At 36.1% G+C, this 144,179-nt stretch overlaps 2 protein-coding genes and 1 long non-coding RNA gene across 3 annotated transcripts; 2 read left to right on the forward strand and 1 right to left on the reverse strand.

The window, feature by feature from the left end:
• Nucleotides 1–11,849: 11,849 nt before the first annotated feature.
• On the reverse strand, nucleotides 11,850–30,255 carry LOC115834463. Its single transcript, XR_004029373.1, has 3 exons — nucleotides 30,177–30,255; nucleotides 27,942–28,016; nucleotides 11,850–11,895 (listed from the first exon to the last, which is right to left on the reverse strand). It is a non-coding gene; the product is annotated as an uncharacterized LOC115834463 (long non-coding RNA).
• On the forward strand, nucleotides 20,964–22,694 carry GJE1 (gap junction protein epsilon 1). The gene is made up of 3 exons (XM_030809763.1): nucleotides 20,964–21,002; nucleotides 21,652–21,846; nucleotides 22,302–22,694. The coding sequence occupies exons 1-3, from the start codon at nucleotides 20,964–20,966 to the stop codon at nucleotides 22,692–22,694; spliced, it is 627 nt and encodes a 208-aa protein (XP_030665623.1).
• On the forward strand, nucleotides 30,215–103,729 carry VTA1 (vesicle trafficking 1). Its single transcript, XM_003255802.3, has 8 exons — nucleotides 30,215–30,531; nucleotides 48,804–48,898; nucleotides 52,130–52,257; nucleotides 52,920–52,995; nucleotides 71,986–72,094; nucleotides 80,906–81,082; nucleotides 86,431–86,511; nucleotides 101,465–103,729. The coding sequence occupies exons 1-8, from the start codon at nucleotides 30,420–30,422 to the stop codon at nucleotides 101,608–101,610; spliced, it is 924 nt and encodes a 307-aa protein (XP_003255850.1). The 5' UTR covers nucleotides 30,215–30,419; the 3' UTR covers nucleotides 101,611–103,729.
• The last annotated feature ends 40,450 nt before the right edge of the window (nucleotides 103,730–144,179 follow it).

The following is a 144,179-nucleotide window of genomic DNA, read 5'->3' on the forward strand; positions in this document are numbered from 1 at the left end:
ATGCTCAAATTAATATAAAGCATGGATTGGATAAATCTCTCAAATAACTGGATGTGGCATCTGCACTCCTCAAAGGAGAGACAGTACAATCAGCCTGGCTTTACTCCCAACATCCTTATTACTAAACTCAGTAATAAACCCTCTGTGGCAATAGGATTTGACAATTCGATATTGTATGTCTCGTTAGCGCCACCTACTGAGTGCTGGTCACATTTTGTAAATCTCAGTTACAAATCACTGGCTGAAAATGCAAAAGGAACCAAATCAAAGTAACAAAAGGATGACAATAGAATGATTACATCTCCAGCTTTTTATTTTCATCAATGCCATTTAAGTATAGGTACAGTTACCAGAGCAGTGAATGTCATGTCAGAAAAAGAATTAATTATAAATTACATTTATATAAATGACAGTTGATTTGATTAAAAGAGGATTTACATTGACAAAAGCAAATATTATTAAGCCATACCTGCCTTACCCATCTCACAAAGTTATAACAAAAATTATACAAAATAATTTATGTGAAAAATCCTTGGGAACCACAAAACATTAAAAAATGTAAAAGCATTATTCCATAATGCAATAGCATTTTCATTTTATAATTTTTTTCAAAAAATTTTTAAATGCCACAACTAAATTTATGATACATGCTAGATGCTACTTTTAGGCTCAATTAAGCTTAGCATTTGGAAAAGCTGAAATATATACTTTCAAAGGATGGAAATTTTCTACATTATATGATTTAGAATCCCTTTTATATTGTTTTCTCATTTCTATAAAAATAGACAAGCTATTTTATAGCCTAAAGTCATATTTATTTTTCAGTTCTGAAAGTAGATTGAATCATACACACTGAGAGTGGCATATGAAGACTTCATTAATAAAAATAACGTTGGTGATTCAAACTTCTGGTTTTGCTGAAACTGCTAAAGGATTCATGAAGCGCATGAGGAACTTAATGTGGTTAAGTATCAAGTTTATTGACATTCAACTGTTGGTGAGGTTTATAAAATAGATTTATTCTATATAAGAAATGTTCCTCTCACAAGCTTTGACTCTTTCATCACCTTTCTGTAAGTCTTATCTGAAATAATAAAACAATATAAAATAATTTAAAATAAAATAAAAATGAAGTGATTCCATGTATCTGATTAAATATATTCACTACATTTATTCTTTCTATCATATACATAGTGCAAACTTTCAAGAATCAAATGATGCTCACTTTGCATTTTTCTTATCCACAATAGACAAGAATATCAGGCAGCCTTACCAAATTTGGAAGGATCTAAATATCCGTAAACCTCTAAATGATTGTCATAAACATAAAAGATAATTGCCCGAAATGTTACCTTTTCATAGCGGCTTTGACATTTTGTAAATATAAATGTAGCCAAAATATTGAAGTCAATCCCACTTCCCACATGCAAATATATTAATGTGTAACAGAAATCATCCTTTTGCCCAATTCCCCCTACGTGGCATCTTTATGGCCATCCCCCGATCCCCCAGGGGTTTCTCAGCATGAACAGCCCAATTACAAAATAGGAAAAGCGCCACTCAAAGCCTATATATACATGCAGTTGCAAAGTGTTCTGGAGAGGTTAAAAGACTGATATGAATTTGGCCCACTGCATATAACCTGGAGCAATATTGCCAGAAAAGAGGATTTGAATGAGCCCAGGTTGGAAAAATAAATTACCTTTATGCCTTGAAGGCAATCTCCATGGGTCAAGGCTAATGCCTTTTTCTTTGCTATTGTGTAAGATAATCATCTCTATCACCTTTTTTTCTTTTCATTTTTTTTAGATAACTAGGTGGTTTTGACATTTTTGTGGTTGGTAATCTAATACTTTTTCACAAATTTTCTTTCAGGAAATAGAAAATTTTCTCAGTAATTGAATGAGAATGATGGATCATGCTAATAAATGTCTTTCTCAAAACCTGTCATAACTTTAAATCAAAGTCAGGGTATTAATATGAGACTCCTATATTCCTCATATTTATTTCATGTCAGCATGTGTCTAGCTGATGTCAACAGCAGAGGAAAATAACATCAGGGTTCAAGAAATGTGGTACTGTTAACATTTACATGACATATTGACTTGATAATGAACATCAGTAAACATTTCAGTCAAATATAAATAAAAATGTATTTGTGTCTATAACTATATTTAATATACAGAAACTTTAAGGAGAAAAACAAGTGAGCCTTGAGAGTAAAGGTGGTAACATAACACATAATTGTTGTAATGGTCAATGCAATTTAATGATTAGAATTTATGAGCCAGATATCAAGCTGTTAATTTACCTTTATTATCTCTTATCATATTCATAGCAACACTATGAACTCCATATTATTATTCCCATTTTACAGATGACAAAAGTAAATCTAGAGCAGTAAAATAACATATTCAAGCCCACTCAGCTAGATAGTGACAGTAAAGAGAACTGAAACTTAGCAGATCTCTAATCAATAAGTCATACATACTGGCAAGGAGCTAAATCTGCAAAGATTGAGAGAGACTTTTTTCTAATTCACTCAGACTGATTGTTTGCTCACGAAGCTGTGTGCCTTCAGGACTTTCTGCTCAAATCGAGTGGTTTTTCTAATTTATACAAATACGTCAAGTGACCTCATATTAGCCTGTGTGTTGCCAAATGTTCTAAAATTTCAAAAAGTTTGCTTTTACTCAGTTGAACAGGAATGAGATCATGGAGAAAAGAAACTTAAACATAACCTTAAAAATAAATAGGATTTTAATGGGGAAGATGGAGAGTACAGTGGGAGGGTAAAATAGGATCTTTTTAGAACATGCAAAGGATCCACATGCAGAAAAAAAAAACAAGGCATATTTGAGATATAGGAGTTAGGACTGGCTGAAGCATAGATTTTCTAGCAAGATGGGAGATTGGACTAGGAAGGCCAACTTGTGGAACACTCAGAATGCTAAGTTAAGGTGTGTAGTCTATGGTCATGAAGCCTTGGAGAATCAGGAAGGAAACAACAGAGTCAAAAATAGGATTATTACTCTGGTGTTGGGTGTAGATATTTTTGAGCAAGTAATATGACAATAAGAAGACGATCGAGAAACTTTTAAGGCTAGACCTGAACTACACTAGTGTAGAAGTAGTGGAAATGGAGAAGAGAGGTAATCTATCACTAGACATGCAAGTATTATTCTTTCTTCCTGAGAACAATAGTTGTTTTTCAGTTCTTAGATTTAATGTTTGCTCCTGTGGTCATCAAATTTAAACACTAAAATGTTTTGGAATTTGATACAGTTGTGAAAATTATCTAATGACTTTGAATTATGATTTTAAGAGTTGAATCAAAGAATGAACTTTAATACCTGATATGCTTTGTCTATGTCCCCACCCAAATCTCATCTTGAATTGTAATTCCCATAATTTCCACGTGTTGTGGGAGGAACCCGGTGGGAGGTGATTGAATTATGGGGGTGGGTCTTTCCTGCACTGTTCTCTGATAGTGAATTAGTCTCATGAGAACTGATGGTTTTAAAAATGAGAGTTTTCCTGCACAAGCTGTCTTTTTTTACCTGCTGCCATCCCCGTAAGATGTGACTTGCTCCTGCTTGTCTTCCACCATGATTGTGAGGCTTCCCCAGCCATGTGGAACTGTAAGTCCAATTAAACCTCTTTCTTTTGTAAATTGCCCAGTCTTGGGTATGTCTTTATTAGCAGCATGACAATGGACTAATACAATACCCCTCCCTCTCTTCACCCTCTTAGTCTCCCAAAAAGATACCCAAATACATATACCCACATCGACACAAAAAATACCTCTTCGGCCTGCAGTTACTATAGGATGCAGTATATAGAATGTTTGGCTCTAAGAGGGTACGTAGAGTTATTAACATCTTGTTTGGACACAAATAGAGGCCCTCAAGGAGCTCTATTTTCACAGCCTTTTAGGAAGAACTCAAGGATAAATTACTAGGACCATACATCCACTAAATAGCAGTATTGAAACCCTACAAGGGTACTGATGCTTTTGAGTACTGACATCTTGACAATCAAGAGAAGTCCCTTACATCATATCTGTGATATCATTCGATTCCAAACTCTTCTGTCTACCAACTTCAGGGAATTCATCTCAGCAGAGTCTTCATTTTTGTAAAGGTCTTTTTGTATCATTTGACAACTGACAAGCAATTTTTAGCCAGGTATTATTCACGCACATTCTTTTTATTTCTTACCTAATTCATGTTTCTGTTAAAATTTGTTATAAATTTTTGTCAACTGATTTATTGGTATAAATCATCTTTTAGCTTATTGTTACTGTAAATGTTTCACTGTTAAATAAGCCATAATTCTTATCATTGTCATTAGCATAATTGCTTTCTACTGATTATTGACTTCTGCTAGTATGATCATGATTAATATTATTAGAAACCTGCCACCTCACTAAAAACGTTAAGAAATCCTATGTTTATTTTATAGATAAAAACTGTTCTTAAAAACTTGTAGCACCTTAAACTCATGTCTTAATTTGTTTCCATTCTCATCCCAATAACATAAATAGTGGGACTGGCTTCCATTTATTTGTGTGTACAATAATGCTTGTGATGATAAAGTCACTAAAGGTCACCAAGGCATTTACAGAAGCTTTCACTACACCTTGAAAAGTATATAGCCCTAACATATAGAGCTAGAGCAATCACTTCTTTTGGAACTACCAGAAAATATGTGATGGATTTAATAGTTTTAGTTCATATGACTCCAAAAAGTCAAATAATTTTAGTTAGCAGCATATTAATATAATCACCTCCCATATAGTTTTATATTTTACCAGCTCCAATAAATCTACACCACTAGATCTATATTAATATTTTCAATATAAATTAGCACATCTCAATACTTAATAAGTAGAAATTCAAGGAATAATGGACATTAAGTTTTCCTTATAAAAGGGAAGAAAGGTGTCTTATAAATTAGGTGTTCACAACAAGGAAAGGCATTAATCAGCTTTCAAAAGCTAAATTTGTCTCAAGCTCATTATTATTCAAAGCAGTGAATTTTCCCTGGTAACATGTCACAAAGGGAATAAGGAACGGAAATTCTAATGATAGCCCAGCAATTTACCATGAGGTTTTAATTAATTAATCTGGAGTTTATGCACATAAGACTGATTATATGAACCAAAGTTCAATTCTACAAGTATTTCCCAAATTAAAGGAATGCTACATATTTCAATAATGTCAAATATGAAAAAATAGTACAAAATATGATACAGTATATACCAAAATTAAGAAGCAGTTATAGTATACTGCTTTGCCAAACAAGGCAATCATTAATTTTTCTCATACTAAAGTACACAACAAAAGCATTTACAACTTCTCACTACATCCAACATTGAAAAATGATTAACAAGGCCGGGCGCAGTGGCTCACGCCTGTAATCCCAGCACTTTGGGAGGCCGAGGCGGGCGGATCACGAGGTCAGGAGATCGAGACCATCCTGGCTAACACGGTGAAACCCCGTCTCTACTAAAAATACAAAAAATTAGCCGGGCGCGGTGGCAGGCGCCTGTAGTCCCAGCTACTCGGGAGGCTGAGGCAGGAGTATGGCATGAACCCCGGGGGGCGGAGCCTGCAGTGAGCCGAGATCGCGCCACTGCACTCCAGCCTGGGTGAAAGAGCGAGACTCCGTCTCAAAAAAAAAAAAAAAAAAAAAAAAAAAAGAAAGTAGTTAGAAAAATGATTAACAAATTGATGACTTATAGAATTTATATTGATGAAAATTGGGATGACATGAGGAATAAGCACTGACAAAGGTGTATTATTAAACCTGGGCTTTCTGAGTTTGACTCTTCTTACAAATAATTTCACAAAAACCATTGACTATTAGATGTATATGTCCCTACACAGAAAAAAAGAAAAGAAAACTGGGCATGCACAAATTTTAAAATCAGTATTTTCCAGAAAGATGAGTATAATTTTCCTGCCAATAAATCTAATTGATCCAGTTCTGGTGCCATAATGTTCATTAACTCCTTTGGTATTAAGGTGATTGGAAATAACATAAAAACCTGAGCATGTTGAATGGTATATGCTAACAGTCCAGTTCTAATACACTTATATTTGTGGTCATTACTAACATTAGTCACACACACATAGCCAACCTTAATGCAAACGTTTCTCATTTGCTAATGACAGTTTTTGATTACTTCAGATGAGAGCTCCCAAAGTTAGATTTATATGATGCAGATTGTCTCATAATGGAAGAACCTGTTAATTGAATAATCACACTTATATCCCTTCAGTTTTAGCTAGGAACATCTGAAGGACTGATGACTAAGTTGCCTAGAGCTATCATTTTTTGAATTTCAGAAGGCACTGTGCTAGTTGCCTCTGCTTCTACACTTTCTCTATAACCTTTCTGTCTCTTTAAGCTCTTACTCAGCAGGCATAAAATGTATTTAGGAACACATGTATTATAAAAGTCTTACAGATTAAAAATAGAAAACATTTACAGACTTGTTAAGACCATAGAAGGTTGTGGTTAAGAAACCCATGGAAGGAAGGACATAGAAATCATCTTAGCGGTTGTACAACTTTTTATCTCAGTACTTCTAATTGGCCTATGCCAAGTCTCACAAAGGGTGAGAGTAGCGGATTGTCAGCATTCAGAATACAGCATTCTCTTATTTGTGTGTGTCTTACATTCATGCTCCCCAAGTGTATTAGATTGGGTCCCATAGGAAAAGATTCTGAGATAATAAGCTCTCTGCAGAAAGTTTATTGAGAAGTATTCTCAGGAGTTGCCTGCATAAAGGATTGAGGAAGGCAGGACTGAACAGAGAAACACCTGTGATGTCATTGCAACTGAAGTCTTAGGCAATGCCAAGGGCAGCCCTGCAAATGGAATGGACTCTGAGTATTGTTCTGAATTGAGATGGGAGTAGGCCCTTTAGCACCACATCAGCTGGTTACTGGTTACGCGTCAGCCTCTAGGAAATGACATAAGCTGGCTGAAACATTTCCCTGCAATGGAGGGCTGTGCTCAGTGAGTGAAATAGTTGTACGCTGTCAGCAGCCAATGTTCCCAGCAGCAGAGAAATGGCACTTAGGTGAAGGATCAGAGCATTCACCACACCAGGATGGGATATATGACTGGGTCAGGATACCCCCATCTAAATAGGACCATCTCATTAGGCTTGGCTTATTATACCAAGCCTATTCATGGTTGCCACTGGCTGGTGCCCTAAGGGCTGGTCCAACCAGTTATGCCAAGTAAATTGGTCTGTTCTCACCCAAAACATAAAGTGTGAAGGATTGCCAAGGAGTCTAGGTGTGGCAGGGATGTAAAGGTTTACAAACTCATCTTCAACATAACAAATTACCAACTTCTCAATAACAACACAGAAACAGCAACAATATAATAATATTTTATATTAATTTGGTATTTACAGTCTAGATACTATGCTAAACACTTTACACAATTTATCTCTTTTAATCTTAATGGGAACCCTATGAGGTGTTATTATTTTACTGTTACAGATGGAAAATTGAAACCCAGAAAAATGCAGAAAAGGTATCCAATACAATAAAAATAATAAGTCATAGACCTTGAAACAAAGAGTTTCAGAGCCTTTCATTTTAAGAATTTTACTAGACAACCCACAGAGTCTGGCTTATTAATGACCGTATACTACTTGTCACTTGCATGGCAATCTGTTGGCTTCATTTTAAGTATAAATCATTTTAAGTATAAAGTTGTATGTACTATACTACAAATATTGCAAAATTGACGTTGTACTTGTTGGATTTGAAATCTGTTGGCTTAATTTTAAGTAAAGTATAAAACCATATGTACTGTATTACAAATATTGCAAAATTGACATTGTATTTATTCAGAGGTCCTATATCCAATGATCTTAACTCTTCAGAACATTATTGAGAACCACAAGACCAGTTTAAGAGACTTTTGTGTTCTGGTAGAAATGGAATAATGGGGATTGAATAATCTCTTCTGCCCTAAACAACTAGACGATTGGACAAAACCTATAACAATCATTATAAAAGATGAGACTGCTATTGGAAAACAAGTATCACAGGACTGTAATCTCTGAGAAAAGGGAAACAAATTGAGTGAGCCCTGAATGCATCAGCTTACTCCAGAGGCAGTTTCACACCACCTTTTAGGAAGATGGAACCCTAACAGAGCCCAAGTGGTCTCACTGAATTGAAGAACCAGAGATCAATGTTAGAGGAATAAAGATGGTTAGAATTTGCTAAGAAGAATATGGTACTATAGAGGTAGAAGCTAAACGGGGAGAACTTCAGAGATCTGCAGAGGGGTCTAGTTGAGGCTCTGAGTATTGACCTGCTCATGTGTGACAAGAAAATACCCAAGGTTAGAGAAACACTTTAAAACATTTGAAATACAAACAGGGCTGAAAGTAATTTGTGTCTCCACAGCAGAGTGGAAAGACCTTGTAATGCAAGGTCTATTCTGTAGAATACTCACAAGTATGTTACTTTGGTTGTGAGCCTAAATTTGCCCTATGCGGCAAGGTAATCTAAACCTACCTTACCAATGCTTAAATAAAGCTTCAAAGGTATCTACCTAATTCCTGTAAACTAACTGCATGCCAGAACAAATTCTAACATTATTTAAAATTCAGCAAACAACAAAATAAAATTTACAACATCAGACATCCAGTCAAAAATTACCAGTTACAGAATTACCTCATTTTATTTTCCTTCATTTTATCGTCCTTTGCAGATACCACATTTTTTACAAATTGAAGGTCGGTGTCAACCCTGCATCCAGCAAGTCCATCAGCACCATTTTCCCAATGGCATGTGCTCATTTTGTGTCTCTGTGTCACATTTTGGGAATTCTCACAAAATTTCAAAAGTTTTCATTATTATTACATCTTTTATATGATCTGTGATCAGTGACCTTTGATGATACTATTGTAATTTTTTCAGGACACCTCGAAAACTGCCTATACAAAATGGTGAATTTCATTGACAAATGTTGTGTGTGTTCTTACTGCTCTACCGATTGGTTGTTTCCCCACGTCTCTACATCTCCTAGGGCTCCCTATTCCCTAAGACTGAACAATATTGAAATTAGGCCAAATAATAACCCAACAAAGGCCTCTAAGTGTTCAAGCAAAAGAAAGAGTCACAGGTCTCTCGCTTGAAATCAAAAGCTAGAAATGATTAAGCCTAGTGAAGAAGGCATGACCAAAGCCAAGATAGACTGAAAGCTCGACCTCTTGCTCTAGTTAGCCAAGCTGTGAATGCAAAGGAAAAATTCTTGAAGGAAATTAAAAGTGCTACTCTGATTAATACAAGAATGATAAGAAACAAAACCTTATTGCTGACATGGGGAAGATTATAGTGGTCTGGATAGAAGATCAGACTGTAACTCAGTAGCTTAGCTTCAAAACACATTTTAAAACCTTTTTTTTTCTTTTTCTGTTTCCTCCCTACTCTCAAGATGTAACCTTGAAGCAAACAACAGGAACCTTTTATTCCCTCTTTAGCCTTAAAAAAATACGCTAAAACATACTTTAAAACTCTTTGTTTCCCTCCCTTTCCCACTCTATACTATGTTACACCATGCACATTTACCTAACTATATACTCGTATTTAATTATGTGCTTACTTAGAAATTCCAGGGGCTAATCTTGAGACAGACCAGGAATGGAGCCCAAGCTGCAAAATTCTAGAGATTACTGCGAGGTGGTAGTCAATATGCAGCCATTGTTGATATGGCCCCAGACCACACTCCAGGTGGACCACGATTCAAGATAGCTACCAGAACAAGACACACAGACCTTGTACCCAGCACCACTCCCCACATGCCTCTTATTCCCAGTTCCCTTTTTAAGCCCCTCTCCTCAGCATAAAGTTTGAAATGGTTCCTTTAAGGTATGAGCCTTGGCCATTTCTCCCACTGCTAGCTCTGGAATAAAGTCACTTTCCTTTCACTGCATTTTGTCCATGTTACTGACTTTGCAAGAAGTGAGCAGCTGAGTTTGTATTCAGTTACAAAACCAGCCACAACATTCCCTTAAGCCAAAACCTAATCCAGAAAAGTACCCTCTCTTCAGTCCTATGCAGGCTAAGAGAGGTAAAGAAGCTGCAAAAGAAAAGTTTGAGGCTAGCAAAGATTGGTTTATGAGGTTGAAGGAAAGCAGCCATAAAAATATACCATGTAATGCAAAATGGTATATCGTCATACCATAAAAATGCAAGATGAAGTAGCAAGTGCTAATGTAGAAGCTATAGCAAGTTATGCAGAAGATCTAAAATAATTGATGAAGGTGGCAACACAAAACAACAGATTTTCCATGTATATCAAACAGCCTTATACTGGGAGAAGATGCCATCTAAAACTTTCATAGCTAGAAAGAAGTCAATGCCTGGGTTCAATGCTTCAGCAGACAGGCCTGACTCTTGTTAGGAGCTAATACAGTTGGTAACTTAAAGTCGGAGCTAATATTCATTTGGAATTCAAAAAATCCTATAGCCCTTAAGAATTATGCTAAATCTACTCTGCCTGCATTCTATAAATAGAATCACAAAGCCTAGATGAGAGAACATCTGTTTACGGTATAGTTTACTGAATATTTTAAATGCACTATTGAGACTTACTGCTCAAAAAAAAAGGATTCCTTTCAAAATATTATTGCTCATTGACAGTGCACCTAGTCACCCAACAGCTCTGGTGTAGAGGTACAAAGAGATTCATGTTGTTTCTATGCCTGCTAACACAATATCCATTCTGCAGCCAATGGAAAAAGGAGTAATTTCAACGTTTAAGTCTTATTATATAAGAAATACATTTCATAAAGCTATAGATAGTGGTTCTTCTGATAGATCTGGTCAAAGTAAATTGAAAATATTCTGGAAAGAATTCATCATTCTAGATGCCATTAAGAATATTTGTGATTCATAGAAGGAGGTCAAAATATCAACAGGAATTTCAAAAGAAGTTGATTCCAAACCTCATGGAAAACTTTGAAAGTTTCAAGACTTCAGTAGAGGAAGTAACTGCAGATGGGATGGAAAGAGCAAGAGGATTAGAATTAGAAGTGGGGGGCCTGAAGATGTGACTGAATTGCTGTGATCTCATGATAAAGCCAGGAGTTGCTTCTTATGGATGAGGAAAGAAAGTATTTCTTCAGATGCAATCTACTCCTGGTGAAAATGCTGTGAATATTGTTGAAATAACAACAAAGATTCTAGAATATCTCATTACCTTAGGAGATAAAGCAGCAGCAGGGTTTGAGAAGATTGGCTCCAATTTTGAAAGAAGTTCTATTGTGGGTAAAATACTGTCAAAAAGCATTGCATGCTACAGAGAGATCTTTTATGAAAGGAAGTCAGTTGATGTGGCTGACTTCATTGTCTTACACTAAGAAATTGCCACAGTCACCCCACCCTTCAGCAGCCAACATCCCAATCAGTCAGCAGCCATTTACATCAAGGCAAGACCCTCCACAGTGAAAATATTACAACTCCCTAAAGGCGGGGGTGATCATTAGCATTTTTAAACAATAAACCATTCAACTCTGACCTTGCGGCAAAAAGCAATCATAGACAATATGTAAATGAAAGGATATGGCTAGGCTGCAATAAAACCTTGTTTCACAAAAGAGGTGGCACACCCATGAGCCATAGTTTGCCGAACCCCTTCCTAGAGCTAAAAATACCACATCGAATATTTTTTTAAAAGCCATGAATAGGATTAACTTCAGATGAGATTCTGTAGCAGAAGAGATTAGTGAAATTACCACAGTAACTATTCACAATGAAATACTATGAGAACGAAGATGGAAAAGGAGGAATATAGAGAGGATCAGTTACCTTTGAAACCATATCAAGCAGTCTAGCTGAAAAATTGGAGTCCCTGAAGACAGAAAGAGGACAGAAAAAATATTTGAAAAAATAATGGCTGATTATTTTTCCCAAAATTTATTGAAAACAAACCCACAGATCAAGACAGCTCCAGAAACCCCAAGAAGATGAGGAAAGTAGGCTTAGACTTGTTAGATAATTTTTCCAAGACTTTTTTATTACAAGGTATGTACCAATCCATGTTTGCTGATTTAAGAACCCCAGTTTATACCTATTTGGTACACTTTCTCCCAAGCTTGCCAGAATGAGTCTAGTCTCCATAAAAAGAGTGAAAATACTGTTTTTAGAGAAACCCATGTGTATCAGGCACTGTACAAGATATTATCTCATGTACTATCTCATTTGGTCACAACATGTCTAGTAGTTAAGAATCATTTTCTCCATTTTACAGATGGAAGAACTGAAACTAGCAGAATTAACATTGTGTGCTTTAATAATTGCCAGTAAAGTAGGAAAAAAATGCACTCTCAAGTCTTCTGGATTTCCAGGCAGGGCTTTCCTATACAGATATGTGGATGGCATATCCCCCGCCAAAAATAATAACTGTAGATATGCGGACTATTCAAAAAAGAAATTATTACATGTGTTATACAACTAGAAATCATGCAGTTTAGGAATATTTGAAATAGGAACTCATAGAAAAGAAGGAAAATAAGACCTTCAATTTAACCATTAGGTCAAGCAATTGCTGGCACCATCTAAATTACTGACAATAAATCTCAGAGCAAGTACAATACTTCTAAGTATGGTTATAAGAATTAGAATTATAAAACCATAGAATTGTGAAATTACTTACACATCATAGAATCCAATCCCTTCTTTTTGGAGAAATGGAAACATACCCCAGAAGGTTAAATCATTTGCCCAAAATAACATGATTGGTTATTGACCCTTTCTACTAAGCCATTCCCAGTTCCATTCCAGAAAATATAAATTATTCATGCAGGAAGACAAACCTAATTTTGGCAGGTCAGAGATTTCAGAGAGATGTGAATTGGCTAAGGGTTGTGATTTATGAATCTAGGCAGCCATTCAGATTGCCTTATCTCAGCTGTCCCTCTGTGAAACATACTATTCTGAGTACCTAAATTGACCTTTATTCAACCCCACTTTACCATCATTGGGTATATCATGAGAAGACGGGTAAATTACTCTGACACAATGCAAAATACTGAGAATCAAAAAATGGTAGAGAGGAAACATATATAGAGATTACTTCCCCTTGTTTTCCAGATGTAAAATAACCCAAGACAGTTTGTGACCATATTCTGAAGGATTAAATATAAATCATCCTTCATTTTAAGCAAATTATCAGCAGCATACATTTCTACCATATACACATATACACATGTATGCATATACACATATACACTTGTATGCACATACACATATACATACATACACAAGTACTCATGCTTTTATGTAAGCCCCATGGAGGCAAGGGCTACACTGTTCTCACAAATTTCTAACACCTTGCACAGTAGCTGGTATTATAGATGCTCAACATTTATTCAAATGAAAAAAGGGGTGAATAAGGACAAACACATAGAACAGCACAGCTCTAAAGCAATGAATGTAACTTGCTTTTTTATTTTCAGATTTATTGTGGTATAGCTAACAAATAATTGTATGTATTTAAGGTGTACAACTTCATGTTTCGATATTCATATACATTGAGAAATAATGACCACAGTAAAGCTAATTGACATATCCATCGCCTCCCATAATTATCTTTGTGTGTGTGATAATTACCTGTGTGTGTGTGCTCACATATTCACAGCGAGAATATGTAAGAGTTACCTGTTACCAAATTTCAAGTATACAATACAGTATTGTTAACTATAATCACATTGCTGTACATTAGATTTCCAGAAGTTATTCATCTTGCATAACTGAAACTTTCTAATCTTTGACCATCTCCCCATTTCCCACTCCCCACTAGTTTCTGGCAATCACCATTATACTCTCTGCTTCTATGAGTTTGACTATTTTGGAGATTCCTTATATAGTGAAATCATACAGTATTTGTCTTTCTGTTTCTGGCTTATTTCCCTTCAACATAACGTCCTTCATTTTCATTCATGTTGCAAATGGCAGGATTTTCCTCCTTTAAGGGCTTAACAATATTCCCCCCCCCGTGTGTGTGTGTTTGTGTGAGTGTGGTGTGTGTGTGTGTGTGTGTGTGTGTGTGTGGTGTGTTGTGAGATTTCTTTATACATTAATCTGTGGATGGACATTTAGGTCGTTTCCATACCTTGGCTATTGTTGAATCAGGCTGTAGTGAACACTGGGGTGCAGATAGCTCTATAAGATAATGACTTCATTCCCTTCAGGTATATACCTAGAAGTAAGATTGCTGAATTATTAAGGTAGCTCTATTTTTAATTTTTTGAGGAATCTCCCTACTGTTTTCCTTCACGACTATATCAATTTACACTCCCACCAACAGTGTGTACAAGTGCTCCCTTTTCTCTACATCTTACCAACACATCTTTTATTTTATAATAGCCATTCTAACAGGTGTGAAGTGATATTGTGATTTTGATTTGTATTTCCCTGATAATAAGCGACATTGAGCACTTTTTAATATACTTATTGGCCATCTGTGGTTCTTCTTTTGAGAAAGATCTATTTATTCTTCTGCCCATTTTTGAGTCAGGTTATTTGGGGGATTTTTTTTTTTTTTTTTTTTTTTGCTGTTGAGTTGTATGAGTTCTTTATATATTTTGGATATTAACCCTTATCAGATATAGTTTGCAAATAATGTTCTCTCAACCTGTAGGTTGCTCATCCAATGTTGGGTTTTGGGGGGGTTATTTGGTTTTGGTTTTGAAGGTTTTTTACTTTTGTGTGTGTGTGGTTTTTGTTTTGTTTTATTTTGTTTTTGCTGTGCAGAAGCTTTTTAATTCAAAGAACTGATCTGTATTTTTTGTCTTTGTTGTCTGGCTTTTAGTGTCCTATCCAAAAATTCATGCTCAGACCAATGTAAAGAGGCTTTTGCTTTATGTTTCCTTCCAGTAATTTTATGTTCTCAGGTCTTACACTTAAAACTTTAATTTACTTGGAGTTGATTTTTTTATAGGGGGTGAAATAAAGGTCCAATTTCATTTTTCTGCATGTGGATATTGAGTTTTCCCAGCATGATCTGTTGAAGAAACTATCACTTCCCCACTGGATTTTCTTTACATTCTTGTAGAAGATAAGTTGACCTTCCGGTGGATTTATTTTGGGGATCCCTTAATTTCTGTTGGTCTATGTGTCTGTTTTTTATGCCAATACTATACTATTTTGATTATTGTAGTCTTTATAGTATATTTTGAAATCAGGAAGTATGATGCCTCCAGCTTTGTTTTTCTTGATCAAGATTGATTTGGTTATTTGGGATCTTTTGTAGTTTCATATAAATTTTAGGATTGTTTTTTCTATTTCTGTATAGAATATCATTGAGATTTCAGTAGGGATTCCATTGAATCTGTAGATCACTTTGGATAGTGTGGACACTTTAATAATATTAATTTTTCCAATACATGCATATGAATGTCTTTCCATTTATCATCTTCTTTTTTCTTCTTCAGTGTTTTATAATTTTCATTGTACAAGTCTTTCACCTCTTTGGTTCAGTTAATTCCTGAGTATTTTTTTCTTTTTATTGCTATTGTAAATGAGATAGTTTTATTAATTTCTTTTTCAGATAGCTCATTTTTTGTTTGTGTACAGATATGTCACTGATTTTTGTGTGTTGATTTTGTGTCCTGTAACTTTACTGAATTCATTTGTTAGTTCTAACAGGATTTTTTGGTTGAGTCTTTAGTGTTTCCCACTTGTAAAATTGTTATCTGCAAACAGAGATAATTTTACTTCTTTTTTTCTGATTTAAATGTTGATACGGCTTGAATTTGTGTTCCTGTCCAAATCTCATTGAATTGTAATCCTCAGTGTTGGAGGTGGGACCTGTGGGAGATGTTTGGCTCATGGGGGAAGATTTCCACCTCAGTGTTGCTCTTGTGATAGTAAGTGAGTGCTCGTGAGATCTGGTTGTTTAAAAGTGTGTAGCAGCTCCCCACTCTTTCTCTCTCTCTTCCTCCTACTCTGGCTATACAAATAACTGCCTGCATCCCCTTCGCCTTCTGCCATGATTTTAAGTTTTCCCCAGCCATGCTTCCTGTACACCCTGTGGAATCATGAGCCAATTAAACACCTTTTCTTTATAAATTGCCCAGTCTCCATTATTTCTTTATAGCAATGCATGAACAGACTAGTACAGATGTCTTTTTGGGTCCAATTGCTCTGGTTATGACTTCTAATACTATGTTGAATATAAGTGGCAAATGTGGGCATCCTTAGTTTGTACTGGATTTTAGAGGAAAAGCTTGCAGTTTTTTTCCATTGATTATGATGTTAGCAGTGGGCTTTTCATATATGGCCTTTATTATGTTGAGGTAAGTTCCTTTTATACCTAATTAGTTGAAAGGTTTTATGAGGAGTTGATTTTGAATTTTGCCAAATGATCTTTCTGCATCTATTGAAATGATCATGTGGTTTTTGTCTTTCATTTTGTTAAGGTGGTATATCACATTTACTGATTTGCAATGGATTAAGCAATCCTTGCATCTCAGAGATAAATCCCACTGGTGTATTATTCTTGTATCTATGTTGCTGAATTTTGTTTGCTAGTATTTTATTGACGGTTTTGCATCAGTACTCTTCTGGGATGTTGGCCTGTAGTTTTCTTGCGGTGTTTTTGTCTGACTCTGGTATCAGGGTGAAAATGGCTTCATAAATTGGGTTTGGCAGTGTTCCTCTTCAATTTTTCAGAAGAGCTTAAGAGGAATCAGTATTCATTCTTCTTTGAATGTTTGGTAACTTGTTGCAAACTATTAAATTAGACCAGATGTAAATGTAATAATACATAACATTTATGCATTAATTTGCATGTGTTAATCATCATGCATAATGCTTTAACTCATTTTTATTTCTTTTGATCCTATTTTGGGTTCTGAACAAAATTTGTCCTGTTTCTTGTTTACACCACAAGGTCTTAAATGTTTTTAATCTCAGAAAGAAATTTTAGGACACCAAGAATATCTACCAAAAGATTATACATTACCCCCAGGGTTTAGAATAATACTGGCATACAGTAGTGATTAATAAATGTCAGCAACTTTTTGTACTAATAGTAGTAGTAGTAAATCTGAGCTTGCCTTCCCTCCTTTATCTGAAACTAGAAACTTCAAGCAAATTTGAGCAAACAGCCTCGTATTGGTGCCTCAAATTTTGCCCATTTACTCAGAAAATTTATAAATGTATCCTGGTCATTTTAAAAATCTTTAGGGCTGAAAGAACAGAGGTATATTGTAATGATTAAATTAACTAACAGCCATAAGTCTTTCTGGGGTTCACTCCCACTAGTCCTTGCTTACAAGTAGATGTCTTGGTATCTTGATAGACTCAAAAGGAAAATGCACTTATTTCCCAAGTACAGAGACAGAGAGAGAGAGAGAGAGACAGAAAAGACATTGAAAACAGACATGAAATTTGTGTCTGTTATTTATTCTTCCCTAAAACACTGTTACTCTGGCCAACACAAAGGTTCTTTACCCTCAGGGAAGTAATGACTCTTCTTTGCTTAAGGAGTATTAATTTGTTAATATATTGTAGTCTGTATAACAAGGAGACCATAGTTGGTCCAGAGTCTCATTAAGGACAGGATAAATGTTCTCCAAATCCTTTAATAATCCACATACAACAATCATTTGAGGTAAATACGATTTTCATTGCCAGTTTGAGAAACTGAGATTCAAGGGTGTGAAATAATTTGCTTGAGACCTCAAATCTCTGATTCCAGAGCCCGTGATCTTAGGTACTGTGTGCTCCCTCCTACTCACATTAATGCCATTCATTTATATGGGGTCCTTTGTATTTCTCAACTACACCCCTGGTATGTATTGTACTTGGTTAGTTCTCTGCTTGGCCTTTGCTCTTCACATTGAGATCTGATGAGGAGTGTAAATAAGGGCCAAGCTCTGCAGCACCATCCAGGTGCTATGTACCCCAATAATTTTCTGAGCTCTTCAGAGGAGAAAATAAGGTCAAAGTTTATTCCCCCTCACTTACCCATGTTTCAGCAATCAATCTACATTACCTTGTAAAGAGACCTAGAGATGAGTTTGCAGGAAAAACTTGGAGAAAATATAGAGAGGTCAGGACTGGCTATATGTGAATTTTTTTTTTCTCATTTCTAGTCTCCTAGCCATAAAACTTTCTAATGTAAGAAACGGTCTTAGGGTAAAAGTCAAATTAATGGTGTGGCTATAATGTCCTTTGATTAGACTTTTTAAATATTTAAGGCATGACTAATGACTATCTCAATTAGACAAAAGATTTCTAGATATCTTAAGAGCACTTCAAAAAAGCCTAATCCAAAAATAACTTTAAATATATTTGTAGAGAGAGATATTTCTTTAATTATATGACTCTTACTAAAACTAAGTTTATTAAATCTATTACACAGAAAGCCAAAGAATGATTAAGAGGGTTGTACCAGCAAAACAACTATTACTTTGGCTTAAAAGGCCAGATATTGGTCAAACTATAAAAAAGACTTCTGGCCCCCCAGCTTTTTTCTGGCAAGAAGCAGTCTGAGCAAGTTATTTATTCAAGCATAGTCATTTCTTTTTTTAATGAAAAAGGGAAGATGCTTTCGGCCAAGAACACAGAGAATGGAGCTACAGGCCACTGACAACAATGAACCAGGGAACCACTTCCATTAAGCAGAAGAGTACAATGTGCTGTGGAACAGCTTTCAGGGTAATACTACTGTGCCTTAATCATGGAATGTTCCCTGCCTCCAGAGTAGGGACAACAGGCAATATTTTTCCTAGCAAGATTTCAGAATTGTTATGGACCAGTGACAGTTACATATCTCCTGTTTTTCCACTTTTGGAGTGTAAGTGTCTATTGTAGTCATCCTATTCCTGTATCACCATTGTATATTGATGTCATGTAGAATATAACTTTTCCCTTTGTTTCTCCAGATTCTAGATCAAAAGTAGCCACATCAAGATATAATGCAAATCACAAAATCCTGACTTCAATCTTAATTTTATAATTAGATGACAGTTTTGGCATCCTGTAATGAAAGTGAAGACATGTGGGAGACATGTTAACATTTGTAATCAGCAGGCACATTGCAATAGAATATAAAGTTGGCAACAAATATTTTCTTTTCATACACCCACACCTTTGCAATGTGACTTCACAGATCCATCAAGAGGTAGAAGATGTTTCTCAAATCTAGGTTCATTTTGAAACTTTCTTTGCCTAATGTAACATCAGCAAACATGAAGCAAGCAGAGTCCTAAACAATGCTTATGCATTGAGAATCACCCTTTTTCTGCTTTTGGAACCTGCAACTGTTAGCATGCAAGAAACCCAGGTTGTCACTCCAATATACACCCTTACCAATTGCCATACATTTGAGGCCAGTCTCACTAAGGATCACATTTTCCTAAAGAAATAAGCAACATCCCTCCTCAGCCTAATATTTATGTGTGATATTTTGGCCCACATATGGTTTATTCCTCTGTTGTATCACCCAGTTGGATCAGAACATGTAAGAGAAAGATTGGTATTAATTATTTGGCCCCTCGTAGATCTCAGCAATGACAGTGATGCTGCACTCCCTTCTTCTACACATGCAATTAAGGTTCAAGACAATTTTATACACCCCTGAAAGGAGACACTGATGATTTCTACATGTCTGACAATTGTATACAGTTGACTAAACAATAGCATTCACTACTGTACAATGGTAAAAGCCAAAGCACTATTCCTTCTTATGCAAATTGTTGTTAGGGCTTTTAGACGTCACTTCTTGGGAATCAACACAAAGCAAACTTGAAATTCTGATTCTGAGAAGATGGGAATATACACAAATATCTTTTATCTAACCACTCTGAGGGATCATTAAGTTGTCCATGTTTATTTCTTCCTATCTAGCACAGCACTCCTATTCAACGAGAACACTGTCCCTTGTTTATTGGTTACAAATACATATATCATGCAGTCACTTCTCCACTTGCTGGAAGAAAGCAATGACATTGTCTGGAGTTACAATCTTTGGCAGATCACAAGAAAATGAGAAAGGCAAGTGAAGAAAGCAAATATAATCAATGATTAGCTGTATGACATTATAGGTGGATGGAAGATAGTAAGCAGATATGTAAGTCAGAAGGTAGTTACTGGTCTGTCTTGGTGCCTGCTGGTCCTCAACACCCATAACAATGTCTAACAGATGACATATCTGCTGAAGGACAAAAGAAAGGACGGGAAGGATTGTTCTCATGATATGTGCTAGCTCCTGGCCTTGCCTTAATTAGTAGTTTGCTATTTTTTCCTTAGCCCAGAGATCTAATTACAGATTTTTCCATGTCTGTGGCAAGCATTCAACAACTAGACAAATATAGCAATACATCAATAATATTCAATAATGCAATAACTATTATATCCTGTGTTACAATTTCTTAAGACTTCACAGAAATTAATTATACTCTATGGAAGTAAACAATAAAGAATCAGGAATATTTCCCATGTACTTATCCTTTAGCACACACTTAAATAAAAAGGAAAAGAAAAAGATTACTTCAACATTATCAGAGAAAACTCCAAACTAAAGAGCCCACTAATTTAGATACAGTCCATTTTTAGGTAATTGCAGAAGCGTTGAGTGCTCAGAACCTTTGTGGGGCTGGCCTCTTGCTTTGCTGGTACTCCTGGCTAGCTGGCTATGCTGACAGTGTAAGTCAAGGGATTATTAGATTGGCCACATGCTCTCTGCTTTTGTTTCTTTGTTTTTGTTTTGTTTTGGGACAGAGATAGGAAGGTTGAATGGGGCCCCAGAGGTCTAAGAGTAAAGGAGGAGGGGAGAGAAATTTGTCGTGATGAGTGTTTTCTGCTATAAGAGTCCTGAGAGAATATAAGAGTTTGATTCTGGCAGGAGCAAACTGGCAATGTGGGTCAAGAATTAACCCACAGGAATGCCAGGATAACATCTCCTGAGACATGTTTCTAAATTACATCAAAAACTTCTATGAAGGATGTGTAAGTATTATACAAACAAAAAATCAATTGTATGAGTCTTTTCTGAGTATTTTACCCTGAATTGCATAAGTCTTGGTGAATAAATTCTCTACATCTATGGAGAATACTGTAAGTGTCAACCATATGCTTCAAAATATTCTGAATTTAAAACTATAAAGAGAAAAATTCAGGAAGTGTCTTTAGATGTTGGTGTTTTAGTGTGGCTCACTCTCTCAATTCCCTAATTAAGAAGTAGAGGAAAAAAGCTTTAATGACAACTAATAAACATTATTTGGTTGTTAAGATAGTGTATGGACTGAGCTTACTACGGAATTTGTTATCTACTTTTTAAAAAGAAGTATTAGATATTCTGATTTTATTTCAAAGGGATTACAATGGTGGGGATATTAATTGAATTCAAAGCTGTTTAAATATTTCCAAAATTACACATTTGATTAGCAACATGTCCCTATCGACTGTTGCTTTTCATATTTTAAGAGTGAGAAATCTCATAATGCAGGAATTATATTTGATTTGATGATCTCTAAGGGTCTATTTGCTTCAAAACTTCTTGACTCTTACATTTTTTAAATGTGATATAAGGATTTTTTTAAATGTCCTTTAATGTTTGTGTTTAAAAGATTTTTTTTTTCTCCTAAAACCATAACAGGTTAAACCTCCAACTGTGATTGGTCAATTCCACACCCTTTTCTTTGGATTGATCCGAATGTTCTTCCTCGGGGTACTAGGCTTTGCAGTTTATGGGAATGAGGCCTTGCACTTCATTTGCGATCCAGACAAAAAAGAAGTAAATCTCTTCTGTTACAATTGGTTCAGCCCAATCACTCCACAAGTAAGTTTTTCTGTGTGCACATAAACATTAACTCTACAACAAACTCATTTTCTCTTTAAATGTAAAATAATGTCCTAATACGAGAAATACCCTAACAGGTTTTTTTTTTCCTAAGGATTATGTTACTTTTTCTTTAATTAGCTGTATATTTCAGATAAATTGAGTTTTGGGGAGTTTCTTCCAATTCTGGCATTTTATTATCTACTAATGTTATCATTATTCTCCAGACCTATATTTGGGATATAGACTAGCTGTCTATTGAGAGGCAATTACAGTAATATATGACTATGTTTTCACAATAAATATGTTCAACATTACTACCTTCATTATATTAACACACATATAAGATTTTTATGAAACTTGGAATTTTTAAGTTAGACTCTGTTGAGAGTTAGTGGGGGGTTTTTAGTGTATTTTAGTTACATATTGATTAATTGATTTACTAACATATTTCTGACATACTTTAGGTGTTCTGGGCTTTACAACTAGTTATTGTCCTGGTTCCTGGAGCTATTTTCCATCTTTATGCTGCATGTAAAAGCATCAATCAAGAATGCATTCTTCAAAAGTCTATCTACACTATAATTTATATACTGTCTATTTTATTAAGAATTAGTCTAGAGGCAATAGCATTCTGGCTTCAGATTTACCTCTTTGGTTTCCAAGTAAAATCTCTTTACCTGTGTGATGCTAGATCTCTTAGGAAAAACATGATTATAAGATGCATGGTTCCAGAACACTTTGAAAAAATGATTTTTCTCATTGCAATGAATACATTTACAGCAATTACAATGGTATTATGTGTTGCTGAGATTTTTGAGATCATATTTAGAAGATTATACTTTCCATTCAGACAATGACCAAATAATTGATTACCTATCGTCATGCTACAGTTATTTATCATTTTTATTTAGTTTTATCTTACTCAGTGAGTACCACAATTTCAAAACAAACTTACTTCAATGTGTCTGAAATTTATGTCTACTATAAAATATAATGTCTGGTTATAAGATAAGGATTCTTGAAAAAATATTTCATTTTAATTTTGATCACTTTTATTAGAAAATATACACAGAACTACTGTTAATTTATTTTTAAATGGTGCTTTTACATAGTTCTCTCACGTATATCTTAATTGATCAGTTTTTTTGTGGTCAGAGAAACTTTTATTGTCTTTTTTTACGAAGTGGAAAATTGATGCTCAGGAAGGTTAATTTAGGTGACCAAAGTCATAATCCAGATCTTTACATTTCCCTTTCTGTGGAACTATACAGTTTTAAATTTGAGGGTGTAATTATTTTGCATTCATGTAAAATACAACTTAAGCACAAAAGTTGTAAATTAATTATTAAAGAGTAATTCTATAGTTTGACCATTAACTTAAAGAAATTGAACAATTACGTTTTTTAAATTTTATTCAGTCAGTTTTCTTGAAAGTTTCAATATTAAAATGATATAGAAATATAGCTACCAAATAAAAAATGCTATGGATAATATTGCGCATGGGATCCTTGTTTTTTCTTGGGAAAAACAAAAACCTTTCTGTGCCCACAGATGTCCTAAAACTATAACTTCTATATGTATCGAAAGGGAACACTGTGTTTATGTTAAGTTAGACTTCCTCAATAGCTATGAAATTATTTCAGAGACAATTTTATACCGATTTAGTGAATTTCTTTTAATTTGCCTGCCTTACCAACAATCATTTGATTCATTTGATATTATTTAAAATCCTTATGTATTACTGCCTTATACTGGTAACTTAGTAGGGAAATCAGTATAGTCAAATACTAAGGTTTTCCATTTTTCCTCAAGCTTTATGCAGCCTATGTTTGATATCATGAATTTCTGGATCTAAAGTTTTCATCACTGAGGTTTTCTCTACATGAAAGCACTGGAGAAAATCCAACTTATCTTCATTCCACAAATAGCTACTGATGTCTATTATTTAACAAGTACTGCATTAAAAAATTCATATAAAAAGATCATCAAGATTTAATACATTTATAAAATCATACTCTAGCACGTGAGCTATAAAATCATACTATAGCAGTGGTATGCCAACAGGGTGGGGACTGGTAAAAATTGTCCACTCTACAAACAAAGGATATTTATTGACTTTCTTTATTTAGAATAACTAACCATTGGTGTTAATAAACAGCAACCATGTTTAATATTTTATCCTTATTTTTAAATTCTCTATACATAACATATCCCTTGATTGCCTGCATTGAAGGTGGAATGCTCCCGCCAATCTGCTGACAACATACACATTTTCATTATGGGTCCTATTTTTCCTGCATCTTTGCAAGGCTGGTACTTTTTTATTGAATGTCAGGCATTGTGTGTTTTATCCTGTTGGATGCTGATTATTTTTCTTCTCATAAATATTCTTCAACTTAGTTCTGGAGCGCAGTTAAGTTACTTGGAAACAGATGATCCTTTCTGCTTCCTTTTAAGCTTTGTTATATATGACCAGTGTAGCACTTACTGAAAGGCCAGTTTTGCCCCAATACTAAGGAAGAACCTTTCTGAGTGCTCTATCAGATGCCTATCTGGTGGTTTGGAAATACTATCCTTTCACTAGTCTCAAAAATCTTGAATTCTACCCTCCTGCTGGTTGACTTGTGATGGTGACACAAATTGCTATTGCTACATCAAACAGTTTCTCTCTGTGTCCGAGGAAAGAAGGGAGATGGGGCAAAAGGACCTTCTTCTGGTTTGCCTCTCAGGATTCTTTCCCAGGGAAGATCATTTTTCCAAAAAATCCCCCAGAAGACTTCCCCTTAACATTATTGCCCAATCATAGATAAACACTTGGATTTATTCTTACTCTGACTCATCCTTTAAGGTAGGGCATTGTCAATGTATATCCCTTTATTAAGAGATTTTTCCACCCTGACTTTGGGAATAGCAACTATTCTCAGTCTTGTGTGAATCTTGAGTACCGTTCCTTTTGATCCTTTCAATTAGTTGTTTTCCTGGAAAGATATCTAAAGATGTTGCACTGATCAGGACTCACTTAAACGCCCTTTGCAGATCTCTGGAGCTCTCTCACTTTTCCAGCTACTTTACTGTAGCATCCGTTAAAATCCAGCTTCCTTGGCCTCCCTGAGCTCTTGATCTCTTCAACTGACAAGGTGGAAGGATGGCATCTCTAAGCCACCAAAGAAACTTTGCTTGCCTCTACTTCTTTGAACTAAACACTACCTATTGTTATGTTTAAAGATAGAGATAAGACGAGAGAGGTGGTTTAGACAATCTTGTAAATTCACTACCGACCTACTATGATTTCATTTTATTAGTAACTATATCAGAATTGTTAGCACACAGCTATACAGCCCTGAATAATAAATACTATATACCAAAATTCATATTCTGATATAAAAACTAATTTTTCTGACTAAAATGCAAATATAGTAAAAATTAATAAGAACATCAAAACTAAACAATATCTAACCATTTGAAATGATATTTAAAACCATTTCATAAAAAGCTCTTGGGTCAAATAAGGTAATTTAAACTGAAGCTTTTCCGACTATTTATATGAACAAGAAGTGGGATGCTACATATTAAAACCTATGAGATATAAGCAAATTTGTAGTGCACTGAAAATTGACAGCTGAAAATACATCTATTATGAAAAAGGAAACAATAAATGTAATTCAAAAAGCAAACATAAGAACTTATTAAACAAAGATAAACAAAAATAATTTAATAAGGATATAGGTAAAAAGTAACATTTTAGAAAATAAACAAAACAAAATAAATCCCAGATCACTCTTGAAAATAACAATAAAATTGATAACCCTCGGCAAATCAAATCAAGTGTAGAAGTATACTATTATAAGATTCTTGTAATATATGTAAAGTATATTATCATCTGAAGTATGCTGTGATAACTTTAAGTTGTATATTATAAAATATAAAACAACCAGTTTAAAAAGCCAACAAAATTTTGGCTTAACAAGCAAACAAACAAAATTAACTGGAATCATAAAACAGTCCATTAATATAAAAGGTGGCAGGAAAGGAAAAAAGAGAACAAAAACAGGTGAAACAAATAGAAACAATAACAAGGTAGTGGAACCAAACCCAAACGTATCAATGGTTAACAATAAATACAAAAGATCTTGGCACTCCAAAAACATAGAGATTGTCTAAATGTATTTTTTAAAAGCCAGACCAAATTATTAACAAGAACCCCACTTTAAACATTTTTAAATATTTAAAGGTTTAATATTTTAAAATCCTGAATATTTTATAGAAAATAAATGGGAAAAGATGTATCATGCAAACCCTAAGCATCAGAGAGCTCAATTAGCTATATTACTATGAGAAAACTCAAGTCAATTTTACAGCAAGGAATGATGACAGAGATTAAAGAGACATTTCATAATGATTAAAGTATAATTTCATCAGGAAGCATAATAGTTGTAGTATGTATGCCACCAGTTAATAGAGATTCAGAATGCATGAAGCAAAACCTGATAGACTGAAAAAAGAAATGCATCCTATTACAGCTAAAGATTTCAACACTTCTCTCAGTAATAAACTGACAAAGTAAATAGAATATCAAAAAGGATATAGAGGATTATAAATTATTAATAAGCAACTTGAACTAATTGATATTTATAGGATACTCCACCCAGCAACAACAGAACAGACGTTCTTTTCAAGTGTGTGTGTAACGTTCACCAAAAAAGATCATTTGCTGGCCCATAAGGAAGTCTCAAGGATTGAAATCATACAGACTACAGTCTCTGGTCACAATGGAATTAAACTAGAAATTAGTAAAATTAAGATATCAGGGATATATCCAAATGTTTGAAAAATTAACAACATACTTTTATTAACCCATGGATCAAAGAAAAAATTACCTGGGAAGTTAAAAACTACTTTAAACAAAAATGCAAATACAACTTATCAAAATAAGTGGAAAACAGTTAAAACAGTGTTTGGTGGAATATTAGAAGTTCTAAATAGTACGTTAGAAAAGAAGTTATATAGTGATTTTAATTGCTCACTTTCTGAAGTTGTGTTGGTTTTTTTTTTCTTTTCTTTTCTTTTCTTTTTTTTTTTTTAAGATGGAGTCTCACTCTGTAGCCAGGGCTGGAGTGTAGTGTTTCGATTATGACTCACTGAAATCTCTGACTCCTGGGTTCAAGCGATTCTCCTGCCTCAGCCTCCCAAATAGCTGGGATTACAGGCACCTGCCACTACACCCAACTAATTTTTTGTATTTTTAGTAGAGATGGGGTTTCACCATGTTGGCCAGGCTAGTCTCGAACTCCTGACCACGCGATTCACTGGCCTTGGCCTCCCAAAGTGCTGAGATTACAGGCATGAGCCACCACGCCTGGACTGAAGTTTTTAAAAGATAATTTAAATACAAATTAAATAGAAGGATGCAAATAAAAATACGAGTATAAAGCACAGTGATATAAAACCCAAAGACAATAGAGAAAATCAATTAAACCAAAATCTGGTTCTTTGAAAAGATTAATAAAACTTATAAATTTCTGGTTCGATAATATGAGATAATAAGGGAGAAAATGAAAATCATCCAAAAAATAAATCAGAAAAGGGATATTATAGTAAAACCTATAAGGAAACATCCTGAACAATGTTAGGTCAATAAATTTTTGATACTTAGATGAAAACATTTCTAAATTCCAAACTACTAAAAATTGACAGACATAAACAAAAAATATGACTATCCATATATCGATTTTTAAAATTTTAAATCCAAAGCCTTCCCATAAAGAAATGCCAGGCCCTGATGAATTCAGTGGTGAATTCCATTAAATGTTTAAGGAAGAAATAATACTCCAAAATCTTTTTTAGGAATTAGAAGAGAATATTTGCCATTTCATGTAAGGAGGCTAGCATAACGTTGGTATTAAAAATTCTTAGCAAAAATATATTCACAAACAGGATCCAGCAATATATATATAAATAATACATCACATTAGGTTGGGTTTACCCCAGGAATGAAAAGTTATATTATAAATACCCCTTTATAACGAAACAAACCAAAAACCCTAAACCTCTCACTTTAAATGAGATCTACCTAAGCTTGATAAATAGCATCTAAGGAAACTTACCGGAATTAACAATTTCCCCTGTAGTCTCAAAACAGGCAAGGCTCTCTACTTTTTCCACTTGTGTTTAACGTTGAACTGGAATTCAATAAGACAAAAACAAAATAAACATATATATATATAAATATATATTTATTCAACAAGTACAATAACACAAACAATATATGAATTGCAAAATAATAAATATCTTTATTCACAGACATGATCATGTACATAGAAAATTCTAAAGAATGTTCCAAAAAATTAAATTTATAGGCCAAGCACTGTGGTTCATGCCTGTAATCCCAGCACTTTTAGAGGTGGAGCCAGGGGGATCGCTAGAGTCTAGGAGTTTGAGATTAGCCTAGGTAATATAGCAAGACCCCACCTCTACAAAAAATAAGAAAATTAGTCAGGCATGGTGGTGCCTGCCTTTAGTCCTAGCTACTCCAGAGGCTGAGGTGAGAGGATGACTCGAGCCCAGGAGTTTGAGGCTGCAGTGAGCTATGATTGCACCACTGCCCTCTAGCCTGGGTGGCGGAGCAAGACTCTAACTTAAAAAGAAAAATAAACTTATGAGGAATAATTTTTCTACAGAGTAATAAAAAATAAAATTTAAATGTAAAAAAAAAACCACTTACAATGGAATAAAAAAATATGAAATGCATAGGGATAAATTTTTCAAAATATGTGCTAGACCTGTACAATGAAAACTACAAAAGAGTGATGAAAATAATTAAAGACTTTTTAATTTTAATTTTGATTTTTTATTTTTTGAGACGGAGTCTCGCTCTGTCGCCCAGGCTGGAGTGCAGTGGCACAATCTTGGCTCATTGCCATCTCTGCCTCCCGGGTTCAAGCGATTCTCCTGCCTCAGCCTCCCAAGTAGCTGGGATTACAGGCATGTGCCACCACACCCTGCTAATTTTGTACTTTTAGTAGAGCCGGGGTTTCACCATGTGGGCCAGGCTGATCACAAACTCCTGACCTCAGGTGATCCACCCTCCTCAGCTTCCCAAAGTGCTGGAATTACAGGCGTGAGCCACTGCACCATTTTAAGTGGAAAAATAAACCATGTCGAGTAAGGCTTGGCAGTCTTACTCATTTGTAACTTTAGTCACTATAAACTGATCTGTAAATTCAACATAATTCCTGTCAAAATCCTAGGAAACTTATATAGAAATTGACAAGCTGTTGCTAAAATTTATATGGAACTACAGGAGACCTAGAATAGCCAACACAATTTTGAAAAAGCAAAGGAATAAAAAAAACAGACAGAGGACTTACACTACATACTCTGAAGACTTCTTTAAAGGTATAATAATCAAAATCATGTGGACCGGGCATGAAGATAGGCATATGGAATGGGAACAATCAAGAGACTGGAAATATGTTTGCTCGTATATAGTTAGCTTATTGTTTTAAATGTGCAAATGTAATTCAATGGTGCTGGAACAATTAAATATCCATGTTTAAAACATAAAATGCAATGTTTATAGTGTCTACATGTCCCAGCCATGGACGGATGGGGTGGCAAATGGTCCTGGCTAAGTTTTCAGGGTCTTCCCTATCATTCTTCTGCTGGAACATTTAAGGAAAAATTATTTCTACTTGGGGGGATGTAAGTCTCATGATACTGGAAGCCAAATTTCTACCACATACAGTATATAAAAAAGATACAGCTATAGATATATATATTACCCTGATTACATTGACTGATGCCCTGTCATTTGCCAACAAGATGGTTCTGACCAAACTGACACAGAATATTTTTATTGTCAGATGATTACACATACATGTGTGTATCTAGGGGATGGTGCAAAACATTTTTTTCCCATCAAAACACCTGTCAGCTCTAGTTTCTCTCCATTTTCTTCTTCCTATGGTTGCCCTCACCCCCTATTTTGTTCTACAGCTCTGCCCTCCCCTTACTTGCCAAGGTTCTAGCCCAGTCCTAGAGGGTGATGTCAGAAAAATTTAATTTACAATTTAAACCCATTATTTCTCTCTCATGCAAGTACTGAAATTAAAGTTTCTAAAATCAAAAAGGCTTCTAAAGGACACTGTTATATGGAATATTAATGTGGCATATTAACTGGAAGTGGTAATTCCTGAATGACGCCAAAGGCAATTCTCGCCTTTATACTTTCTCCTAGTCAACATACATTATTTTCTTGTTTTTCCTTTTCTATCCTTCCTTTTGCCACAAACAACAAACCAAACAAAAAAGCAAAACAAAACAAAAAGCCTTCCTCCTACCAGCAGAGAGCGCTAGCGCCATGCGCGGCATAAACGCCAAAATGCTCAGTCTTCTGTGGGTTCTAACCGCCGAGAGCCAACCACACTGAGGTTGTCCCAGCTGGGGATCCGTAGTTGACGTGACGTCGCTGAGCAAAGGAAGAGTGGGCAGGATTTGCTCTGAATGCTCGTGCGCGCTACCGCCCAGACGGAAGCGGAAGTGCCGGTGGCGCGCGAGTAGGAAGTGGTGAGTTCGGAGTAGAGATGGCCGCGCTTGCACCGCTGCCCCCGCTCCCTGCACAGTTTAAGAGCATACAGCATCATCTGAGGACGGCTCAGGAGCATGACAAGCGGGACCCTGTGGTGGCTTATTACTGTGAGTCTTTCCGAGTGGCCGCGCCCCTTCTTTCCCAGTTGCATTTTAGGGCCCACACACCTCCCTGAGGTTCTTGGGGCATGCCCCGCCCCCCTCGCTTTAAACCTGAGCTTTGACCTCGAGCCTACCCAGGGAACTCCCTGGGTCCCCACCCCCTGGCAGTAGGAATCCCAAAGCACCATGGTGTCCACTGCTTCTCCTATCTTGTGCTTAAATGCTCCAGTACTGACTACACAGGCTCTTGAACTGTGGAATATAATCTTCCAAGGTTTTCTCTCTGTGTGTACACACAAGAGCCTCCTGTCTCAAATAGGAATCCTGAAAATAAATTGAGTTACGTTTAAAACGAAGGTGAGTGTCCGAAAGAAGGAGTGATGTGGATAAAAGGACGATAGACTAGTGGAAAACATAGTAATAAGTGAAAGTTATTTATGACAGAATGCAAGCCCATTCAAAAACTCATTTGGTTAAATGGGGAGTATCTGCTACTAAATAAGCAGTTGAATTTGACCTTTCCCCTCGCAGCTGCTCTCTCCTACCATACAGAATTTTTAGTTTTGACTTCTTTGAATGATACCTGCTGTTGAGACCTTTGAAAGCAGTATTTTCACTTTGAGTGTTATACATTGAATTTACAGTTTGATTAAAAAAATATATAGGTTAACTCTGCTCAAACTTGCAGTGAGTAAAGGGGGTACCAGTAATTCTGTGTTAACTTTATTTTGTATTCTGTACTCTTTACTGCAAATAAAACAAGTAACTGGACAACTATAATTCTGAGAAGGATTTTTAGAGTTGAGAAGTTGGATATAATGCGTCCCTTGTTGTGTATATTGTAAGGTTAGCTAAAATCTGGTCACTGTTATCTGTGCCATACTCCAAATGTACCCTGTTTCTCAAATGTGCAAGGCCCTTTCAGACCTACCATGTTCCACTCTCTTGGAATGTGCACAGTTGCTGCACTTCTGGAGCTTACATACAATGGAGGTAGAGAGTTTCAACAATATAGAGTCTATCATACATAGAGAATTAAAAGCTTATGAAGACAAATAGAGCAAGGAAAAGGAATAAGAGTATCAGGAGCAGTGGTGGCAGGGAGTGCAGATGGGATTTCAGTTTCATAGTGGTCAGGGAACACTTCACTGAGTTGACATTTGGGGAAATAAAAGAGTGAAAGGCATGCCTTGCACCATCTGGGAAAGAGTATTCTCCATAGAGGATATGAAAGTCCCGAAGTAGAGGCTTGCTGGAAGGAGGAGCAAGTAGACTATTGTGACTGGAGTGGATGGGGCTTGGGAGTGATGGGATAAGGACAAAGAATCTCTCATCCCTAAAGGAAATTCCTGTTCCCGATCTCTGTATCGTGTATCTTTGTGACAAACCAGGGACACCTTATTCACTGTTGTCCTTTCCCTCTAGATTTTTCTAAACCTAATCCAGTTTCCTTTATTTAAAAATATAACAGAAACTCTCACCATATCATTCCCTAAAGTTGCAGCTCTGCTTTTCCAGCCTTATAGGTAAGCTCGAAATAGTTGTCTATAAGTTAGCTTTACGCCTTTATCTTGTAGAGCCTTTCAGCCAATGCAGTCTGGTTTTCATGCCCAGTATTTCACTGAAACTGCTCTCATCAGGCTTATGAAGAAATATTTTTATTGCTCAGGTGACACTTAACAATTTTAGTTATGAAACATCTACATATAAAAGCATATGTAACGTGGAGACAGTTTAAGGAATAATAAAATGAACACTAATATGCCTATCACATTTGATGTTATTAAACTTTTTAATTTTTGACAATCTGGTGGGTTTGAAATGGTAGTGTCTCATTGGAGCGAAATCTGCAATTCTCTGAGTCTTAATGAGGTTTAGCATCTTTTCATATGTTAATTAACCATTTGTGATTCGCTTTTGAAATACTTGTTTATTGCTTTTGCCCATTTATCTGTCACAGTCTTGTCTTAGTAATGTTAGATGTTAATCCTTTGTTACATGTGTTGTAAATATCTTCTCCCATTTCAGTTTGATTTTTCACTCTATGAAGACCTTTGATCTTCAGAAGTTCTTAATTTAAAAATGTTATCAATCATTGTATGAATCCCTTAGGACTTAACCTTCTGATTTTATAGGCTTTCATTTCTTTTTGTGTATTTGTTTAGGACTTTGGCTTTCTAAATCTGTAGATGGGTGTTTTTAATCAATTTTGGAAAATTTTCTCTACTATTATTTGTTCAAATATTGCTTATATTTCTATTCTCTCATGAAAGTTTGATTAGACATGTTTAGCATTTCTCCCATTTAACTTCCTTGTCTCTTGATTCCGTCATTTTTTTTTATCTCTTTGTCTTTCTGTGCTGCATTCTGTGTAACTTCTTGAGGTCTATCTTCATCTCCCTATATTTTATTGTTTAACCCTTTTATTGAATTTCTACTTTAATTTTTTGTTTGAGTTTTCTCTTTTGGTTTTCCTATTGGCCTGGCCATTTCTGATAGTTTCTTGTTACTGATATTTTTAAACACTGTATTTCTGTGAACACTTTAAATATATCGATTTATATTTTCTGTTTGATAACATCTGTAGCTGCTATATTTGTGGGCCTGATTCTGCTTTTCAACAGAACACTGCTCATGGTGACTTCTTTCCTTACAATTGTGGGCTAGTCGTGCTAGACCAGCGCTCTCCAAACTGGAGTAGGCAAATAATTCCAAAGGAATCAATTTTCCAATTCTTGACTTCCATGTTTTCCTTCCAAAAACTGATCTTGACAAAGCTCCTGTGGTCAGGGTGGCAAAGTAGTATATAATATGCTGCTTATCTTTTCCTACATCCTGTTCACAATTGTCCTTCTCCCACTTTAATGAAGAACAGCATACTCTCACGCATCCTGAGTGTTTTTATGTTGTATTGCCTTGAAAGAGAAAGTGGAAAATCCTCCAGGGTGTCCAGACAAAAGAGACAATTCAAATTACCGGTGTTAGTGAAGCCTCCATTAATTAAGGCATTGGATAGACGTTCCTATCTTTCCTGGTCTTACATTGAAGAAAACCAGCCAGAGCAAAGAATAAACCTTCATTCGGGAGTTCAAGACCAGCCTGACCAACATGAAGAAACCCTGTCTCTACTAAAAACATAAAGTTAGCCGGGTGTGGTGGTGCATGCCTGTAATCCTAGCTACTTGGGAGGCTGAGGCAGGAGAATCACTTGAACCCGGGAGGCAGAGGTCACGGTGAGCTGAGATCGCACCATTGCACTCCAGCCTGGGCAGCAAGAGCGAAACTCCATCTCCAAAAAAAAAAAAAAAAAAAGCTAATCATGAAAGATTCCAAAAGAGCATTCTAATTTGACGGCAAGGGGGTAGAACTTTGTATAAGGTGGATGCAGGGAGTCACCTGGAGTTGTATATGGGGGATGCAGGGAGTCACCTCGAGTTTGTCTCTTTTCAGGAACAGTTGGTCAGTGCATCTCAGAAGAGGGAGGAGTTATTCTGCAATATTAGCAGCCATTGTTAGGTCATCTTGGATTTTATCAAGAGGGTGAGGAGGAACAGTTTGGGGCCAAGGTCATGTGCAAGAAGATGTGAGGAAGATTAGCTGTAGGGACAGGGACATGGAGGAACCACAGTGGGAAATCTCAGTCTTTCAGAGTCTTTTACATTTATGCATATATCTGTTAAGGGTAATGCTTTATGTTAAAACTGGTCCTGTGTTGCAGTATTCTGAATTCTCAAAATAATAAAAATTTTCATGAGATGACCTTACTGCCTCATTCTGCATTCATTATTAAAGAGTACCATTCTTGGGTTGAGAGCAAAACCAAGAACAAAGGAGAAATACTGAAGATGAGAGTACCTTGTTTCATCCAAACAAGCTGCTGCAAGGCTCTGCAGCTTATTGCTATTTTAGAATTAGAATTTAGAAATAAAATGGGGACATGAGTTGACATTCCAACTGGAATATTGTATTTCTCTGAAAAAGTAACTCTTACTTTGCCGATTGGTTTGGTGTTAGCAACTGGCATTGCCATTAAACAGTGTGGTAGACATTCTCTTTAAACTAAATGAGCTAAAATCTTCGGCTCTGAGGTTTTTTGTTTTGTTTTATTCTTCCGGAAGTACATTTAAAACAGCTTGGCCGAGCACGGTGGCTCATGCCTGTAATCCCAGCACTTTGGGAGGCCGAGGCAGGCAGATCACCCGAGGTCAGGAGTTCAAGACCAGCCTGGCCAACATGCTGAAACCCCATCTCTACTAAAAATACAAAAATTAGCTGAGTGTGGTGGCAGGTGCCTGTAATCCCAGCTACTGGGGAGGCTGAGGCAGGAGAATCGCTTGAACCTGGAGGTGGAGGTTGCAGTGAGCTGAGATCGTGCAATTGCACTCCAGCCTGGGGAACAAGAGCAAGACTTCATCTCAAAAAATAATAATAATAAGAAGAAAATAAAGCAGCTGATGAGATTAAACCTTATTTGTTGTTATTATTATTATTTTTTTGCTGAGGGATGTTGGAACAAGTATTTCAAGTTTTCCCCATCCTTTCTGCATCCTACAATAAATAAGAAGGCTCTGATTGAAAGAAGATGATGAATCTTTGTAATATCTTTTTGCATACATCACAGGAATTGAGAAAATGAGTAATGATGGGGTAACAAATCCTTTTTAATTTTTAAACAAATTTTAAAGTGGGCCTAATTTAATTGTCAGCATAGAAATTATTTAAAATAGTTGATGATAGGTGGTTATATGGTTTTTAGCTTATAACTCAGAAATAATTTAAAGAATTTGGTGATTTTGCTGTGTAACATGGGAAAAACTGGGATTTGGGGGGGATTTTTTGTGAATTTTTTTATAATTTATAAAAAAAAATAACAACAGAACCCCAATAGTCTCTTCCTCATTATGGCAAAAATAATATTAATATATAACTATTTGATTTAATTCATAACAATGTAAAATTTCTGTTTAAAAAACTTTTCGTATTTTAAAACATGATAAATATCAAGTTGCTATGATAGTTTAGTTTGAAGGATATAACTTTTAGATGTCAATATTTGATGTAGTGTAGAAATCACATTTTTTGTACCTGTTTAACCTTCTCATGAAAAGGTGTAGACATCAACATAAGAACGTGTTAAGGGATACATTTCTAAAATCTTAGAGCATATAATAATTTTATAAATTCCTAGAGCAAGGAAACATTTTTTTGTGTGAGAAAAAAATTCAGGAGTATTTTGCTAAACTACTTGCTGATTCATAAAAGCTCCATGGGCTATGTGCTACCCTCTGCCAAGAATCCTTCTGCATTCCTATTAATTTGACTAACTTACTGAGTCAGTGCAAATTTTACTTCCGACAGATTATTTTTCATGACCTCTTTAAGATGATCTAGAAATTGTTCTTGTGTGCCCCTCATCACATGTGTTATAATATAAACATGTTTATCTTTCAGTCTTGATTCTCCTGGAGGAAAGGGATTATCTTTTTCTTTTTTTACCACCTGACACATAAATGGAATTTACAAATTCTTAATGAATGCCTCCTCTCTAAATATTACTAATAGTCCACTAAAATGTAAACTATGAGAACAAGAAGTATGTCGTACAATGATCATTGAATGTCCATCTCCTAATATAGTATCTAAGACATGTTAGATAACCTGTAAAACTTACCTGTTGATTAAGTAAATAAACTATACAGTAATTCATGCTTTTTTTTTAATGTTCTACCACAAATCAATGACAAAATAGAATGGAAACAATCCTAGTACTCTGTCTAACTCATTACCTTACTATGTTTATAATGAATTTTAGATTGAGTCATAGGTCATATTATCATATGATTTACACCTTGTGCCCTATCCTTTCTAGTATTTATATCATTTCCAAAAATGATTCACTTCTGGCCTTACTGGGAATTTTCTAGTGTTTTATCACTTTTTAAAATTACCTTAATATTCCTACATTTCGAAGTTGGTTGGTCTTTTGTTTTCTTTTTAAGTCAGGAATGAATGTTGAAATAATGTATATCAAATTACTTTTGGCCGTCTCTGGAAATGCTAATAGGCTTATTGTTTATGTGTTTGAACTTTTTAATGTAGTAAGTAGCAGCAAAATAGTAAATTTTCTCATATTTGAAACCCCTCCGTTTCTGGAAAGAATCCCATTAGCTTTTGCATTTTCTTTTAATTAAACTTTTTCTTTTGAAATAGTTGTAGGTCCACGTGCAGCACATGTAGTTGCAAGAAATATTGCAGAGAGATTCTGTGTACCCTTTACTCAATGTCCCCCAATGATAATATCTTGCAAAACTGTAATAATGTACCATAACCAGAATATTGGCATTGGTACGATTCACTGGTTTATTCAGGCTTCATCAGTTTTACATGTATTTGTGTGTGTGTGTATATTTAGTTCTAAACAGCTTTGTCAGGTGTACATTCCTGTACCCATTACCATAGTCAAGATAGAGAATAGTTAAGAATTCCCCTTGTTGCCCTTTTATTAATATAACCTGCCTTCTCCCTTTTGCTACCTCACCCCATCCCCTGGTAGCCAGTAACTTGTCCATTTCTAAAATTTTATGATTTAAAATGTTCTATTAAATGAAATCATATATAAGCTTTTGGGACTGGCTTTTTTCATTTGGCATAAGCTCTGGAGATTTATCGAAGTTTATTCTTTTTTTAATGCTCAGTAGAATTTCACGATATGTGTATACTACAGTGTAACAGTTTAATCATTGAAGACATTTAAGTGTTTTCAATTTGTGACAATTATGAATAAAGTGAATATAATCACATATAGTTTTTGTGTGACCCTAGTTTCCATTTCCCTGGGATAAATGCCCACAAATTCAATTGCTAGATCATATGGTAATTGCATGTTTAGTTTTGTAAGAAGCTGTCAAACTGTTTTGCAGAGCAGCTGTACCATTTTACACTCTTATTGGCAACACTTGAATGATAAGTGATAGAGTTTCTCTTCATTCTCACCAGCGTTTTGTGTCACTATTTTTAATTAGTCATTCTTAATAGGTACAGTGATATCTCATTGTGGTTAGTTTTTATTTCCCTGATAGCTAATACAGTTGAAAACCTTTTCATGTGCTTATTTACCATATGGGTATCATCTTCAGTAAAATGTCTTCATGTTTTTGCTCATTATTTTTGAGTCTGAGAGTTCTTAGTATATTGTAGTTATGTTATCATTTTGAGATTTTTAGTAACAGCGTTACTCTGGTTTCTTAGATATTGTGGAGAAAATTACTCTTTTTCCTCAAATGTGAGTTGGATTAAAAAGGCAAGCAGATTTATCGCTTTCTTTAGATTTAAAAAAATCATTGATACAGCAGAACTTTGTGCTTTTTTATATTTCCCAATTTCTTCCATTAGAAAAATATTTTCCTCTTGAGCCATTCTTGATATAGTAGTTTTCTAGGATATCTTTCATTTCTACTGTATTTTGAAATTTATTAGCTGGAAGTTAAAAACTTTCTTCTTTCATATCTCTCATAATCAACCAATCATAAAAGTTTTAAAATTGTATTTATTTTCTCATTTTCTCTGTTACTGTGTCCTCACCTTAGACATTCTAAGCTAATGTCATAGCTTCCCAGTTTTTGCTTCAAACGTCTAATCCCTGTTGCCACTAGAATGATATGCTTCTAATGCTTAGTGAAAATAACACAGAGTAAATGATGGAGTGGACTGTGAACATTTAGAAATTGTGTGTGACACAAGCAGTACAAATTAACAAGTACTGTATCAGGAAAAATTTCCAGTAGACGAGTGACAAAGGGCCAGTATCCCTGATACATAAAATGCTCATAAATATGCCTTAAAAATAAAAAAGATCCCCATAGATTAAAAATAGGTGCATACAACTACTGAAGGAGGGAATACTAATCATTGGCATTCATCCTAGTTAGTAATAAATGTAAATTAAAGTGGAATAACAATTTTTGACTGTAAAGATATGACTCAGTACAAATGAGTACGTGTTCAAATCCTTGCTGACATGGCTGTGTGATTGGTACAAAGTTTGGAAAGCATTTTGGCAAAATGTAGAGTATCTAATTCAGTAATTCTAATTTGGGGAAACGTTCAGGAAATAACTATACATTTAGTAAGACCTTTATGCAGAATTTCCTGAATGATTATTTATACATTTATGATAAGCTCAAAATAACATAAAATATATATCATTGTGGAAATGGTTAAGTAAATTATGTTATATCCACTGCATAGAAAGTAATGTAATTGTTTAAACATCACAAAGCATCTTTTATAACATGAGGGAAAGTTTATATGAAAGTGTGGGATACGGAATTATTATACACGCAGTTCCATATGTGTATCTGAAGAAATCTTTGTCTTCAGTGACCCCTCATGATTTGAGTTCTGAATCACCTTTTGTAGTTTTAATCAAATTAATTTCATTTTGTTACTAGAACATTAGGCACTTTGTTGTCTCCAAGCCTTTTAACATTCTACTTTCTCTGCCTTGACACCTCTTCTCTTCCCCACCACACTCACTAGATTTTTATCCTTTGGGTACTAGCTTGAAGGTCACTTTCTCTGGGAGGCCTTTTCTTAAGTCTCCTAGTTTTAAGGTGTTTCTTTTTGTTCTTTATGCCTTGGTGTAGCTTTACCATAATTGCTTTTTCATTTGCATGTCTTTCTTCTAGACTGTAAACTGAGGAAGGCTTACACTGTGCTACCAGTTTTTATTCATTTACTCTGCCTCTTAGTGCTAGGCCACTAGAGATATTTACATAATAAAGAACAGGTGCTCAAAAAATGTTAGCCAGATCAACCTGAATTTTAAGGCAGTTGTGGTCCCTAGAGGGAAGTATGGCCATATAGTTGTCACCTAATAAGGAAGGCAGACAACTAGCATTCCTATAGCTGATTGGCATTTTAACAGTGCTTTCTTTCAGGATGTCTGCCTCACAGTCTTTCTGGTCCTTCTGTTACTAAGTGATAGAACCAAGACCCGAATAAACAAAGTCAGATAAAAAAAAAATGGTTGAATGAAAAATTGTTTGTAGTAGCTAGTAATTAGAGAACCAGTTATTGAGTGAGCCACAGAGTAACTGAGGGGAAAGGGACTAGTACAATCCATGGCAAAAGAAAAAGGCAAAAACACCAGTGAAAAAAATCTAGGAGATTCCCTAAGTGGGGAGTGGAAAATGAAGGAGATGCTTTCTGTCAACAGTATGTCTCTGAGCTCCATCTCTTTATTTTTCTTTAATGAAGCTGGAAAATATTTGAATCTTTTACTAAAAGTGGGCACTGTTAGATAAATATTTTGATTCTGCCAGGTTTGGTGCTGTCGAAAAGCTAAACTCAGAACTTTCCCCTTCCTTTTTCCGTTTGCCATAAGTAACTAAATGTATAAAATTTCAAGTTTCAATTTTTAAAGCTTCCTCTAGGGGGTGACATTGTGAAGTTAATAAACTTCCAGTGAACGTATATACACAGTCTCAAGAGTCTTCATTTGTCTATATCATCATCAGAAAATTAAATACAGTACAGTTGTTCAGGAAGCTGTAAGTATATATAAAGTTATTTCAGTTCTGAGATGTTACAGGACATACCAGTAGAAAATATTAATTAAGTGTAAATGCTAAATAACAATGGATTTCTTTATTGATAAATGGTAAACTACATGGATATTAGCATTAATAATCACTTGCTCGTGCCTGTACTCCTAGCACTTTGGGAGGCCCAGGTGGGCAGATCACGAGGTCAGAAATTCAAGACCAGCCTGGCCAATATGGTGAAACCCTGTCTACTAAAAATACAAAAATTAGCCGGGCGTGGTAGCGCTTGCCTATAGTCCCAGCTACTCGGGAGGCTGAGGCAGAAGAATCGCTTGAACCCAGGAGGCAGAGGTGGCAGTGAGCCGAGATTGCACCACTGCACTCCAGCCTGGTGACAGAGCGAGACTCCATCTCAAAAAAAATAGTAATAATAACTTGCCTCTTACTATTTTTTGTTGGGTTAATCACATAGAAATTGGATTTCAAATTCATTCAGACAAGTTTAACTAAACCAATAAAGAGAAGCAATTCCTTTCAGTCTTTGCTGGTTCCTGAATGATAAACTAGAGTCTGTAGTCTTATTGCTTGATTACTTACTTTTTTTTTATTAATAAGCTTTCTCAGGGTACTTTACTGTAGCAATGACAATAAACACACAGAATTTTGGACTACTGATTTATCTGTCAGCCTTCCATTCCTCTTAAGTTTATTTTTGTGAACATATATGCAAACATGAGTTTTATTTTGTAAAAATTATTTAATACTTTCCTTTTTGAGTAATGTCAACTCATTTTACATCTCTTTAGAAAAAACCGTAAAGTTGAAGGGGCTGTGGAGTCAAATAACACATTCTTAACTTTCATTTCTTTTTTGGCATTCATACAAGTTGAAGCATCTTTGATAAGGTATTGTCTTCTATGACAATTATATTTGGTTTTTCAAAGTGGAAGCTTATATACTCTTGAACAGTCAAGGATTATATATAGTAGGTTTCAATAACCGTGCTTGATATAAGTTCCTACTTCCACTGAAATTCTTCATTGGGCTGTTACATTTACATTTTTTATGTTTTTTTATATTTATTTTTCTGTGGCTTGTCAGATTTTTATGTTTTTACTATTTTGGGTTTTTTTTTAACCTCAATTTATTATTGTTTCTATTTGGTGACAACATCTTGGAGGAGCAATTCTTTGTTGTCAGGGCTGCCCAGTACCTTTCAGGATATTACTGCTTTAAACGGTAGTAGTACCCCCAGACATTGCATTTTAAAATAGAAGTTAAAAAAAAAAAAAAAAAAAGCCTCCACACTTTTGTAGCTCCCCCAAGAGGCAGTATAATTGAAAATCTAAATTCCTGTTAGTATGGAAAGTTTATATTATGTAACTGTTAAAGATATATGGAGTTACATTTATTACAAAAGATGCCATAGCCCACAGCATAATGTAAAATGAAGGGTGCAAACAAATTATATGTTGCCGTGTATATAACATTTGTGGTTATATATAATTTTATGTGTGTATATGAAGAGAGACATCTTGCTGGATGCAGGGTAAGACTCTGGAGGCACACTGCCGGAGTCAAATCCTAACCTATCGTTTATGGCCTGCATGACCTTATGAGCTTCAGGTTTTTTATTAATATACTCAGGATAATAGTAAGATCAACTTCACAGAATTTTTTGGTGGATTAATCAATTTTTCTATTTTTATATGACTAAATGAATACATGATCCATGGTGATTACTCATTTAATATTAGTTATTATCAAGTTATTATTACTCTAGTTCAGTGGGATCTTGTCGATAGTATATTGCTGGATCTTATGTTTTTATCCATTATAACAACCTCTACCTTTTAATTGCAATGTTTAAAACATTTATAATTAATGTAATGAGTATGTTTGGGTGTAAGTCTTGCTATTGGTTTTCTATGTCTCATTTGTTGTTTCTTCTTTCTCCTTTTTCTGCCTTTTTGATAATCGAAGTTCTTTTAGAATTCTATCATACCTCCACTGTGGAGTTACTAGATATTCCTCTTTTATTTTTTTAGTGGTTGCTCTAGAATGCTTACAATAGCTTATCATAGTCTACTGTCTCATAATATACCACCTAACATATAAGGAAAGATCTTTACTGTCTTTTCCCCTCTCATGTCCTTTGCCTATAGTTGTCATACATTGTATTTATATGTATACCATAAACCTTATATATTTTTTAACTATTCTCTTTTAAAGAAATTTATAAAATGTAAAAATAAAAATTTTTATATTTTGCGACATAAATATCATTTTCAGTACTCATCAAGATCCAAGTTTTAAATCTGGTATTGGTTGGGCATGGTGGCTCATGCCTGTAATCTCAACACTTTGGGAGGCCGAGGTGGGTGGATCACATGAGCTCAGGAGTTCGAGACCAGTCTGGGCAACATGGTGAAACCCTGTCTCTACCAAAAATACAAAAAGAAATTACCCAGACATGGTGTCCCACACCTGTAGTCTCAGCTACTTGAGAGGCTGAGGTGGAAGGACCATCTGTGCCCAGGAGGCGGAGGTTGCAGTGAGCTGAGATTGTGCCACTGCACTCCAACCTGGGCAACAGAACGAGACCCCATCTCAAAAATTATATAAACTACTTTGGGTAGTTTATATTGCCATGTTCCAGAGTTTACTAATCTTTTCTTTTTTGGTGTCTATACTGTTAATCCTATCCACTGAATTTTTCATTTCAGGTATTATTATTATTATCGTTATTATTATTTTGAGACAAAGTCTTGCTCTGTCGCCAGGCTGGAGTGCTGTGATGCAATCTCGGCTCACTGCAACTTCTGCCTCCTGTGCGCATTGGTAACATTCAACTTATTGAACAGGTTTTGTTCATTCTTTGGCCTTGAGGAGCTTCCCCCTGCACACCATATGTTAGTATTCAGCTGAGTCTCCAGGTTACCCTTATTCAGATTTCTGGGTTTTTTCCTGCATAGCTCCCTTTTCTTTAGACCTCTGCCCCTTAATGTACAACTGCCTCAGTCTCCCTGAATTCACTCCAGTGTGTTTTTTCAACTCAAGAGGACTGTTTTCTGCTTGGGACCCCTCTTCCTGGGCCTTAGTTTGGTGTGCCTCCAGGCGGAATGCTGGGCTGATCATTGGTGCCACCTCATTTGTTTCCTTTCTCCAGGTATCATGGTCTTCCTCTATCTCTGTTGGCTGAAAACTTGTTACATATATTTTGTTCAGATTTTTTCTGTTTACAATGGGATGATAACCATAGTTACTTCATCAAGGCCAGAAGTAGAATCTGTGTTCTCATTTTAATAATCAAATCATCACTTATTGTTTGCCATGTGTCAGCACAACACTAATATCAGAATCCCAGTGATTATCTTTTTATTCTTTGGACAATGAAAAAGCCAGATATTCTTACCCTATACTTTGATTTTCATTACATCATTTAATAGGAAGTCAGGAGTGGCTTTTTCTTAAAATTGCTGATATGACAGGAGTTCCAAAAGTATTTATTTAATGAAGGGATGAGTGAAGTAAGTATTCTTTATTAGCAGGCATTCATTCATGCTTCCTTCCTTTTTCCCCCTTTTTTTTGGGTCAAATAGTGTGCCTAAATTATTTAATTTGGAAAGTAGTTAGATCTATTTTGTATAAAAACTGTGTAATAATCTTTGACTCAGAAATCCCTTCACAAAGGATAATACTAACCATATAGAAGAGATCTGCAGTATACTTAGGAATAGAATAACATTCAGTTCTATTTTTTTGAATAAAATTTGCTTTTGTGTATCAATATGTATTCTAGAGTGCCACATTTTTTAACCTGTCAAAGCCTCACTCCTCACAGTTGCTTTTATATCTTTTTGTGTGTGTTTTTATCATGCATATTTCATAGTTTTATGTTCTTATGGATAAGCAAGGATGTGTTAGAATGTTAATGTTCAAATTCTAAGGAACTTTGGATTACACGTACCTTCAGAATTAGTAAATGTTTGTTTTCTAAATGTCTCACATTAAATTAAAGTCAAGTTGGAAAGTATTTAATCCTTTTGCAAACATGCTTCATTACTCATCATCAAATAATATTTATTCATAAAAATAAACACATTTCCTTGATGAAATAAATCAAATATATTTTCTTATAGATGATTTTAGCTAAATGTTTATTTGTTCTGTTTTTGTAGGTATTTTCCATGTTACACATTAATTTTTCATCGTATTGCTGCTGCTAGAATGAATTGCTTGTCTCAAGAGTTCTTTATGAAAGAGATCCTTTTTTCATCCCTGTGGCAAAAAGATGTTTTAGTGTACTTAAACTGAGTTTTCTTAAGTGAATTCAAGGAATTTTCCTTTTTATTAATAGTAGAAAATATATCTTATGGTAAATTTTTTGTACTTAAGAATTCTTTGCAACGTAAGATATTTAGAAATATAAAAGCCAGGCCAATTTTTGTCCTAAATCTTTTAATGCTGAGAGGATCCAATTCTTCAGTTAAAGATATTGCCATATAATAGTGTCCTTGTAATTGCAAAGACTAAATATGCACACAAATTAAGAAAAAAATGAATGTAGGCCAGGCTAATTAAACTATATTATAATTACACTGTGTTTAACTATTAGCTATCTGGATTAGGTTAACTTCTGAAGGACAAGAAGTGGATATTTTGTTTATATTTGTATGTGCTGCATTAATTATCTGCATGTTTGCTTAATGGTCACATCCTGAGATGGCTGTCACTAAAGCCAAGGGCAGTCTTAGGAATCAACCTTATTTCTCTACTGTCTGGGTTGTTCCCTCTATTTCTTCCCAAAATTGATCTATCAAGTAGCTAACTCTGCTCCATGAGTGGTAGGCCTCACATAGTGTTCACTACTATGGTTAAAGAAAAAGAGAGAAAGACCTGTGGGGAGATGACACTGTCGGTACCATCCTTCAAATTATCATTTTATCATATTGGCCAGTGTACATTTAGATCATGAATAATTACCTGATGTGTATGTATGTTTGGGTAAGGTGATTGTCCTAGAGATTAAAGTGTGTTTGAAATAGTCAATTGGGATGTTGGGAAAGCAAGTATCAAGCCCATTTGAGACTGATAATTACGATATTTGTAATGATGACAATCTGTCATCAGTTTCTGCTGCTTGGATGCAGATATAGAGAAAGAGGATATTTGGGTTTATGTATGAGTATGCTTTTGCCAGAGGGATATAATAAAAAAATTTAGAGGTAGAAGGAGATAGTAAAATAAAGTTCTTAAAATGTAACATCAAAGCTAGTTGCAGAGGGAAGTTAAAGGGGAGAAGACTGATCATAATGAAGAAGTAGTAAGAAGCCAGTGAACTGGAAACCTGTAGTAATGTGCATAGTTGAATGTTGGAAGAAGAGGAGATTATGTTTAGAGAGTGGGCGCTTGATGTATTGGTTTTGGCAGTAGTTTGAGATGGCAGTTTAATTATAGAATGACCACTGAGTGAAAGAGAGCACATAAAATTGTTGGAGGTCAGGGTCAATAAGAATTGAGAACATGGGCTGTGTTTACACTTGAATTCAATTTACTTGCTTATTGCAGAAAATCCAAAATAACATTGGCTAAGTAAAATAAGGATTTACTCTTTAATGTAAAGGAGGTCTGATGTTGGCAGTACCCTGTGCTAGTAATACCAATTCCATTAAGTCATCAGGGACCCCAGCTGATTCCAGTTTCAAATCTACCAGCCAGCACACTTCCAAGGTTGCTTTGTAGCCCAAGATAGGTACTAGGGCCTCAGTCATCTAGTATTTGTATTCTAGGTAGTAGGGAGGAAAAAAGGGAGAGGGTCTGCAAGATCTTTCCCGGCTGTCATTCCTCCTTTTATGGAGACATTACAACAGTCTTTCCTAACTATTTCTGGGAATATAATATTAGTCTTGGTTACATGGCCGTATTTTGCTTTGGAGAATACTGGGAAATGTCCTCTTTTGGCTAGGTATGTTACAACTCCTTAGTAATAATATAGCAACTTTGCCGGTCCTAAAGAGGTATGTGAGAAATTTTTTTTTTTAAGTTACTGAAGAGGACTGCAAATACAGTGATTTCTTCAAGTGACAACTGCTTTTAGTTAAGACAGAGAAGGAGAAGGAATTAGAAAATGTGGAGGAGTATGCTGATGAAAAGCAGTGGTTCCACGGGATTTTGGTAGAAGGCATGGGGGTGTGGGGAAGAGGCATGGGCTAGGTTGGGGCAAGAAAACATAGTTCATAATTGAGAGGAGTGAGGATGCCATAAAGCAGCAAGTCTCGACCTTTTGATCACCTATCCATATGAGTTAGAAAAAACATTGAATACAAATCTGCAATATGTTATGTAAATTATTTATGAATTACATTTACATATTGATGTACTAATACTGTATTATAAGAGATATATAAAATAGAAATTTTTAAAGAATTAGATAAAATATCAATAGAAATGCTAATATTTTATTTTCCATACTCTAGCCAATTGTTTTGCCAATCCCTGGGATCATATGGGTCTCAAAGGCCTAGCTAGCTTCAGTATAGCGTGGGGTGGTGGCTCTCTTAGGGGAATATGAGCCACCTGGCGTGGAACTGATCCTACTTTCTGCTAGAAGCATCCTCTTAAAAATAAGAGAAAGGATACCTAATATTCTTTGGGAAATTTTGGCAATACAGTAAGATACAGTAAGCTTACATTTGAGGAGGAAAGAGCACATTAAGATTTATAGATATTACCTTGTAAGGAGATAACATTTGATCTGAGATCAAATTAGCATCCCTTTGTATGTAAAAGTGATCTTCAGTGCTAGTTAGTGTGCAGTGAAAGCAACGTGCACTACACTGGTAGTGCAGTAAATCTTGGTGACACTTTTGGAACTCTGTTTTTTTTTTTCTCTCTCCTTAATACCTAGATGGATCGTATTCTTAAAATTGATATGTGGTTATGAATACATTATTAAATTAAACTTCAAGCTCTGTAGTATGAGATAGCCCTCAAAGCCTAAGCACTAAAAAGCAGATTCCTCTGGATAAAACCATTAAAATTAAAAACACACAGATATGATAAATAGGTAACTGTTTCATGTGTATATTAATTTTTAAAGAGAATTTTTGACATGTAAACATAATTGAATTGGTAATTCTGAGAGTAACAGATACTCAGCTTTGTTATAAACCTCTAGTAAATTAAACAATGGTAGACCCATAGAATAACAGAGCAGGGTAGGCAGGATACAGAGTTGGGCCCTATTATCCCATGGAAACTTAATATATTATAATGAATGATAAAAATGACATTTAAATCAGTAGGACAGAATGAGCTATTCTTTCATTCATGTGTTTGTCTATTCAGAAAATGTTTATCAAGGGCCAACCACTGTCCTAGATGCCAGGGATACATCAGCAAACCAAATAGACTAATATCCTTCTCATCATGGAGTGTAAATTCTAGTTAGGGTAGAGACAGGATAAATACATAGAAGATTCCCTTTGGTGGGGGAACGTTATATCTCTACTTCATACTGTATAAAGAATTGTTACAAGTCAATTTATTTAAAAGCAAACCAATTTGGCAGAAGAGTATTTTATTTTGATAGCTATCCTTAATTCATAAAGGAGAATATGGAGCTATTCAGTAAATATCTAATAGTTTTTTTAGTGGTTAGGAAAATATAAAATCAAACAGAGTGTTTTTAGTCTTCAGATTGATAGGAATGTAAGTTTAATAAGTTTTTTGTGAGTTTAGGCAAAATGAGTGCTTGTATACGTTGCAGATAGAACCGTGTATTGATACTTTTCTTTTGGGGGGGCAGCTTAACAGTAGGTCTCAAAATGAAACAGGCACAGAGACTATGACCCAGGAATTTCACCTCTTGGTTCCTCTGGGAACTCTCTTGCATTATGCCCAAGAAGGTATTTTGCAATTCAGAAGTTTTACTATCAATCTTCATTCAAAAACTTCGTTGCATTTTGTTGTTGCATTTATGCACAACAGTTGTAATGAAAATTTGAGAGCTACCTAAATGTGCTTTTGTTAGCATGATGCATTTATCCTGTAGAACATTAGCACTGCCACAGATCTCCAGGACATATTGTTGAATGTAAGGGGTAAATTACAGACGTTGTATGTATACATCAGTGGTAACAGCAGTTACCACCAGAACTGTTCACAGTTCTTATCACTGGGAAAGTGACTAAAATTGTGATGACAGCTATTTAGGTTTAGCCTTATCTCAGTTGTTTTTATTAACTTTTTAAAGAGAAGGTATATTTATTCAAAGAGAGAGTATATGTAAAATTACTATAGCAATTCTTTCTATAAACCTCAGTTCAAGTCTCGTTTCCCACTATCCCAGCCCATTTTGTATATTTTGTCAGTATCACTTATTTGGCACTTGGCAGGTGCTCTTGTACATATGGTTGTTTGCTGTGTGCTCTGTCTTACCAATTAAATTATAGGTGCCTTTGACAGCTTAGGACATACCTAGTCCTCTTTTTTTTTTTAACATAATACCAAAAGAGAAGGCCTTACTTGATAAAATTTATCATTATGAATGTCTTGCATTCTTTGGATAATATTTTTGTGCTTTTTAGGTTTATAACTTCCATAGTAAATCAGTTTTATTTCTAAATTTACTTGAATTTTAAATTATTTATTAGCAATTACATTTTAAACACTCATAAACATGGATGTTTAAAAATGAAATTGTTCAAATTATCTTACTTTTCTTTCTAGGTCGTTTATACGCAATGCAGACTGGAATGAAGATCGATAGTAAAACTCCTGAATGTCGCAAATTTTTATCAAAGTTAATGGATCAATTAGAAGCTGTAAGTTAAACACTGATCATTTATTTTCTGGTGATGGTTAAAATACCATTTTATTCATTTGCGTGTCTGTGTTGTCATTTTAGTTCTTTCCCTTGGCAACAGTCAAACAATGCCATTATACCTGAGGAAAAACTAGACATAATTTTTTTTCATTTGTTTGCTGTATACTTCCGGAGGGGTCATGAGTGTTAATTAAAGTATGTTCAAGTATCTTTGCATATGCCATCATATCTTGTTCCACATTATTATAGATGGCCTTTGGCTCATCCTTTTATAAGTGAAAAAATGCTCTTTTTTTTTTTTTTTTTTTTTTTTTTTAATTGAGACAGGGTCTCACTCTGTCACCCAGGCTGGAGTGCATTGCAGTGGCGTGATCTCTCGGCTTGCTGCAACCTCCACCTCCCAGATTCAAGCAATTCTCTTACGTCAGCCTCCCAAGTAGTTAGGACTACAGGCACACGCTAAACGCGCCCAGCTAGTTTTTTTGTATATTTTGGTAGAGACGGAGTTTGACCATGTTGGCCAGGCTGGTCTCAAACTCCTGACCTCAAGTTATACACCCACCTCAGCCTCCCAAAGTGCTGGGATTACAGGCATGAGCCACCATGCCCGGCCGTGAAAAACCCTTTCTAACCTTCCCTTGCAGTCACATGGGTGATTAATTTGGGAATCTCAATATTTCTTATAATAATGAAATAATGGGCTGTGTATTTAGTGAAAGGAACAATGAAGGAAATGATGCCAATTACTTATCCTTTCTTCCTCCCTCTCTGGGGTCCCAGGGCAAGATATTCTTATGGTTTAGGCATCCTTCCCTCCTAGCAGGAATGTGGTAGAAGACTAATTAGTCACCTTCTTGAACCTAATATAACTTCACAGATCACTGTAGAGGTGCTTTTTGAGAAGTGCCTATTGGATTGGATGTCAGTGCATAAAGAAGGCAGTGCCAACCTTAGTAGTCACACTTAGTAATGAGGACTCTGTCTTGTAACTCCTGGACCCAGCCATACCTGGTTTCTCTTTTAACAAAGTCAGGGTACGCTCATTAATTCATCTCCTCCAAGACTGTTACATTAATAGTCGTGACTTACTTTTTATTTGCTTATTTAGGTATCCAACCTCAGGAGAATTAGAAATCTATTCTATCAGTTGTATTATTTTGCTTAGAGAAAATCTAGACAAATAAAAACCAAAATGAAAACAATTACACTCGTCAGCCCAGAGCTTTTTATTGTTTTCATTGTTTTTATGTATTAGGAGGTTATGATTCAAACAAGACTTATGCGAAGACATAACTTCCTACCTAGTTGTATAAAGCAGCCATGGGCAGTAGTGTTCTCTCTCACTTGGTGTGGCTCTCTGGCTTACTGACTCCTGTCGTGTGCTACTGTTGACTACACAAAATCAGCCTCATGGCAGCACTGAGGAAATTCAGCTGTTCCTGGAGCCCTATCTGGCCTTCCATTTCTACAGCTGCTTCTATGGATAAAAGATAAATTTGAGTACTCTCTTTTTAGGGAGTGGGTTGGGGTAGAAGGGAGAATGTTTCTCACACGTAGCAGTATATTTGTAAAATCCAACTCTAGCATTTTGTATAGTATAATGTCTCTTTATTAACTTCACTGTATAGCAGTAGTAGCTCAGATAATAGTTCTTGGATAAGACAAAATTCAAACAGTTTTCTGAAGTGTAAAATCACATTTATAAAGGGACTCATCAGGAATTTATCACTATCTACATTAAATGACAGGTAAGATAAATTTATTCCATGGTGAGGGCACACTTGGATGTTTGTATTACAGTTTCAAAACTTCAAGTATATTATGTTTTTGCAGTCAGATATTTTCTGATGAAGATGAGATGAAGTGGCCTACTCTCACTAAAATTATTCTACAATGAAATCTGCCTTTACAAATGATTTTGCAGTTTGGATACACAAATTACTGTTATCTGTGGGGATTTTTTTTTCTTTTTTCTGTTCTTGTTCAGGATAAACATAGATAAAATTTCCTTAAATTTCAGCATTAAATCTCTTCTGGACCGTAAGTTATTCTGTTTAATTATGAAAGTATTTACTTTGCTGATTTTATGAAAAATCCTGGGGCTTGTTTTAATTTAATTTTTTACTTTATAACATCTTTGAAAAAAGCAGTTTTTAATTAACTAGTGTGATGCTCAGATCTGATAGTCCAGAGAGTTATTTTATTCCTGTATTGTAGTCTGAGTAAAAATTAGGAACTTTTTTTAAATGCTTTAAATTATTGTGTCTATAGAAAAGGGCTAAAAATTTACAGATAGAAGTTGCATTGATTGCAGGTATATATTTGTCTAATTTTTAAAAGCTTCCATAATTTGATTCTGAGTTTGTCATCTTATACCTTACTTAGAATTAGATCTTTTTTGTTTTTCACACTATGTGCTCTGAGAGATATTATTATTATTATTACTATTATTATTATTATTATTTTGAGACGGAGTCTCGCTCATTCGCCCAGGCTGGAGTGCAGTGGCGTGATCTCGGCCCACTGCAAGCTCCTCCTCCCAGGTTCATGCCATTCTCCTGCCTCAGCCTCCCGAGTAGCTGGGACTACAGCCGCCCGCTACCATGCCCAGCTAATTTCTTTCTGTATTTTTAATAGCGACAGGGTTTCACCGTGTTAGCCAGGATGGTCTCGATCTCCTGACCTCGTGATCTGCCCACCTCAGCCTCCCAAAGTACTGGGATTACAAGCGTGAGCCACTGTGCCCGGCCGAGAGATACTATTTTATGACATGATGAACCTTCTAGTCTTATTTTTTTTAGATTTGACAGAAATTGAAATGGGAATAAATTAAAATTTTAAGTTATATATGCCTAGAAATTATTTTCTAATTCTATTTTTAGGGTAACATAGTTTGGGTAGTAAAACATGATTTTGAAATATTTGATGCTTCCTTCACATGGCTAATTGGATATATTATCATTTTATGCTTGGTTATTTTGATTGTTAGAGCTAAATTATATTTTCAGTTTATCATAAGTATGTTTCTTCAAAGTTGTAAGCATTGGATTTTGTTTTAAATGCATTGGGCTGAGTCATAGCAACTCTTTTTGCAAGATTTCATTGATAACATCTTTTATTGAAATGAATGTAAAATAATTTACTTAAAATGATTATTAGAATTGTTTGTAATTAAGTCAACACTTCTAAGAGTCCAAAATCATAAGCTATGTATCTGATTTTATTTTAGCTAAAGAAGCAGTTGGGTGATAATGAAGCTATTACTCAAGAAATAGTGGGTTGTGCCCATTTGGAGAATTATGCTTTGAAAATGTTTTTGTATGCAGACAATGAAGATCGTGCTGGACGATTTCACAAGTAAGTAAAGAAAGAGAAAAATAATTTTATTAATTTTGTAACTGTATAACCAAAATGAACTAGTTTTCTCTGGAACACTTTCTAACCTGCTGATTGATTTAGGTTTTTTTAGGAAAAATTATCAAACCTCAACGGTGATTTTAGGTTAGAAATTCTGGCCTTTCTCTTAAAAGAAAATGGCTGAAAGAAGAAATACCCAGGGCAGATTTATTTACTTAGTAAATATACTCAGCTGTTTTTTAACATTTAGTAAAATCTGAGTTGATTTTAGCCAAAATCACAGCCTTGCCTGATGATTTTGGTTTTGAAGGTACCCACCCCAGTCAATTCAAATGATTTATCAGTATAATATTTACATGTAAAGAAATACATTATGGTTTGGTATGGAGTCAGATAATACTATAATTACATTTTTCTAAAGTCAAAAACATACAAAAAATCTTGCCGTAGTACATTTACTTGTAATGTGAGCCTTGTTACTTTCTCATAGTAACAGATTAGAAAACCATTTTTGTTACTTTCTTGAAATCTGATTTTATTTAAAACATTAATTTCAGAGTGCTTTTATAAAGATAGGAATTTTTTTTCTTATAGCTAAATGACAAAACTACATTTTAATGTGTTTCATATTTAAACTAGACCAGCTCTCTTTTCTCTTCCAGAAACATGATCAAGTCCTTCTATACTGCAAGTCTTTTGATAGATGTCATAACAGTATTTGGAGAACTCACTGATGAAGTGAGTGTACATTCTTTATTGTCTTATTAGCTGAAGATCAGTAATGTTTCAGTTTATCAATATTGTTATTGCATTGTTTATTTACAGCAGAATGTCTGTCAGAAATTAATGCAAGCCAAAAATGTAATTTTGCATTTTTTATTAGCCATTTTTAAAAAGTAAATTATTTCCAATAATGTATTTTAATTTTGTACTAAGTTCTCTATTTTTTTGTGTGTGTTTTTTTTTTGAGACAGGGTATTGCTCTGTTGCCCAGGCTGGAGTGCAGTGGTGTGATCTCAGCTCACTGCAGCCTCAGCCTCCCCGGGCTCAAGCAATTCTCTTGCTTCAGCCTCCTGAGTATCTGGGACTACAGGCACAAGCCACCATAGCCGGCTAATTTTGTATTTTTTTGTAGAGACATGGTTTCACCAAGCTGGTCTCGAACTCTTGAGCTCAAGCAATCTTGCCTGCCTCCGCCTCCCAAAGTGCTGGAATTACAGGTGTGAACCCCATTGCACCTGGCCTGTAATAAGTTCTTTAAATCCAGCATGTATTTTACACTTCAGCATATGTGTGACTACTGTATTGGACAGCACAGGTTTACAGTTTGATCTTACTAAGTATTAACATATTACTAATCCTGTTTATTGTCAAGTTTTTACACTGTAATTTGTTCAACATACTTGAGGTAGAATCTTTTTTTTTTTTTTTTTTTTGAGATGGAATTTTGCTCTTGTTGCCCAGGCTGGAGTGCAATGGCGTAGTCTCGGTTCACTGCAACCTCCGCCTCCCAGGTTCAAGTGATTCTTCTGCCTCAGTCTCCCTAGTAGCTGGGATTACAGGCGGATGCCACGACACCCAGCTAATTTTTGTATTTTTACTAGAGATGGGGTTTCACCATGTTGGTCAGGCTGGTTTCGAACTCTTGACCTCAGGTAATCCACCCACCTTGGCCTCCCAAAGTGCTGGGATTACAGGCATGAACCAACACACTGGGACTGGAGGTAGAATCTTTTTATGACTTTTTTTCTGTTTAATTTCTAGTCAGCATTATTGTTAATGGTTTGTTTCCCTTGTAAAATGCATATAGGACTTAATATTTTATAACATACTTTCTGTTCATTTTATCAATTTGATTCCCATAATGACTCTAAGGTAAGCGAAGCACATAACCATTGTATATACATGGGCAAATGGGGCTAAATGACACATTTACTACTTTAAGTTCAGTATTATTTTCACCATAACAGGCTTTACCATTCATGTGGAGAATTTATTTTCTGAGAGGGAATATATTAATCTAGAAAAAGAAAGAGTTATAAATGAGATTGATACATATGTGTTATATGAGTGATTTGAACACTATGGGCAATGTTATTTTTTGTGACCGAACTTTTTTTTCAAAATGATGAGTAACTCTTAGTAAAGTCCCAAACAAAACAAAGTACAGTCACTGTATAAGGCATTTTTGTAAAAGACTGTATAGCAAAACTGCAAAAAGTTATTTTTTGTTTATATTCAAAATGAAGTTACTCTTTAAGCTTGATGAGTATAAGCAGGGGTTTTGCCAGCATGAAAGTTGTACAGGACATTTCAAAGTTGTGACAAGTGAAAGACTTTTTTTTTTTTTTTGTGAGACTGAGTCTCGCTCTGTCACCAGGCTGGAGTGCAGTGGCACAATCTCGTCTCACTGCAACCTCTACCTCCTGGGTTCAAGCGATTTCCCTGCCTCAGCCTCCCAAGTAGCTGGGCCTACAGGTGTGCGCCACCACACCTGGCTAATTTTTTGTATTTTAGCAGAGATGGGGTTTCACTATGTTGGCCAGGATGGTCTCAATTTCCTGACCTCGTGATCCACCTGCCGTGGCCTCCCAAAGTGCTGGGATTACAGGCGTGAGCCACCAAGTCCAGCCAGGACTTTTTTTTGTAATGTGACTGTCCCTTTTATTTCAAAACGCGGAGCAATTTTGGCCCTTGGCCGCACACTGCCAGTGGCATTTCCCAGTAATTGAGCTAACCAGAAACCACCTGAGATATTTCAAAACAGCCCTACCCTAGGGTATGGGGCAATGCCCATTTAGAGCCACTGCTCTCAGATATTTTATACTCTTATACAGAGTCATATAAAGGAGAACTGATACCTGGAGTGTGAAAACCTGAACTGTTACTCAATGGGTATTACCTTTTTATATTCTGATGGCCTTATGGATCCACCTTTTTAACTCCGTTTTACCTCATCTCCTGTTATTAATGATCCAAATTTTCTTTTCTTCTCTGTTTTACTAGTGTGAGGCACTATGCTAAATACTTGGGGATACAGAGGTAATATAAACATGACATGATGGAAAGCTTTGAGTGGTTCAGTAGAACTTTGGAGAGTACCACGTAGGTGAAGGAGAATAGTGAGAATTCAGATTAGAAGAGTAAGTCATAAGCCAGGTCAGACAGATGATGGAAGACCTACAATCTTCAATTTGTATTTTTGAGTAAAGAACTATGCCTTGGGGTGCTTTGTATAATAGGAGTCTGTACAATGAACTGAAGTGAGGGAGAACTACAAAAACATTTGACAAAAAAAAAAAAAGAAAAAAAAACTGGTTGATTATTAACTGTGGGCCTTAGTTGAGAGGTGGAGAATTGTACATGATGAGTTGTTTTTGATTTGAGAAACAATAATATATTGAAACTTAGATTTTAAAATTTGAGGTGCAAGTATGACAGCCAAAAAGGAATTACCAGAAGCCTCTTGGAAATAAGCAAAAGACAGCAAAGTAGAGGGGACAATTCAAGTTATAAGATTAGACAAACCCTTCAGGTAAGTGGATTGTTTTGAATGAGAGAGAAGATGACTAAATAAATATCCTTGGTAAACACCTATTTTTGCAATGTAAGAGGAAGAAGTTAATAAACACATTTATAGATGTGAATGGAAATTCAAGATACCAGAAGAGAGGATCATGATAAGGCAAAGTAGCAGATCAGAATGCCACATGGTTTATTGTGCTCTGGGCCTACAGGCGTGCGCCACTATGCCTGGCTAATTTTTTGTATTTTAGTAGAGACGGGGTTTCACTGTGTTGGCCAGGATGGTCTTGATCTCCTGACCTCGTGATCTGCCCTCTCCTAGTTCTTATTTGGGGAAGCTACCTTCCCCTATGTATTTTAGAAGCAAGCACATAATCCTTTAAAGTTATAACTGCTAACAATGGTGAATCCAGCTAACAGGTAAAGTAATAATCATAGGAAAAAGAACAAAATTTCCAGAAATCTAAAGTGAGTAATAGGTTCTTTTCACTTAAGGAATATGTAACACTTACACATACATAAACTACATTAATTTATCTGTATTTCAGAAGAAAAATCTAGGTTTACTTTTAGCTACCATTAATGAAGAACCAGCTGCCTTAGTTTTTTGAACATAGTAACTAGGGCAAAACTGTAAATGAGGCCAATGAGAAGGCTTCATGTGAGATTGGGGTGATGGGATGGGATTTGTTTAGATATTAAGGTTACTAAAGAGTAAGGGTAAAGGGATTTTTTTTACCCCCTATCTCACTACCCAACCTGCTCCCTAAGCCCCTTTGCCTTGCACTGGTGCTAGAATAAAGTAGCATCTTTGTTGGTGGATAAAGGATTCCAGATAGTTGGAGGGGTCTGGAATGGGATCCCACACAGAGTCCCACCTGGATCACTGCTTAGTGGAGCTGTAGGAGCGGGGCTGCCACCACCCAGACCTACCTGAATGGTAGAGCCACTGGCAGCTTGCACTCTGAGCCTGGAAAAGGTGCAGGCTTTCAACTCCAGCCTGTGGGAGCAGCCCCAGGGGCTGTACCCTGCAAAGCCATAGGGGCAGAGCTGCCCAAGGCCACCACTTGTACCAGTGTTCCCTGGATGCTGGTCATGGAGTCAAGGATTATTTTGAAACTTTGAAGTTTAATGTCTACCATGTTGGTTTTTGGACTTGTGTGGGGCCTATAGTGCCTTTTTGTGGGCAGTTTCTCCCTTTTAGAATGGGGATGATTACCCAATGCCTGTACCACCATTCTTTCTTAGAAGTAAATAACTTGCTTTTAATCTTACAGGCTCACAGGTAGAAGGAATGTGCCTTGATTCTTAGATGAGATTTTGGACTTTTGAGTTGACGCTGCAATGAGTTAAATCTTTAAGGGACTATTGGGAAGGGATGATTATATTTTGCAATGTGAGGAGGACATGAGATTTGAGGGAGCAGGAGCAGAGGTGGAATTGTATAGTTTGGATGTTTGTCCCCCTCGAAACTCATGTTAAAATGTGATCCTCAGTGTTGGAGGTGAGGCCTGGTGGGAGGAGTGGTCATGGGGGTGGATCTTTTATGAATAGCTTGGTGCCCTCCCCATGGTAATAAGTGAGTTTTCACCCTGTTATTTCATGTGAGAAGTGGTGGTTTAAAAGAGCCTGGCGTCTCTCTTGCTGCCTCTCCTGCCTTGCGACATGCTGGCTTCCTTTTGCCTTCCATCATGAGTAAGAGCTTCCTGGGCCTCACCAGAAGCCAAGCAGATGCTGGGCCCATGCTTGTACAGCCTGCAGAATGTGAAGGCTCTTTTCTGTATAAATTAGCCAACATCAGGTATTCCTTTATAGCAGTGAAAACAGACTAATACAAGATGTAAACAACCTGAATAACCGAAGCCTTTTGTGTGATATCTGTACATGATGATTTGGGATATTCTAATTAAGTTATTTTTACTTAAAATTCCATCCCTTTTCAAAAAGGCCACTGGTTCACAAGATGAATTATGCAATTTACATAACTAATTCATCTTATTTTGAGCTTTTTTTCTCTGCAATTCATTCTTCTGTCATTGAAGAACCTACAGGAACTTCTTATTTCCTAACACTGCAAGTCCAAGCTCCTCTGTCGGATTTTCAGGTTTTCTGTCATGCTCCGTACTCTGGTTGCAGCCCTATTTGCTAGTCCTGCTTTGTAGACCAGGCTGCTCACTGTCTTCTCTTTTTTCACCTTTGGAAATGTGTTTTTAACTGGCCTTGCCTAAGTTTTATCTTCTCTTCAAGTCTCACCTACATTATTCTAGTCCTTACATGAATTTCTCCATTCTCTCAGCTCTCCCCCACCTGTATTTAGAGTTCTGACTTTATGAATATTACACTATGAATGTATTGACTTCATTTTTGTGAATTATATTTTTGAATAAATTATATTGCAAGTACTTGAAGAGGGGGCTTTGTCTTCTTGATTAGTTTCTGCTTCAAAAGTTGCTATAGTGTTTCATTTTTAATCTGTAGATGGAAAAATGCCTTACACTTGTTTATATATAAATTATTATATTTCATAACTTTTCTAAAATGTAATAGATCTCATTTACTCAATGACATTTTTCTTGGTAATTTCTTGATTTTTTTTCCTTTTAATTTCATGTCATTACTCGTATAAAACTATTTTCTTTAGTCCTTCAACATTTTTGTTTTTTTATTTTTTAATATTTTGTCTGCCACTATTCTATTTCTCAGTTATCTCTATTTTAGGTATATGTATTTAGCTCTTTTCACTGTGCCTTATTATCATTCCATCACAGCATTTTAATTAAATTTGCTGTTATGTAAGCTTTAGCTCTGTTGTTACGTAACTGTAGTTCTCTTGGAATCAGTGCCCAGGTTTAGTTATAGAGTCAACATAAATATTTTCTTTTTCTACTATAGCATCTTGTGTAATCTGTTTGTGGCCAATATTATTGATAGGCTTCCTTTCATTGTATTTTAGATTCATTTTACTACTAGCAGTGTTTGAGGAACAGATAACATTTTACTATTTTTCATTCATAATCTTTGGTTAAGATTAATACTGCCAAGTTAGGTAGAACATGAAAATTACAGGTGAAAAATAATGCTATTCTTATATATGGAGTTTTTGCTATTTGAGGGAATGAGATGAATATGTTTTCTGCCCTCATTGAGCTTATTTTGTTTCTCACCTGGAAAGAGAAACAGAATAACTCTGATGATACATGATGTATTAATGAAATGTAGGGAAGGGATGCATTGGCAGTACCTAACATTAGCCTGGCACTATGCTTAGACACCTTGTTTCATCTTTCACAACTCTGAATTATAGTGAGAAAACTGAGGGTCAGAAAAATATAAAGTACTTGGCCCCAGATACATAGCCCAGGACAATGTTTCTCAAACTCTCTGTGATAAAGTTTCAGCCTTTTTTTTTTTTTTTAATTTTCAATTCTTTGCAGATGATTTTGTAAAATACAAATGCAAGTAATAAATGAATTACAAAAGAGAAAATTTAAAAAGGCATACAGATAGATATACAGCCTAATTTGCTATGTGTGCTTCAAATATTTCTAAATCCAGTTTCAGTATTATGTTGTCACAAACTCATAAGCAGTTTTGCAGACCAGCGGTGTTTCTGGGACCACATTTTGATTGGCACAGATCTAGACCCTTTTTGGATCCTGTTAGGGTCCTCCTTGCTTGAAAAACAGGGCTGCACATTTACTGAGGCAATAAGGCACATGAATAGCTGGCTGTGAGAAGGTAGTCTAAGGGTATCCATGTGCACTGGAAGGTTTCAAAGTGAGCAGCATCTTATTATTAGCCTAGAAAACCATGGTAAAGCAGAGACATTTTCTAACTACAAAAGCATGTATTCCTTACATACACCATACTTTAGGTTTTCATGTTCTTACTGTATCCTGAAAGTCTCATTCTTAGCAATTATCATAATAGATAAATATGAGAGTAGGGTTATGTCTAATTACAGTAGAAATTCCATGTGTCTTGTGCTCACTTGTATAATAATTGCCAAGAACAATGTCTTACACCTAATTGATGAGTTGTAAATGAATGAAATATTTTTTCATACAGTATTAGTATAAAGTAGTTAAGAATGCAGGCATTGGGCCTCCAAATTCTATTATGTCACTCCATAACTGCATGACTTTGAGTGAGTTAACTTATGTAAGCCTGTTCCAACATACGTAAGATGATGAAAATTGTAATACCTATTTTGTCAAGTTGTCATGGAGATCAAGTGAGGAAATGTATGTAAAGCCTTTAGCAAAGTGCCTAGCATGTAAGTGCTTTAAAAAAATTAGCTCTTGCAGATTCTGGCAGTAGTAAGGAGAATAGCTTGAGAAGGCCAATTAGGAAGCCTTTTTGAACTAGGGTAAAAGATAAAAACTTGAGTTTTCAGAAAGGAGATCAGAGAGTAGGGTTACATTAAAAAAAAAAAATATGCTAAATGTGCTTTTTCTGTTGGAAGGTAATTTTTTTACACAAAAAAAAATCAGTTCGTGTAGTCCATTCTAAGTACTAAATGTGTATTCATTGCTAGTTGTAGCCTGTAACCTGAGTCTGAAACATAGCTCTATCATATAATAATGTTTAAACCATGTTTTAATAATATTTTACTGAGCTGTATTTAGAGAGTTTGTCAGCAAATACATAAAATTTTTCATGGAAACTATCCTAAACTGATCTGGCTTATATATTTACTTTGCATTTAGATGAGCTTATTCATGGGCATTATGTATTACTGCTACTGTATTTGGGAGTCTAACGTGTACATTTGGAGTTCCAAAAGGAGAGTAGAAAGAAAACGAGTACGAAAAGATATCTGAAGAAATAATGACCACAGATTTTCCAAATTGAGTAAAAAAGCAGCTACAGATTCAAGAAGCACAGTGAACAATAAGATTAATATAAAGGAAATCACACCTAGAAACACTGTAGTCAAACCACTGAAGTCTAGTGATGGAAGAGAAAATCTTGAAAAAGCAGCCTTGAGAAACAATGTGTTACACACAGGGTAACAGTGTTGTGAGGGATAGTTGACTTCTGATTTTTAAAAAAATTGGAGACCAGAAGATAATAAAATGACATATTTAAAGGGCTGAAAGAAAAAAAAAATAAATGAACAAAAACCCTGTCAACTCAGAATTCTATATACAGCAAAGCTGTGCTTCAAAAAATGAAGGTTTTTAAAAAACATTTTTAGGCAAATTAATTCATTGCTAGCAGGTCTGCACTAAAGATCCAAAGAACTAAAGAACAGCTAAAATGAAGGAAGTTTTTCAGGCAGAAGGAAAAGGATACCAAGCAGGAATTTGATTTACAGGAAGGAATGAACAACGCTGGACATAGTAATGTAGGTAAATGTAAAAGACTATATATTTTTCATTTCTTTAAAAGATACATGACTATATTTGTAAAAATTATTTTAACTGTACATATATATTTGGCAAACCCTAAAGGCAGAGAAGGAAACATAAACAGGTGGGACCAATGCAAAACACATAGCAAATGTTAGACCCAAATACAGCTATGTTGTTACCTACCATAATTGTAAATGGACTAACACCCAAATTTTATAGTAGAGGTTTTCAGACTATATTTTTTTAAAAAGCAAGCCTTAACTGTATACTGTTTCTAAGAGATACTGTTCAAATACAAATATAAATATTTTGAAAATGAAAATATGGAAAAAGATGCTTAATACAGATACTAAGTAAACAGAATCTCAAGTGGCCATAGATAAAACAGACTTTGAGTAGATGTGTTACTAGAAATAAAAGGGGACATTTTATAATAAAGGGGTCAGTTCATCAAGAAGACAATACAGTTACAAATGTCTGTGCACCTAATAAGACTTTCAAACTATATGAAACAAAAATCGACAAAAAGAAAAGAAAAATAAGGAAAAATTCATAATCATAATTGGAAATTTTAACACCCCCGTTAGTCATCGATAGAATAGTTTTTTAAAATCAGTAAAATAAAATAAATCAATACAATAACACAAATAACGAGTGGCCACATAAAACTGTTGTCTAGAATGTGAAAAACCAAGAGCTTTCATACATTGCTTGATGGAGATGTTAGATGTTATATCCACTTTAGGAAACGAGTTGGCCATTTTTTTAAATGCTAAACATACTCCCTTTTACCCAGCAATTCCTATTCTGGTTTTTATCCAAGAGAAATAAAAACATATGTCCTGAAAAAGACTTGTTCAGGAGTGCTTATGGGAAGTTTTTTCTTAATAGCCCAAAGCTAGAAACAACCCTGATATCCACCAACAGGGGCGCTGGTAAACACATTGGGGTATTAGATACAAAAAGGAACTGACTACTGATATAACCTACAGCATGGATGAATCTAGTTGACATTATGCTGAGAAAAAAAGCCAGAAGAATACAAACTGTATGATTCCCTTCATGTACAGGTGTGTGTACATGCGTGCACACCAAAGGAAGTTGATCTGGGAAGGGATATAAATAGAAGTACGGTTTACCCAGGTATATTAATCTGTTTGTCAAAATATTAAATTGTGCACTGAAGATGTATGCATCTCAAAGCATGTTCGTTTTACTGCAGAAGTTAAATATTGAACTATTTTGTTGATAGGTTTGGTTTATCTTAGTACGGGCTGGCAGTTCTAAACCTGCTTATTCTATATTCTAGGAGTGACCAAATGATTAAATATATTGAGGGAGACAGTTTTCTCACTTTTGGGGAATTTAGTTACAATGTGGAATGCGAGAAGACTAGATTGTGTTGTGCTGTTAGGTTGGAATATCTTCTTAATTCATGCTTTTAAATATATTACACTAGATGAATAGATATATTTATATAGGTATAATATGTATACTATAGTTTCTGTATCTCTATACTCTCCTAGGAGCAATGATGCAGCAGTAGCAGTGAGCACAGTGAGCATCCCTAGTGCCTGATTTTCTGTTCTAATTTTATTCTGCATAAGGAACCAGGACTTTCATAAAAAGTGCTTAATCTAGGGCTAAGTCCAGGAAAGCTACAGATAAGGCCGGACCTTCTTGTGACAGAAAGTAGAAGTGTTATCATAATCATAGGACCCAGAAGCTGACTTGAAAGGGTTCCCATTGTCCAAGCCAGGGACAGTTGGAGCATAAAAATGAGAATGATAGTAATGGATGATAACTCATTGAATAAATTAAGAATCTGTATAGGTCCAGACTGATACATATGAAGAAATAAATAAATGAATAAATAATAGAAGAGCAGAGAAGGCTCTTTGTCATAGTATTCTAACTATAAATATACAAATAATGATAAAATTAGGAAATTGTTAGTGGGCTTTAAAAGTAGTAGGTGGAAAGTTTGATAAAAAGAAGTATATTTACATGTCTCTGAATATCTTACCAAATTGCTTATTGATATCAGAGGAAAATAGTAATTCAATAATGAGAAAACTTGTCACGCACGTCCTTAGGCCAAGTCATTAAACCTAACACCACTAATATTGGAACAACCCACATCATGTGCATCCTAATAAGATGATCTGAAAAAGACAAACATCGCTTCAGTGATAATGCTGCCAAAAATGTATAACCCGAACATCATCATGAGGAGACGTCAGACAAATCAATAGACATTTTACAGCTTGGTTGGTATTTTTTAAAAAGTCAAGGTCAAGAAACACTAATCATGCACCTTAGATTAGATCTGGGCCTGGGGGAAAAATAACTACAAAGGACGTGACTGGGACAATTGACAAAATTTATTGGGACTGTGGATCAGACAGTAATGTTGTGTAAGTATTAAATTTTCCAATTTTTGAGATTGTCCTAGATTTTGGAAAGTGCAATGAAAGGGTAAGGGGACATAGTGTCTTCAATTTACTCTTAAATGGCACAGAAAAAAAAAAAAAAAAAAAATATATATATATATATACACACACACAGACACACTTTTTTTTTTTTGAGATGGGGTCTCGCTCTGTTGCCCAGGGTGGAGTGCAGTGGCGCGATCTCACCTCTCTGCAAGCTCCACTTCCCGGGTTCACGCCATTCTCCTGTCTCAGCCTCCTGAGTAGCTGGGACTACAGGTGCCTGCCACCATGCCCAGCTAATTTTTTGTATTGTTAGTAGAGATGGGGTTTCACTGTGTTAGCCAGGATGGTCTCAATCTCCTGACCTCATGAACTGCCTTCCTCGGCCTCCTGAAGTGCTGGGATTACAGGCATGAGCCACCGCACCCAGCCTGACACACACACTTTTTATATTTATATATATATATATATATATGTGTGTGTGTATACTTTTTATACATTTATATGTAGAAATAAATTGATAAAACAAAAATTAAATAGTTGGAGAATCTGAGTAGAAGATATGTGAGAGTATGTTGTGCTATTTTTAAAACTTTATGTAAATTTCATGAAAACTGTGTTTTTTTTCAAAAAATAATTAACATTGGTTTCTTTTCTTACCCCAGTAGATTAAGTATTAAACAGTTACCGACCATACCTTGTTTGGAAATCTTTTGTTTACTTGGAAAGTATATTCCAATGTTATGATATTTTAAAAATAGAGGAGTTATATTTAAGTCTTTGTGTATTAAGTTATAGTTATGATTTGGGGGGTATAGTTTTACTCTCCCTTTTAAAAACTTGTTTGATGAAATTATAGTTGCTTTGAAAATATAAAAGGATTAAAATGTTGAATGAATATCAGGAAATACATGTAATCTGTGACTATAAATATTTCAGTATCTGAGTCATTTTGATAATAAATTTGTTTATGTGTTTTTCAAGCATTTCTCATTATACCACGTCTGAGTGTTCTGGGAGTTATGTGGAAGTCTTGTTTATATAATAACTTGGGAGGTTGAGGGACTAAGAGTATACATGTATTTGTGATGTTGCCACAAAGTTAGAGATTATTAATCACATTTTTATCACTGACTACTTTGAAAATCTTATGAAAGCTGTGGATTCTCATGCTAATGTGTATTGCATTTTTGCATGTAATTTGGGGGGTGTTCCAGGAAGAGGCAAGAGAGAGTGCTACATTTTTGAGACTACAGTACAAGCTACCTATTCTTGTTCAAGAAATAACAAGGAGAACAATGTGGCAGAATCCAGAATGAGAAGGAGGGATAGGATAGGAGATGAGAATGAGGGTGGTTGGGGGAGGATTCAAACAGAGAACTGATAAAATTTGACTTGTATTTTTAAAGTATTGTTCCTTTCTGTAATGGACAAGAGTGGAAAAGGCAAACTCATTAGTACGTTATTAAATAATCCAGGTAAAAGATAATGCTTGCTAGGACCAGAGTTTGCAGAAGAGGACATGTTGAGTAGTGGTTGGATTCTGGATATATTTTGAATGGAGAGCTGACAAAATTTAACAGATTCATTGGCAGAGTGTAAAAGATGCAGAGAACTCAAAAATGACTCCAAGGGTTGGACCTGACAACTGTAAGATCATTCTTAACCATTGTGGCCATTTATAGACTTGGTGGGGGAAAATCAGGAGTTGGTTTTGAACTTGGAGGAGCTTATCAAACATACAGGAGAAATGTGGAATTGGATGTATGCTTATACAAAATCCTAAGGTTCAGAGAAGTCTGAACAGAAGATATAAATTTGGAAGTTGGCAGCAAATACATCTCATGGTATTTAAGGCTGGTATATTTAAAGCCATTGGACTGCATGAGATCATCAAGTGTAGAAAGAGGAGACAAGGAATCCAAGAGCTGAAGCCTGAGGTACTCCTGACACTGGGACATGAAAAAGAACCAGTATAAAAGGACTGAAGGAGCGCACAGCAAGGGAGAAGGAAAACCAGGAGGTCTTGATAACCAGGAAAGCAAGTGTAAAGGGGGCATCAAGGAATGGGGTGGGAAATAATCCCCTGTTCATGCTGATAGGCGTCAAGGAAGATGGCATGTAAGCCTTGAATTTAGGTGGCAAAAACTACAATTACTTTCACACCAACCTAATAGCAATATAGAAGTAATCTGTAACCTTGATGAAAGCTGTTGCAGTGAGTGGTGGAGATTAAAAACTTGCCTAGGATGGGTTCAATATAAAATCAAAGAGGAAGAATTAGATGGAGACAGCTGGTGTAAAACTTTGTCTTTCAAGGTGACTTTTTGGTATGCTAATGGAGAATAATTTATATCAAATTTTTCATAGCTCTAGCCAGGAATTTATTATTACACTCTTGTGATTCTTATAGGTAATAAGTTTGAAAATCCCTCCTCCAGCCTATGGTTGCTGTTCTCTAACCAGTCATGCTTCAGTGTAGCAAGTGATTTAAAAATTAAATGAAAATTCATGCTAATTCTTAAGTGGCCAAAATTTGCAGTTGTCAGTGATTCTCGTCAATCTAGTAACAAAACAGGAACTTGGAGGCCAAGGACAAAAGTAAAAGTTCTTTTTGCAGTTCCTGTCTGTTAGAAAGGATGTTTAATCAGCCAAAAGGAGTTAATGAATTTCAAAAATACATCTTGAAAATTTCCTTTTAAAATATTGTTTAGTATCCAGCATCCTTTACATCCTTTATTTTAAATAAAACAACATTGAAAAGTGAATTAGGGGAGTTACAACTGCCAGAAATTTCTGCTAAATAGTATATGCATCAGTTTGTAGGAATAGGGATGTTTTGGAAACAGGGTGAAATAAAAATTAAATACGTTGCTTTACTAAAATGAGCCCTTTTCAACTTAGTTTCTTAAATTTCACATACTAATGCAGAAACTCAAATTGGTTTAAACTTCTCTACACTGCTCATGCTTAGATATTAGGACTGAAAGAACCTTCTAAAGTCATTACAACTTTTCCACTAAGTCTTTAGACAGGATTAAATTATTTCAGATAGAAGAAAATTTGGCCTAATTTTAAAGACCCTCAAAGAAGGCAGTTTAAACTTTCCTTAGCAATTTGTTCATTTACTTTTAAAATAGTTTTCTTCGTAACTACCAAAAGGTATATTCTGCATTGATAAACATTAAGTAGCTGACCTTTAAGGCTTATTTTCTGTTATTTCATCTATTTTAATCTGAGTTGCAAATTGCAGTGTGGTAATTGTAGTTCACCAAGATAGACCTGAATGAGTGGCTAACTTTACTACTAAAACAGTATGACCTTCAGTAAATTACTTTACTTTTGTAATGACGTTTCTTCATCTCTAAAATGATATAGAATCCCAAGAAAGAAGGATGAAGAAATAGGGTCTTCAGATAAGACACGTGTCACATTTAGGGATGTCGGTTATTGCGTGGTTTCACATTAGACTCTAAAACTCATGCTTGACTCATTCATCTCATGTATCCCCAGCACTTAGCATATTACCTGACTTGAGTAAATAATAAATAACTGTTGACTTACTGGAACTGAGGGTGCTTCATAGGGAGTAAACATTTGCACTTAGCCTTGGAGGAAAGGAGACTGGGCAGAAAGGAAACCATGTTAGATAAGAGAGAATGGCATAAGAAGAGAACGCAGGTAAGACAGGAATCCAATCTTGATTGAGGGAAATGGAAATAAGACTGAGTGTCCACAATGTGGAGGGCCTTGAATGCCAGATTAAACTGTATTTACATTGAGCCAGTCTTATAATGTCTCAAAGCCTTAGTGTGAGTAAAATGTGACCTGCCTAAATTTCGAGGTTCTGATGAAGACCAAGTAGAGGAAAATGTGTGGAAGTGCTAACCTGTAGAATGCTATAAAGATGTCAGTCCAAGACTTTAATCTTGTCTTGGATTTATCTTACTTATCCAACTAGCATTTAATATGTTATCTTCTATCCATGGCATATTGGTTTATTTATCTTTATTCTCCAAATATTTCCTTATTTCTACCTTTGCTTGTACTTTTCCTTCTCTCTAGAATCTTGTTATTGCTTCCATTTTTTCACATCTTACCCATCTTGCGTGGCCAAACTAAAGTATCATTTCCCTTACCTTATTCTGTTTTTTCTTTATTCTCTGAACTGTTCCATGTATGTACTATAGGAAACAGGTTTAACACTTCCTACTAAGTGTGTTTTTATAGTAACAGTTCTTTGTATTTTAATTTCATATCCATAGCCAGATGATTAGCTCCCTAAGGGCGGAAATAATGTATTGACTTATTTTATATATCCCATATTGCTAATTAAAGGTCTTAATTAATAGGAAACTTTTACAGAGCCTAAAACTATGTTGAGGTTAACTATACATACCTTATGTTTTCCCCCAAAGAGGGAAAGTTTAAAAATTTAGGGTAATTAATTACCTTCATTAGTTTTCATTGCTGGAGCATAGGTTAATAATAAACATTTTAAAAGAATGTCATTTTGCAGAGACTGAATTCAAGTGAACATAGAGACTCAAATCTGATACTAATCCAGCATTTGTAGCCCTTCAATTCTAATTGCTCAGGATTTTGAAAAATTAAAAATAATCTGGAAAAGTCAGTGCTTTAGCACATATATTCTTTGCTCTGAAAAAATGAAAAAGGAAGAAAAAGGTGAACCACAGGATATTGCTGTTTCTATAGGCCTAAAAAAAATACTGGAAATTTCAAGTCATTCTATCTAACTGTATCATAAATGTAACAGAACTTCCTAAATCCAGTAGCCACTTACATACCACAGAAATAATGATCCCTTGTACTACCACGGAAATTTCAATTAGAATCAGTTAAGCTTCCATACATTGGAGATACGTATACTTCTTGAGCAACTACTACATACTGGTCACAAAGCCAAGTGCTTGGTATAAACAACAGGTAGACTCTGCTTTTAATGAGCTTATATTGTAAGGTATGTGGGTGTTTTGAGGGTCGGGGAGGACACTTTGTCAGCATCCTTATATAATTATAAACTATGATAAATGTTGTTTTAAAAAAAGATGTAAGATTACTGGAGAGTCTGACCTTAGATTGGGAACATCAGGAAAACCTTTCTGAGGAAGTGGCATTTGATCTGGCATATGAGGAATGAGCTGAGTAGGGGTGAGTTAGCTGGGTGAGGAAGAAAAAAGACAATAGGCAAACAGATTGTATGGGCCATGGCATGTGTAGTAACAGAAAAAAATGCATAGCTGGATAGTAGTCAGTGAATGGGATAGGGACATTGAGAAGAGGTTGGACAATCAAGAACCAGGTAGAGTAGACCCTTGTATCCAAAGTTAGAGTTTATTTTGCATTTTAACTGAAAAGATTGACATGAATGGATTTATATTTTAGAAAGATCACTGTACTCAGAGCACTGGATGAGGAAGATGTGGTAGGGGCTAGGGCAATAATAGAAGTTGGGACAAATTAGGGGGCTATTGCAGTGAAAATGGGGAGATGAAGACCAATCAGGGTATGTTTCGAAAGGAAAATCAACTGGATTCTTGGTGAATTAGGTAAGGGAGTGGGGGGAGAGGCAAAATATAGGGAGAGCTGTTAAAAATGACTCCTCCCATTTACTTGAGAGTGAAGTTCCCAGAGGGCAGGAGAGGTGGTAGGGGGATCAAAAGAACAGTTTTAATTTTAATTGTATGTGAGACATCCAAGCAGTGATGTCACATAGTCGGGTATTTGTCAAAGCAGATTCTGGCTAGATTCATAAATTTAAGAATAATAAATTTATCAATAGTATTTAAAGCTATGGGAAGGCATATGAAGAGGTTAAAAAAATAAGCTAGATGGCAAGATCATGATGCTTGTATGAATCTGGTAGGTGGTATAATGGCTTAAGACAGCCCACTGTGAGATAATAACTGGCAACTGATATGATGTATGAACTGGAGATGGAGGAGAGGGAGAATGAATGAATATACATTATCTGAAGGGAACTGCCTCTATTCATTCAGCTCAGATAATTATTACTAAATAAATCTGGGCCCAGATATTTCATTTTTAAAAGAGAAGTTAGAAATTTAGCTTTTATGTAACTTTTCCCGTATTTGGATATAGAAAACATAATTCATATTTAAAATTCTATATGAGTTATTATGGATTGCGCTATTTTGTACTCTGTCCTAGGACAGAGTATTTAAAATTACTTGAAGGTCAGCTGGAGGATTAGGAGCCAAAGGAGATCAGAGAGAAACCAAGAGAATAGAGTGTCACAAAAACGAGTTAGAGAAGGTTTCACAAAGATTGGCATAGTCCAGGGCTTTTCATATATTTACAGAGTATAGCAGTTTGGTAAGATGATACCTAAAAAGTGTCCCTTGGATTTTCTAGTGTAGACTAGGCAGTTGATATTAGTAAGAGCAATTCCTCAAATGAACTGACAACTTAAGTGAGGAACAGGCTGACACATGTGGGCTCCCTGCCAGTAAAAGACACAGGCATATTCAAATTCCCTGACCTTTTGTGTTACTGGAGAATATGAACTAAACAGAAGAAATATACCCTCCCCATCCCCCAGAGTGAACTGAATGGTGAAGAAGTGAAGACTAAATGTGGATACTTCTGTTGGAAAGCTCGTTTGTGAAGTGGAGCAAAATGTCATACCTGGAAGAAAATCAGAATCAGTGTGTAGATTTTTTTAATTGAATATGTAAGAGGAGTGTTTGATAAGAAGGAAATGTGATACAAATTTAGTAATTTAGGGGTTAATTTTTTTTAGTTTTCTGTACAGAAGCTACCTCTAGTAGTATCTAGAGACTCACATTATAGAATACTCAACTAAGTATCTGGACCACCTGCTGCATTTGTACTTATCAATGACTTCATGGATCTTTGCAAAAGAATACTCTTATTTCTTTTTTTTTTTGGCCGGGAGGAGGTCCGGAGCTGGGCTGGTGCAGTGGCGCAGTCTTGGCTCACTGCAACCTCTGCCTCCTGGGTTCACGTGATTCTCATGCCTCAGCCTCTTGAGTAGCTGGGATTACAGGTTTGTGCCACCATGCCCGGCTAACTTTTTGTGTTTTTCATAGAGACGGGGTTTCACCATATTGGCCAGGCTGGTCTCCAACTCCTGAGCTCAGGCAGTCCACCCTCCTTGGCCTCCCAAAGTGCTAGGATTACAGACATGAGCCACTGTGCCTAGCCCTCTATTTCTTTCTTTCTTTCTTTTTTTTTTTTGAGACAGAGTCTCGCTCCATTGCCCAGGCTGGAGTGCAGTGGCATCTGCCTCCCAGATTCAAGTGATTCTCCTGCGTCAGCCTCCCAAGTAGGTGCAACTACAGGCACGTGCCACCACGCCCAGCTAATTTTTGTATTTTCAATGGAGACAAGGTTTCACTACGTTGGCCAGGCTGGTCTCGAACACCTGACCTCGTGATCTGCCTGACTTAGCCTCCCAAAGTGGTGGGATTACAGGCGTGAGCCACTGTGCCTGTTTTCAAATAGTAAAACCATGTTCGCTCTGGAAATCTAATGTGCATATAAATCACCTGGGGGTCTTGTAGTGCAGGCGCAGGCTGGCACTTGTAGATCAGGTTCAGTAGATCTGGGATGGGCTTGAAGATTCTGCATTTCTAACAAGTTCCCAAGTGATAACGATGCCACTATAAAGGTCAGTTGAAAATATAAACTAAAAATCACTAGCACATCCAAAATTCTAAGAGATTTTTATATTTTTTAAAGCAAATTTTTATCTTATGTCCTGTAACATTAGCATATCATGTTACATTAGTTTTAAGGCATAGAAGAAGAGGCAACTAACAGGTTCTTCATGATCTTTTCAGTTAACCCAATGAGGTATTATTTTTCCCTTTTTAGAATCAGGGTAACAGGTTCAGAGCTGTTAACTAGCATGTGACTAGTTTAAAAAGTCAGGTTTACCTGCCTGTCAGTCTAGCATTTGCTTTAACCACCACATCTTAATTTTCTTTTTATTTTTTTCTTGATTTGTACAGATCTGTTTTTTTGTCTTTAGTGAGAATAATTCAATCTATTGTTATTTTTATATTTAGTCTTAGAATTCTACTTTAGCCTATTTCTCCCCTGTGCAGAAGAGTTGCAAATTTTGCTGGAAGGACACTCCTGTTTTTCCATTGCATATACTTTCTGAAATGTTATATGCTAAAAGAGAACTGGGCATATGTTTTGAGGACAATAGCTTTTCATGAATTCTGTCAAGCCTTAAATACTTGGATTCCAGCAGTAGGGTGGGGTATTGCCAGTTTCTTTTAGAGCTGTAATCTGCAAAAATAGGTTTTATCTCAGAAATATGATATAGGTCATCATAAATGTTTACTTTTTACTTCTTTACCATAGTCCAATGTTGATATAAAAATGCTCTCTTTTAGAATGTGAAACACAGGAAGTATGCCAGATGGAAGGCAACATACATCCATAATTGTTTAAAGAATGGGGAGACTCCTCAAGCAGGCCCTGTTGGAATTGAAGAAGATAATGGTATGTATTTATTTATTCTGAGTAAAAGGACTTAGTAGAATCATAATCAAAGTTTTTGGAGGGAACAATACAGTTTTGTTTTCATCAGGCCCAGAATCAATGAAAGTTAAGTATAAAATCATAAACTTAAGGACAGTGAGAAATAGAAATAACAGTCAAACGGCTGTAATACTTGTCCGTGTCAACAAAGTGACTTATCTGTCTCCTACTTTTTTTTTTTTTTTATGAGACAGAGTCTCGCTCTGTCGCCCAGGCTGGAGTGCAGTGGCGCGGTCTCGGCTCACTGGAAGCTCCACCTCCCAGGTTCATGCCATTCTCCTGCCTCAGCCTCCCGAGTAGCTGGGACAATAGGTGCCTACCACCACGCCTGGCTAATTTTTTTTGTATTTTTAGTAGAGATGGGGTTTCACCATGTTAGACAGGATGGTCTCGATCTCCTGACCTTGTGATCCGCCCGACTCGGCCTCCCAAAGTGCTGGGATTACAGGCGTGAGCCACTGTGCCCAGCCTCCTACTTTTAATTAGATTTCATTCCTGTTATACAGGAAAGGCAATCCATTTATAATTTATAAAATGTTTTCAAACCACGAAGAATACTGTATCATTTTTTGTAAATCTGTTTGAGTTGTGTAGGTTATTTGGAGAGTTAGTAATACATTCACATGGTTCAAAAAAAATCATGGAGTATATAAAAATATGAAGTGAATTTCTCCTGTCTACCACATCCCCCATCTTCCCAGATCCTCCCAAAACTCAAGCATTGTTTTTAGTTTTTTTTGTGTATCTTTACAGAGATCATTTTTTATGAATTTACTACCAAGTAGAAACATATATGCTCCATTTTTTCATGCCACTGGTAATATACATACTGTTCTGTACCTGGCTCTGTTTTTTTTTAACTTAATATGTACAGGAAAATTTTACCATCACAGTGCATTTTACAAATTTTAATCACGAAAAAATAAAGGTCTTATTATTTTACTTGGCCTTTCAGTTAATGTGTAATAGAAAAGGGAAACCTTTTTTCACTTACTTGTTTTTTATGTATTAGACGTAGTAAATAGATGGTTATAAAGGGAACGACCACTGTTCTTGGAACTGAGAAAATTCCAAACGATCCTTGCATTTTGTTACACACTTTTATGCATTTGTGAAGATAATTATCCAATGCAGGCATCAGTAAACTTTCTTAAAGGATCAGATAATAAATATTTTCAGTTTATGAATGATACTGTCTTTGTTGCAGCTGTTTAGCTCTGCTGTTGTAGTACAGAAGTAGCCATAGATTATATGTAAAAAAGTGAGTGTGGTTGTGTTCCAGTAAAGCTTTATTTACAATAACAGGCTGCCAGCCCACTGGCCATAGTTGGCCAACTCCAATCTAATTAATCTCTTTAGATCTATTATTATAATGAATTATATTGAAAGATTGCCTATTATTGAACCAGTTTTACATTGTGTAATAAACCCCACTTGGTCATGATATATTTTTTTTTATTATACTGATGGGTTCAGTTCACTACTATATCATTTAGGATTTTTATGTTGACATTTATAACTAAAGATGGTCTACAGTTTTCCTTTTTGGTATCAATGTTACGATGTTATGCTTACTTCATAAATATAATCAGAATGTTTCTATTCTTTTTCTATGCCTTGGAACAGTGAAATTATCTGGTCTTTAAATGCACCCTAGAAATTTTTTGTGAAACCAACTAGCCATTTTACTTTTCGGGACTATTCTAGATGTTGTATTTTAGGTATATTGAAATACCTAATAAATTGTCAATTTGGGGTTTTCAGCATTCTTTCAATATCAGTAACTTCTCTAATCTTAAAACTCTTTTAACATTATGCCTTTGAAAGTAGGAAGTGTGCATTTGGATTATCATGTTGATCTGTTTTGTTCTGAAATGGTTATTGTAGGCCCTTACGATTAATAATGCTAACTAAATAGATTATTAAATTTAGATAGTTTTTGTTTTCCAAAAGTCAGCTTAAATGGAAGTTGTCATTTCTGTTATTTATTTTCATACAGATTTGATGGAGTTTCTGGATAGTAGAAAATTGTAAGCTACAGAATACTAATAATAAATCCTCTACAATATAAAGGAGAATATTTTCACTGCATACTTTTTCAACTCATTAACTTAAAACATAACCTGTTGTCATAATCAGGGCTTAATGTCATAACCTCTAATAATGTCTTCTCAAAGATAGCCTATATATCTATAAGATATAATGTCATTAAATCTGAATTTGTGTGAGAAAAGTCTTCTTTAAGACTTTGATTTGTTTTCTTTTTCTGAGTGTAGAATTATATTCTGTTGTGTTTTAGGATTAACTCTTGGAACATAGTCCAAGTGTAAAAGGTAGTATATTTCACAAAAACCTAATTGTCTATTGTTCTGGAATTGAATTTCTAGTAAAACCAGTAGAAAATAATAGATACTGTACTTAGTTAACTTAGATAAAGAACAAAAGAGTATATACTTTTGAAAACAGTACTATGTATTAAGTTCTAGCTGAATACCACATCACTGTGACATTTGAATAGATATTACAAACAGGCTTCAACTTACGACTTAACTTATACCTTTTCACCTTTAAGAAGATAGCAAAGCAATATGCATTCAATAGAAACTGTACTTCGAGAACCCTTACAGTCATTGTTTTTCACCTTCAGTACAGTATTTATTAAATTACATAAAGGCTTTGTGTTAGATGATTTTGCACTAATGTAAGTGCTCTGAGCATGTTTCATGTAGGCTAAGGCTAAGCTATGATGTTCAGTAGGTTAGGTATTTTAAATGCATTTTTTACTTAGATTTTTGACTTTCAGTGGGTTTATTGGGATGTAACACCATCATATGTTGATGAGCATCTGTATATAGAATTAATGATATAAAAAAAGAACAGTAGATCATTGAAACCACTCATTTTATATGGTAAATTTGTTTTGATACAATGTTAAATTTACTGGCAAGTTGCCAGAATGATATAAAGAATTCCAGTATGCCTTTGATCCAGAATTAAACATTCTCTCATTGATTCATAGTCTGTCCCTCTTTCTCACCCCTTGTCCCCTTTTGTCGCTCCCCACTCCACCTACTACACATAAAAAAGGACATGAGGTTATTTTATGTATTTGTGTCTGTGTGTGTGTAAAATTTTAAAATACAACCTGGTGTCATAATCTGGTGTTAATGTCATGATTTTTAGCAGTATCTCCTTAGAAATGGCTATGGCTTCACAAGAGGATGTCATCATATATATATTTTGAAGTATTTGTTAGTAAATTAGAGATATGCTCTTTTACTCCTGAGTACTTCTGTATTTCCTAAGAATAGTGGCATTCTTTTTACTACAGTGTACTTATCAAAAGCAAGAAGTATAGTATTTATTTAGTGTATCATCTGATCTCCATCTGTATTCAGATTTGAGCAGTTGACTCAGTAATACCCTTTGTAGTTTTCTTCCTCATGCACATAGATCACACGTTGCATCTGGGTGCCATATCTCTTTAGTCTCCTTAATCTGGAGTAGCTCCCCAGGATTTCTAGTGTTTCTTTGACTTGATGCTTTTGAAAAGTACAGTTACTTTTTAACTGTTCCTCAATTTGTTTGTCTGATGTTGCCTCATAATTAGTTTAACCCTATGCATTTTTTGCAGAATAGCCCAAAATAAAGTTGTGTCTTCCCTGCCTTACATTAGAAGTATACTATTTTGGTGAAATATTGGTGATGTTAACTGATCACTTGGGTAATGTGGTGTCTTCTGTGTTATTCCCCATTAAAATTATTTTTCCCTTTGCTATTAATAAGTAATTTGTGGAAGATACTTTGATATTATGTAAATATCCTATGTTTTTTATGCAACTTCACCCCCGGGTTTAGCATTCATTGATGATTTATCATTCTTTTTATTTTAATTAGTTGGCACTCTACCATAAGGACGGACTTTCCAGTCTATACGTAAATAAATGTGTGTGTTTATTCATTTAATTATTTACATCAATATGGGCTCATGAATTTATATTCAGTGATTATAATTCATTACTCATTATTCTTTATTATGATCCTTTATGTGACTCCTGTTGCAGCTTCTGCACCAGTTGTGGCTTCATTACTTGAGCAAATTAACATTCTTTGGTACCTAGTATACAGCTATTGATCTGGCCAGTGCCCTTTTCTTCATACCTGCCCATAAGGTTCACTAGAAGCAGTTTGCTTTCAGCTGGCATGGCCAGCAGTACACCTTCACTGTCCTACCTCAGGGGTATATCAACTCTCCAGCTCTATGTCACAATTTAGTTTGCAGGGATCTTAATAGCCTTCTTACCCTTCCACAAGATATTACACTGGTCCATTATATTGATGACATTATGCTGATTGGACCTAGTGAGCAACTACTCTGGACTTAGTTGTGAGATATTTGCTTCTCAGAGAATGGGAAGTCAATCTGACTAAAGTTCAGGGACCTCAGTGAAATTTCTAAAGGTCCAGTGATATGGGGCATGTCAAGATATTCATACTAAGGTGATATTGTTGCATCTAGCCACTCCTATGACCAAGAAAAGAGAGGTACAGTGCCTAGTGGACCTATTTGGATTTTGGAGTCAACACGTTCCTCATTTGGGTGTATTACTCTGACCCATCTGCTGAGTAACTCAATCTTCTTTTCTTTTTCCTTTATCTTAACTATTCTGTCCTTTGAGTTTCCACATTAATTTTAGAATTAGATTTTCAGTTTCTCTTTTTTAGAAAAAATGCCTACTGGCATTATGGTTAGTATTAAACTTAGGGAGAATTAATTGTCTTTCAGTACATGAACATAATATGTCTTTCCATTTATTTAAGCTTTCTGTAATTTCTTTCAGTGGTATTTTAGATTTTTTGAAGTAGAGATTTTTACCCCTTTTGTTAAATTTACTTCAAGTATTTTGTGTCCTTTCATTCTCTTATAAATGAAATTAATTTTTTAATTTAGTTTTCTAGTCGTTAGCTTCTAATATGAATTACAATTGATTTTTGTATAATCTTTTATCTTGCAACCTTGCTAAATTTACCTATTGATTCTGATAATTACTTTGTAAATTCCTTGAGAATTTGTATGTAGATACTTTATGTAATCTGCAAGGAGAGACAGTTTTGCTTCTTCCTTTCCAGTCCTCATTTTTTTCTTTTTCTTGCCTATTGTGCCAGTGGCAATAAATAATGTCCATTGTTTTGTTTTGTTTTTTTGCCCTATGTGATACTGAGAAATCTTTATTTCTGGGGTGCTGAGAAGTTTTGTCATAAATGGATGTTGAATTTTGTCAAGTGCTTTTTATGCACTTACTGAAATTATCATAGGACTATTTTTCTTCTGTTAATATGAGTTACACTGATTGATTTTCAAATGTTGAACCAACCCTGCACTCATTGGTAAACTTAGACATGATGAGGCCTTGTATTATATAGCTGATTTGATTCTCATACTAAAAATTTGTGTGTTTACATTTCAGTATTTGTGAGGTTTGGTATCAGGGTTACACTGGCCTCATAAAACAAGGTGAAAGTAATCCCTTCTCTGTTTTCTGAAAGTGTTTGCATAAGATTGGTATTTTTTCTTACTTGAATGTTTGATATAATTCACTGCTTATTCCGTCTAGGCTATGCATTATCTTTGTAGGAGGGTTTTTAACCATGAATTTAATTTCCCCAATAGATTTAGGACTGTTCAGATCATCTCTTTTTGGGTGAGTTATGGTATTTTGTATCTTCAAGTGATTTGTCCATTTCCCTGAGGTAGTGCCATTTATTGGCATAATATTTTCTTATTGTCTTCACTGTCCTTTTAATGTCTGTAGGATGTATTTGATATCACCTCCTTCATTTCTTATATTCATAATAGCTGTTTCCTCTTTTTCCTCCCAGTCTCTTTGACAGAGATGTTTTAATTTTTTTTATTATCTCAACAAGTACTTAGTACAGTTTTTTTCTTCTTTATTTTCTATTCCTTTTATTTTTTCCTGCACCACACTTGGAGTTTAATTTGCTGTTGTTGTTTTTTTTAGCTTCTTGAGGAAATGTAGATCTTTGATCTTTAAATTTTTTTCTGATAGAAGAATTTAAATCTATCTATCAGTTTCCCTCTAAGCATTGGTTTAGTGACATCGTGCAAATTTTGGTATCACTCAGTTCACCATAATTATAGTTTTCTTTGTGATTTTTTCTTTGAGTAATGGATTATTTATAAATATATTGTTTAATTTCAGAATGTTTGAGGTGTTTCTAGATATCTTACTGATTGCTAATTCACTTCCATTTTAGTCAGAAAACATACTATAAAAGATTTCGGTATTTTGTAGTTTACCAAGATTTCTTTCATGGCCTAGCATATGGTCTGTCTTGGTGAATGTCCCATGTGCAGTTGAAAAGAATATATTCTGCAGTTATTGCTTATGATGTTCTGTGTTAAATCTCCAAGTATAGTGGTTTTACTAGTTCTGTCAGTTTGTTTGATTTTGAGACTGTGATTATATTAGGCACATGTACCTTTATAGTTATTTTTTTATGAACTAACCTTTTTATTATTATGGAACATCCCACTATATCTTGCTGATGTTCGTGGTTACGAATTCTGTTTGGCCTGATTTTAAAGTTAGCCACCCAGCTTTTGTCAGCTTGGTATTTATGTGACTTTTTTATCCTTATGAAATGGTCCTTTTTATCTCAGCTAATATTCCTTGTCATTGATTCTATGTGTCTGTTATTAAAATTAGTCACCAGCTTTTGTCTGCTAGATATTTACATGGTATGTCATCCTTTTAGTTTAAACAAATCTAGATCTTTGTGTTTTAAAGTACATTTCCTGCAAAAAGCATATAGGCACTTTTTTATTCTGTCTCTCAACCCCTGTGTGAGAAATAGTGTTTAGTTCATTTACATTTAATGTAATTGCTATAGCTAGATTTAAACCTATTTTGCCATTTCCTTTCTGTTAATCCCATCTGTTTTTTTTCTCTTACAGTTTTTTCCCCCCTCTGGTTAGTTTTTTCTCTTTCATTTGTTATGTCTATGTTTTACTTTATGGCCTTGAACAAATTTATCATAGCTGCTCTAAAGTGCTTTTTTGCTGATTTTCAGTATCAGGGTCATTTTGAAGTCTTTTGTAGACTCTTTTTTTCACATTTTCCTTTTCTTCCCTAATTTTTAATAACTTCTATTTATTGATAACATGTTGAAGCTCCTGTGCATCCTGTTATCTTTCTCTGCAGAGTCTTGATTCTTATTCCAGCAGACTTGACTTGCCAGAACTCAAACTTTGTCCCCCTCTTTCAGCTTTAAGTTGCTTTTCTCCAGGGCCCCCTAGAGTCTTACCTGAGTGTGCATAATTCAGGGGCTTGTAGGTATTTAGTTGGGGTTCATACAAACATTTCATGGCTCACTTCTTGACAGCTCTTTCTTTTGTGTAGACTATTGAGTGCCCTCAGATGAAAAGCCACATAAAATCAAATGTTACCTGGTAAGATTTCCTCTTACCCTTACTCTCGTTTCTACCAGCTTTTGGTCAAACTCTAGTGCCTTTATGTTGTGGAGCTTTTTTCTTTCCCAGAATGTATAAATGTTAGAGTTCTCCAGTAATGGGGAAAGTCATGTTAATGTATGTAAAGTATAAATACATCCACAAGGTTGCTTGATAAAATGATCATCTCAGATTTAACTTTTTTTCTTATTTGAAATCAGCTACATTGAATAACCTGTTTATAATTAGACAAAAAAATTATTTAAAAATGTGGTAGGAAGCAATAAGATCTGTTCTCTTCGATGAATCTGTAGCTCTAGCTTGCTTTTATTTTAAGTTACTATGATTCCCACTAGCAGCTGATTGTCATTTTATACTCAAAATTCAGTTTTTCAAAGTAGTTTTCAAATTCAGCTCATGATACAGTAGATTTTAAAAGTTTGCATTTCAGAACTTTTCAAAATGAAATATCTCATTTCTTTCTGCATAGCTAAATGCAAAATTTTATTCCTCTGTTTTTATTAGCTAAATGCATTGAACAACTCACAGATAATCATTCAGTAGCTAGTACGCAGTAAATCTTAAGTAAAAGTCAGCTGTCAGAAAATGGAGTTCTTATTGGATAGCATAAATGTGACATGTTTTGCCAGAAATGTCCTTGAGTCTTCATAAGTTTAAAGAATGTTTATTTTAAAGAAAAACATAGGCTGGGTATGGTGGCTCATGCCTGTAATCCCAGTGCTTTGGGAGGCCGAGGCAGGCAGATAATGAGGTTCGGAGATCGAGACCATCCTGGCTAACATGGTGAAACACCGTCTCTACTAAAAATACAAAAAACAAAACAAAACAAAACAAAAACTAGCCAGGAGTGGTGACAGGCGCCTATAGTCCCACCTACTCGGGAGGCTGAGGCAGGAGAATGGTGTGAACCCAGGAGGTGGAGCTTGCAGTGAGCTGAGATCACGCCACTGCACTCCAGCCTGGGCAACAAAGCGAGACTCCATCTCAAAAAAAAAAAAAAAAATATATATATATATATATATACACTATATGCAAAGATTTTATAGCATTAGAAAATATTAACCTGAAAGAAGTGATAATCATATTGTCAGGTACAATTACATTTTTTAAGAAAATAAAAAACTTAAAAATATTGTTTTAAGAATAGAGCTTGCTTCTCCACTGCATTAAATAGAATTGCATTTAAAGATTCCATTTGTCATGTGTATAATGAAATAAGAATACTTAGCATTTGTATTTCAAAATACCTACTATAACATTGTGTATATGTGATCCGATAGATGTTGAAGAAAATGAAGATGCTGGAGCAGCCTCTCTGCCCACTCAGCCAACTCAGCCATCATCATCTTCAACTTACGACCCAAGCAACATGCCATCAGGCAGCTATACTGGAATACAGATTCCTCCGGGTGCACACGCTCCAGCTAATACACCAGCAGAAGTGCCTCACAGCACAGGTGGGAAAGTATAACTGAATGATTTATTTAATTCCCTGTTTATAAATAAGAACTGCATTTCTTATCACATATGTGCCTCATAATGATGGTTGTGAAAACATGACAAGTTCCTTGAATTCCATTTGAACCCACAAGAAACATTAAATTATTTTCATTAAAGTTTTAATATTAGTTGTATTCTAGTTATTTGAGAAATGATAAGTATTATGTGCATTGATTACTATTAACCTTATATTTTATTAAGGTTAGTTTCCATGCTTTTCATATATATTGCTGTTTTTCTTTTTCTTCTCTTCCCTTTCTTTTCCCCTCACTATTGTTCTAGAATAGCTCGGAGGTGAGTGGAGTTGATATTAGGATGTGTCAGTCAGGGTCTCACTGTGATACCTAGGTTTGTTTCATTCCCTTGGGACTATGTTGATGATGGGGAGTGGGCTTTGAGGCATGAAATCTCAGTAACAGTGAAATCATAGACAGGTGAAAAAAGGGATTCGGGTTATTTTTTTTTAACCTTACAAATATGACACTTTAAAAAACAGGAGAGACCTACTATCTTTGAATAAATCAGTACTGTATGTGTATGTTTTTATTTTTAAAAATCTGACAAAGTTAGTCCTCGGTAGTTAAGTCAGGATCAGTAAAGACACTTTGACAAAATTTCAATTACTCTTCCCTTTAATTGCATTGTTGACAAAGTGTCACTTTTATCTCCAAGTAGGACACTTGCAACTATAATTTAAATTTTACATTTAATTTTTTCAAAAACTTTTCTTAAAAATTTACTTTTATCCCAGGTGACTTATGATACTAAAGTATACAAACACTTTAAAATACTTAATTAATGGACTGATAGTCATCCTTCAAGCCCTGATTTCTACTGTTCCTATTATGTAACACACTATTACTTTACTGACTTTCATTTGTCAGCCTTATTTTACCCAAATTTTTTTATTTTACCCAAATATTGCATGAATTACATTATATGTAAGTTTTCTATTTTGACCATTGTAACGTCAAGTATGATTAGTGTCTTTCCTCCTATTTTAAAGCTTTCAAGTTTATATTATCTGCACAAATATTGCTAACGTTTTCTTTAAGATTATTGATGAAATGATAATTTTAGCACTTACCTCTTTTTGTGTCTTCGTTCAGCATATTTGACCCTGACTTTTCAATATTTTATGGCCTATGTGATGACATTAATAGACAAACCTATTTGCATTTGTTTTGGAAGTAAAATTTCTTGGAACACTTTTAAGTATTTTATTATGCTTAGAAATATTCACTATTTCCAGTGTAGAATAATGTAAGTGAAACCAGCTACTTAGATCTGTTTGCCTTAGATGAACACTGTTCAAATTATACTTGAAGGTTTAAATCCTGATCAAGAGTCCCAGACACAGGCATTCTCATAGAGGAGCCAAGGGGAAATAAAATGTATTTAGGAGGCAAATCATATTGGTTATTTGTTTCTACCCCATGCTAAAGCATAAACTCAGCTGATATTTAACTTCTCATGACCTTAATTTTTCCTCTGTCTAATATGAAATTAATCATACTTACTCCTCATGGTTATTTTAATTATTAAAAGGGAAAAACTGTAAAAATGGACTAGTAGGCCTATCACAAAATCAGTGTTCAGCAAATTAGCCTCCTTTCCCTCTTTTTTTTCCTCCTCCTTCCTATTTCTGTACCAAGGAAAGACAACATATTTAATGGCAAGTTAATGAACACCTCAAATTATTATGCGAATCAAGAGAAGTATCACAACTGGGGGTAGAATATTAACCTTATAGAAAGACTGTCCAAGAAGTTTTGTTTTAGACAGTATATCTCAAGGCAGAGTTGTGGTATAGGCACATCAATATATATTTTATATATAGATAGACTCTGTGAGTATACAAAAGAGAAAACACTTTTAGTAGGAGGGCTATAGTAGATTGATCCATATGAAATTGCTAGTTTTGTGTAACAAAAATGATAAAGTATTGATAGTCTTATATGTTCAAACTAATTCACAATGTATCTCCTGGCTAGAATATTCATGACATAAAGATAAATATTAGGTGGTTTTCCATTAGAAAGTTTTCTGTCATAAACAATTCAATTTGACCTAGTTAACTCTAGCATGAGCCTCTTGTTTTCTCTCTCTTTTGTTCCTTAGAGGGAAGAATAAAACTAAAAAACTTAGAACTTTTATAGAATGAGATCCTATCATATTTTATACACTCTTGTAGCCTTACCAGTCAAATGATTATCATGGCTAATTTCCACACTTATTCTTGCAGCAACTATATTATGTATTACTGTCTTTAATTTACAAACTCTCAAGAGACTAAGCAATTATTCTAAGAAAACAAACATACCCAGTAATGACAGAACCAGGATTTGAATCCAAGTTTTTTTGACTTCATGTTTTAGCCACCTGCCTTCTATGTTCCTTCCTCTAAGAAACTAAAATCCTCTCAAATTAAAACCTACTTTTCTGATAGTATATTTCCCCTTAAGATTGGTTTGAGATGTTGAAATCTCCTCCTTTTAGCCCCAGATTTTTTTTCTATTATATTTGAAACAGTAACAAAAGAAGTTCATAGTTGCCTAACAAAAAACAAAATAACATTTTTAATATATAAATAATAGCAAATGTTTCCCCTCTTACTCACTTTAAGAATGATTTATTTTCTCTCATATAAAGGTCCAGGATGCACTTTTATCAAAGGGAAATCCTTAAGATAACTGAAAAGAATAGTATGTACTAATTTGCAGTTTTTAGTTCTTCCACAAAAAAGCAAAGGGGGTGCAATGAGGACAGGGATAATGATTGTTTAAACAGGCGAAGTGTTTGCTTCTTGTGCTTTCAACACCGCACAGATATCACATGTAGTTGATACAGTGTGGTTTTTTCTTTCTCAAGAAACGTAAGCTTTTTATAGTTCATATTACAAGAGAAGATTTTAGTAATAAAGCTAGATTAAATAATAAGATTATTTTATGATTAAAGCTAGCCTTTCATTGTAAAACCCATAGACCAAAATGTAGGCTGTGTACTTGTGTCAGAAGTACCATGTTTGCATTATTCTGTAAGCTTTGATATCCTGTTGTTGATACTCTGGCCTATGCATTTCTCTCAACTCTATTTCTCATGATTACACTAAGGTTTCACTCATTGTTTTCTTATACTGTTCCTCATAGATAATATAGGTAACATGTCTTTCTTCCTTTTTCTGTGTCTCTCCAAATGCTGTGTTCTTTCAGGAGTCTGTTTAATCACACTTTCCGGATAGTCTTCTCTGTTTAGAGATTTGTTTGGAGGATTTTAATTTAGGCAGAAATGCACATTACTTAGCAACAAATGGCATTGATCTATAGATTGGACCATTAGAGTGTAGTAGATTTACCTTGTTTTTTAAGATGTATATGAATGATATACGTAATCTACATAAGCCTAGGTACACCCGTTTCAAAGCACTAGACATGACTAGTCTGAAGATACATCTCAGATTTTACATTCTAGCATTTTTAAAATAATATATATTTACGTGCCTTTCAGTGTTTGGCAAGTTTTGTGGAGAAAATTGTCAGATGTTTATAATTTAAATATATTTGGTGGGTACTTATCAAAATCAAGCAAAAAATAGTCATTGAATAGGTCAGCCTAAAATTTGTCTGCCTCCTCACTTTGCATTTATACTTTTATATAGTTTTCTATATATTCATATACACAGTATATAAGAATATTTACTGTAGCATTATTTGTAATAGCAAAAGATTGGAAATTAAAACTTAAATGTCCATCAGTAGTGGATTGCTTTATAAACCATGCATGCAGAGAATGGGACACTATGGAACCATTAAAAACAGCAAGACAGATTTATACGTATTAATCTGGAATTATTGCTAGGACACATTAAGTGAAAAATGCATAAAACAGTATAGTATGCAGAACTTACTACCATTTGCAAAACACACACACAAAGTATGCCTTCTAGAAGATTTTGGTTTAGACAAGTACACAGATTTCTTAGCAGAGAACAGCATTGACATATATATAGATTGGATTGGACACACAGTTATTTGTAGGTGGGTGGAAAGGTGTCATAGAAACTGGTACTAGCCCTAAAGTGCTTTGGAGTAGGAGAGGCAGGCTTTCTCCTTGATATTTTTTTGTACTATATAAAATTTGTACTTCACCTTTCATCTGTATCCCTGTGTACTTTAAAATTTTTCAGTTTTTAGTTAAAAGGCAAGACTTACATCACTTTTAGTAGTTCCAAAGGGTATGAATACAGAGCAAGTTTGTCCTGCAACACAGTTAAATGAGGTAAATAATGTATATTTAAACCATTTTTTCTCTTAGGTTGGGGATGAAAAAAAATCTTAAAAGTCAAAACTTCATACCAGAAGAACTGTAGAACTTCACACTAGAAAAACTTTAGACCTTTAGAAAATTTTAGAACTTCAGCCATCTTTTGTGAAACTGTTATTCTAGAACTCTCAGTGGATATATATCCATTCCCCTAGAAACTTCCTATTTATTTTAACCCTTTTCTCTGTTTCCTTTTTCTTATTCCAGTATTTTTCCCACTTTACCCTTTCTACAAATTGCCTATTCCAATTCAGTGTATTAGTTTGGTAAACAGTCCATCTTGAGAGACTGTTTAACTCCATTGATTTGGAGTAATCAACTTTTCCTCATTTTATTTTCCTGCTGATTGAATCATTTCAGTCCTTTTTTGGGGGAACTTTTAACACTTTTTAAAAAGTTTTTTAGATGATTAATAAATAATCTTCAACTTTAGTATATTCCTTACCATTAATCAAGAATGCTAAGTTATTCATTGATACGACAGTTTTGAAACGTTCTAACAAACTCAAAACAGTTGTTTATTGGATAATTGTTTATTGGATATATAAAAATATCATCTTAAAATGTGTAAACTAGAAAATTACAAACGTTAATTTGTAATTCCATGCACGGTGATGAAATTGGATTCATCCTCCAAGTTAAACTAAATTAGAATTGTGTTCTACTTTATCACCCAATTATTTAATTGGCTGAGAAATTGAAAGATAGGGAGTCTGCTACTTCTACAGATATTTGGTAAGCTTTAATTGAGAAGTAATCCGAAGCATTAGACGAAATACATGTTAGGAAATGCATAGCCCATACACATATGTAAACACTTGATATCCTCCAACATCAACTAAGTATGTCAAATTAGAATCCATTGATGTTTCAAGAAAATAAGCAAAGTAATGAAATTGCCTCATGATTTTTAAGTGCTGCGCTAGTGTATTATTAAAAGGTGTAATACTTTTATACCCATTTATGCTTTTCTGATTTGCAGGTGTAGCAAGTAATACTATCCAGCCTACTCCACAGACTATACCTGCCATTGATCCCGCACTTTTCAATACAATTTCCCAGGGTAAGTCAGCTGACTATTTTGTGAGATACATTTATCTCCTGTTGTAGGTTGCTGTTTTGTAATTTTACCTTGACAGTACCATATATTTAAATGTTGTTACTTAAATGTGAATTTCTAGGTAATTTAATAAATTTCTTTGAATGCCTATGTTCACTAGATTCTCAAATGAGCCAGGATTGTTTGACTTTAAAAATACCAGCTTCCGAAGGTGTCCTTGTTACAGTTCTTTTTTTCATGCACTACCGGATATAGAAGAACAAACATGGAGCCAAGGCTACCATGGACGCCTATGCTAGATTATATTAATTTAGTTTGAGATTACTATGAGTTCTGATCGTGACTTTTCTTATCCACACTGTTATTAAATTATCTAAAAAGAAAGGAACTGACCATTATTAAAAATAAAAATCTCTGAGGTTACTTTGGTTGGTTGGTTTATAGGCTAAGTGATTGGCTTAAGTATAATCTTTACTACTTTTCTGACTTCTCTGTTTTTTTTAGCCCAAATCAGGCAGTGTGTTTATTTTGGTCTTTCTCATTCAGACTTTGTTTTCTTCATATGTCAGATGATATTTAATTCTTTTATATTTAAAGTGAAGACCTTTTTTGTTTTGTTTTGTTTTTGAGACAGTCTGGAGCGCAGTGGCGCAATCTCGGCTCACTGCAGCCTCTGCCTCCCGGGTTCAAGTGATTCTCCTACCTCAACCTCCCCAGTAGCTGGGACTACAGATGTGTGCCACCACGCCCAGCTAATTTTTATATTTTTAGTAGAGACGAGATTTTACCATGTTGGCCAGGGATGGTCTCGATCTCCTGACCTCATGATTCACCTGCCTCAGCCTCCCATAGTGCTGGGATTGCAGGCATGAGCCACTGTGCCCAGCCATTTATTTTTAATAACTGTTATTTAGTTTCCTCTGATAATGTCTGCCAGTGTGTTTTTCAACTCGAATTTTCTGTTCTTCCTGTATGAGTAGGAACTGGCCAATAAGCCTTCCTGCCTCTCAACCATGGAATGAGGAGAGCCTTTTGGGGTGAGCTGGATATCATACCTACCTTAAGAGTTCTAGCGCTGCCTGGGCAGTTTGTTACACAGTTTTAGGGAGGTGTTCTTTAAATCTCTTGTCAATTTTCTCTTTCCAGTTTTTTCATTCTTTCTCTTCTCCTTTTCAATTTTGTGGATTTATTTCCTTTTGTGTTACTTTATCATTTCATTATGGTTTCAGGAGGAAGAACAGTTAATTATATATGCTTAGTCTACCACCTAGAACTAGAACCCTAGAATTCTTTACCCATCTAAACTGTCAGGCAGGTGTTAAGGCAAAATAATTTTTAAATATGTAAGAACTCTCACATTTTGCCTAGCACATACCATTTTTAAGGAACTTAACTCAGGATGTACTCCATCAAGATAATGGTGGTAATCAAGCAAAAGAGAAATGTGAAATACAAGAAATGGTGAAATATACTTCTTTAGATACTCCAAAGAAGAAAGATTCTATGATAGCTTTCCCACATGCTTGGAAAGCAATTGCTCCGAAATTAGAATAGGAAATTGGAGAACTCCCCTCCTTTAAGAAAAATAACATGGATTTCATGGAATATATAGAAGCTTCAGAATATGAAAGACATAGATAAGAAGCCATAGAATCCTGCCAGTAAGAAAAAAAACTAAACCAAAACATCAAGAAAAATTTTGATATTATACAAGAAATCTCAATTTGGAAGCAAACAAAAATATGCCATGATTTTGAACAGTAATAGAATTATGGAATGTAAAAGAAAAGGATTTCATTTGACTTAGACATAAAGAACATTCTCCTTCAAAAGGTACCAGGCTTATGACAAAACATAGAGTACTTCACTCAGGATGAAATGTAAATATCAACACTGACATTTTAACATCATACTGAAAGTCCTAGCTAGTGCAGTAAGAAAGGAAAAAGAAATTATAAAGATAGGGAAAGAAAAAATAACACTGTCTTTGTTCATAGATGACATGATGGTCTGTAGAAAATCTGGAAGAATCAGTCAAAAAAATACACTTAGAACTGATAAGCAATTATAACTGGATTGCAGTATACGTGATTAATATGCAAAAATTAATTGCTTTCCACATAGCAGCACAAAAAAGTGGGATTTGAAATTAAAATACAATTGCCATTGTGTTTCTATTTACATAAACACAATATTCAAAAACAAAATACCATTTACATTAGCATTCCACCAAAAATATTCAGGTATAAATGTAACAAAATACATTACAAGATCTATATGAGGAAAACTACAAAATGCTCATGAAAGAATCAAAGAATTACATAAATGGAGATTTCATGATCATGCATAAGAAGACTCTGTATTCTCAAGATGTTAGTTCTTCCCAGCTTGATCTACAGATTATGGACACTTTCCATCAAAATCCCAGCAAGTTGTTTGGTGCATATGTACTCCAACTATCTAAAGTTTATATGGAGTGGCAGAAGACCCAGAATAATCAACATAGTATTGAAGGAGAAGAACAAAGTTGGAGGACTGACACCACCTGACTTCAAAACATAATATAAATCTGCAGTAATCTAGATAGTATGGTATTGGCAGAAGAACAGACAAATACATCAGTGAGACAGAGAGTCCAAAAATAGACCCATATAGAAAAAGTCATATGATCTTTCACAAAAGGAGCAAAGGGAATACCATTGAAAAAAGATACTCTTTTCAATAAATGGTGCCGGAGTAACAGGACAGCCACATACGGCAAAAAAAAAGTGAATCTAGACACAGACCTTCCACTCATCTCAAAATTTAACTCAAAATGGTTCTGATGCCTAAATTTGAACTCCAAAACTAGGGACTTCTGGTTCCAAAATGGCAGTGTAGAAGCATACTGACTTCATTTCCCACCAACAGAAAATGAGAAACAAATATACAGCACCAAGATCGACACCAGCAACAACCCAGAGCCCAAGTATGAGGATGAAATAGTTCCTGGGGCCACAGAGAAGTGGAAAAACTCCAGTAGGAGAATCGGACTTCCACTTTCATGATGCTTCTGCCCTACCCTTATGCCCACACAGAAAATCTCCCCGACCTCATAATTTCTACACTAGAAGAAGTAAAATTGAAGTGGCCAACCGTCTTCCCCACCTCCTTGGGTTCCCAGGCAGGATATCTGTCCTTGCCTTAGCCCACAGGTAGCATCATGACCACCTGAAGGGAAAATACCACTGAAGACCAGCAGAGACAATTATTCCCAGCCCCAGAAACTTCACTGTGCAACTTGGCCAAAGAAGACACCAAATCAGAATGGCCGTTCAGCAGTACCACGCTGTAGGAGGTACCTTTCCCAGGTCCTGTAGGCACAAACCCCTACCTAGCCTGCCTTCCCACACTGCCAGTGTAATCCATTTGGGACGTTCAGCGCTCCAAACGTTTACTAGAGCTGAGGCAAGCCTGGTCTTACGGCGCCACCTAGAGCTGAAAAGGAGGTAGCGACCTAGCAGTGAAGATTTGTTACGCAAATATATGCAATAAAAACCAAAACAAGCTGCACAGAGAAAACTGGAATGAATAACTAATTCTTCCAGTGCAAAGACATAGGAAAGACCCACAAGAAACAACAACAAACAGGGAATCATGACCTTCTCAAAAGGACAAAGCAAAAATCCTGGCCAGGCACAGTGGCTCAAGCCTGTAATCCCAGCACTTTGGTAGGCTGAGGTGGGCGGATTACCTGAGGTCAGGAGTCCAAGACCAGCCTGGCCAACATGGCGAAACCATGTCTCTACTGAAAATACAAAAAAAATTAGCCAGGCATGGTGGTGCATGCCTGCAATCCCAGCTACTTGGGAGGCTGAGGCAGGAGAATCGCTTGAACCTGGGAGGCAGAGAGTGCAGTGGGCCAGGGTCTCCCCACTGCACTCTCCAGCCTGGGTGACAGATTCCGTCAAAAAAAAAAAAAAAAAATCCCCAGACTGACCCTAACAAGACAGCAGTTTGTGAGCTTTCTGACCAAGACTTTAGAATAACAATTTTAAGAAAACTCATTGACATCTAAGGTAATACAGAAAAGCAATAAAGAAATTTGACAGCTATTGGAATAATTTTTCAAAAAAAAATCAAATCTTGGAACTGAGAAATACATTTGCTGAACTGGAGAACTCTTTTGAGGCTCTCAACAACAGAATGAAGTAAGCAGAAGAAAAAAAATCAGTGAGCTCAAAGACCAGCTATTTGAAAACACACAGTCAGAAGAAGGAAAAAAAGAGACCGAAAAGGACTGGCTTTTCAAGATAGAGAAATCCACTTCAGAAGACCAAATCTAAGAGCCATTGATGTTCAAGAGGGAGCTGAGCGAGAGGTAGAAAGCTTATTCAAAGAAATAATAACAGAAAACTTTCCAAAACTTGAGAAAGATATCAATATCCAGGTACAGCAAGGTCTTTTAACACCAAACAGATTCAACCCCCAAATAAGACTACCTGAAGGCATGTAGTAATCAAATGCTAAAGGCCAAGGACAAAGAGAAGGTCCTTAAAACAGCAAGAGAAAAGCAAATATCCTATAAAGGAGCTCCAAATCGTCTGGCAACAGCCTTCTTAACAGGCCAGTAGGGATTGGAACAACATTTTCAAAAAAAAAACTGTCCTCTAGGAATATTGTATCCAGCAAAACTGTCACTCAAATATGAAGGAGAGATATAGTCTTTCCCAGACACAAAAGCTGACCCATCTTGCAAGAAGAGCTAAGGGGAGTTCTTCAGTCTGAAAGAAAACACTAATGTGCAGAAGAAAACATTTCAAGGTATAAAATCCACTGGTAGAATTAATACTCTGTATGTAATTTTTTAGTATAGAGCAATTTTATAGTATAGAGAATAGAGCAGTTAGGCAAAAGAAATAAAGTTCATCCAAATTGAAAAGGAAGAGGTCAAATTAGCCTTCCTCACAGATGACATGATCTTATGCCTATAAAAACCTAAAGACTCCACCAAAAAACCATTAGAACTGATAAATTTAGTGAAGTTACAGGATACAGAATCAACGTACAAAAATCAGTAGCATTTATATACACCAACAGCAAATAATCTGAAAATCAAATTAAGAAAGCAATCCCATTTACCATAGCTACAAAAACATATAAAATACCTGGGAATCGATCTAACTAAAGAAGTTAGTTATTAATAACTAACTGTAATATTCCATTGTGTATATACACCATGTGTATATATTAACTAAGAAAAGCTATATAAGATTCTGATGAATGTAATACAAAAATGTAATACAAAAAAATACAAATACAAAAAAATATAAAATACCTAGGAATTGATCTAACTAAAGAAGTTAGTTATTAATAACTATAATATTCCATTGTGTATATATACCATTGTGTATATATTAATAACTAAGAAAAACTATATAAAATTCTGATGAATGTAATAGAAGACACATAAAAAAATGGAAAGATACTCCATGCTTATGGATTGGAAGAATTAATATTATTAAAATGACAATACTACCCAAAGCAGTATACAGATTCCATGCAATCCCTATCAAAATGCCAATGACATTCTTCACAAAATGACATTTCACCAAAAAAGAAAAAAGAACCCTAAGATTTATATAGAATGATAAAAGACCCTGAATAGTAAAAGCAAAACTGAGCAAAAAGGGCAAAGCTAAAGGCATCACACTGACTTCAAAATTTACTACAAAGCTATGATAACCAAAACAACATGGTACTGGCATAAAAAACAGACATGTGGACCAGTGGAACAGAATAGAGAATCCTGATACACATTTATGCATTTACAACCAACTCATTTTTGACAAAGGTGCTGAGAACATACAGTGGGGAAAGGACAATTTTTTTCAATAAATAGTGCTGGGAAAACTAGATAACTATATGCAAAAGAATGAAAGTAAACCCCCATCTCTCATCATACACAAAAATCAAGTCAAAATGTATTAAAGACTTACATCTGAAACCTCAAATCTAAGACCTTTGAAACTGTTACAAGAAAACATTAGAGAAATGCTCCAGAACATTGGTCTATGCAAAGATTTTTTTTGTGTAAGACCTTGAAAGCATAGGCAAATAAAGCAAAAATGGCCAAATGGGATTAGATCCAGCTAAAATGCTTCAGCATGGCAAAGGAAAAAATCAACAAAGTGAAAAGACAACCCATGGAATGGGAGAAAATATTTGCTATCCATCTATCTGACAAGGGATTAATAACCAGAATATATAAGGAGCTCAGACAACTCAATAGCAAAAAACAAATAATGCAATTCAAAAATGGGCAAAAGACCTAACATTTCATATATGAAATGTCAAGAATATGAAAAAATGCTCAGCATCACTAATCGTCAGAAAAATACAAATGAAAATCACATTGCATTATCATTTTACCCTAGTTAAAATGGCTCATACCAAAAGACAGGCATAGAGAACAGTGCAGAGGTTTCTCAAATAACTAAAAATAGAAGTACCATATGATTCAACAATTCCAAAGGAAAGGAAAACAATATCCAAAAGAAAGGAAATTAATATGCTGCAAGAAATCTACATTCTCATGTTTATTGCAGCACTATTCACAGTAGCCAAAAAGTGGAATCAGCCTAAATGGCCATCAGTGGATGAATGAATAAAGAAAATGTGTATATACACAATGGAATATTATTCAGCCAAAAAAAGAAAAGAATTCTATTATTTGCAGCAACATGGATAGAACTAGAGGTCATTGTTTGAAATAAAATAAGCCAAGCACAGACAGACACGTATCATATGTTCTCACTCACATGTGGGAGCTAAAAAAGGTGGATCTTATGAAAACAGAGAGTAGATTGGTGGTTACCAAAGGCCAGGAGGGAAAGGGGGAAGGAGTGGAGGATGCAAGTGGAAAAAAAAGAATATACGTGTTTTTATTACCACTGAAATGTATGCTTTGAAATTGTAAAGATGGCAAATTATATATGAATACTTTACCTTAGTAAAAAATAAATTTAAGAAGTAAAATACAAAACTATAAAACCTCCAAAAGATAGCATAAGGGAAAATCCAGAGGACTTTGGGCTGAGCAATGACTTTTTAAATGCATGACCCATAAAAGAAAGAAATGATAAGGCAGATTTCATTAAGATTAAAATTTTCTGCCCTTCTAAAGATGCTGTCAAGAAAATGAAAAGACAGATCACGAGTTCAGGAGATCGAGACCATCTTGGCTAACATGGTGAAACCCCATCTCTACTAAAAATATAAAAAATTAGCTGGGCGGTGGCGGGCGCCTGTAATCCCAGCTACTCGGGAGGCTGAGGCAGAATGGCATGAACCCGGGAGGTGGAGCTTGCAGTGAGCCAAGATAGCGCCACTGCAGTCCAGCCTGGGCGAAAGAGCGAGACTCCGTCTCTAGAAAAAAAAAAAAAAAAAAAGAAAATGAAAAGACAAAGCCACAGACAGGGAAAACATTGCAAAAGGCTTATCTGATTAAGTACTGTTAACAAAATATACATAGAACTCCTAAAGAACAGTAACGCAGACAACCCTATTTAAAAATTAGCAAAAGGCCTTTACAGGCACCTGACCAAACAGGTTATACAAATGGAAAGCAGACATATGAGAAGAAACTCCACCGCATATATCATCAGGAAGATGCAAATTAGAACAATGAGATACCACTACACACCTATTAGAATGGCCAAAATCCACAACATTGACAGCACCAAATGCTGGTGACGATGTGGAACCACAGAAACTCTCATTCATTGCTGGTGGGAATGCAAACTGATACAGCCACTTCAAAAGACAGTTTGGCAGTTTCTTATTTAACTAAATATATTTACCTTAGGATCCTGCAGTTGTGTCCTTGGTATTTACCTGAATGCGTTTAAAACATATATTCACATGAAAACCTGCAAGCAAAGGTTTATAGCAGCTCTGTTTATAATTGCCAAAACACGGAAGGAACCAAGATTATCTTGCTGTAGGTGAATGGATAAATAAACTGTAGTACATCTAGACAATGGGATATTATTCAGTGCTAGAAGGAAATGAGCTATCAAACTATGAAAAGACATGGAGGAAACTTAAATGCATATTACAAAGTGAAAGGAACCAATTAAAAAGCTATATACTGTATAATTCCAAGTGTGTGACATTCCAGAAAAGGCAAACTATAGAGGGGGCAGAAGATCACCAGTTGCCAAGAGTTAGGGGGAGAGGGAGGCATGAATGAGTGGATGACAGAGAAGTTTTAGGGCAATGAATCTATTTTGTATGACACTGTGTATTAGTCTGTTCTCATATTGCTATAAATAACTACCTGAGACTGAGTAATTTATGAAGAGTAGAGGTTTAAGACTCACAATTGCACAGGCTTAACAGTAAGCATGACTGGGAGGCCTCAGGAAACTTACAATCTTGGCAAAAGGTGAAGGAGAAGCAGGCATCTTCCTCACATGGCAGCAGGAGACAGAGAGGGAAGGGGGAAGTGCCACATACTTTTAAACCATCAGATCTCATGACACCTCACTATCACAAGAATAACAAGGGGCACATCCACCCCCATGATCCAGTTACCTCTCATCAGGCCCCTCCTTCAATTCAACATGAGGTTTGGGCAGGGACACAAGTCCAAATCATATCATTCTGTTCCTGGCCCCTCCCAAATCTCATGTCCTTCTCATATTCCAAAATACAAGTATCTCTTCTCAATAGTCCACCAGTCTTAACTCATTTCAGCATTAACTCAAAAGTTTATAGTCCAGACTCTCACCTGAGACAAGGTAAGTCCTTTCTACCTATGAGCCTGTAAAATCAAAAACAAGTTAGTTACTTCCGAGATACAGTGAGGGTGCAGGCATTGGATAAATGCTCCCATTCTTAATGGGAGAAATTGGCCAAAACAAAGGGGCTGCAGGCCCCATGCAAGTCTGGAGCCCACCAGGGCAGTCATTCAATTGTAAAGCTCCAAAATAATCTCCTTTGACTCCATGTCTCACTTCCAGGTCATGCCAATGCAAGGGGTGGGCTCCCAAGGCCTTGGGCAGCTCCACCCCTATGGCTATGCAGGGTACAGCCCCCCTTGGCTGCTTTCACAGGCTGGTGTTGAGTGCCTGTGGTTTTTTCAGGTGCATGATGTAAGCTGTCAGTAGGTCTACTGTTCTGGGTCTAGAGGACGGTGGCCCTCTTCTCACAGCTCCACTAGGCAGTGCCCCAGTGGGGATGCTGCATGGGGGCTCCAACCCCCCATATCTTCTCTGCACTGCCCTTGTAGCGGTATTCCATGAGGGCTCCACCAGTGCAGCACACTTCTGCCTAGACATCCAGGCATTTCCATACATTCTTTGAAATCTAGGCAGAGATTCCCAAACCTCACTTCTTGCCTTCTGCGCACCCATAGGCCCAACACCATGTGGATGCCACCAAGGCTTGGGGCTTGTACCCTCTAAAGCCATGGCCCAAGCCACATCTTGGCCCCTTTTATCTATGGCTGGAGCTGGAGCAGCTGGGGTGCCATGTCCCAAGGCTGCACAGAGCACCTGGCCCTGTATCTGGCTCATGAAACCATTTTTTCCTTCTAGGTCTCCAAGCCTGTGATGGCGGGATCTGCTGTGGTGGTCTGTGAAATGCCCTAGAGACATTTTCCCCCACTGTCTTGGCTGTTAACATTCGGCCCCTCTTTACTTATGCACATTTGGGTGACAGACTTGAATTTTGCCCCAGAAAACAGGTTTTTCTTTTGTACCACATGATCAGGCTGCAAATTTTCCAAACTTTTATGCTCTGTTTTTTAAATATAAGTTCCAGTTTCAGATAATCTCTTTGTTCATGCATATGAGCGTACGCTTTTAGAAACAGCCAGGTCACCTCTTGAATGCTTTGCTACTTAGAAATTTCTTTTGCCGGATACCCTAAATCATCTCTCTCAATTTCAAAGTTCCACAGATCTCTAGGGCAGGGGCAAAATGCCTCCAGCCTCTTTCTAAAGCATAGCAAAAGTGACCTTACTCCAGTTCCCAATAAGTTCCTCATCTCCATCTGAAACCACCTCAGGCTGGACTTCATTCCGTATCATTATCAGCATTTTGGTCAAAATCATTCATCAAGTCACATGGAAGGTGAAGGGGAAGCAGGCACCTTCTTCATACGGCAATAGGAGAGGGAAGGGGGAAGTGCCACACACTTTAAAACCATTAGATCTCATGAGAACTCACTATCACAAGAACAGCAAGGGGGACATCCATCCCCATGATCCACTCACCTCCTACCAGGCCTCTCCTCCTATTCGACAGGAGATTTGGGTGGGGACACAAATCCAAACCATATCACACTATAACAATAGATATATGTCATTATAAATTTGTCCAAACTCATGGAATGCACAACATCAAGAGTAAACCCTAACATAGACTCTGGGTAATACTGATGGATCAATGCAGGTTCATCGATTGTGACAAATGTACCACTCAAGTTGGGGAGTTTAATAATGGAGGAAACTATGCATGGTGGGGAAAGGGAGATAAGGGAAATCTCTGTACCATCGTCTCAACTTTGCTGTGAACTTAAAACTGCCTAAAAAATAAAGTCTTTTTTAAAAATAGTGCATTTGTAACCACTGTCACTACCATTACTACCGCTTCTAGTACTTCTTATATCCCTTTTCTGCTACATATTTCTCCTTACTGCTTAGTATTTAATCACCTTTTAATGCATATATGTGTGATATTAATGTATATTAAATATATTGTAATGAATTTGTGGCTGACTCTGGAGAGTGGAATTGGATAGGTAGGTATTTGAACCACAGTGTTTACTTTTTTACTTTTACATCTCTGAATAGTATTAGAGTGTGAATGACAATTTACCTGATAAAGTTTTTTGAGCATTGGCTAGGCACGGTGGCTCACGCCTGTAATCCCAGCACTTTGGGAGGCCAAGGTGGGTGGATCATGAGGTCAGGAGATTGAGACCATCTTGGCTAACATGGTGAAACCCTGTCTCTACTGAAAAATTACAAAAAAATTAGCCAGGCATGGTGGTGGGCGCCTGTAGTCCCAGCTACTTGGGAGGCTGAGGCAGGAGAATGGCATGAACCCAGGAGGTGAAGCTTGCAGTGAGCCAAGATCACGCCACTGCACTCCAGCCTGGGCGACAGAGTGAGACTCCATCTCAAAAAAAAAAAAAAAAGTTTTTTGAGCATTAAGTGATATAATATCTGAATAGTATTTAGCACAGCACTTGACATAATGAAATTCTGCCTGTATTCATTACTACTATTGTTGGAATTGTTAAGTGACATGTCTTAGCAATGCCTGTATGTATGAAGGTTCAGTCTGTGTCCATCCAAGTCAAAGGATAATAGAGTATACCAGAATGAGATTATCCAAAGCCCTTGACATAAGAATTTCTAGAACTATCTAGTTAAATTGGAAAGAGCCGCTAAAGACTCATTTTGGAAATATTTACAAGTAAGTGTTCTATCCTCTCTTATGACATTAGATATATCAACCTTGGAAATGGATGCTTATGTCAACGGAGCATGCAGTGATTTTTCTTTACACCAAGTGATGTTATCTTTGATCCAGTGCTGACCCAGGCTGTCTTTGCCACTGTAGTAGAGGATTTAACTGATAGTTCTAGCTCTCTTCTGCCTGATCTTGTCCTGACCTCTGAAGAGGAGATGAAGCCCTCTTGTATATAGATGGTCTTGTCTGCAGCTCGTCTGGAACTTATAAGCTAAGATTTCAGAAGAGAGATATATTAGACAATCTCTCTAATCTTTGAAGCATCTTTTAGGTCCACTTGCACACTCTCTGGTTCTGATTATTGCCTCTAGTAAATTTTAATGATAGAAAAAAACAGCTTTTATTTTGGTGCATTAAGCTTATATTGACCTTTTTGAGTATAAAGTCAGATAAACTGAAATTTAACACTTGTTCTCTTTCTGAAATGTGTTTATCCTTATATGTTTTTCGTTTTCTCTGTTGAGTTTTTAAATACTAATTTTAAAGACTCATAATTAGGTGACATTTTATTTTTACTCAGTTTAAGAATTTAATTCATATTTTATTAATGAATTGTAGACTACTATATTTTTAAAATAAAGGAGAGCCTATGTGTTACAAAATAGCAAGTAACATGATTTTTTAGCTTATATTTTTCATTGTTGAAAATAAATATCTCTATATGTCTATAAATTACATTTTGGATCTAAATCTATACATTGGTTGTTACTTAGTTCTTGTAGTTTATAGATGAGTTACATAATTGGTTATGCATATCTGTAAGCTTTATATATTTTATATCTAATATTTTTCTGTTAATATATTTTCATTCACATTTTCTTTTTTTTATGTAAAAAAATGATTTTATTATATAATCTGTATAACAAAATTAATGAGAATTTTTTTTTGGTACTAAGTCTTTGAAATACAGTGTGTATTCTACAGTTACACCTCAGTTGGGGTAGCTTATGGCTTCCATATTGGACAGTAAGGGCAGCTCTAGAACCTAGGTTCATGTGGTTCAGTCCACTTGCTTTTCTCTATTCCTGTGATTATACTGGATCCCGAGAGGGTTGACATGGAGACAAGAATCCAGGATGCTGTTTTGCTGCTTTTTTTTTTTTTTGCATTTTCTTTTTTTTTTTTAATTATTTATTTATTTATTTTTTATTATACTTTAGGTTTTAGGGTACAGGTGCACAATGTGCAGGTTTGTTACATATGTATCCATGTGCCATGTTGATTTCCTGCACCCATTTCATTCACATTTTCTAAATATTGAAATTATTTCACAAAAAAATAATATTTGTGTTTTAAAATAATTTAATCCTTAGTAGATAAGTTTAGAAAACAAAAATAGTAACAGAGTTCTTGTCATTATACACATTTTACCTTACTAATAAGCAATATGTCAGCCAAACAGTGCTAAAGCTAATGCTGTAAAAATAAAGATTAATCTGACCATTACAGCCTTCTTTCAGCACGTCCAGTAAATTCTGGATGGATGCCCTGTATATTTAAAAGAGTGCCCTGAGATAGGAGAGACTTACAGCACAAAAAGTAGCGTTAAGGTAAACTCAATTTTCAAAGATGTTTCCTCACCTAGACAGCGTATGTAGTGTAAATATATTTTGAAAAACCATTAAAGAATCCGGTAGGTGTTTTTCAAGATCAGAAATATGAACTGGAGCATACCTGACTAAATTGTCAACAGAACTGCAGGATAGTTGATATTTAGGTTTAATGGGCAACAAATGCCAAGTCAATCACTTCTGTTAAAATTGGAATCGGTAATCCCTGATTCACAACAGTAAAGGCCAAATTTTATGTAATCTTAAATACTACTAGTTCAACAAATATTTGAAGACTTATTCTAGCACCCTATACTAGTAAGTATATGTGTATTTTAAAATCTGCCATTTAATTAATGTTTAATTCTATATGAACTTAGTTTTAAAATGTGGGAAATAATTTAAAATACAGCTTTTTCATATTCATGCAGTGAAGTTACTGAGCACCTACAGGTGCCTGGCACTGTGCTGGAAACAGTAGCATAAATTGTTTCAGTACTCTTTTTGAAAATTTTAGAAAATAATAATTTGGATCAGGATATTGTATCCGCTTGCCTGGAGTTGCTGCCTACTTTGAAGTCTTTGCCTAGGTAATGTCAAATTTTTAATTTTATGCTGCGTGTGTGTTTGTGTATACACACACGCAGCATAAAATATATACATATGGCAAAATTAAAAGCAACTAAACGAAGTCATTCTATTTATAAGTACAGCCTTGTACTTATTTCAAACAGAATTGAAATATGTTGTCTGCTTGTTATAGTCTATGCTTCCCAGCCTTCTGATTAGTACTCCTGAGAATTCTCATAAAAATTTCCAAAGAAAATGGTGGTTATTTCAAAAGACAAGATACAATATCCATTTTTAATTTTGTCTTTAGAAATATATATTCAAGGAAATTCGTATCTTAGATTAAATGAAATGTTTTTAATGTTTTTTTTTAACTGAAATTGTTTAGTTGGGCCCTACATTAATTAATCATATGTATAACTAGAAAACTTGCTAAGAATAAATTTTAGAGAAATAATATGTAATGGTTGTTTACATGTTTAATTGTATATTTCAGTGATATAAAATTTAAGAAACCTTAAGAAATTTTTACATGGATGGCACAAACATGTAAAATATTTTCATGCTTAAAACAAGCTGGCCGGGCACGGTGGCTCATGCCTGTAATCCCAGCACTTTGGGAGGCCGAGGCGGGCGGATCATGAGGTCAAGAGATCGAGACCATCCTGGCTAACACAGTGAAACCCCGTCTCTACTAAAAATACAAAAAAAATTAGCCGTGCGAGGTGGCGGGTGCCTGTAGTCCCAGCTACTCGGGAGGCTGAGGCAGGAGAATGGCGTGAACCCCGGGGGGGCGGACCCTGCAGTGAGCCGAGATCGCGCCATTGCACTCCAGCCTGGGCGACAGCGAGACTCTGTCTCAAAAAAAAAAAAAAAAAAGCTAAGCAACCTGGTTTTCTTTACATAAAGTTTGTTATTCACTTTTCTTTATTGAAGGTGATACTTACATTCCAGCTCAAATGAGGGTTGAATTGGTTTAGTCTGTGTTGTATTGTTCCATGAAGAGAGAGGCTAAGTGATTCTAGCATAGACACCAAAGCTACTATCCTTGTTTATCCTTAATGCTTCTTGAAGGAAAATCTTAATTCATCTAAGTTATTACGTATTGGTGTGTCTGTGGTTTATATTAGTAATAAAAAGACAATTGAAAAGAATGAAGAAAATGTATCAAAGTTCATATGAGATTGACTAAAACTACTGTTTTTACATAGCCTTAAATATGTTTTTTAATCTTAAGCATAAGCATTTGCCCAACCTTACAGAACACTTTTTATATTCTTATAAATATCCCAATTGTTCTTTTTCTTCTAGGGGATATTCGTCTAACCCCAGAGGACTTTGCTAGAGCTCAGAAGTACTGCAAATATGCTGGCAGTGCTTTGCAGTATGAAGATGTAAGCACTGCTGTCCAGAATCTACAAAAGGCTCTGAAGTTACTGACGACAGGCAGAGAATGAAGCCTTTGTATGACAGACCCATGTATTTTTGGCATGAGGAACTAACAGTCCATTACTCTATCTTCAGTCTATCAGGATCACAGTTTTAAGGAAGACTTGGTTTCGTTGAATATGACAATGAAATCTGTGTGTATCAGATTTTTATTGAAGCATTCATCAGCAGCCTCAACCAGTTTTCATTGTCCATTTACTAGATTCAGTCATCTCTGAGTATATAGGGCTGATGTTAGCAAGACCCTAAAAATGTCCATTGAACCCTGCTTCAAAAAATGAAAACACACCTCTATAAAATGTGTACTGGGAATAAGCTTTGTATTTACATACATTAGGGGAATTTTTTAAAATCTGTAACGTTTGGACAAACAGATGATATTACTTTGCTATAAAATTATAAATGTAACTTTTAATAAAGATTGCCAGAATATTCTAAATTAGACATTACGTTTTTGTTTCCCTCAAGACATAAAACAAATATGAACATTCTAAACTGCTGGATGAATCTGAAAAGACATTAAGTTCAAATTTTAATTTATTCTCATGTTAAATATAACTCCATTAAAAGTTTAAAATTTCATGAGAGAAAATATAATAAGGTAAAGAGGTAGAAGCACTTTCAGACTTAAGAATAATGTTGATTTCCCAACTGCTTTACCTTATCTATTAAAGTATAAGATGAATTGGTATTTGCTTCATAGGCAGTTTGACTGCATGTATTAGAGAATGAAAAGAAGATACTTGTAGTAATGCCTGGAAACTTGGTGCTTTAAATTAAGGTACTCGTCTGCTGCTGTAGAGTGGATTCCACACAGTGGATAGCTATGGATGATTCAGAATATTATGTTTAGATTCCCATTTGTTAAGTTTATAAGTTTTGTGGGGAATTATGAACTTACTATGTACCACCTGCATTTGTGCTGTGTGAAAAATAAATACAAGGATTCGTTTAGCTAATTCAACTTATTACAAAGACAAATGTCTGTTTTTATTTGCCTGCTAGAATTGTCTTTTTTAAAAGTCATTTTTATTTATAGGAATATGGGTGTTTCTATAGGAAGAAACAGTTTTTGTTTTGTTTTGTTTTTTAAAGATAAATTTGACAAAGTTACCTGAAATTTATCTGGTCCATTTTATTCATGCTACTAAGATGGCAATCTTTAAACACAAGGGTCAGCAAGCTTTGGCCCATGGATTGGCCACCTGTTATGTAAATAAAGTTTCTTTGAAACAAGCCTATACTTATTCATTTATGTTTTGTCTGTGGTTGCTTTCCACAACTGCAGAGTTGTATGGCTTGGGAGTCTAAAAACATTTACTGTTTGGCCCTCTAAGAACAAGACACCTAGTCTAATGGCCTTTTGGGAAAAAACAAATCACCAACTCATAATATTTATATCCATTATTTTCCGCATAAATGTAATGCTATTGTACAGGGTTTGGTAGAATAAATATTCAGACTGACTAAGCTGTTCTAAATTCTCACAAAAAAATCCCCAAAAAACATGCCTCCTAAAAAACATTTTCCTATCTTTTACAAGAGGTAGGAACATTTGTAGGGTTCTACATTTGCATCTAGAAATCCAGTGCTCTTTAGAATGTTATTACAATAGAAAGATGGCCAGGATGACCTTTAGTGTTATACGATGTTCAGCAAATTTTAATTCAAACCTTGATGTGTCTGGACACTAAAAAGTAAACCCATCACCTCCTATTTTATACCCTACCTTTTGGTTCCCAATTGGGAGAGCACATAGAGGGAAGGAGACAATACAGAAACCGCGGAGTCCACTGGTAGTGGGCTGCATGGTGTGACAGAGACCTCTGTAAAATGGAAATGACACCACTAGCCATCTCAATAGTTAGGAGAATTAAAAGAGATACAGTACCTGAAGTGCTTAGCGCATGGTAGCATTTCATAAATGTTTAGTGTCAATACTAATGCTCTAATAATGTAAATTGTTAATAATTTATTTCCCAAATATCAGGAAATCCCAGTTGTCTATGTGGCCCAGTGCTTAAAAATGCCTTCTTGCATGAGGGGTTGAACTATACAATGTTTGTTAACTTTGTACTTTTTCCTATAAAATCTTAAAATAAAATTAGGAGATGTGTTCTGCTGTAACAGTAGGATTGGCAATTTTCATTTATTCCTTCCATATATATTTACTGAATGGCTACTGTGTGCCTGGTATTGTTCTTTGCAAGCAGAAACAGCAGGAAAAAAAGTCACTCCCTCATAGAGTTTACATTCTAAAAGGGAGGAAATAGATAATAAAATATACATTACATTTAATCAGTGGCTTTCCGAGTGTGATTAGAAATACAAATTTTGGACCCCACCTGTCCTCATCAATCAGAAACTTTAGGGATGGGTCCCAGCCTTCTGAGTTTTAAGAGACACTTAAGGTGGTCCCTAAATTTCGAGTGGTTTAGCTCTACCCAAATCAAGAAATATTGCAAGTCTGAGAGAAGAGATTCTTCTCAAACTGGTTCTCAAAGGTGTCTCTGGATGACTGGCATCAGCATCACCTGCGAACTTGCTAGAAAGTTCTGGGGACCACACTATGGGAACTTCTGTATTAAATAGTGATAAATACTATGGAGGAAACATTGAGGACAGGATAGGAGATGCTTAGGTGTGTACAGACATGGGCATATTTCAGTAGAATAGCCAGGATAGATCTCCCTGAGGTAACATTTGAGCAAAGAAGGAAAAGAGTAACTAGTATGCAGATACATACATGGAGGAAGAGCATTCCCAACAGGTAGACAGAGATCAAGTCAGAGGGTAAAAGTAGGAGAAAGGCTGGTGAGGGAGCTAAAAGCTTAGGATCGTAAAGCTTTTTTGTAAGAGACTTGACTGGAGCTATATGGAAAGGTTTTCAGAAGAAACGTAGCCTGATATGACTTAACTTTTGAAATAATCATATTGGCTCCTATGTTGAGAAGAGACCGTAAGGAGGGTGGTAGGTAAGGGAGGAAGCTGGGAGACCAGTTAAAAGAGTATTAACAATAGGCGGGGGGCGGTGGTTCGCACCTGCAATCCCAGCACTTTGGGAGCCAAGGCAGGCGGATCATCTGAGGTCAGGAGTATATATTTATTAATATATAAATATATGTATATATAAATCATAAATATATTAATAAATATATAATATATTAGCCTGGCATGGTGGCATGTACCTGTAATCTCAGCTACTCAAGAGGCTGAGGCAGGAGAATCGCTTGAACCCAGGAGACGGAGGTTGCAGTGAGCCGAGATCGTGCCACTGCATTCCAGCCTGGGCAACAGAGTGAGACTCTTTCTCAAAAAAAAAAAAAAGAGTATTACAATAATCAAGGTGAGATATTATAATGTTTTAGTCCAGGAGTAGCCTTGGAGGTAATAAAATGGGATTGGTTTCTGGTGGCTTTTTTTTAAGTAGAGCCACAGGATTTCTGTAAACTGGATATGAATGTATGAACATAAGAGAAGGAGTAAAGGTTGACTCCAGATTTTTCACCTGAATGCCTGAAAGGAATGAGTAATCATGTACTGCAGTAGGGAAAGTTGCTGAATTCCTCTCACACTTAGATTGAAGTACAATGTTTCCAAGTTTTTGTGACCAGCCCAAGTGAAACTGATAACAGTGTTGTGTCAATGCGGCAGAGGGAGAAGAAAAAATAAGGTTCTGTTGACAATGATTGCCACAGATATCTCACCAAATCACTGCTGAACTGGAGCTGCAAGCCAAGAATAGTTCCCATGGTTAGCATGGCCAAGGAAGTTTACTGACATCAGGACTACACCAAGAAAAAGACTCCAGTTATGGGTCTTGAAAATTAATATCCTCAGATGATTTTAGAAATTATATATGACTTGTAATTCTAGAAATTTGAGAATTCTATGTATGCATTGAAAGATTATATACTGTCTTTTCTAAAGAAACACCCTAATAGCAGCATTGTACAAATATTTTCAACTCTAAAAGAATAATAGCTAATGGAGTTGATGGGTTTTGGTTATCTGCACTGCTTCCTCTCCACCCATTTCTATTTTTTTTTTTTTCTTTAACTTGACTCATTTTGGAGCATTTGGATCAGATCTTCTAGTTTGGCCCATAAACAAAGCTCCATCGTAGAAAAGTGAAGACATCCTTCCTATGAGAAGTATCCTTCCCTGGTTGGTTGTAATCTTTGAAGTCTGTGTGGAATTCTAAGACTGCAGGCTTGTTCATTGGAGTATACCTAAGTAGGACCAATTCTAATACTTCAATGATGATCATAATAGCTAACATTTCCATGTTTACTAAATGGCAGATACTATTCTAAGTATTTTGCATATATTAATTCATTTAATCTTGCCAGTGGTCTTGAGAGGTAGGCTTTATTTCTATTTTAGGATGAGGAAAGTGAGCCACAGAGTAACAAATTTGCCTAAGGTAACAGCTAATATTTATTTCTAAGCTCAGACTGCCTGTTTCAGATCATAAGAAGTATCATCCATGTAAGTAAGTCACCTGTTACATTATAAGTACAATGAGATGTTATGAGTTCCACATTATCAAGGTCATTGAACAGTTCCTTTTATTAGTGAGGTGTTAGCAGCTAAATTTTTCTGTTATCTGGGCCATATGTTCCAACTGACAGTGCTAGGCAGTGAACACAGGGTATGAACTTGAAAATCTGATTGCACCCTCAACATCTGGAATATACACTGATCTATGACCTGAAATTGTATGGACTGCAGCAATCCAAGGGGATACTAAGCAGGGTTTGAGTAATGCTACAATGGATTTATAGGTCATTTTGAAGAAGGTGTTCCACATCATTAGGGAGTCTGGGTTTCCCAGATGTGCCTGTTTTATCCTTTTTATTTTATATAAGATCACTGTCTTTCCTAACTAAAAATTCCTCATCTTCAAGAAATAAGATTGAGATACGGACTGAAAATATAAAATTAGCGATAATGTTTATTATTAGATACTTTCTCAATTAAATTTCTCCCTGAAAGTCTTAGGCAAAACCCCTGTCTCTTACTTCATATATCAAGTTTGGATGGAAAGACATAATTGCATAGCAGTATTCCATGAATATAACTTAATGGGGAACTGGCTTCAGAGTTCAGCAATATTGGGAAGTCTTGTCAAATATTAAGTCATTCACATGTTCAAATATATTAATATTTATTGAGCATCTACCATCAAATATTTAATATGATAATGCCATACTGGAGATTATATATGAGATACAATAATTCTTCCTAAAGAGTCAGGGAAAGCTTCACAGATAAGGTTGAGCTGAAGGTTTGGCAGGGAGGGAAGCAAGGAGAAGTTGGCAGAGAGAAAAGCACAAGCAACACCATGGAGGAAAAAATGTGGGCTATTCAGATAACTCGAGTAATTTAGTGTTGCTATGCATATGGCCTATGGAGGCCAGGAGTGTAAATGTATTATGGCTGGGGCTGGGGGGGAATGTGTTATGACTAAATTGTATCCCTTCAAAATTCATATTTTGCAGCACTGATCTCCAGTGTGACTGTGTTCAGAGATAGGTCCTATAGGGAGGCAATTAAGGTTACATGAGATCATAAAGGTGAGGCCCTAATCCTATAGGTCTGCTATCCTTACGAGAAGAGGAAGAGCCACCACCGGAGCTGGCTCATTCTGTATGTGTGCAGAGAAGAGGCCACGTGAGGACACGGAGAGGCTCGAATATGCTCTTAACCCTATCAGTTGCCTGCTTTAATTCATCCCATGGAATTGTTTTGTCTTTTCGACCCCTCGGCTATGTTATTTGTATTGTGATATAGGGGATATTCAGAGTACCCTGAGAAGGAACAAGGACATTGGACTCTCTATTGTGCCATGTTTATATACTTTCTGTATACAATGCTTTCTGCATAAAATCAGTAATACCCCAGAAACAACAGTAACTTGGCAAAATTACTATTTACCACTAAACTTTATATATCACGTAAGTTAAACTTTATTTATTTACATGTGTCTCCCTCATTAGATGCTAAGTTCCTTGATATTTTATACATTTGTGAATTCCTGGTAATTCACATGACACCTGATGCATTGTAAGTATTCTGAACTGGTGAAATAAATATATGAATGGGCAAAAAAACATATACTAAAATGATCAAATAAAGGTTGTGTTCAGAAACCTCTGTTCTTTTATATTGTAGTGTGATTATAATAATTGCATCAAAACGTTCTGAAATCACTTGTTAATCTACTTACCCAAAAAATCCAGTCCACGCCACCCAGCAAGTCTCGATTCTTAATTCAAATGCATGGTTCTTTATCTTTTGACACCATGAAGCATGATGTCATGTATGCTCAGGACTTTCTTAGAATATACACTAATAACATCCTAGTCACAGACATACATGATATTTGTTAGCAGCTTATATGTTCTTGGTCTGTCTATACTCTGGCAGAGATTAATATATTCAAGCTCAATGGAGTGAAGAAGTAGCAACGTGTATCTTAAAAACAGGGAAAAAATGTTTAGACCACATTGAAAATTGAAAATATTTATGGTGTCTGAGGAAATTGTAACTGGAAGATTATTTCTCCAGATGAAGAGACAAGCGGAAGTTTAAAATTAAAGCCACCGTTGACATATGAACATTTTGGGAAAGTCAGAACTCATTTGATTTTTTTTCCTCAATATTTAATCTTTTCTTCTGCCTACAGGTTCAAAGATAAACAACTGAAAGAAAGGTGTGAAGATGATAAAACCATAGGCACAGGATGCTGTCATGCAGAGGGGTCTGTTCTGAGTCAGGAAGCTGGTGTTCTGGTATGCTCATTGTGGCAATCTGTTCTAACAGAAAATCGGCCCTTCTGAACCTCCTATGAGCTTTAGTTTTCCCACAAAAACCACGAGCAGGCAAAACTAGATTTCTACCTTGTTTTGAAGATCTAAAATTCAAGTCTCTGAATAATACTTAGACTTCTGCAAACAAAATTTGGGATTAGGCCTGTGGCCCTTGAAATGCCCTCATTTTAACTAGACATATTATAACATGTTTTTAAAACTTAAATCTTGACATTCATCCTATTCTATGATTAAATATCCCCTGAACATTTTCTGTTAATATGCCAAGAATTCAGTAAATAAATCAGTTTGAACTAGGTTAAAGGAAAGACCATAATTGCAAAATAATTGCTGTTTCTTTGGGCAGGGAATATTCTTCTGCCAGTGTAAAGATTGTCAATGAGCACAAACCTGATGAAGATTTAAGAGCAAAGAGCATCACCAAGGATAAACACAGTCATTTCATAATGATGAAGTGGCTCAATCAAGAGGATATAACAATCTTAAAGGTTTATGTGCCTACCCACAGAGGTTTAAAATATGTGAAGCAAAAGCTAATACAATTGCAAAGAGAAAAATAGATTTTGACACCCTCTCAATAACTGATGGAACCATTAAAAAATATGACTAGCACACTGGATCCAAAATAAATTGGCCCTTATGACCCTGAATGACACGGTGTTTTTTTTCTTCAGTGAACTATTCTTGGAGGTGACCCTGAGATAGAATGGTATAAAAATAATTCACTGATGTTTTTCTACTGAATGGAGATTTTATTTCTACATTGATGAAGATTGCAAACAACATGTCTGCCTTTTTTGGTCCTGAATTTAAAGGGAAACATAAGAGGTGTTTAGTTATTTACAAACGAGTATATATTCTTGTTGATCCTTTTTTCAATACTATCTTGAGATACTGTTTGTAAGTATCCTCCTATAAGTATTTCCAAAAGTCTGCCACCCAAGCAGGCTAGAAGAATTTATTCCAAGTTTCTATAGAAAAACTCTGAGATGAATTTATTATTTTTTGGTACCATTTATGAGGAAAATCTCAGCTTTGAAGGTAGAATAGCATACAGAATCCTGTTAAACAGTACATTTGTATATATGTCTATGTATGATATATATCAGATACATACATATGTATCAATAATCCCTCTGAAAATATTGTTTTAATTGTGTGGAACAAAAAGCAAAGTAAATCAGAGAGTAACTTATTTTCTAATCTCATCTGCCAATGTTGGAGATGACTTTTTTGTTCCTGTCATACTAGGTAGTTATGTCTCTACAAAATCACTGCAAAAGATTGAACCATTTCTGATGAATGAACTTTGACCTACTGCAGAGACACAGTAGATATTCAATTAATATCAGTTCAACACACTTTGGTTAAGTGCAAAGCACTGAGGACATGAAGTTTTCATTAGAGGCGTCTGCCACTCAGGAGCTTAACATCTATTTAGGGACACAGATGTGCACAAACATAATTGAAGGCATAGTTAAAATGCCAAAGAGAAGACACACTAGTGCATTTCTATTGAAACTTAAATTTTTTTTTTCCAAACTGTGGTAACTGCGTCATTACATTTCACTGGGATGACAGCATTTGAGTTGCACCTTACAGAATGAGTAGAACTTCAATAGGGAAAGTGAGATGGGTAATTAAGGTAAGAGGAAAAACATGATTGTGGGAAGGCAAGTAACTTGTGTCAATAGCAGCGAAATGGCCATGTTAGTCCTAAGGAGAGGCTGTTTAGTCATATATCCATTCAATATATCAATGAATATATTTTTGAAACAAATTACTCGTTGTTTACATGTTTTATTAATTTGAGTTTTAAAGTTTAGCCTACTACCTTGTCTTAGTCCATTCAGGCTACAACAAAATACTTTAGACTGGGTAATTTATAAACAATAGAAATGTACCGCTTATGGGCCAGGCGCGGTGGCTCAAGCTTGTAATCCCAGCACTTTGGGAGGCCGAGGCGGGCGAATCACGAGGTCAGGAGATCGAGACCACGGTGAAACCCCGTCTCTACTAAAAATACAAAAAATTTGCCGGGCGTCGTGGTGGGCACCTGTAGTCCCAGCTACTCGGAGAGGCTGAGGCAGGAGAATGGCATGAACCTGGGAGGCGGAGCTTGCAGTGAGCCGAGATTGCGCCACTGCACTCCAGCCTGGGCGACAGAGCGAGACTCCGTCTCAAAAAAAAAAAAAAAAGAAAGAAATGTACTGCTTACAGTTCTGGAGGCTGGGAAGTCCAAAATCAAGGCACCAGCAGATTCAGTATCTGGTGAGGGCTCTCTGCTTTATAGATGGTGCCTTCTTGCTATGTCCTCACATGGCAGAAGGGGCAAACAAGCTCACACCGGCCTCTTTTATAAGGGCACTAATCCCATTCATGAAGGCTCTGCCCTCATGACTTAAGCACTTCCCAGAAGCCCCTACCTCTTTTTTTCTTCTTCAACTGTTACTTTAAGTTCAGGGGTACATGAACAAGATGTTCAGGTTTGTTACATAGGTAAAAATGTGCCGTGGTGGTTTGCTGCCCATATCACCCCATCACCTAGGTATTAAGCCCAGCATCCATTAGCTTTTCTTCCTGATGATCTCTCTACCCCCAACCTTCAACCATCAGCAGGCCCCAGTGTGTGTTGTCCCCTGCCCCCTACATGTCCATGTGTTCTCATCATTTGATTCCCACTTGTAAGTGAGAACATGTAGTGTTTTGTTTTCTGTTCCTGCATTAGTTTGCTCAGGATAACGGCTTCCAGCTCCATCCATGTCCCTACAAAGGACATGATAGTGTTCCTTTTTATGGCTGTGTAGTATTCCATGGTGTACATGTACTACACTTTCTTGATTCAGTCTATCATTGATGGGCATTTGAGTTGATTCCATGTCTTTGCTATTGTGAATAGTGCTGCAGTGAACATATGCATCCATGTATCTTTATAATAGAATGATTTATATTACTTTGGATATATACCCAGTAATGGGATTCCTAGGTCAAATGGTATTTCCGTTTCTAGGTCTTTGAGGAATCACCATACTGTCTTCCACAATGGTTGAACTAATTTACACTCCCACCAACAGTGTAAAAGTGTTCCTTTTCCTCCACAACCTTGTCAGAATCTGTTGTTTGTTGACTTTATAATAATTGCCATTCTGACTGGCATGAGATGGTATCTGATTGTGGCTTTGCTTTGCATTTCTCTAATGATCAGTGGTGTTGAGTTTTTTTCATATGTTTGTTGGCCACATGTATGTCTTATTTTGAGAAGTGTCCTGTTCATGTCTTTTGCCCACTTTTAAATGAGGTTGTCTGGTTTTTCTTGTAAATCTGTTTAAGTTCCTTGTAAACTCTGGATATTAGATCTTTGTCAGATAGATAGATTGCAAAAATTTTATCCTATTCTGTGGGTTGTCTGTTCACTCTTTTACTGTGCAGAAGGTCCTTAGTTTAACTAGATACATTTGTCAATTTTTGCTTTTGCTGCAATTGCTTTTGGTGTTTTTGTCATGAAATCTTTGCCTGCACCTATGTCCTGAATTGTATTGCCTGGGTTTTCTTCTAGGGTTTTTATAGTTTTGGGGTTTACATTTAAGTCTTTAATCCATCTTGAGTTGATTTTTGTATATGGTGTAAGAAAGGGTCCAGTTTCAATTTTCTGCATATGACTAGCCAGCACTTCCAGCACCATTTAGTATATAGGGAATCCTTTCTCCATTGCTTTTTTGTCAACTTTATTGAAGATCAGATGGTTGTAGGAGTGCAGTCTTATTTCTGAGTTCTCTATCCTGTTCCATTGGTCTCTGTGCCTGTTCTTGTACCAGTACTATGCTGCTTTGGTTACTGTAGCCTTGTAGTATAGCTTGAAGTCATGTACTATGATGCCTCCAGCTTTCTTCTTTTTGTTTAGGATTGTCTTCACTATACGGACTCTTTTTTGCTTCCATATAAATTTTTTAAAAGTTTTTTCTAATTCTGTGAAGAATGTCAATGGCAGCTTAATGAGAATAGCATTGAATCTATAAATTACTTTGGGCAGTATGGCCATTTTCACCATATTGATTCTTCCTATGCATAAGCATAAAATATTTCTCCATTTGTTTTGTCCTCGCTGATTTCTTTGAGAAGTGGTTTGTAGTGCCAGTCTGAGTCTCAAAACTGAAGAACTTGGAGTCCCATGTTTGAGGGCAGGAAGCATCCAGCATGGGAGAAAGATGTAGGCTGGGAGGCTAGGCCAGTCACTCCTTTTCTCTTTTTTCTGTCTGCTTTATATTCACTGGCAGCAGATTAGATGGTGCCCACCCAATTAAGGGTGGGTTTGCCTTTTCCAGCCCACTAACTCAAATGTTAATCTCCTTTGGCAATGCCCTCACAGACACCCCCAGGACCCATACCAATCTAATCAAATTGACACTCAGTATTAACCAACACAGGGAAGATGAATAATCCTAGAAACTTGAATTCAGTCCTAATGAAGTGTAAAAAGCTTTAGTAATGTTGATGAAGGTGATCTAAACTCTTTGATTCACAAACTCTTAAAGAAGGAAGGGACCTCAAAGATGATATTATCCAGTCCTTCCATTTTACAACGGATGGACTTGAGACCCAGGAGAGATGCAGTTATTTACTCAGGATCACACAGCTGGTTAGTGAAAGAGAAAAAACCGAAACACCTCTGACTCTTTTCTTATATCATATTCTGAAGACTATTTCAAAATGATTCAGCTAGCTAAGCACATTTTGAAATTTGACATTTTCCTCACAATACATGTGTAAGTCCAGTGGGGATCATTAATTGATTAGTCAATTCCTTCATAAATATTCACTAATTATTACTCTAAAATGCCCTCAAAACTCCACAAAAGTACAAAGACGTATATCACTTCTGCTTACAGAGTTTCCAATCTCCCTAGAGCAGTAAGAAACATACACATAAAAAGATACCTAATGTCCCAAGATAAAATGTCAAATTGAGACGTTGTGTAATAACATGTCAAATCGTATGATAAAATGTCAAATTGAGAGAGAAAACAACAAGGGTGTAGGCTATCATTGTGTCCTTAAAAATGTCCAAGAAGGCTTTGTAGAGTAAGTAGAGCTTGAAGATACTTGGATTTTCCTGGCATTATGGAAACTCTCACTCTTGCTATACAAGATAATTTGCATGACTTGTAGAAAAGGGTCTGTACTCTTTTTGCCATTCCCAGGGCAACACCAGTGTTTTAATTCTTGATGTTGCCTTAGAACAAGAGGTTCTTAACTTGGAAAAGGGTCTATGATCTTGGATAGGATAGGGGAAAAAAACATATCTTTACTTTTTTATATCTAGCTGAAATTTAGCTCTTTCTTTTCTTTCTTTCTCTCCCCCTCCTCCTCCCCTCTCCCTCCCCTCCCCCTCCCCTCCCCTCCCCTTCCCTTCCCCTCCCCTCCCCTTCCCTTCCCCTCCCCTCCCCTTCCCTTCCCTTCCTTTCCCTTCCCTTCCCTTCCTTTCCCTTCCCTTCTTGTCGCCCAGGCTGGAGTACAATGGCGTGATCTCAGCTCACTGCAACCTGCGTCTCTCAGGTTCAAGCAATTCTCCCACCTCAGCCTGCCGAGTAGCTGGGATTACAGTCGTGCACCACCATGCCCAGCTAATTTTGTATTTTTAGTAGAGACGGGGCTTCTTCATGTTAGTCAGGCTGGTCTCGAACTCCTGACCTCAGGTGATCCACCCGCCTAGGCCTCCCAAAGTGCTGGGATTATAGGCATGAGCCACCGTGCCCGGCCAAAATTTAGCATTTTCTACAATTATGAATATAAACAACAAACCACAGTAGTATTAGCAATTTCTGTGACCATCACCAATAGAAATTAATTACAGATATTTTCAAACCTAATTACAGTCATTGCAGAAAAATTATTTATGTTCATCACTCTTTTGAACATATGGACATTGTTAGATCTGTTCTAGATCTTGTTATTTAATAAAGACAAATATTTATTATTATATCAAAAACTTGGCTTTTAATATATTTTAATTACTGATTTCCACATAATTATTTTATCTATAGTTCTACTAGGTAAAACAATGGCCACCAAAGAAGCCTACACCCTAATCCCCAGTACTTGTGAATATGATCTTATAAATGGCAAAAGAGACTGTGTTTATAATTAAGGTTGAGGAAATTGCTGGGGAGATTCCACCAGGTGGGGAGGTTCCACCAGGTGGGGAGATCATCCTGAATCGCCCAGATGGGCTCATCTAATGTGTTTATAGAAGCAAAGAACCTTTCCCAGCTGTGATCAAAGAGGGCTATGGAAAGGACTTGATCACCTTTGCAGCCTTTGAAGATGGAAAAAGTGAACCACGAGCCAAGGAATGTGGGTGGCCTCGAGAAGCTGGGAAAAGCAAGGAAACACAGCCTCCCTTAGATCTTCCAAAAAGGAATGCAGCCTTGTCAACACCTTAATTTTAGCCCAGTGAGACCTCTATCAGACTTCTGACCTCTAGAACTGTAAGATAAATTTGTATTCATTCCCCAAATTTGTGGTATTTTGGTACAGCAGCAGTAGAAAATGAGTATATTTTATTTTACTTTATCCATTTCAAAATATTATTCTGAGAAACTTCACCAGACAAAGCTGCTCAGGCACAAAAAAATATATAGTTTTTAAAAAACCCTGCCTAAGTAGTGTATGCAGCTGTACTTACAAGGAAAACCTTATGTAATTTGACATTGACACCAGTCAATGTCTAGTGGGACCTAAAAGGAAAAACTCTATTTGTTTTCACAATTATCCAGACGCTCCAGTAAAAATTTCTGTAGCAAAATCACAAGTTAAGTTCTCACTCAAGCTTGGCTTTTCCCTCGACTTTCTTTCTCAGCAGTTCTTATTTTTTCTGGCTTCCACCATTTCCAAATTTGGATTACATTCATATAGGCAATTCATTCATGCAGGAATGAGAGCCAAGGGAAGAGTGTTTTTAATCCTTTTGATTGACATTATTACTTTATGAGCCTTCAAATGAACCCAGCAGCTACTAATATATCATGCTAGGGAATTGTAGGAAAATGATAACCCAATAAAGAGAGCATAAGGCAAAGGAACTGTGTTTCCCCTTCCCGAGGGTGATTGGGTCTCTGGAGATTTCTTGATTGGAATTCTCAGGATCAATTACTAATCTGGTTATAATATGTTAATGCCAAAACAATTTTTACAATAGTTTTAATTTCCTATCTGTTAAATGTAAATAGCACTTTTTGAAGTATTTGACTGACTAAAATTGGTAGTGATATTTAAGTTTTGTCAAGTTCTGGGGAAAGGCCTTATATAATTTAAAAGTGCATTCTTAACTGTTATTTTAGAGTCTGTCAGTTAAAAAAAAAAAAAAAACAAATTATTTGTAATCCAAAAGAATCGTTTCTTTCCTTATGAACAATCACAACCATGAAATAACCAAACTGAGTCTGTCAACAGCAGCCCAGTCTGTCTGCTGTTAGGCATAATTTGCAGTATACTTCCCAGCAAAACATCCACATGCTCTGGTAGCAAGCAGTTTTGTTTAAAGCATGCACTTGGATCTTAAGAGAATGAAAAATTAAAACTGTGGATGCAAACAATGTAAAATTCCAAATTTTTGATCAATTTGCTTTTGAAAATATGCATGAAGAAATATAATCATTCTTTCCCAGGACTAGCTCCTTTGAGTAATGAAAGACAGATGTGCTAAAGATGTCTGTCTCTAGTCCAGGTCGAGAATTATATACAGTGTATAATAAAGTATGATATCTGGATCTTAGACAAAATGCCATGCCAAAACTAGAATGTTGCCAACTTTCCACTGTGCAAGGTCTAATTTAGTTGATAAATCTGCTTTCCATCCTTCACGGATCTCAATGTATTTTCAGGAGTTCAAAAGTAATATTTCTCAGTACTTAGGATATATGGTCATTGTGGCCTCGAGTACATAAAGTTGTATTAAATGACAACTATTTTAACAAGGGGGATTTTAGAATATCTTACAGAGAATTTTCTCGTATGTAAAAAAAAAGTTGTGATGTTAAAATTCAGTTGAAAAATTCTAAAAATTTAAATTGTGCATCATAGAGTTTTCAATTACTTTTTCATTGAAGCAATTGCATTTTCCAACACCTGGAAAACATACCGCTAACAGTAACCCTCAGCTGAGACCATCATTTTATTGGTGTTTTCATATACTAAACAAATCGTAAATGCCTGTGCATTGTAGTGACAAATGGTTTTTTTTTTTGAGACAGGGTCTTGCACTGTCACCTAGGCTGGAGTGCAGTAGTGCAATCTCTGCTCACTGCAACCTCCGTCTCCCGGGTTCAAGCAATTCTCCTGCCTTAGCCTTCTGAGTAGCTGGGATTACAGTCACCTACCACCATGCCCGGCTAGTTTTTGTATTTATAGTAGAGACGGGATTTCACCATGTTGGCCAGTCTATTCTCAAACTCCTGACCTCAGATGATCCTCCCGCCTCGGCTTCCCAAAGTGCTGGGATTACAGGTGACAGCCACTGCGCCTGGCTGACAAATAGTTTTTTAAAAAGGCAGGAAATATTTGCTGGTGATGCAAACGGTTTGCAGTTAGTAAATCTGATTTTCTAAAATTAACTTTAATCTAATAGAGAATGTCATACAATTTCATGCTACTAAAGAAAACCTGTAGGGGTTCACAATAGCCAAAGTGGATTATACTACTACAACATATGTACTCCAAAATGTGTAATAGCACAAACACAGTATAAGTTTGTTTTTTACTCATGTGAAAGTCCAAGGAGGGTGTATCCGGTCAGAGGGTGGCTCTCTTGCAGGTGGTGATCAATGAAGCCGGGTTCCTTCTATCTTGTCGCTCCATCATCACCCAAAGCCTTTTCATCATCCACATCCAGTGGGAGGAATGGGAAAGAGCCCTTGGAGGTGGTATGCCATCTCCTTAAGGCCTTTCCGCAGAGATTGTACTCATCAGTTCTACTTCAATTTCATTGGAAAGGCAGTCACATGGCTACACCTAGCTGCAGAGGAGGTTGAGCCATCTGCCCAGAAATAAAGGGGAGCAGATTTTGTGAGAAGCTCTGCATGGGGTAATTTCTAGTATTGAAATCATTTTAGGTTAATTTTCATGGATGTGAACGAGATCTACAGCTTCTTAGAAAAACAATTCATTCTCAGGGGAAAAAAATCCAAACACCATAGGAAAGCAAAGCAAAAAGTAAAAAATCCCCTCAAGCCCAGAGACAATCACTGTAAACACTTTGTATTATGTATATAAAACATGGGTATATTTGGATCTATGCAAAACAGTCAAATTATGCATACCCATTAATGTATGTTTACATTTTCAGGTAGAAAATCTTCCCTCTTTTAATTATGAGATGCAATTAAAATCAAACAAGAAACAAGCAAATTTTTAAAAAACACATATATTTTAAAAAGGACTTCTGATAAAGTAGTATCTGTTATGGTATTATTTGGCTAATTCTAATTGACTATTCTGGACTTTAATGGCTAAAATAATTCAAAGAGTTGTAGGAATATTGCTCTCTGAATATACTAAATAAAAACAAGGCATCACCTTGCCACAAAAGGTGCTGGCCTAAAGGGCACTGGGCTTCATGATCCAGGCTCTGCCATCATGAGCCACATGACATTAGCTTCCTGTGTTTCTGTTTTCCTGAGGCCCACAAGATCCAGTTAGATCTCTTGCTTTTCTAAAACTTTACAACATATTTGTGAAATAAATCTTCCTCTCTCCCTCTTTTCAGCTTTCAGTACTAAGTATCCTGGATCAAAGAAATACAGGATGATAACGTTGCTTTCAGCTGTTATCTATTACATGTGATGCCCTGATTCTGTGACAGGCCCTCCACAAAACGCATGATGTGTTCTTTCATAATCTTATAATAACTCTGGAAGGTTACTGGTTTCTATTTCCATCAAAGGACATAAAGCCGAAGAAAGTAAGTTACCAAGTCCATACAGCTAACAAGGATGTGATGTAGGGTTTAAATCATCACTGTGACTGCAAAGCCTGAACTTCACTGTTAAGCATCCCTGTGTTCTTGTCACTTGGTGCCATCGATATTTCCTGGGCAGTAAGAGTGTGTCATAGTCCCAACAACAACTCTGTTTCTTCTAAGATGTAAGATTAAAATTTCTCTAAAAGGTTGCTGTAGCTTAACTATATAATTGTTTTGATATATGTGTGTGATGTGTGTTGGGTGAATTTTTTTTGAAAATTTTTTCTGATTATAAAAATATATTTTTTCATTTTAGAAAGTTAAGAAAGGGGCCGGGCGCAGTGGCTCATGCCTGTAATCCCAGCACTTTGGGAGGCCAAGGTGGGCAGATCCCCCTGAGGTCAGGAGTTCGAGACCAGCCTGGCCAACATGGCAAAACCTCGTCTCTACTAAAAATACAAACATTAGCCAGTTGTGGTGGTGGGTGCCTCTAATCCCAGCTACTCAGGAGGCTGAGACAGGAGAGTTGCTTGAACACAGGAGGTGGAGGTTGCAGTGAGCCAAGATTGTGCCATAGCACGCCAGCCTGGGCAACCAGGGCAAAACTCCATCTCAAAAAAAAAAAAAAAAGCAAAGAAAGTTAAGAAAGGGTAGAAAAATTTATATAATAAACAGTAAGGATCACCCATAATCTCACTACTTGGAGAGATTCCTTGATGACATCAGTGTCCACTCCTCAGACCTAGGGAGGAAGGATAGGTTAGCCTAACTAATATAGTTCCTGCCTGGTCCTTTACAGAAAAAGATTTGTGACATATATCACAAAATATTATGGCAAATATTTTAGCCCAGAGAGTTCAATACTGGGTAGTACTAGTAATCTGAGAGATGTTCAATATGAATTCTTTAGAATATCTGGTTTAAACTGCACTCTAGTTTGATGGACCTGCCTGGAGTTATCTGCAAAATTTACCAAACTAGCAGAATCAATTGATTTATGCGAAGAGTGACTTGGAATTGTACATTCGAACATTAGAAAATGTCTACCAGATTTGTGTATGTGTGTGTGTGTGTATGTATTTATAGAAATTAATGTTATGATGTTGAGCTGTTCTTTCAGCGAGTAATTAGTAATCATGCCCTATTCTTAAGAACATCATGGTTTATGATAGAAAAATTGTATCGCCATTGAAGAAAATAATGCTTTTTTATTGCATTGACAAGTTGGCATGTGTCCAACGTATCTAAAAATGGAATCATTTAGATATGTTAGAGGAGAAGTACACATGGCTTGTCCAACCTCTTTTCTACTGCTTAACATTGAATTCTGATCTGCTAAGAGGCTATTTCTTTAATTTCCAGGGACAGCAGTAGCATTTCGATACTTTCTGTGAAACACGGCTGTTAAAAGTATGTCTTCTCTCTCTCTCCCAGTGTTAAGTATAACCAATAATTGCATGCTTATGTGCATAAACCAACCTCTAATTATGTATTTTAGAGGTTTCACAAATGTTAATAATGATTCCCTGTGGGAAAAAATAAACAAATAATAAAAATACAGTCCCTGATATTCCATCACCATAATAAAATCGGGCTCTACAACTTGCTAACCATGTTGCCATTGACATGTTACTTGGAACCCACAAAACTTCCTTGTCCTTATCCACAAAATGGGGGAAATAAGTTTACTTGAATAAAAACCGAATACTTGTGAAGTACTTACACGATGTCTAGTGTGGAGTAAAATATAAATGGAAGCGTTTCAGCCTATACTTACGATGATTGATGCAGGTGGCCTTATAAGCCTTTTCCATCTCTGGACATTAAAGTTGGTGATAGATCAATAAATGGTGCAAAGTGTCTTAATCAATGAGTGGGGGAAAGAGTATTGCATCTTCTGAATTTCCTCAATGAGAAGAAAAAGCACAGCAGTAATCACTAGTGGAAAAGCTACACCTAAAGTCTGCTTCCTCCTTATTCAAGGTCTCCAGAACTGTAGCATCTTAAGAAAAGGAAGTTAAAATATGAAAGAACGTCTAAAGTGGAAGTATAATTTGTAAAAAACAGAGAATTACTTTTTTTGAAAATAGGGAAGGCAAATGCTCCAAACATGTTCCTCTCAAGAAGTCAAATAGAATGAATGGATACCTGCCACGTGTTCTGGAATAAAGGAGAAACACAGGCCATGTCTCTGAAATCATGGGATGCATCTTATGATTCATGCTAATGTTATATTCTCTATCTTATTTTTACATTCGCTATCTTCAAATGTTCTTAAAAATCTCAATGACAAGGTGCACTGTGTGTATTTGAAGGCTTTTTGCCACACTACTGTTTATCAGATGGGAAGCACAGGGGCACAGGAGTTTGTCTACAGTCTACAGACATTGTCACTAAGGAATACATTAACACAGGAGAGAAAAGAACCTGTCGCCTTGAACGGCATCCAAACAGTCATAATGATAATTTACGGAGTTAATGTGATATTGACAAGTCACCATTAAAATAATCCTTTGGGAAAATTGTTAGATATCTGCTGTAAGGTTATCTTTCAAGGGAACCAGCAACAACCTTCATCTTAGGAAATAGTTATGTAATGAAAAGAATGAGGATTTTGCAGTTAATGTATTCTAAACCTAGGTCTGCCATTTACTAGTTGAAGGAAAGTATATAACTTCTCTGAGCCTCTTCATCTACAAATGGCGATAACAATAAAGAGTTATTTAAAGGATCAGAAATAATGAGTATAAAATGCTTAGCTTGGAGTGGGGTGTGGTGGCTCACACCTGTAATCTCAGCACTTTGGGAGGCTGAGGTGGGTGTATCACTTGAGGTCAAGAGTTCCAGACCAGCCTGGCCAACATGGTGAAACTCCGTCTCTACTAAAAACACAAAAATTAGCTGGGCATGGTGGTGCATACCTGTAGTCCTGGCTACTCGGAAGGCCAAGGCCAAAAAAAAAAAAGAAAAGAAAAGAAAAAAAATGCCTAACTTGGTTACTGCACACACTGGATGCTCAGTATAATATAATTATACTTTGTAAGGTTTTAATCATTCATTAATATATTCACTTACTCATTTTGGTAGAATTGTGTGTTGCTGAGACAAGGTGAAAAGTATAGTCTAAATTCCATTCTTGACACACATTTTATTGATACCTACAAACAGAAGTTTCTTCAGATAATCAGTATAGATCACAGTTTTCACTGGCCATAAAATAACTCTGAACAATTTGAAGAATTTGTTATCTACAAAACAATGAGGTTAGAATTCCATTAGGCTCTGTGTGCATGTAGGTCTATCTCAAACTAGTTATTGAGCTTTCAGTATGCAAACAAACAAACAAAAAAAGCATCATACTAGCTTACAGAATGAAAAGGGCTGGCATAAAATAGAACTATAAAATTGCTATTTCTAGTGTGTAAGGGGCTCACTTCTAAGGGGGATAAAACAGTAAGTATGCAGGAATGCTAGTGTATTTGTTTTTGAAAAATAGAATGAATGCAGGCTCTAGGAATAGGTAGTCTCAAAGCTTATGAATAAAATGTCAACATAAATGGAATACTTGCTAGAAACATGAAGCCCCCAAATAAAACTCTGTAGTGTCAGCTCCAAAATTGCTATGCAGGAGGAGTCTAAGACCATCTGGGAGGAAGGAGGGCCAAACAGACTTCCCATGAAAATTTCTTTACCTGTACGTAGATTTTACTTGGGGTGGTGGTGGCGGTGGTGGTGAAGGAGATATGGAGAATGTTTAACCACAAACACTATCCACCACTCCCACCCAGTGTCTCCTTAAAATGTGAATTTTAGAATTGGTTTTATCCTTATATTTGGAACCTGAAGTTTGTTATTTTAATATATATTGAGCACCTTACAAGTAAGGTGCCAGGCAAAGACACAATATCTTTTCCCAGGGGGCATGGGTTCCAGCCTATGGGATAGAGACCTGAAAACAAGTACCACGTGTCATAAGCATCCGTGTGGACTTGTTTCTTTCTAATACACTATAAACTGGGTGGAAATCAAGTTTCCATTCAGAATAGGCAAGGTAGTTTTCACAGAATTGGGGTTGTTGCAATCAATTTTGAAGGAGTCTTTCTCCCCAGTACAATTTCTGTAAAACCAAGCTAAATTTCAAAGCACATGTTCCCTATAAATATTATCTTTACTAGTAAATTTTAAAAATGACTCAAAATGACAAAAGCTTTGCCCATAACTCTCCTGAAAATCCACAGATTGAAAAAAAATCACTGGTGCCTTAACATTCCACTGAAAGAAAAAGAAAATACTTTGGCTGATCATAGCTAATTTAGTTAATAAGGGCCCCATGAAAGCTAAACCTTATTTTAAAAAATGCTGAGAATAGTGAGTGATTACCATAAGCCAAGACAGCACTGGGTGACTTACACACATTACCTTTATCAGAATTCTACAGAATACTTCTTATACAAATTTATATGTTAAAGCCCTAAATTATTCTTCTCAATGACAGTTTTAATTTCCAAGATTGTCCTTCCCTTCAGCTACCAAGTATCAATCCAAGAGCAGGGTTTAGAAAACAAAGCCCTAAAACATTTAATTTCCTTTTGGTTTTGGTTTTATGTGGGATCACAAATATTTGGCTTAGAATTGATAGCTTCTACTGTGCCTTAAGAGAGTCAAATTCTAATGTGACTCTCTGAAACGTTTTCCAAAGACTTGAGGCTGTCAGTATAATATTGACTAGATAAAGAAATAAACTTTACAGAAGTATAAATGTGCTTTTCTCCTTTTGCCAAAAAGTAGTTAGTTGAATGTTACTGGGCTGATAGTAAATACAAATCAAAGAAAAGGAAAATAAGGAAGAAGTATTTAGTTCAAGAGGAAAATTCTTAATGATATATTGAATAGAACATTTACATCTCAGGTTTAACCAATACCAAATCAAACACATTTCAGATCTCAAGAGATCAAGATTATCCTGGCCAACATGGTGAAACCCTGTCTCTATTAAAAATACAAAAATTAGCTGGGTGCAGTTGTGGGCGCCAGTAGTCCCAGCTACTTGGGAGGCTGAGGCAGGAGAATCGCTTGAACCCAGGAGGCGGAGGTTGCAGTGAGCCAAGATCACGCCACTGCACTCCAGCCTGGCGACAGAGAGAGACTCTGTCTCAAAAAAAAAAAAAAAAAATACACCTCAGATCATGTACTGTAATGAACAGAACTATAGGGGCTGGGTAGCCCAGTCTGTTCATTTTATCGATGAGGCAGCAAATCCAAAGAAGAGAAGAGTCTCCACAGGCTGTGCAGCGTGAAGACAAACGCAGGTAGGGCTAGAGTAGAGTTCTCCACGCTCCTTTCCATTGCCTTTTCCACTGGACTTGTTTTTCTTTTTGTTGGTGTATGTGGTATTTGTATGCAGAGTTCCCAAGGATCATTCTCAAAATGTATGATGCTGGTTATACCTCTGCATTTTCCTCATTCTATTGTTTTTCTCAAGTACCTCTTAACTTAAATAAAGGTCACTCAAGATTCCAAAAACATGCTGTCATTTTTCTACAGCAGGAATGCCCTTATTCCATTGGATACTGGAAAATTCCAATTTGTAATGACAATAACAAATGATTCATTGCAAAGCCAGGATAAAACATGATCAGAGTTTAGTAGGGGGATGGGCATGCCAACCTTGGGAATGGCTAAGAGTCGATAATGGCATAAACTCAAAAGAGTATGCTCCCATTTTTATTAATTGATGGGGGCACACAACTAATAAATAATAAAAGACAATGATTAACTTATTCGTTACCAAATGTATAAATTCATTTAGTTTTCTGGGTTTTATTTATTTATTTATAGCATTTTATATAACTAACTGTCCTCCCCTTTTTGAGTGTGTTTTCCCTTGGCTTCCTGGACACTTCATTACCAGTTGTCCCATTTTCCCCACAGATTTCTCCCTTCATCTCTCTCCTTCGGATGCCTCATCTAGGTACTGCTGAATATTATCTTTCTCAGATGCTCTTATTTCCTACTCTCTCTCTCTCTCCCCTCTCTCTCCTTCTCTGTCCTGATTTCTCTATGGAACAATAATTTTGCATATTAAACACCCACAGAGAGCTTCCACTATATATTTCCAAGGCTTCTCAAACTTTGTGTGTCAAAAATGAACTCATTTTAGGTACAAACGTCACCCTCAAGGAAGTGGAGCATAATTCCCCATTTCTTAAGTGCGGGCTGTACATAGAGACTTCCTTCCAAAGAGCACAGTAGAATAAAGTTGGGGGGAGTGTAAGTTTATGTGGAGAAACCTGACAAACCCTGCCACAGCCTGGTGACCAAGATCAACACCAACAGTGGTAAGTCATGATAAGTCATATTGACACATATACCCTTACTATCCTGTGATGAACATGGTACCCTTACTGCCCTGTGATCTCCGGAAACCCATACCTAGACTAATCATGAGAAAAATATGAGACAAATTCCAATTGAAGGACTTTCTACAAAATACCTGACCAGTACTCCTCAGCACTAACAAGGTCATCAAAAACAAGGAAAGTCTGAGAAACTGTCACAGCTGAGAGGAAACTAAGGAGACATGGCAATTAAACATAACCCACTATTCTAGGTGGGATTCTGGAACAGAAAAAGAGGGATGCTAAATAAAAATTAAGACAATATGAGTAAAGTACGAACTTCAGCTAATTACAATGTATTCATATTGGTTCATTAATTGTAAGAAATGCATCACACTAATATAAGACTTTAATAACAAAGGAACTGGGTGTAGGGTATAAGAAAGCTTTCTGTGCTACCATTAGAATTTTTCTGTAACTCAAAAACTATTCTAAAATAAAAATTTTATTTTTAAAAAATTTATCATGTTGCCTTCCCAGCCTTTTTACTCGACTTACGTTCTGTATTTCTGCCCATGTAATTATGATGGAGCAAGTGGGGCTTTGCCCCAAGGATCCACGTTTATAAGGCATACAGATGTTAGTGAAGTTTTATTAATTTTGAAATTTAACATCTAAGTTAAATTACACATCAATAAAAAAATAGTTAAAATAGGAAACTTCCAGAGAGTTCCTATCATTAACAACAAAAATCTGGGTACCATACCATGAAATGCAGAGTTGATTAGAGGCAATCCAGAGTGGAGAGGTCAAAGTGGACCCACTATGATTCTGATTCAGAAAACGGTAAATTTATTTCTCTATAACTCAACTGGACTGACTCATTAGGACCACCTCACAGGGCCTTCTACCTCTTTTGCTTGCCATTTTACATTTATTAGTTTCTCCAATTAAATTCTACACTCATCTCCCTGGTTAAATAAGTGCCTATTGAATACATTCACAGTCTTCACCTTTTTCTTCTTTCTACTTGTCTTCTCAGATTTAATGTCTCAAGCAGGCTCAGTGACCAGCTGCATGAAGTAGCACCTGGTCTGCCACCCTCCCCTGTCCTGGTGGCCCCTGCTGTGGTCTGGATGGACCCAGTTGGTCACAAACATGCTGAGCCTGTGTTCATACCATGAAGCACTGCTGAATTCATCTGTTCTCTCAGGTTCTGTACTTCTCCCCTGCTGACCTCCCAGTGGTGGCCTCTAGTGCTGGTGTTCTGCTCACTCTTCAGCCTCTGCTTCCTGATCTCTGTTCTCTTCCAGTTCTCTTACCACATCCACATTACTTCCAGGACATACAGAAACTTCCAGAACCCTTGCACTCCAAATATAGGCCCTGGAAACCAAGAATAGTATCTCAGGCCCATATACTTAAACCCCTTCTTTAACATGGGCAATTATAGTTTCATCCACTGCTGTATTTCCAGGTTGCCATGTTGCCCTAGAATGATGCTGAATGCAAACATTTCTGAAGGGGCCATGCCATAGGAAAGAAGGAGCAAATCCTCTGGCTTTGGGGTTATTCCAAAGCTATTGGGGTTCTTCTACCACTGTGAGTGTCATCAGTAAGTCCTTCTTCACCTTTGTAAGAGAGCAGTGGAGCATGGACTAGATTCACCAAATTGGTCAGCTTTCATTCTTTTCTTCATGCTTCATTGTACTCACGTGCTGTCTCTGTCCTTGTTCTCATTCTCCTCTTGCCCTAGACTCGACTTGTTCTTTTCTCCTTTCCCCCCGACTCGATTCCTCCCCTTAGACATAGAAAGGACTTTTATTCCCCTTACCTCCCTCACAGGAATTGCTCTCACTTATGTCATAGATGTATCCTTCCCTACTGTGTAGTTATATTACATCTTCACGCCTTTGGGGAAGCCTAGGAGGGAGAATCATTTGAACCAAGGAATTCAAGACCAGCCTGGGCATCATGGTGAAACCCCACCTTTACAAAAAATACAAAACTTAGCCAGTTGTGGCAACGGGCACCTGTAAGTCCCAGCTACTTGGGAGGCTAAGGTGGGAGGACTGCTTGAGCAACCTCCACAACAGCAACCTCTGCTGTGGAAGTTGTGCTTTAGTCCTCTGTATATGACTTAATATTCAAAGCCTAGATTTGGAAATTCTGGAAAAACCCTTTTAGTGCTCATTAAGCCAGGCTCTTACAAATAATAATAATAAAAAACTTCTTTGGAGATTATCATCTCACCATAGACTTCAAAAATATCTATTTTGAAATTCAAAGCAGAACATTGATTTCTTTGGTCTTGGCAGTGTCTGCCCTTTGCTGCCCTTGGAAATAAGATCAGGTTTAGGTCTGAATCTTGACAGCAGAAGGGCTGCCATGGACAAACCTCCATTACTCAGAGGAATAATGCAATAGGTTATACTTAAGCTATTATCCCAAAATAAATGTCTTTATTCTCCTTGGCTCAGATTCTAGCAATGAAGGTGATGGCTTTGGACAGAACTTCCATTGTCCTAGTTATCAAGGCAAGTAACAATGACATTTTGTTTAACTGCTTTCTCTGATTTCATATTCAATTAAATATCAAGTATTGTCAATTCCATCACTATACTTTTCCTACCACTTTTCCTTCCTCCCAATTTCCATTAATTCTCCCCTTACTTCTCACCTAGAAGTCTTTACACCTTCAGTTTCTTTCAGAGATTCTTTCTTCAGGTTTGGAACATGCAACTTGGGGTGCTGTAAACCTTAGAGCCAATTCTACCTCCACATTTGCTAGTTTGTGAATTTGAGCAAGTTTGAAACCTATATTTCCTCGCCCTTATAAGGCTGTCAGGAGGACAAAATAAGATAATGCATCATGGTGTCTAGTACAGAGCAAGGCAAATGCTTGCCATTATTATTATTATTATTCTGCTCAAATGTCAAAATGTTTCATACAATCCATGAAAGAGATCGACATTAAAGGCAAGGTAGGCTTCAGAAAAGTGTAGCAGTGGGGAAAGATCATGCACATGGGTGTCACCGGAAGCACAGAGTGGTAAGAAAACAAATGGAAGCAGACAGGGTCAGGGAGGAAGGGAGAGAAATGTTGAAGAGGTGGACTCAGAGTTGGTATTTTATTTCACAAGCATTGAAGAGACGTTTCCTTTATACAACAGTGTTGTGCATGTGTAGTGTGTGTGTGTGTGACTCTAAAATTAAAGCAGGAGGTTCAAAAGATAGCAAAAATGAATGGTTCCAACAATTAAACATGCTTACATTTTCTAAATATGAAGCAAACTTCAGATTTTCTAAAAGAGATAAATCCTTACAGATGAAGGTGAACTATCAAAATCTCCCCACCCCATTCTATCAACAAAATATTTCATTTAGTTTGTACGTAATGTCTGTTAAATATTTTAATTTTTTTAACCTTAATTTTAGCTTTGCAATTAGACTCTCCTGCCTTCAAATACTTTTACTGTCAAAACCCAAGAGAAAGGGAGAAAGAAATTGCCAGCAGAATAAGATTTGGAAAAAGCCAGGGATAAAATCTTAAGGATGAGAGGCATGAAAAGAAAATATGCTTATGCAAAATGGCAATAAATGAATGCACATACTTAGAATAAACATTCGATGACTGCCCCACCCCTAGACAACAAATAACCCAAATAGAGGAATAAGACATACAATTAGTCAAGTAAGAAACTGAATCCATTTCACATTCAAAAGCAAAAGGCTCCAAGTGAACATGGTTCATTGACAGTCATGTTGGGAAGAATTCATGATTCAGCTCGTCAGGTAATCAATTGCCAAGCTTTCAGCAGAAAAGAATTGTACCTTATTTATTGTGTCAGTTCCAGTCACCAACACATAATTGGGCTTCAGTAAACTCATTGAACTAAACTAAATGAAACACCTGAGAGTTAGAGAATATGAACTCTGGCCATGGGAGTGAGCTGACTTTTCACCAACGTTTGAAAACAGGTCTGTATTATCCTCCCTCAGCTAAATGATACCGTAGAACTGGTTGAGGTGAGTCTTGCATCACTTTACATTCTGACTGAGGAAAGTTTATAGGCTTGTTTTTTCTTTTGTTGGCCCTCCTTTGTAAAGAGAATTTATCACGACTTTAAATGAGCTCAAGGTTCCAGTTGTTTCCTTCTGCTCAGGTTATCAGGAGCTGCACAAAATGGGCTGGTACTTGGGACACTTTGTTGTCCCAAAAAGACGATATTCAAAGTCTGGTTCTACTAACTCCATTCTCCTTCCTATAAGATCCTCCCTAAGAGACTGTCAGCTGTTCTGCAAGGAGTTCAGAATTACTAATGATGGATGACTGAAGAAAATGAAAAAGGTTGAGAATGCTAGGATAGGCAGATTACTAAAAATTAAAAACTTCAAATAATGTTTTGTATCTTTTACCCCATGTCCTCCAGGCTGTTAATTACCTGCTTCAGTGTACAAGAAAAATAGGACCTAACTCCCAGTGGATGAGCATCCTTTAAACCTTTATGATGCACTTGAATTACAGCTATTAATAGCGAGCTCATGGAAGAATGAGTAAGACATTCCTACTCATTAAAGTTCTCCCAAATGATACATCCAAAACTTTAAGTTCCTTAAGTGACTGTAACTTTCCATTAATTAAAAAGGAAGAAAGTTTCCTTTTTAAAAAATTTCTAGGAAATGGGGCCTTGAAATTCGTCTTCTCCAAAAAAATGGTCAATTCATTTGTGACTAATTATCTAAGGTATTTTTCTCTTTTCTTCTCTGTCTCCCATTATTGTAGTGGAAGAAGGAGTGTGAGTTGAGTCGTCCTATTCTTTATTTCTAGGCTTCTCCAGGAGTTTATATGGATCAGTGAAGACTAGTAAGGATTTAAAAAATGTGAAGACATAACAAGTGTTGAAACCATTATTATTTATATCTTTTTTGCTACTGCTGTTACCTTGCTAATTTCCATTTCACATGTTAACTTTCCATTTTCAGTCAGTGGTTTTCACCTGCTCAAAAGTCTTAGTTTCTATCAATGCTCACTGTTAAATATCAGATAAGTAACAAAAGTTCTTAAATTTACATGGAGGTAAAAATAAAATAGTAAAGAAGGGCCGGGTGCCGTGGCTCACGCCCATGATCCCAGCACTTTGGGAGGCCGAGGCAGTTGGATTGCTTGAGGCCAGGAGTTCGAGACCAGCCTGGCCAACATGGTGAAACCCCATCTCTACTAAAATTATACAAATTAGCTGGGCATGGTGGCGCATGCCTATAGTCCCAGCTACGTTGGGAGGCTGAGGCACGAGAATTGTTTGAACCCAGGAGGCAGAGGTCGCAATGAGCCAGGATCGCAGCGCTGTACTCCAGCCTGGGCAACAGAGTGAAACTCTGTCTCAAAAAATAAAATAAAAATAAAAATAAAATAAAATAGTAAACAAGGAGGGGGAGAGGTCTGCTCCTTGAAGAACTATCAAACCCATTTTGGGGATGTCTTCATCCGAGGACAACTCTGATTACCTGGATTTTTCACCAGAAAGATCTAAAGAGAAAACCAAATTTTTTTATTTTTTGCAACTTCTGTTTTGGATTCAGGTTTGTGCAGGTTTGTTACATGAGTGTATTGCATGATGCAGAGATTTGGGGTACAAATGATCCTGTCACCCAGGTAGTGAGCATAATGCCCAGTAGTTTTTCAGCCCATGTCCTCCCCCCAGTAGTCCTCAGTATCTGTTGTTCCCATCTTTATGTCCATGTGTAATCAATGTTTAGCTCCCAGTCATAAGTGAAACATGTAGTATTTGCCTTTCTGTTTTTGCATTAATTTGCTTAGGATAATGGGCTCCAGCTGCATCCATGTCAATGCAAAGGACATAATTTCTTTCTTTTTTATGGCTGTCTAGTATTCCACGGTGTATATATACCACATTTTCTTTAACCAATCCACTGTTGTTGGGCACATAGATTGATTCCATGTCTTTCCTATTGTAAATAGTGCTCTGATGAACATTTGAGTGCATGTGTCTTTTGATAGAACTATTTATTTTGCTTTGGGTATATACTCAATAATGGGATTGCTGGAGTAAATAGTAGCTCAATTTTAGGGTCTGCAAACCTAGTTTTCTTAGTTTGAAAAGCAGTTATATAATTTCATTATTATTCAGTTTGTAAATCTGGAATCATTTCTCAATAGGATGATAGCGTGTTTAAAAAAAAAAGACAAAGAAAATCTGCACATTTAAATTCTAATCTGCTGGGCTCTTAAAAGAGCCCTGTTCAATTTGTTTTGTTTTGCTTTCTCACACAGCTGAGATACCACAGCTTTGTAGCATCTACAAAAGATTACTAAGGTGAACTGAGGAAGTTGGTGATTGGAAAGGAGAACTTTCCAGTTTTATTTTTATTCAGATTGCTGATTGATTAGGCTGCAGCACAACCTGAAATTTGGAGGAGATGAGGTTGGTCACTGTGTAGGTTGAAGGAATCCTGCAGAGAAAATGAGTAAAAATCAGAGCCCAAACCAAATCCACGTGTTTTCTATGCACTAATCCCCAGGAGCTTTAAATATATAAAACATGTGGAAAGACATAATCAAGTAGCTATAAATTCCATCATAGAAGTTTTCCAGTGGAACCGGGCAATCAGTCCATTCAAAATAAACCACAACAGGGATTCTTGATAGTGGAAAACATTACAAATAACTTGCAAGCTGGCAAGAAATTACAGCCAATAAGTGTGCTCTAAGAATAGTAGATACCTATAATAAATGATTTCCAAAGGAAATTCCAGTTATTAGAAGGCCAACAAAAGATGTGGGGATGACTTTAGTTCCAGCATGCTCTGTTTCTCTCCACTGGCTTGTGTTAAAAGGAAGAACTGTTTTTTAATTCCCCATTTCAAGTAGTTCCCATGCTTTAATATAGTCAGAAAATGTGCATGTTTTCCCCATAATGTAAAAGAGGGCCTCATTCTTTAAGAAAAGAATGGGAATTGCAAACAATTATTACCATTAGCATGTCTAGAGAGGATCATATTTCTATATGTTGAAAGACACATTCACAGAGTTTATAGATGAAGCCAGGTGGTAGAAATAAGGACTAGTCCTTTAAGAAGTATAGGCATATGGCCGGGTGTGGTGGCTCATGCCTGTAATCCCAGCACTTTGGGAGGCCGAGGCAGATGGATCACCTGGGGTCAGGAGTTTGACAGCAGCCTGACCAACATGGCGAAACCTCATCTCTACTAAAAATTCAAAAAATTAGTCGGGCATGGTGGCGGGTGCCTGTAATTCCAGCTACTTGGGAGGCTGAGGCAGGAGAATAGCTTGAACCTGGGAAGTGAAGGTTGCAGTGAGCCAAGATTGCACCACTGCGCTCCAGGCTGGGCAACAAGAGCAAAACTCCATCTCAAAAAAAAAAAACAAACAGAAAGAAAGAAAAGAAAAAAGAAATATAGGCATATAAGGCATACATTTGCTTTGATTGCCCACTAACAGGCCCTGGAGATTTGAAGTCAGACAATACCCTGGCCTTTCTGTCAGTGATTATTCCTGAGTGGAGGATAGGGACAAATACATATGTTATCATGTCACCATATCATTTGTGCAATAAGAGAGGCAGGCAAAAAAGCTCCAAGGAGAGACATCTAAAACACTCTGGGAGGCAAATTGCTTAAACTTCTGTGACCTGGATTTTCTCATCTGAAAAATAGCAACAAGGATAACCAGACTGTGGAAATATTGAAAGGATCAGATGAATCATATTATAATGAAGAATGCCATACAAATGTGATCTATTGTTAATATACTTCTTAAACAAGGGTGTCCAATCTTTTGGCTTCCTTGGTCCACATTGGAAGAAGAATTGTCTTGAACCATAGCTGAAATACACTAACACTAACAACAACTGATGAGCTAAAAAAAAAAAAAATCACAAAAAAACTCATAGTGTTTTAAGAAAGTTTACAAATTTGGCCGGGCGCGGTGGCTCATGCCTGTAATCCCAGCACTTTGGGAGGCCGAGGCGGGAGGATCATGAGGTCAGGAGATCAAGACCATCCTGGCTAACATGGTGAAACCCCATCTCTACTAAAAATACAAAAAATTAGCCAGGCGTGGTGGTGGGCACCTGTAGTCCCAGCTACTCAGGAGGCTGAGGCAGGAGAATGGCGTGAACCCGGGAGGCGGAGCTTGCAATGAGCCCAGATGGTGCCACTGCACTCCAGCCTGAGTGACAGAGTGAGACTCAGTCTCAAAAAAAAAAAAAAGTTTACAAATTTGTGTTGGGCTGCATTCAAATCCATCCTGGGCCGCATGCAGCCTTTGAGACGTGAATTGGACAAGCTTGTTCTAAGATAAAAAGCCTTTAATATGTGCTAAGCACTGTTATTAGCTATTTGCATATATAAATCAATCATCTCAACCACCCTACAAGGTAGATACTATTGTTAGTACTTCACAAATGAGGAAACTGAGGTCCAGAAAGATTAGGTAACTTCTGCACAGTTACACAGCTAAGTTTCAAACCCAGGCATCTGGCTCCAAGCAGAGGATTTACATCGAAGTTATTGATGCTTAAGCTTTGGGACTTCTCCTTTGCATGTGCCACACCAAGACTCTAGGTGGGGTCCCAGTAGTATCTTCATATGGCCATATGTACTTGTAAAATTTGCAAAAGTAAGACATTTTATCCAATTACTTCAGAATATTCTCCTTTTTGATCCAACTTCAGATCCCTCATGTTTCCCCCCTTGCCAGGTAGAGTTGGAGTAAACATGTCATTGTTGAAATACAGCTAAGGGCTAGTTGAGCTGATGTTGATGACACATTCACTTTGGGTTTAGTGAGGTCTCTTTATGTAGCTTGCAGTCACTCCCATGACTGGTTGATGGGGAGGCCTCACATGCTAGTGAGGATAGAGACAGAATCCAGAGGTTTGTCTGACTCTATTGAAAATTCTCCTTACCCTACACTCCTTTCATGTGTTCAGTAATCCATAAACAGTTTTCTTAATTCTTTAACTGAGAGGCATGATAGTCTATCTTCAGCCACCAACAGCATTTGGCACTATAACTCGTGTCCGACTTGGCTTTAACACACCTTTCTAGGTTACGTCCCCTCTAGATTTCCCTTTACACCATGCTCCAGCCAAAGGGCACTTCTTCCTTTGCTGGGCCATGCTCTTTGCTCTTGCTTAGGCTTTTATTAATTTTCTTGCTGACATGGCACGAAATCTGACATTAGCAAAGATAACATACACTCCTAATTCACCATAAAAAACATCAGCGTCACACTGGTTAGTGGGCGTTAGCATTTAAAATAAGTCAATAGACAAGAAAACTTGAAATGCCAGAAATCTTACAGCTTATATATAAAAAAGGAACTAGAGTTTTTTAGATTTGATAAAAATTCTAAATATATATATGGTATTACCAATAATGGAGTTTGAAGCTGAAAGTTTTCTAAACTATCAGTAACTATAATATTGGCTAATAATATTAACCCCTCACAATGGTGGAAAGACTGAATTTGTATACTATTCTTGCCAAAATAGTGATATAAAAGTTGTTATAGGCCAGGCACAGTAGCTCACACCTGTAATTCCTTTGGGAGGCTGAGGTAAGAAGATTGCTTGAGGTTAGGAGTTCAAGACCAGCCTGAACAACATAGTGAGAACCCCATCTCTACAAAAAAAAAATGTTGTTATGTGCAGCAAAAATTACAGTAGAAGTAGTATAAGGTGTATCAGCTTGCAGAAAGTCTTTGAAAACTGTAATGTTATTTCTTTTGTAACCTTTTATAAATGTTTCATACCTAACGTTTTTTTTCTATCCTTAAAGAGAGTTCCACAAAATGTATAAGATTTAGGACTGGCCAGGCATGGTGGCTCACACCTGTAATCCCAGCACCTTGGGAAGCTAAGTCGTGAGGATTGCTTGAACTCAGAGTTCGAGACCAGCCTGGGCAGCATAGCAAGACCCCATCTCTACAAAAAATAATTTAAAAAATGAGCTGGGTGTGGTGACATATGCCTGTAGTCTCAGCTATTCAGGAGGCTGAGGTGGGAGGATCACTTGAGCCCAGGAAGTCAAAGCTGTAGTGAACCATGATTGCACCCCTGCAACAGAGCAAGACCCTGTCTCAAAAACAAAACAAAACAAAACAAAATAAATACAGGACCAAAAAAACTTGGGTTTGTCTCATGTTTTTTTCCCTAACCTGTTTCCCCAATCCATTTTCTCTAACCCATTTTTTCCTAACCCAATAGCTTTCAGTTTAAGCTGTTCTGATAGTCACATACTGCTTTGAATGAACATATTGCTTTGTTATATGAATTTTGAGTGCTTACATTGATGCTTTAAATGAACCAGAGGGAGACAGGAGCACAGACTGAATAGTGTTCTGCTGGGAGTGACCAGACTGTGTAGTCCTGCCTCTAGACAGCTGTGTGTGTCTTGAATCCTAGTGCCTCCTTCCTCTAGGTAAGTAAAGTAGTGCCTTCCACTGCATGGTCTGCAATGATTGTTCTTGGCTCTGGGTTCTGTGGGCCTCTGATAACTACATGAAAAATATTCTTTCTCTTTACTCTGTTATTTTTAGTTTGGCTAATAGGAAATGAATGTGGTTATTTGAAGAGCAGAAAGCAAATAACCAATGATTTCCTGCCTTACTGCTTAAATTTGCTTATCACTCTATTACCTGCATCATTAAGGCTTATTAGTATTACTAAGTATTAAATATATTGGTCAGTTAGAAACTCTAACAAAATCAATTGCTGTGAGTTAAAGAAAAGCAAAGCAAGTTTCTGGGGCCAAAGGAGGCCAAGCAAAAATCAAAATGCAATAGTAAATGTGGCTCTGGGAAGTAACAAGCCAGGTTGATGGATTACTTTACACCTAAAGCAAAATTATCACCACCAGAGACCTAGCCATCCCAAGTAACAGCTTAGGTCTGTGGTTCTCAATGCCAACTGAATATTAGAATCACCTGGACTTTAAAACCTCAAGTGTCCTGCCCCGCTCCCTTCTGAGAGTCTGATTGCGTTTCCCAGGTGATCCTATGTGCAATTAGATCTGAGCACCTCTGGTCTAGGTGTTATGCTTTCTGGGGCAGTGGAGAGGCTGGATGCTTATAAACCTTTTCTTAAACAAAGGCTAATATCAGAGCTGGATCCATTTAGTAAACGAATTCAGTTAAATATAGCTCTCCCAAAAGGAAAAGTATTTTAAGCTATTATTAGTCATTTATACTTTAGTGCAACTCTGTTCAATAAATAGAAGTTTCTATGATGATGGAAATGTTCTATATTTGTGCATCTGCTTTCTTAGTCCACTAGCCTCATGTGTCTATTGAGCACTTGAAATGGGGCTAGAATAACTGAGTGACTGAATTTTAAATTTCATTTTAACTCGTTTAAACATAGCTTTTATTGGTATGGCTACCAATAAAATGGCTTTTATTGGTATGGCTACCATGTTGGTCAGTGCAGTTCTCGTGTGAATGGGTAATGAGTAAAGTGATAGAGTAGGGGTTACTGTACGCCTGAGGAGAGGAGTGAGAAGGAAGCCTGAGGATGGAAAAAAAGGGAGTAAATGAGATCAGGTTCACTGTGAAAACTCCATAGAAAGAGCAGAGGAGAAGCTATAGCAAAATGTGGCTTTGGGAATGCCTATCATTCTTGGTGCCACCCCAAAATAATGTTGAAGAGAAATTTTTGAGCTGGGGACTTTGGCTCTGATCTGCCCCACCTCTCTTCTACAGACTAGTGCCTGACCAAATAGTAAAGCTCACAGAAGCCCTTGCTGCTGGGAACTGTTACTAGGAAAGCAGCAAGGAGAAGTGCAAAGAGTAAGACACTGGTGCTTACAAGCCAAAAAAAAAAGTCACCTGGTATCTCAGAATCACTGTTGCTTCATAGCACAAGTGGTAAGACATGAGTGTCTACTCAGTGCCATTCAACACATCTGATGTTGCCAAATCAGATCAGACTATAGATGGAAGCCCCTTGGACCCTAAGAAAACCACTGAAATTATTGATTATTCCTGTGGAAAGAGCTGATCCCACTTAAATACTACCCCTTCGAGAGGTATTGTGAAAGAACTTCCATAGGTGCATGGGTGATTCAGTGGTAGAATTTTCACCTGCCGTGCGGGAGGTTCAGGTTCATTTCCTGGCCTATGCAACATGGCATCCCATTTTGGATGGGCATGGTGGCTCACACCTGTAATCCCAGCACTTTGGGAGGTCGAGGCAGGCAGATCACTTGAGGCCAGGAGTTCGAGGTCAGCCTGGCCCTCATGGTGAAACCCTCTCTCTACTAAAAATTAGCAGGCCTGGTGGCGCACGCCTATAGTCCCAGCTACTCAGGAGGCTAAGGTGTGAGAATCACTTGAACCTGGGAGGCGGAGGTTGCAGTGAGCCGAGATTGCACCACTGCACTCCAGCCTGGAGGACAGAATGAGACTCTGTCTCCAAAAAAAAAACAGAGAAAAAAAGAACTTCCAGGCCAGGCGCGGTGGCTCATGCCTATAATCCTAGCACTTTGGGAGGCTGAGGCAGATGGATCACGAGGTCAGGAGATCGAGACCATCCTGGCTAACATGGTGAAACCCCGTCTCTACTAAAAATACAAAAATTAGCCAGGCGTGGTAGCGGATGCCTGTAGTCCCAGCTACTCGGGAGGCTGAGGCAGGAGAATGGCGTGAACCCGGGAGGCGGAGCTTACAGTGAGCTGAGATGGCACCACTGCACTCCAGGCTGGGCGACAGAGCGAGACTCTGTCTCAAAAAAAAAAAAAAAAGAATTTCCAGAGACATGAAGAACATAAAGTCTGCAGACGTCAAGACTGGAAGGTATTTTCTAAGCATAAATCTTGGTCCTATGATGTTACAGGCCAAAAGAATGAGGGTCGTGATCAACTCAGTATACCACTGGCGGCTATATGAGTAAGCAATAAAACTGTTTCTCATAAATGCAGAATTTTGACAAACTGACGAAACTGCATCTGCCACCCAGAAGGAATGCTGAGGGCAGTCGTGCCCCAAGCGCAGTGTTTCTTGTGATTAGGTACATCTGAAGCCTGTTAGTAACAATATGAACATGTGATCAATTAAGCAGCTGACCAGTTGTTACCTCCTCCTCCTCGCTCTTGTTACCCAATAAATAGGAGGGGCTGTGGAAGCTCAGGGGCTGCCTTTGCTCACTGGAAGTGGGGAGCTCTCTTCTTCCCCGGCTCCCCTTCTTTTAAAACAGTTTCTTTTGTTTTTTGTTATAATTTCTAAGTTCGTCCCTTCGTTCAGTTTGTAATGATGATCTCAGGCAGTAACAACAGTAACTGCTATAATGACGGTCTCAAGTAACCGTGGCAGTTGGCCACACTATGACAGAGCCTATGGCAGGCCAGTCAGTAACATTTTGTAAATGGCTACCTACACTATTAATTCTCATGAACTGTTCTTTGCCTCTAGTCTTTACCCTATTCCAGAACTAGCGAGTTGATTGCATCAGTCTCTGAGTAATATTTTTTAAAACTTGACAATATGCATTGACAAGGAGTTTATCTAGTTAAATAATTCCTATTTAAATACCTGGTTAATGATATTTGGGTCTTATATCTACCCTCAAATCAATTTTATATTTTTAATGACACTACAGGTCAATTCCTTTTAAGAAAAATTGGCAAAGAAATATTTTTATGTTTTATTTGGATAATGGTCCCAGAGAGTCCTGGCACACATTTTGACAGAGTGAAAAAGGTTCAGGAAAAAAACCCACAAGCATAATGAAAACAGAGGGGAACGGTAAAATTAACAGTAAGTCTTAGATAGAAGCGAAAGTGTGACCATTTGCAATAGCAAAGAGTATACCTGGCTGTCTTTCACAATTCACCTAAGGAGTTGCTCACGGATCTTGCATGGTGACTTGAACTCTAGCACATTCCTTCTGATTTGACCACACAGCAGTCCTCCTCAGTCTCAATAGCCTCACATTACATGTGTGAAGCCCAGTCCCAAACCAAGGATCTAGAGTCCTTAGGTGTAGCACCCTTCCTACTTACTCTTTCTGATTCCAGAACTCTGACCTCTTCTTCCTCAGTTCAGTAGGGCCACAGTTTTCTTTCTGGTTGGATTCTACCTCTTTGTGCTCAGAAAATTTTCTCCAGGCACAGAGCTAGCATGAAGTGGGAGTCGTCTCATGAGATTCTCTTCTGTTAGGGATTGAAGGTTTGCACTGTCAATGTCCAAAGTCCACTGTTTGGAAATCATTGCTTCACATATTTTGTCCAATCTTTTAGCTTTATATTTTGTATGGGTAAAATTGAAAGTCATTCCTCTTTGATAAGATTTTTAACAAACCCTTGCAATGTTTATAAGAGACACATCAAAATACATTGAATATAATAAAGAGACAGAAAATGATAGACTAAAAAAAAAGACTACCAAGCAAAGCTATTGAAGCATTATTGGCCAGGTGCAGTGGCTCACGCCTGTAATCCCAACACTTTGGGAGGCCAAGACAGGCAGATCGTGGGGTCAGGAGATCAAGACCATCCTGGCTAACATGGTGAAACCCCGTCTCTACTAAAAATACAAAAAAAAATTAGCCGGGCATGGTGGCAGGCACCTGTAGCCCCAGCTACGTGGGAGGCTGAGGCGGGAGAAGGGTGTGAACCCGGGAGGTGGAGCTTGCAGTGAGCCGAGATCGTGTCACTGCACTCCAGCCTGGGTGACAGAGTGAGACTCCATCTCAAAAATAAATAAATAAATAAATAAATGAAGCCTTATTAATAAAATATACATTCCAGCAGCATAATGATAAGCAAAAGGATTAATTATATATTGCTAACAGGAAAAATTTATAGGAAAATATAACAAAGATGAACTTGTGTTAGCTTAAAAACATAGGCCCCAAATGCAAAAAACAAAATATTTAAACACATAGAGAAATTCCATCACAGTTGGACATTTTAGCCTACCTCTTCCACTAATTGATTGATATGAACCTATATTATTTGAAAAATATGATTTATAAGCTTTATCTAATGAACAGATGCACAACTCTGCACCCAGCAATTGAGGGTACACAGTCTTTACAAACACACATGGAATATATATAAATATTGAACACTTAATAATTCATAGTAAGTTTTATCAAATAATATAATCATTTATATATATTACTTTAATATATATCACTATCAAAACCCTCTTCCAGATTATTTTGACTCTAAGAAAAAATTATAATGTACATTAGAAACTAGAACATAACAATGATTACCATACTATATTAAAAAAATGTAACCTGCAGCTACAAAACTGTCCATAGTAAAAGGTATAATGTTAAATACTAACATGAAAAGAAAGGGTGAAAAGAATGAGTAATCAACAATTCATAGTTTAGAAACAAAACAACCCTAAATGTAGGAGAAAGAAAATATTGACAAGAGAAAAAGAAAGTAAACAAAACAAAATATATAGGACCAACTAACAAATACAAACCCCAAATGTTGTCTACGAAGATGAACAAACCTCTGATAAAAGTGATTGGTGAAAAGTGGGCATTATATTTATAAAAGAGATTTTTTTAACCACAGAAGAATACATGAATAATTTTATCTTTGGTAAATTTGAATACTTAGATAACATTTAAATAATTTATTGGAAAAATATTAATTTAACTTTAAAAAACTAAATTTGTATTTTTAAATCCACTTATCATTAACAAAGAGAAAGAAAAAGTCCTGAAAAACACCAGACAACAATGTTTTTCTTGGCAAATTATAAGTAATCTTCAGGTAACATATAATACCTATCTGAAAAAATAGTTACAGAGGATAAAAATACGGCACAACTCCCTAACTTCTTGATATAAGTTAGGGTGGAGTGGACAAACAGAATATTAAGTAAAACATTCTAAAGTTCTCATGCGGGTAGGAAGAAAAGTTATAGGAAAAGGATGGTGAAAGTTTTCTAACATTCTTATGATATTGGGATGGCAGAAAAATAAGGAAAAAATAGAGCATATTAAATGGTAAACTGAAATTTAGGGAGACATGTTTGGGTTATTTTTGATCATGTGAGCAAAGAAAGAAAAGTCAGCCATTGATGAAATGTAAAATTACATCAGAAATCCCAAAACAAGGTCATTAAAAATATAAGTTGAATACAAATTTGATCAACCTACAGAAATAACAAACAATAAAGATTTGAGAAAATAATGTAAGATAAGTAATGAAGTAAAGGAAGAAGGAATATATTAAGAATAATCCAAATCTCATGTTGAAATGTAATCCCCAGTGTTGGAGATGGGGCCTGGTGGGAGGTGTTTGGGTCAAGAGAGTGGATCCTTCATGAATGGCTTGGTTCCATCCGTACAGTAATGAGTTCACTCAAGAGCCAGTTGTTGCTCTTGCTCCCTCTCTCACTCCCGCTCTTGCCATGTGAATGTGTCTGCTCCTCCTTTGCCTTCTGTCATGAGTAAAATCTCCCTGAGGCCCTTACCAGAAGCAGATGCTGGTGCCACACTTCTTGTACAGCCTGCAGAACTGAGAGCCAATTAAACCTCTTTTCTTTATAAATTAGCCCATCTTGAGTATTCTTTTATAGCAATGCTAGAATGGCCTAACACAATCATGTATAAAATATGCATGCCATGCATAAAATATAATTATAAGCAAAAGGATTACTTATATACTGCTAACAAAAAATTCATGGGAAAATATAACAAAGCTGAACTTGTGTGTGTTTAAAAACATAGCCCCCAAATGTAAAAAACAAAATATTTAAACACATAGAGAAATTTATAAATAGTGCATTCCATCAGAGTTCATCACATGAACAAACATTTCTCAACAGAAGACATACAAGTGGCCAAAAAGCATTACAAGAAATCAACATCACTAATCATCAGAGAAATGCAAATTAAAACCACAATGAGATATCATCTCACACTGGTCAGAATGGCTATTACTAAAAAGTCAAAAAATAATAGATACTGGTAAGGCTGTGTAAAGAAGGTAATACTTATACACTGCTGGTGGGAATGCAAACTAGTTCAGTCCCTGGGGAAAGCAGTTCAGAGATTTCTCAAAGAACTTGGAACTATTAGGTTGGTGCAAAAGTAATTGAGGGTTTTGCCATGATTTTCAATGGCAAAACATGCAATTACTTTTGCACCAATTTATACTATTCAACCCAGCAATCTCATTACTGAGTGTATATCCAAAAGAAAAGAAGTTGTTCCACCAAAAAGACAGATGCACTCATATTTTCGTCATAGCACTATTCACAATAGCAAAGACATAGAATCAACCTACATGCCCATCAGTGGTGTACTGGGTAAAGAAAATGTGCTGTATCTACATCATGGAATACTACACAGCAATAAAAAAGAATGAAATCATGTCTTTTGCAACAACATTGATGCAGCTGGAGGCCATTATCCTAGACAAATTAACTCAGGAACAGAAAACCAAATACCACATGTTCTTATTTACAAGACGGAGCTAAACATTGGGTACTCATGGACATAAAAAAGGCATCAATAGATTCTGGGGAATATTAGAGGTGGGAGAAGGAGGCAGACAAGGGTTGAAAAACTTCTGAGTACTATAGTCACTTCCTGGGTGATGAGCTCAATTGTACTCCAAACCTCAGCACCACACAATATCCATGTAGCAAACTGGCATATGTATCCCCTGAATCTAAAATAAAGGTTGAAATTACAAAAAACAAACAAACAAACAAAATAGGAATACTTGTCATCATACTAAAAATAAATGGACCACATTCGATTCGATTCTTCTATTAGAGAGAGTATTTCAGGTTACATCTTACAAGAAGTCCAGAGAGTTAGGAAACACAGAATCAGTTTATCTTTAAGCAGTTTATTAGTTGTATTGTTTTAGTACATTTTTAAGCAGTATATTTTTATTTAGTATATTTTAAGCAGTATATTTTTTAAGCAGTATATTAGTAAGATTTTTTACTTAAAAAAAAAAACCTTCCAACACATTTTCAAGTGATGTATTTCTGGATTAAAAGCACTGGCTTTAATTTTGAATATGAACTGTCCAAAAGTTTAGAAACACAAGAAAAATAATATATTATTGTACCTTTTTCAGATTGACAATTAAAATTTAGATGTAAAATTGTAATGAGAATACTTTTGTAAGAAAATCTAGGAGTAGAGAAAATTTTCTTAACCAACACTGAAAACTCAGAATTATATAACAATTTCAAAATTAAAAGCTTCTGCCAGGCACAGTGGCTCAGTGCCTTTAATCCAACTCTTTGGGAGAACAAAGAGGTGGATCACTTGATCTCCGAAGTTTGAGACCAGCCTGGGCAATATGGCAAAACCCCATCTTTACAAAAAATACAAACAATTAGCTGAGCATGGTGGCACACACCTGTGGTCACAGCTACTCAGGAGGCTGAGATGGGAGGATCACTTGAGCCTGGGAGGTTGAGGCTACAGTGAGCCAAGATCATGCCACTGCACTCTTGCCTGGGTGACATAGCCAGATCCTGCCTCAAAAAAAAAAAAAAAAAAATTAAAAGCTTTTATATAACAAAACTGTTACAAATAAAATCAAGAGGTGATTATAATGATGGAGAATATTTGTAATGTGGATGTTAAAGCATTAATGTATACTCATACAAGGAGCTATTAAAGTTGACAAGAAAATGCCAGCTCAATAGAATATCCAATAGCATAACCTAGGAGTACATAAACCACAGAGGAGTTAATCTAAATGGGCAAGAAACACTTAAAAGAAATGCTTATTTGAAAAAAAATAAAGCTAAAAAACCCAGAAAGATCACTTTGTACCCATCAGGCTAGTAAAATTTAACAATGAGCTACAACACCCCATTGTTGTCAAAATGACTATAAAGATTACTTTCATACTTTCAATGTTAATGTGATGTGTTACAACTTCTTGGAAAGCAATCTGGCAAAATACACTAAAATTAAAAATAAATATATTCTTGACCTAGCCATCTCTCTTGTGGGACTCTGTCCCAATGAAATATAAGCACTAACAGATGTATAAAACTATTTATTGCAACCATGTTTTAGTGGCAAGAAAATAAGCAAAATGTTAATACCCACTAATAGGGGAGTAGATGAAGAAATTATAGAACACTTACTCTTGTGAACACTTGTTTATAAAATATTATTCAACCATTAAAAATTACTGCTATACTAGTTTACTTGGAAGTAAAGTATAGTTATGGGCTCACTTCTGTCTAATATTGTGCTGTTAAACAGGAATGACAAGTACGTATATTCAAAGACACCAGTGTGTTATTAAAAACTGCTGAAGCTATTTTGCATGTGTGTCAAGTTCTCAAGTTAATTTTCCTTCCTGAATATGAATAAAAACGTAATAGATTTCTAAAAAGAATTATTATAACATACTAGATGAAAACACTTTCTCATGTGACTTTAAATGATGGT

The sequence above is a fragment of the Nomascus leucogenys genome, chromosome 3 (assembly GCF_006542625.1).
Source record: "Nomascus leucogenys isolate Asia chromosome 3, Asia_NLE_v1, whole genome shotgun sequence".
In the NCBI taxonomy this organism is placed as follows: Eukaryota; Metazoa; Chordata; class Mammalia; order Primates; family Hylobatidae; genus Nomascus; species Nomascus leucogenys.

Bases quoted from the DNA above. Each gene is read 5' to 3' on its own strand.
- VTA1 (XM_003255802.3), top strand. From the start codon at position 30,420: ATGGCCGCGCTTGCACCGCTGCCCCCGCTCCCTGCACAGTTTAAGAGC. The intron at 48,899-52,129 runs GTAAGTTAAACA...ATTTTATTTTAG, and splicing joins TAATGGATCAATTAGAAGCT to CTAAAGAAGCAGTTGGGTGA. The intron at 86,512-101,464 runs GTAAGTCAGCTG...TTTTTCTTCTAG, and splicing joins TTTCAATACAATTTCCCAGG to GGGATATTCGTCTAACCCCA.
- GJE1 (XM_030809763.1), top strand. From the start codon at position 20,964: ATGTTTCTAAATTACATCAAAAACTTCTATGAAGGATGT. The intron at 21,003-21,651 runs GTAAGTATTATA...AAACCATAACAG, and splicing joins AAAACTTCTATGAAGGATGT to GTTAAACCTCCAACTGTGAT. The intron at 21,847-22,301 runs GTGTGCACATAA...GACATACTTTAG, and splicing joins CTCCACAAGTAAGTTTTTCT to GTGTTCTGGGCTTTACAACT.